Source organism: Paramormyrops kingsleyae, chromosome 22, assembly GCF_048594095.1.
Source record: "Paramormyrops kingsleyae isolate MSU_618 chromosome 22, PKINGS_0.4, whole genome shotgun sequence".
In the NCBI taxonomy this organism is placed as follows: Eukaryota; Metazoa; Chordata; class Actinopteri; order Osteoglossiformes; family Mormyridae; genus Paramormyrops; species Paramormyrops kingsleyae.
The window spans coordinates 6,923,636-7,064,589 of record NC_132818.1 but is presented as its reverse complement, the minus strand read 5'-3'; the positions used below and the strand labels follow the sequence as shown (position 1 = coordinate 7,064,589).

At 46.4% G+C, this 140,954-nt stretch overlaps 9 protein-coding genes and 1 long non-coding RNA gene across 16 annotated transcripts in view; 5 read left to right on the top strand and 5 right to left on the bottom strand.

The window, feature by feature from the left end:
• The window catches only part of LOC111843224 (serotonin N-acetyltransferase-like), a 7,568-nt gene extending 4,962 nt beyond the window's left edge, over positions 1-2,606 (bottom strand). The window contains exons 1-2 of one of the 2 annotated variants that reach the window (XM_072704741.1): positions 2,467-2,606; positions 1,414-1,598 (exon numbers count right to left, since the gene is read on the bottom strand). In XM_072704741.1, the coding sequence (XP_072560842.1) occupies positions 1,414-1,425 (12 nt within the window). In that variant the 5' untranslated portion in view covers positions 1,426-1,598; positions 2,467-2,606. The remainder of the gene's footprint in view (positions 1-1,413; positions 1,599-2,466) is intronic. The other variant, XM_023810624.2, reaches the window with a different exon arrangement.
• Positions 2,607-2,805: 199 nt separating this feature from the next.
• On the bottom strand, positions 2,806-14,979 carry LOC111843223 (fas-binding factor 1 homolog). Of its 2 annotated transcripts, XM_023810622.2 has the most exons (29): positions 12,966-14,978; positions 12,835-12,862; positions 12,719-12,760; positions 12,522-12,597; positions 12,322-12,379; positions 12,191-12,241; positions 11,811-11,967; positions 11,138-11,218; positions 10,556-10,600; positions 10,202-10,330; positions 9,972-10,104; positions 9,241-9,371; positions 8,965-9,061; positions 8,412-8,882; positions 8,175-8,243; positions 7,960-8,045; positions 6,674-6,714; positions 6,128-6,238; positions 5,729-6,036; positions 5,533-5,640; positions 5,267-5,406; positions 4,862-4,980; positions 4,625-4,747; positions 4,326-4,511; positions 4,072-4,227; positions 3,711-3,848; positions 3,508-3,604; positions 3,204-3,328; positions 2,806-2,944 (listed from the first exon to the last, which is right to left on the bottom strand). In XM_023810622.2, exons 1-29 carry the CDS (start codon positions 12,966-12,968, stop codon positions 2,858-2,860), a joined length of 3,396 nt encoding a protein of 1,131 aa, XP_023666390.2. In that variant the 5' UTR covers positions 12,969-14,978; the 3' UTR covers positions 2,806-2,857. The 2 variants fall into 2 exon arrangements, 1 of the variants encoding a protein (XP_023666390.2); XR_011984687.1 differs by lacking the exons at positions 2,806-2,944; positions 3,204-3,328 and having other exon boundaries at positions 3,711-3,838; positions 12,966-14,979.
• Positions 14,980-15,916: 937 nt separating this feature from the next.
• On the bottom strand, positions 15,917-18,649 carry LOC140581663 (uncharacterized). 2 transcript variants are annotated; one of them, XR_011984788.1, is made up of 4 exons: positions 18,491-18,649; positions 18,198-18,371; positions 17,950-18,030; positions 15,917-17,611 (listed from the first exon to the last, which is right to left on the bottom strand). It is a non-coding gene; the product is annotated as an uncharacterized lncRNA (long non-coding RNA). The 2 variants fall into 2 exon arrangements; XR_011984787.1 differs by having other exon boundaries at positions 18,198-18,615.
• A 31,230-nt stretch (positions 18,650-49,879) lies between these two features.
• Positions 49,880-54,493, bottom strand: LOC111843203 (neuronal pentraxin-1-like). The gene is made up of 5 exons (XM_023810574.2): positions 53,921-54,493; positions 53,341-53,548; positions 52,096-52,340; positions 51,457-51,636; positions 49,880-51,084 (listed from the first exon to the last, which is right to left on the bottom strand). Exons 1-5 carry the CDS (start codon positions 54,344-54,346, stop codon positions 50,863-50,865), a joined length of 1,281 nt encoding a protein of 426 aa, XP_023666342.1. The 5' UTR covers positions 54,347-54,493; the 3' UTR covers positions 49,880-50,862.
• Positions 54,494-89,562: 35,069 nt separating this feature from the next.
• On the top strand, positions 89,563-103,188 carry LOC111843202 (platelet endothelial cell adhesion molecule-like). The gene is made up of 16 exons (XM_023810573.2): positions 89,563-89,723; positions 89,809-89,838; positions 90,453-90,719; positions 92,631-92,906; positions 93,444-93,719; positions 94,899-95,192; positions 95,995-96,270; positions 97,200-97,475; positions 97,567-97,857; positions 98,414-98,689; positions 99,211-99,309; positions 99,902-99,935; positions 100,306-100,373; positions 100,480-100,614; positions 101,616-101,629; positions 101,974-103,188. The coding sequence occupies exons 1-16, from the start codon at positions 89,675-89,677 to the stop codon at positions 102,040-102,042; spliced, it is 2,730 nt and encodes a 909-aa protein (XP_023666341.2). The 5' UTR covers positions 89,563-89,674; the 3' UTR covers positions 102,043-103,188.
• Positions 103,189-111,619: 8,431 nt separating this feature from the next.
• On the top strand, positions 111,620-114,402 carry LOC111843287 (protein phosphatase 1 regulatory subunit 27-like). The gene is made up of 3 exons (XM_023810749.2): positions 111,620-112,295; positions 113,001-113,151; positions 113,260-114,402. Exons 1-3 carry the CDS (start codon positions 111,893-111,895, stop codon positions 113,378-113,380), a joined length of 675 nt encoding a protein of 224 aa, XP_023666517.2. The 5' UTR covers positions 111,620-111,892; the 3' UTR covers positions 113,381-114,402.
• Positions 114,403-114,980: 578 nt separating this feature from the next.
• Positions 114,981-118,054, top strand: LOC111843195 (mapk-regulated corepressor-interacting protein 1-like). Of its 3 annotated transcripts, XM_023810561.2 has the most exons (6): positions 115,000-115,126; positions 115,516-115,575; positions 115,842-115,916; positions 116,007-116,125; positions 116,287-116,382; positions 116,542-118,054. In XM_023810561.2, the coding sequence occupies exons 3-6, from the start codon at positions 115,909-115,911 to the stop codon at positions 116,604-116,606; spliced, it is 288 nt and encodes a 95-aa protein (XP_023666329.1). In that variant the 5' UTR covers positions 115,000-115,126; positions 115,516-115,575; positions 115,842-115,908; the 3' UTR covers positions 116,607-118,054. The 3 variants fall into 3 exon arrangements, with proteins under 3 accessions (XP_023666330.1, XP_023666328.1, XP_023666329.1); XM_023810562.2 differs by lacking the exon at positions 115,516-115,575 and having other exon boundaries at positions 114,981-115,126; positions 116,022-116,125; XM_023810560.2 differs by lacking the exon at positions 115,516-115,575 and having other exon boundaries at positions 114,981-115,126.
• A 1,555-nt stretch (positions 118,055-119,609) lies between these two features.
• On the top strand, positions 119,610-122,636 carry LOC111843192 (THO complex subunit 4-like). Its single transcript, XM_023810554.2, has 6 exons — positions 119,610-120,012; positions 121,185-121,322; positions 121,457-121,604; positions 121,728-121,794; positions 121,982-122,141; positions 122,386-122,636. The coding sequence occupies exons 1-6, from the start codon at positions 119,767-119,769 to the stop codon at positions 122,398-122,400; spliced, it is 774 nt and encodes a 257-aa protein (XP_023666322.1). The 5' UTR covers positions 119,610-119,766; the 3' UTR covers positions 122,401-122,636.
• A 682-nt stretch (positions 122,637-123,318) lies between these two features.
• On the top strand, positions 123,319-135,201 carry LOC111843194 (rho GDP-dissociation inhibitor 1-like). 2 transcript variants are annotated; one of them, XM_023810558.2, is made up of 6 exons: positions 123,319-123,468; positions 129,857-130,047; positions 130,856-130,942; positions 131,079-131,155; positions 131,451-131,514; positions 132,797-135,201. In XM_023810558.2, exons 1-6 carry the CDS (start codon positions 123,374-123,376, stop codon positions 132,994-132,996), a joined length of 714 nt encoding a protein of 237 aa, XP_023666326.1. In that variant the 5' UTR covers positions 123,319-123,373; the 3' UTR covers positions 132,997-135,201. The 2 variants fall into 2 exon arrangements, with proteins under 2 accessions (XP_023666326.1, XP_023666325.1); XM_023810557.2 differs by lacking the exon at positions 123,319-123,468 and adding an exon at positions 124,563-124,949.
• Positions 135,202-140,567: 5,366 nt separating this feature from the next.
• Positions 140,568-140,954, bottom strand: part of LOC111843214 (cytochrome P450 2K1-like) — a 6,623-nt gene continuing 6,236 nt past the window's right edge. The window contains exon 9 of the mRNA XM_072704829.1: positions 140,568-140,869. Coding sequence (XP_072560930.1) covers positions 140,682-140,869 — 188 coding nt within the window. The 3' untranslated portion in view covers positions 140,568-140,681. The remainder of the gene's footprint in view (positions 140,870-140,954) is intronic.

Here is a 140,954-nt window from a genome sequence, read left to right as displayed (position 1 = left end):
TGTTTACTCTGGTTCCCTTATTCACTCTTTATGGACAACGCGACATATTTTGATATAAATAGATAGCATGCAGATTGTTTTTTTTGCATACGGGGCATGGCTGGAATAATTGAAAACGGAGCAATTAAATGCTTAAGTAATTGTTTAGTCTTGTTCCCTTATTGACTCTCTATTGAAAACACGACATATTTTGATATAAAAAGATGGCATGCGTAAAATCAACCGGAGGGCAAATACTTTACCATGTTGTGTACTGTTCATTTTGCGGCCGAAATTAGCGCACAACTGGTCTGAACAACATCCCATAGCCGCTTCTGTGACTATTAAGTATTGAGTAACGAAAAAGAATTCTACATTTTAAGAAACATTGTGTGACATTTCGTTAGCCAATACCATTATATAATAAAGAGACCGGATTATCCATGTCACTTTCAGCTACTTCAGTTTTTTCAACCTACTTTAAACCGAAAGGCTCCTGTGCTTGGCTGAATAGTTCAGTTCTTCTTGTGCTTTGACTAGTTTGTTTCCTTGATTGAAAGACTCATCCAACAATTTCATATTAACATTAGTGACACATACATGATTCTGGGAGACTAAACAATCAATATGCAGCAAGAACTCTGTGCTTAAATGTAATCCAGGTCCTTTTGATTGAAATGCTAGTTAACAAATCTTGTGCTAGTTGGAGATGTCCTCCCTGACATGGATTATCTGGTCATCCTATTATATAACATTAACATTATAGCCTAACCAGACTAATTATGATTCTGGTCCCAACTGGATTTTGAAAGTGTCTGTCCGATTCATGCATATCCATTAAAAACAAAACGTCCAAAACAAAACGAGCATAATGACAGCATGTAGATGGCTTTTAAAATGGAAGCGATTTGAAATCGGTGATTTTAGCCAAATGTGAATTAACACCTTCGACTGTTTGTTTATTTAAATTTCCTTAGTTTCTGCAGAAAACACTTGACACGTGGAGACCTTAAACTCTTTTAGCGTGATTATTTTATATGTTTATAATAGGGTATTTAATGTCACGTCATGGGATCTCACCCAAAACTCAAAGGACTATTTTAGGGTAAATCGCGGAGAGGGCCCCTAGGGTCCGTAGCCTACTACAGTACAGAATCTTAAGAACAAAATCATCATATTAAATAGCCCTTTTTACTTAAGCGCACAGTTGGTTTTAGGATATGCTTACCTCACGTTAGATTATTGTACAGTAGCGCCGGCGGGATTTGCACGTCCCAGCATGCTGCGCGAGTAACTGTAAATTGCTCCTTGTTGTGTTATTGGTAATATTTCTATTTCCTGTTGTCGCGAGTGTGTGTCTTATGTGAACCCTGTTCGATCCTTACGTGTCATTGTGTAAATCACCCACCTTTGTGGGTCCAGGGTCTGACCTACTTGTGAATCCATGTTACGGTTGCTCCGATGGTCGTTGGGTGTCTCTGATAGTTCTGTTCATAAAGGAGTCTTGTTCCTTTCTGCCCGCAAGCCTTCAGCTCATTCACTGCCACAATGCCTCGGTCTGCCAGTATTTGAACATGTCATATATGTACGGTGCCAGGTAGACACGTGTCCTGCTGACTCTGCAATTATATAAAGTTATTGATTAACTTTGTTTTTAATGCAGAGTCGCTTCAATCAAACACAAGTGTTGGGCAATGTGCACTAGTGGCTCATGCTGTCAGTCAAATCTCTGGTTCCGGTCAGATATGGTCACATACCCCCCTTTACTCTATTACGTGTTTTTTTTTTTTGCAGCAAGCAGCGAAAATGTGTAACGGCTCCAAAATCTTTTCATGATTGCGCAGTAACAGGAGGAATCTTTACTTATTCTTAGTCGAAGGCTGTTTTTTTTCAGTGTTTCATTCTTATAATTCCACTTCATTGTTTAATGATACTTGTGAATTTCCCAGAAATAAGTACAAAGAATACACGTAGGCCTACGTGTGTTGCCGTAGGCAAATAACTACCCAGAGCCAGTTGGGTGAGACATGGATTTGCACACACTTTACTTCACTACAAATACAATCTAACTTGTATGAATGTCAGAGTCTCCCCCTGCTGGCATTACACTAATATGGCCAAATGTTACTTGAATCCATATTACATTAGTCATGCTCCGTATAACGATGTTTCAGTCAGCGTCGCACCACACATACGTCGGTGGTCCCGTAAGATTACAACGGAGCAGATAAACTCCTGTCGCCTAGTGACGTCATAACGCGTTACTGATGTGTTTTGTGGTGATGCTGGTGTAAACAAACTTACTACACAGCCAGTCCTATAAAAGTGTAGCGCATACAATTATATACAGTACATAATACTTGATGATAATAAACTGTTACTGGTTTATGTATTTACTATACAGAACATTTTATTATTAGAGCTTACTCTATCTGTTATTGTAGCCTAGGTGTACAGTAGGCTGACGACGTGTTTCTCAGAACATACCTCCATCGGGCGAGGCGTGACTATTACATCATCAGGAAGGAGGGGGCATGAATACCCCAGCCTGGGTACCCCGGCAGATTCAGGAGGCTCAGCACTGTGTACACAGTGTGATGTTGGGGGCTCCTGCTCTGGTCCATAATTCTTCAGATTGGAAGTGCCAAACAAAGAGGTGAGGGGCGCAAAGTCACACTTTCTCAGGGGGCCTAAAATTTCTAGCTGTGACCTCGGGTCACGGAGTCCCTGCACGCCACTTCAAATATTGAAAGTAAAAGAAGCATCTGTTGCAACCTAAAACTGTTTTGTTATATTGGCCTCTAAGGTGGACAAAAGACCATGTTGTGTATATAACGGGTTTATTATAGAAAACACGGTCGTACTGGTGCCCAGGCGATCAGCAGGCCGTGTGAAAGGCAGAATGATGAGGCGCTTTCTTCAGCGTCTCCAGGAAGAACTGCTCATCCAGCAGGAAGTCCCGGTCCTGTATGGATCAGGAGGGGTTCTGTCACTCTCACTCAATCTGGCCACTCGTATGAAGTCATACAGGCAGAATCTCAGAATAGCCTTGCAGTAACATATCTGGATGTAGCTGGGGGGTGGGGGGGGTTGGGGTGGGGGTGACCACAAGAGATCCAGAACAGGAAACTAACTGCTCAGGTGTCTGCTGGAGCTCAGATGTTCAAGCACGGGTGCGTGAAACACGGCCTGGCCGGGTAATAAGTGCGACGGTGAGATGGTACCTTTTCCGCCGTGTGCCTGAGGAGAGCGAGTTTCAGGTGAAGCCCAGGAGCTGCCGTCGGGGTCAGGAGGGCTGTAGACTGGGGGGGTAATGTGGAGGGAGGCAGACCCAGCGCTGGAGACACATCTAACAGGCAGAGGGTGTGTTAGCCGGGCCAGAACCACACCGCACATAACGATATATTACAGCATGAGCGTTAACACGCTGCACTGATTGGTGGAGAGTGCGTAATTTAACAGACGGGAGGTTTCACACGTAAAGTTGCCGATATGTACGAATGAGGAAGCGGCTCTGCGTGACGGTACCTGTGACGATGGGGGCGGCAGGAAGCTGGGGGCTGACGGGGAGCCCCCGCCTCACGTGCTCCACCTCCTGGCGCTGTTCTGCTATGTGCTTCCGTCCCTGCAGGGTAACAGACTCGCCTTTTATATATAATAGCTATTTTCCTGGCTACATTTTCACAAAGTCCCCACACCCATTCCCAGGTCCACCCCCCCCGGACTCTTGCCTGGTTCAGGAGTTGCTCCTGGCTACGCAGCCGCTCCACCTGGCTGCGGATGCTGCTCAGGCGGGTGTGGTGCTGCTCCTCCACCCGCCGCGCCTCCTGCACAGCTCTCTCTCCCTCCTCGTACCTGTCTGAGGCCAGCTACCACAAGGGGGCACTATTTCTTTCCAGTTCATTTCAAATTTTAGCCTGAATTAGTAAGACTGATTTGGGATTTATCAAAAGATTTACCGCATCATTGTGAATGTGTGTTGTTAAAATGTTAAGGGAGATTTGATAAATCCCTCAGTGCACGTGTCACAGCCCACATGGCTGTCAAGCAGCGTCACATGACCAGGAGATGGGGGTCGTTGCCGTGACGAACCTTGCTGAAGGCCTCCACCTCCTGAGCCCGTGTCTTGAGGTGCAGGGCGGCTGTGCTCAGCTTCTCCTTCTCCCTCTCCAGCTCCGCCCTCTCCTTGGCCGCCATCTCCTCACGAAGCCGCAACTCTCCTGCACGTAGCTTCAGGTCGGCGTGCTCCTGCGCGAGTGCGGGGGAGGGTGCGTGACTGCTGAATGAGAAACGCCACTCGCCAGAAAAGTATGGGGAAGGTGGTGCGACGCGGCTCAGCCCACTACCTGGGCCATGCTGATGATGGCGCCCTCGCGCTGGGCGTCCCTCTCCAGGGCCCGGCTGGCTTCCCGCGCCCCACGCTCCTGCTGCAGCTTCTCCTGCGCGTGCAGCTGCGCCCACTCGGCTGCCAGCCTCCGCCGCTCTTCCGAACAGCGCTGCATCACTGCCTGCTGCTCCTCTAGCAGGGTGCTCTGAAAGGATGCAGTAGGGGGCGAAGCGGTTAAGGTGCTGGATCTGCAGCAATCGGGAGCACGGTGCAATGCATGAGCCCCAGGCTCCACCCCCTTACACAAGCCCCACCCACCTTTGCTCTTTCCAGCTCCTCCCTCTCCATGGAGAGGCGCTGCATTAAGGTCCGCCTCTCCTCCTCCAGCCCCCTCTGGGCTGATTCTGCCTTGGCCTGTTCCGCCGACACCCTCCACCGCTCCTGACACAGGCACACATGGGCTTGACGTCACACATGTGCGTGACGCCGACACGGGATGACCTCAGGACCTCACAGGCGTCCCAAAGCACTGCCCCTACTTCAGTGACCTCTGACCTTTTCCAGCTGCCTCTGCTGCTCCGCTAGCTGCATGCCCATCTTGTCGATGACCTCCTTCAGCCGCGCACGTTCCTCAACCATGTGGCTCTGCTGCTGGTCCAGCCGTTCCTGCAGCACTTGCATAGGGAGCAGTGAATTCTAAGAGGCTGTGTTCAAACTGACCACCAGGTGGCATAGTGTTTAAGGGTCTGGAATTGTGACCAAAAAGTTAAATTCTGGGTCCTGAGCGTGACACATAACGGGCGTGGGGGTATCCAGTCACATGGCAGTGGACGTGTTTTTAACAGGAAGCAAGTCTGAGCAAGTATCTCGGTACTCGGTACCGGTACAAGATACTCGGTAGTAACCAGTAGAACTGAAGATGGCTTCAGGTGAAGCAGACGAGGCCGCGACCTGTCTTACCTCGGAGCTGCTGGTCCCTCTGCCGCGCGCCCTGCTCCAGGCCCTGTGCCGTGTGCTCATGCGTGCTCTCCACACGCGAGGACAGCTCACCCAGCCGCCGGGAGAACTGCTCCATCTGATCGATCACCACTGTCAGGGACCTGCAGGCGGACAGGGGGACTGCGTGTGTAGCTGAGGCATGCTCTGTGTGTCTGTGTGTGTGTGTGTCTGTGTGTGTGTGTGTGTCTGTGTGTGTGTCTGTGTGAGAAAGTGCAGGAGTGTCTGACCTGGTCTGAGATGTCGCGCTGGTCACAGCGTCGATCTCCTCCTCCTTCAGTTGCTTCAGCCTCTGCACCTGCTCCTCATGGTCCTTCTTCATCTCCAGGATGGATCTCCTAGCAGAGTGGGAAAGTCCAAGATGACACACGGAGTCCCCAGGCATGGCCATGCAGATAGCCCGCCGTCGGCGTCCCGGCTCCGTACCGCTGCAGTTCCCGGAGCCGCTCCACCTCGCGGTCGCGCTCCTGCTGGTTCTGGGCCAGCCGGCGCTGGTACTGCGCCTGCAGCTCGGCCTGCTCCCGCTCCGCCAGCCGGGTGACGCTGACCAGGCGCTCCGCCAGGCCCTCGCTCTCCTGCCGCATCCGCACCTCCCTCTCGGCCGCCGACTCCTCCAGCATCTTCACCCTGGACCTGTGAGCCGCTTCCATGAGCTCGGTGTCCTCACCGTGCCTCTGCCGCACACTCTCCAGCAGCATCTTCAGCTGGTCGCGTTCCAGCTGCAGGCTCCGCACCTGCCACCAGGGGGCACCATTCAACGACTGTGAAACGGCCGCATAGACAAACCCATGGGCAAGCCCCCATGGAAAACGCAGCATTCCTTACCTGGCCTTCTAGCTGGATCAAGTGGGTCTGCAGGGACAGCTCCCCCGCCTGCTGCTCCGTTCCCTTCCTCTGCAAGGCGCCCCCTGCCCCCTGCAGTGGGGACTGCAGCAACTATCAGAATCAGAACTCACATTACTGCCAGTATGTGTGAACATACCAGAATTGTTTGTAGTTCACTGCCAAACATGAAGTAGAGGACAAAAATTGCAAGACATTCAGGGAGACACTTCACAGGACACCAAGTACAAAAAACAATGAAAATACAAATAAGGGAATACAGGTTAACATTAGACACAGTGCAAGACGTCTTAAAAAGTCTAAGTGAAACATTAGAACTAATGCAAAAACCGTTTTATTGCAAGTTGAAAGGGTATTGCACATATTCTATAAAGGGAAAGTGTCTAAAAAGACAGAAAACTGAGAATGAAAAGTAAGATCTGACATCCAGCAGACTGCCTGGAATCTGATCAGGCAAAGCGTGAAACAGGTATGGCACCGTGACACATTGTCTGGGCAGAGGAGGACGGCCGGTTTAAGCAGGCTTACCTCAATGGGTGTACTGTTCCCCCCTATTATCTCTGGTGGCACTGGAAGATACAAAAAACTGCATTTACTATTACTATTCAACCAATGGGGTGATTGTTATCTTGTTCCATGAATGAACAATACCAGAGGTGGAAAGTTTAGGTCCAGAGAGTAGAATTCCAGACCAGCCAGCTGAATACTCTGTGACTGTGACTCTTTACACTTGATTGGTTGGTTCAGTGATGGAAAACAGGATTCCAGTTCTGTATGGGGAGTGTTCACTGCTATGACAGTGGTGGACTGTGCGGGGAGACTGGGTCCCGTATTCTTCTGGGTGAGTGAGGGTGATGCCTAGCTGGAGTCCCCGAGTCAAGCCCACTTGACCCAGAATCTAATAGGGTGAGGCTCTTTGATCTGATTGGCTCAGAGACGACCTCTTTAGGTAGAATGTCCTGCACGTGCTCTATGGGAGTCTGCACAGGGTATGGAAGCCTGTAGCGTTCACGTTCTGTGGTACTATTTGATAAAAGGGTGGCTTGGAGAAAGATTGGCACTAGCCAATTTCGTTAAGTTCACTTTAAATTCCACCCTGCTGCAAATGTATATCTCTATTTGCTGAAGTAATTGAATTCGAGGGTACATTTAGCGCAAGCAAATGACCATGAACACGGAATGGCATGATGACTGAAAAACTGCCACTGTGACAATGAGGTCTACATACCCTACACTAAAGAAATATGATGCACACTGTGCAGAAAGGCCTACACTGTAAGGTAGCTGGCTCATTAGGATGGTAATATAGATGGCAACAATTCCCAGCTACCTGTATGACTGACAGTTGGCAATGTGGACCGGTGGCTGCGTGGACCGGTGGCTGGGTGGACCGGTGGCTGGGTGGACCAGTGGCAATGTGGACCGGTGGCTGCGTGGACCGGTGGCAATGTGGATCGGTGGCAATGTGGACCAGTGGCAATGTAGCTAGGTGGCTGCGTGGACCAGAGGCAGTGTGGACCGGTGGCAGTGTGGACCAGTGGCTAGCACTGTTACATCATTTTCAAAGTTTGACTCTGAGGGTGTGGACTCAGCACATTCTCTGCATATTTGGTTTTTCTATAAAGGCCAAACCGGTTTCCAAAAACATATAATTAGGCTAATTAGCACCTGCATGCCCGTAGCGCGTGCATGTGCGTAACCCGAGAGGGGAGTGTCCCGCCCCCGCCTTGTGCGCTAGGCTGCCTGGGACAGGATCCAGACCCGTCTACCACTCTATACCAGATAAACAATCGGAAGATGGGTGGATGGTTTACCAGGTTTGGGTAGGCCCTCCTTCACCGGACTTGACTGACGAGGTGGAGTGTCTTGCGTGCTTGAGGTCTCCCACGGCAACGAGGAACTGATGGGACAACAATGAGCAATCTAGATACATTCAGTTCATTCACAAAATAAGCCTGCATTTATATTTTAGGGTTGAGAGCCATGTTGTCTGATTTACAGTAGACCTCCCCATTAACTCTCGTCTCACCTCGAATCCTTGGTAGGTACAGCGTCGTCTTCTTTCCTCCTAGGAGCTGGTGGTGACCTGGGTTTACTCCTAAAAAGGGAATTGAGATTATTAGGAATCTCTCCAACAGAAGAGGGTATCTTGTATCACGTGATCTGTAATTTACTGTGGTTTTAGCTTTTCCATTTTGTCCGAATTTTTAGGTTGGACTTTGAAAGGCAACAAATACAAAGCTTGCGTTGGCCGAGCCAAGCCTACGTGAGGAGGGAGTCCAGGTCCTCCTCATCGCCGCCACCGCGAGGATGTCGGGGCACGGCCGCCTTCACGGCTGCGAGATTCTTCTTCCGGGTCAGTGCTCCTGCCAGCCAGTCTTTCGCCTCCTCGCTAGCAGGAGCGTCTGGTAGCGGAGGCTCCCCTTCAGACGCAGGATGCTCACTCCCCTGCGAGGCTCCCGTGGCTGGTGGGGCTCCCCGGCCACCCTGCGCCTCTGGATCCTCCTCCTCTTCCTCCGGATCCTGGCTGAGGCCTAGCCAATCAGCCGCGGGGTTACTGGGGCGTGAACGAAGGGGAGGGGCCAGTTTCGGTTTCCCCTCCAGCATTTGGCTGTCGTGCTGAATCGTTGGCCTACTGGCTGCCGGCTTGCTGTGGCGCTTAGCAGAGGGAGAGCCGGCGACGGGGGACCTGGGCTTCCCCTCTGGCGACCGGCTGCCAGTCTGCTCTGCTGAAAACCTGAACACGAGGGGAGAGGCGCCTGAGAAACACTCCCTTCAGCTGCAGAGGTGAGGACCTTCCAGAGTAACGCCCGTCACACCTGACTGACTGCCTTTGTGACTGCCGGCTCTCTGGTGTGGAGACCACAGTGGGCTGGTAGGAGCCAAACGTGAAGTCACCGTCCCCGAAGGCAGAGTCTGCGGAGAGATCACACACCAAGGCATTACATCATGCAGAACCCCAACACCCCAGATGATTCAGGGCTCAACCCAGTCCTCAGGGACACACAGACAGTCCAACAAGGGCCGGCTTGGGAAACACTGACACAAGCAACCAAATAGAGCAGGATGTGAACTCCTGTAGTAAATGTTGCTACCTGTGGCAATTGCTGGCTTCTCCATATGTACTTCCTTCTTCTCGCCAGTAGGGGGGCGCTCAAGCAGGCGTGGAGATGTCCCCCGGCCCAGAATCTCATCCAGCCTGGTTGGTACCGGCTGTGGGGGCTCACTGCATGGAGGGGGGGGCAGGGATCTGCATGCATTAAACTGGCAAACCTAATGGTTAGTGGGGGGAATCCTGCTGTTATTCCCTTGAGGATGGTACTGGACATATTTCACTAAAGCACCCATCTAGGTCAATAGGTTAAATTTGTAAGTTGCTTTGAGGAAAAGCAAAGACGCAAACAAAATGTGCAGAACAGGCCCTGTAACGTACTAACTCGACAGAATGTAACAAATTCAATGGTGAAAATAATAATAATTGGATAGTGCCATATAAAACTATAATGTAGTCTATAAATGAGTAACATTTTGTTGAGTTATTACATAATGTGGTGTTATTACATAACGCCTTGTTACATGGTGTACAGCAGGTCTCTCAAACTCCAGTCCTGGGGTTTTTGGTTCACCCTCATTTAACACACCTGATTCAACCGAAGAGCTCTTTAGCTGAATCATTTGTGGTGGAACAGGGAAAGAACTAAGCTACACAGGGCTCCGACCCCCCAGGACTGGAATAAAACACATTATGTAATAACATTGCACTATGTGAAGAAAATTTGTTACATAATGGTGCATTATTACATAATGCATTGTTACAAGCCCGCACCTCAGCCTCTTGTGGGGGAGAATTCCCTCCTTCCCCTTTGGACTCTCTCCAAAGCCCAGCGCGTCCATCAGGTCATCCTCGTCCTCATCGAATGTCAGCTCGTTCTGCTTTCCGGGACCTCTGCTCCATGACGCTGCAATGGGACAAGTGGTGTTTCGGCCACCAGCTGAGTGGCGAACGACAACGGAGGTGCTCAGGAACACGGGGACCGCGGAGCCATTATCACTCACCCGTCTCTCTCGCCTTACCGACGGGGGACTCGGATACAGGCAGACCTCTCTGCTCAGGAACGGCATCGCTGACGGCCATCTTTGTTTCCTTTATATCGTCCAGGAGATCGGCCAGTGGGTCACCCGCGTCTGCAGGAAGTACACGTCCAGGCCAGATCGCAAGGGGAGGCTGCCTTACGCAGCTGTCTAAATGCAGTGTGTATCCTTACCATACCCAGAACAAAATACAACAGTCCAAAAACTATGATTTCCTTCCCCCCCAGTAATCGGACTGAAAAGCAGGATTGTAAAGGGAGAGGAGTCACATTTGAGCATCTGTTCCGCATCGTTCTACATGTAACATTCCTCAGGTACCTTTTTTGTCTGGAGATGGAACTAAAACATCCTCCTCATCTGACGCTTTGCAGAAAAATGGAATAAAAGGCCGTCGTTAATGGTGTAAGACACTGTGAAGCGTCACACTGCAGACATAACTAGACAGAGCCCAAGACCTTACGCAAGCCCAGGGTCAAGCGATGACAGCTGCCCGTTACAGACAAAAGTATCAGCAGACCAGGCCATTACACCCACAGGAACCTTTATGACGTCTCATTCTAAATCCATAGGCATCAATGTGGAGTCGTCCTTGAAAATGCCTGTGGGTTTAGAATGTGATGTCATAAAAGTACCTGTAGGTGTAATGGCCAGGTGTCCCAATGCTTTTGTCCATATAGTGTAATTAATGAGTCGATCGTATCGACCAATCGTGATCGACCACTTCACAGTATCACAGGGTTCTTCCCCCTCTCAAAATGCGACCATTGCGGAAGACAAAACCCCATGTCGGATACAGGACTGAGCCTCTGGCCAGTGACAGTGGTTTTTAATGAGCGGCGGTGGCCAAGGCGAGGCCGCGAGAGGCAGCAGAGCGGCGAGCGGCGCAGAGAGCCCTCTTACCGGTGAAGGTGAATCTCTTATAGCTGTGCGTGGCGGCAGCTGGGGCGGAGCCGGGCTTTTTGGCATCGGCGTTGGGAGAGTCTGCCAAGTACGACAGGGATAAGGGTATGGAATGGAGACACAGGAAAGGGCACCTTCAGCTCCATGGATACTTATGCAAAGGCTAATGCTCTCATGCACAGACTTTCATATGAAACGCTACAATACCGTAAAATACAGAACATCCGTCCACCCATCTTCTGTAACCGCAAGGGGTCCGGAGGCGCGAAGGCAGGGAACAACCCATCACAGGGCACACTCACACACCGGTCACTCACACACCGGTCACTCACACACTGGTCACTCACACACCGGTCACTCATCATCAGGCAATTTGGCAACTCCAATTAGCCTCAGCATGTTTTTGGACTGTGGGGGGGAAACCCGAGTACCCAGATGAATCCCCACGATGACACGGGGAGAACATGCAAACTCCACACACATGGAGCCAGGGCTAAGACTCGAACCCAGGTCCCAAAGGTGTGAGGCAACAGGGTGAACCACTGCACCTTCCGTGCCGCCCCTCATACAGAATGTAATAAATAAAAATTAAAGAATAGAGGTGCTTTTGTTCCATTTACATACATTTAGTTCAGTACCACGTAGCCACCAGCAGGGGCCCGAGATGACTAACCAATCACATGTCGCGGCTCCAGTGCTCCACCCTCCACCAAACGGGCTGGGTTTTGTTTAGTTCCTCCCGCCCCTGAAGCCTTAGCGGTAGCCAGTGGGGGAGCGGAGCTCGGCTTCTTTTTTGGCGCGAAGAGGTCGGCATCCATCTCATCCATGTCCTGCGGCAAAGTGGCAGGAATAAGCAGTCAGAAGCCAGAGGGTTTGTGTCAGTGATAGGTCATCAGTGTGCTGTTACTCCATATAAGTTCACGCGCCAAACAGCTCATTGGAGCCAGGCTATAATTAAGGAGTGCGGTGTCAGACTGATCCAGCAGGTGGCACTGTGGTTAAGAAATAATGTAACGATGTTTTTTTCTGCTGCGCATGCAAATGCCTACATACCTTAATGTTCTCCAGCAGGGCTGCTGGATCAGCCTCCGACACATCAGAAGCCTGTCAGACCATGACAGCCTAATTAGTGACAGAGAAGCACCATTTTGCTCCGTACAAAGAGAGAACAGATCTAAGCACACCTCTTCGTCGCCGACCTCCTCAGCCAGCTTACTGAAGAAGTCATCATCCAGTAATGACCTGAAGAAACAAACATTTAAAAAATTGTATTTTGTTAGTCGGTTGTAAAATGCCATTTTAATTCGGTAAAATATCTTTCGTCATATTAGTTATTTATAGGACCCCACCCAGCCCACCATCCCAACGTTTTTTTTCCTCTCACCGTTTCCCACTACGGGACGTCAGGACGCCGCTCCTTCCAGCGACACGAAACGCGGGCTGAGTCCTAATCGGCGAGTCTATTAAAAATAGAGACCGAGAAAAACTATAAAGATTACCGGGATATATCTAAGACTTAACAGTCAAACATTTAATCTGCTTATTTATATGCTTACAGGATTTAGAAGAGACAGTACATACCATGGTCCCCCAACAGATCACCCAGTACATCATCGATGGAGCCTGGATTAAGGACCATGTGTTATGTACATACTGATAATCCATAATCTATGAGGTGATTACAGCAAATCACTCACCTTTCAGTCCTTTCTTCTGTTTTAAAGTCTGCCGTTAAAAAGTACAAATGAGAAGTTAACTAAAAATTGTACAGCTACTCTATTAAATTCGTGTCTTGCACATTTCTGAGAAACAAAAACGAATCACTCACCATATAGTTAAATAACGAGGGGACAAATTTGAATCAGAGAAACTGAAGCGTCGGTCAGTCACCATGGGCAACCGGTTTATGCAAAAGACCAAAAGGGACTTCGCTTCAAGAAGTTAACGGTATATAATACACTGCCAAGTTACAAGAATGCTCTCTAAACAAAAATATCTTGACGGTTACAGTTTGTACAAATTTTCTAAGTTAAAACAAACCACTAGGACTCTCGCACCAGGAACAAGCTACACATGAACTTCCGGTTTTGGGAAAAAAACGAAAAGAATTTTGGGTACTGTAGTTCTTAAAGAAAGGCCGCTGTGGGATTTTTATTTATTACGTGTTTGTTTGTTTAAGATGTTTGTTTGATTGTCATCAAATACATATATTTATACATAAATACAAACGCTAAGTGGAGTGGAATGCTTTTATTACAAGTCACACCTAGAAATAATGGTAAACCCTGCACCCTTTTTCATTGTGATCGTCGCCAGAGGGCAGTAGCAGTTTACACATAACGATTCTCGTTAAAACACACTTGTTATATTTGACAGGAAAGTGAGCTCGCTCTCTATTTCTCACACTTTGAAATGTACTTTGCGTTCTGCAGGTTTATTTTTTCTTTCTAATAAATGCGTTTTCGATACATTTTATTATTTTTAAGATGTTTTTTTTTAATCAAAATACAGTTCTCACGGAAAGTCTTTAGACGCTATCTTATTTCAGTAAAAATATTGCAAATTTATTGTTTTTGTAATGAAATCATTCCTTTATTCTTTAGCTTACAAAAATATATTTAACATTACAAACAATCGGTAGTTTTAAGTAAACATTCATTTCAAGTAGTAATAAATTGAAGCCTAAGTTTTAGTTGTAAAACGGCAGTTTTGAGTTAAAAGGTTCATTGATAAGCAGCATCACTGGGTGCTTTATAATTAGTAACACTTTTGCAGTAGCATAAAACACCAAACATTTGTGTGTAGCCTCTCTTTGGGAGCCGAAGACTCCAAATGCAATTAATAGGAAAATAGTAAGAACAGAACTGAATGGGTCAATCAAAAAAAAAAAAAAAAGAGGAAATGTCTGTGAAGGAGATATGTGGAGATGTGTTAAACATTGCTTGTCAATGGACTTTTGTTATAGAACCAATCAATCTGCAACATTGTTCCAGTATTGTCACAAATTGTATTGTCGCTGTGTATGTATATTGTCTTTATGTCGATTTTGAAAGCAGAAGTAGACCATTCAATGGAATTGGTGGGTATCACATGGGAAAGAACAGTAATCATCCTTACAATGTGCTGTTACCTCAAAGGCGATCACTTTATATGTTATAAAGGTGTGGAAACTCGGCAATGAAACAATGATTCTGATATAATTATGCAGAACACAATGCACAGTCTCTTTTTCCTTTATGCACATTTCACCTCCTCAGGTAGATGCTTGTAGATCAGTTATTTTTGTATTTGTGAATCTTAAAATCAAATCGATTTTATATTCACACATTGCCCAAGTCAAAACTGATTTTCATTCATCTGAGCGATGCAGTTTGTTGAAAATCAAAGGGCCATTCCATGAGGCGTTCTGTGATGTTTCAGAGCTTCTTATAAAAATTTGAAATTACATTTAGTAAATTAATAATTCATATTCATACACTTGTTAAAGTGTGAAGCAAAATATGTTAATTTAAATTCTGCAGCTGCTCTGCGGTGTTAATTTATCATTTCTGTAATTTCTTTGATAATTTCTGTAATTTTTTTATAAAACTGGACAGAAGGCTCAGTAAGATAAAATCAGAATTGGATTGATATTTATATGAATTCCATGTGCTAACTTTCCCTTTGTCCGATGAACAGTATTGAAGTTATCTGTAAGGTGTGGTTCATGGTTAAATAAAGCATTACAACACCAGTCAGGGAACAGTGATGCATCATTGCGTCTCATTGGCTCCTCACTTCAGCCAATTGACATAGAGTTTCACTAGTGTGAATACTTTATTAGCCTATCACAGCGAGGGCCTCATCCCTGTTACGTCACCTGTTGGTCATGCCTCATGGTACACTCCTTCAGCAGGTGGCTGCCCGGCGATTCCGCCTCCTGGCAACGCCTGCGCTTGTGGTAATCCGCGCCCAGCGAGGCGAGAGTCCAAGACCCTGTACTTGTTCCAGACTCCTCAGGTTTCTCTTCCACAGACACTGAGGAGCTTCGACCAAGTCCAGGGACACAGACGGGCAGGGCCACACGGGGCCAGCACGCCGGATACACCTCCAAGAGATGACTCACACCAGCTGGAATGTAGAAGCTAGGGTTCAACAGGAAACTAACTGGTGACATGCTGTGCAGGCATCAGTTCTGATATGGTCTTACCTAAGCAATGTACACTGCTTATCTCCCTACTACTCATTTCATACAGTTGGGCAGTTTGCTCAAAAGCTCAAAGGGGTTTGAACCTTCATGGCTTAATTACAGCTCCCCTCTCACGTTGTGTCTCGCAATCTCGCTTCTCTGGTCACGTTCCAGATCAAACTGAAACCGCCGTGTCCTTTCCTTTAGCTGTGCCGTACCAAAGCCAAACTCATGTACAAGTAGTGGAGAGAAGAGTTACTCACCTGTGGAGCCGCGTAGAGCCCCCTCTGCCTTTTATGCTCTTGTCGTGAGAATGTGCCAGAGACTGGCAGTGACTTTAAACGGGGTACAAAGAGGAAGTAAGTGACAACTGATCCTAGGTGACTTCCTGTTCTGAGTCTGGCAAAACAATACACTTTGTCTTTATGCATGGAAAAGGAGAAGAGAGAGACACACACACACACACACTTTGGTCCCCAAGTGTGAACTATGCAACCCCCCCCCCCCCCCACACACACACACACACACACACACACACACATACACTATCAGTATAGAGAGATTTTATGGGACATGCAAGTGCTCATGAAATATATCACACTTAAAGACTGTTTAGGCTGCAATATCTTTATTTCTCCATGACGATAGAACAATCCCCTGTCGATCCTTCCCCCAAAAACATCTTTCATTGCTTTAAAGAGTGTTTTGGACACAAATGCGCACACTGGCTCAAACACAGGGCACTGCTGGGCATGTGTAACCTAGCCAGTTATGTCACATGACATATATGCCGGAACCCGAAGCGCACAGGCTGGTGGGACAGGCACCAATTAAAAAAACAGAAGAAAAAAACTTTATTGGAACAAATTCAGCATTTAGTGGTGAATTAGGCTGGGAAGTGGCAGTGTTGTTTCCCCCAGTGCTCCCAGCATCTCAGACACAGCCGCGTTCCTGGCATTTACACACATTATAGTGTTAAAAGCAATAAGCATTGAAACATTGTGCCATCATCACTGTTGCTAAAAAGACCTTGTTAATGGCCACAGGCAAATTGTGGGGAAACTATATGTATCTACATTAGATGGTATTTACTGTTCTCAGAGGGAAATATTTGAACTAAAGTTCAAACTATAAAAAAATTAGCAATGCTATAGGTAGGCTGCATTCCAGTGCAGCTGTGTGCTAGGCATATGCATTGAAGGAAGAAGCTGACTTCCGATTATGTACCACAAACAACTGCCCATTGTCTGTTTCAGTGAGAGATCACCTGTGGTTTTATTCCTCACTTGGCTGGCTTCCCCTGTTAACGTAAATAAAAACAAAACTGCAGTTTAGTTGGTTTGCCACCAGGGGGCAGTAGAAGTCGCCACTGGCAAAGTTGGAAGTACCTGGTAGCTTCCCTCAAGAGACCCGTCTAAGTAGGAAGCGGTAACTAGCCACCTAAAATTACACAAAGTGTTTAAAATATGTTGTATATATTTTAAATGACTTGCCTATAGTTTTCAGCAGGTAACTATTGAGTCAGCAATTGAATTGAGTTTATGCATGTTGACAACTAAAATCCTCCTTAAAGTGTGAATGGCAGAGCTAGTGTGACTCAGACAGTGACGGTACACTTGAGTCAAAACCATGGGCGTCGTCAGGTTCCATCACTGCAGGCTACAAATCACAAGTGTTTCAATCCCGATGTCAGTCTTCCTTAAAAGAAAAAAAAGTCGAGCCTCAGGTTAACTTGACTTAGCCCCTGATTTTTTTCCAATAGCTAGAAACATCCTTGGTCAAAACAAATGAGTCACATCCCCTTTACTCCTGTTGGCGAGTACACATCACACTTGCGGGCTGGTACTTTACTGGGCTGCATTATGCTCCGCCAATCACACACCTGTCATCTCACATCATCAGGAGGGTGACCAGCAGTCCAACCCACGGCAGCCCCGGGCCACACACAGAGCTGGAGTCGTTGGGATTGTCCTTGTGTCTGTAAACCCCCTCTGCAGATGGTTGTTTTGAGCGGACCTCCTGTCGGATGTGGACTTCTACTTGGGATGATTTTCTACCTCTGTTAGACAAAACTATGCAGCTGTAGTTGCCCGTTTTGTGAGTCTCCAAGTTGAGCGTCAGCTGCTCCTGTGGCACATATTCGCATGGACCGGAAAGACGCTGCGAGTCATTGACTTTACACAGTTCGGTGCCATTTGGATCCAGCCAGGCCCAGTACTTGATGGTAACTGACCCAGCTGAAGAGATGTTACAGTCCAAACTGCCCGGGTCAGTCACTCGTTGAGAAGTGTGCAGTTTCATTAACTCTGCAGGAGAGCAAGGGGAAAAAATTATTCATTATTTATAACGACAACAACAACAATTCTGTTTTTCATCTCTATGTTGGTACATTTGTTGCATTGAATATTTAAATTAATTTCTTATATTCGTTAACTGGTAGTTATTCAAGCTTACAGTGCCAGTACATACAGTTTCAAATTTAAGATTAAGATTTTTTCTGTTTCTACCTGTTACCAGTAAAAAAGAAAAACAAGTGGCCATGTTCATGTCTATTTCCACATGGCGTGTTTATACATATGCATGCTTTATCTGACAGAGCACCATAAGCAGCGTGTGAAAGGTGCATTCTGTGTGCACGTCTTACCCTGAGCCTCTCCGACGGAGCACAGCAGCGCGAGGCACAGCGGTGCGATCAGAGTCTTGTGCTTCCACATCGTTGCTCGATCTGCAAAGTAACGGCACACCTCTGTCACTCAAACTCTATGCTGTAAGGGCTAGCATACCTTAAACAGTAGCCTACTTTGCCCCAGCTTGCGTCCCAGTCTTTGCATTCTGTAGGAAAGCACCAGTTAACAAGCATTTCCAGGTAAGTCTTATAGGAAACCATCTTACTTCAGTCACTTGGTCTGTCTCTTCCACGGCATTAAGCGAATCGTGCAGCAATGTATCAGTTTCCACTCTAGCTGGGATACCGTCTCACAGGGCTGGTTTAAGCTCACACTCTCCGTGTTGCCCTCTGGGATAGTCCTCATCCAACAAGCTGCGACAGGCTTCACCGCCTGCCTGCTGGGATGAATCATAAACTTTTGTTGCTTTTTTCTGGACAGAATGGCTGAGAGCAAACTCACCTCAGGCTTTCACCCCTCTGACCAAGTAAACATTGATGTGAGGATCAGCTAAATTACCGGTCAGCTAATCCAGGGTGGGGCTTTGCTTCCCATTCCTGCTTCTGTGTGTCTGCGTGTGACATTTTCTTGCTGTTTTATGTGGGGTTTGTGTGGGTCCTCCAGTTTCGTCTCACAGTTCAATGACACGCGCTTAGCTGAATGGGTGTGGAGGAGTGGGAACATTGTAATGGACTGAAATCCCACCCAGGATTGAGGCCTGGCTTCTACCGACCCTAGACCCTTTTGTACTGTCTTCAATGGAGGGGGGGGTGGGGTAATAGGGGGCTTGGCAAAATTTTCTGACCCAGGGAGGGGCGGGTTCTTGGTAAACTGCATGAAATTTGCGCGCTGGGGGCAGGAATGGGTCCCTTCTGCTCCCTACAGATCCCTCCTATTGCACCCCCCTCCCCAATTCCTGCTTGGGGAATCCTAACTACAATCCCAATGGGAGGGGCATCAGTTTCAGTATGGGTCGCAGGCAGGATGGGACAGGAGCAGGTGGGAGAGGGAATCAGATTACAGTTTTTCTCAAATGCTAAAATACATTTCACAAACGTTTCCTCCATGTTCCCCAATGTCTAAACACAACACCCTTTTCTAAAGCTATATAAACACAACCACACCTTCTCACTTCAAAACTCAAACTTTCACACCAAAAGAGCAGCTCGAAGCTTTCAAAAATGTAAACACTATACACATCATTACACACTACAGCAAAACAATTGAAAACAATTGAAAAAAGTAAGAACTGAACTGGGAAAGAAAGCCTTCAGGTTTTCAGCACCTTACACATGGAACAGACTTCAAGTTGAACTCCGTCTGCACAACTTAATACCCCTGAAGGAACTTATTATTATTATTTTTTTCCCTCCTCCACCCCCCCTCTGCGGAGGACTACTTTATTTGTATTTATTTATTTTATATTTTTATTTAGTTCCTCAAAAGAAGGAGAGGGAGGGGGGGGGGAACAAAGGAGAAGAAGGGGGGAAGAGAGAGAGAGGGAGAGAGAGGAAAAGAAAAAAGAAAGAAAAAAGAAGACAAAAGAAAAAAAAACAAAAAAACAAAACAGATAATCTGCTTCCATGTCTGCTGAAAAGAGAAAGACAACATACAACATCTGTACTAATCACAACGACCATCAAACGTTAAATGTTGTTGAACAGGACACGCAACCCGCATTACAACACATGCCCAGAAGCAACAGCCGATCAAGACAGTGTGTGTCCGGGAGCAGGTGTCTGTGAGCACCTGTGTGTACACCTGTGTGTGTCAGCGCGCTGGTGTTCCTAAGGTTCCTCCATGTAACTGTCTAGTAGTGTGTGTGGGGAGCCACAGCCCCGCCCACCCAGGACATGAAGCCGACACGGAGGAGACCCGGGCCCCAGACATCCAGAGGCCCCCCAGGGCACGGGAACCCCAGGAGGACCACCGCAGGGACAATTGCAGCCCCCACCCAGAAAAGGGCCGAGGAGCGCTCCGGAGGGGGGCCATCCGGCAGCCACATCGTAGGAGCCCCAGGGGGCCGTGGCGGCGAGCATGCAGGCTCCGTCGGCGGCCGGCCACACCAGGGCAGACCGGACCCCGGGCCCAGAGGTCCAAGTGCCCCCCCACCCCCCAGCCGGGACACGACAGAGCCGGAAGGGCCAGGCCCCGACAGGCAACCGCCGAGAGTGAGTCAGCACACAGCAGAGCATCCAGCCCCGGACATCGAGAACCACCAACTCATCGGCAGCCGGGGGCCTCATCCACCAGCAGGGAGTGTGGTGGGGGGCAATAGAGCCTGAGATGTTATTTCAGGTGGAGTCTAAGACCCAACCTGACACCTGCTTATAGACAAACAGGCGCACACATACACAAGCATACGTTCCCACCCTCATGCACACATAATCAAATATTCACCCATTCGCCCAACATAAAGACACACACTCACACTCCCCATATATACTCTATGCTCCGAGATCCAGGCATCACCACCCCCAGAGGGGCAATCTGCCACCAGACCCCGGAGATGGATCCCTTTTTTCCTCTGGCATGGGGACAAGAAGACCACCCCGGACTCCACCGCAGCCGAGAAGCCCACCAACCCAGACCCCGACCGGACGGCCAGCCCCCCCCAGCCCCCGGCTCCAGATGGCAAACAGAGAACGGGGGTGTGAAAAGACCCCACGCTTCCCTCCGCCCGCTCATATGTGGTGTTGGTGCGTGTTGTTCTAAAGTGCTTTAAAACAGGGGAAGGGCATGGTGCTAACCACCCTCTGCCAATCAGCAGCTGGTGTCAGCTCGGCCCCTCCCCAGAACCCTCAATGTCTATGTGCAACTTAAAATTGAGAAGTGGGCACTGGCACCAGAGGTAAGGCTGAATGAACAGACCGCCCTCTGGACGCCATTCCGTGTGCCCACCCCCAAGGCCCTAAATGTATGTGTCATGAGAGAGTAAGTAATGAGAGTGTCTAAGTTGTGATGTGTGATTGAGACACAGGTGGTCACGGGGGGACAGAGGAGGAATACCTCCCCTGCATCCCAGCGACGCACCTGCACCTCAAAGCCCTATATGTGTGTTGGGGTGACGGAGCGGGAGGAGGGAAGCATTTAGGGATGGGGAGGAAAGGATCGGGGGGGGCAAAGTACCCCCCCTCTGGAGCCAGCTCCCCCGCTGACCCCCATAAGCACCTCCGTTCCCCGAAATCCACCCAGGCCCATCCAATCCGGGGCACAGAGCAGCGGCACCACCGGGCACCACAGAGCCCGGGGCAGCCAACCAGACCCCACCATAGAGGAAAAACTACACCCACCCCACCATTCAGTCAACTCCCAAACTACATAAGACAATAGACACCCAGGTTGGGTCCATTCTCCTACTCTATTGGATTCCCCCCCACCCCCGCAGAGAGGATACCCCTAAGGCAGGGACCACCTGCGGACAGATGGTAACAACCTCCCCGCCAGCTAAAGAGGCCCCCAGCCCCTCCGACGCGCCGAAGGCCCCCGCGCCGGGGCTGGGCCCCAGTGCACGCGCCAACCCACACCCCGGCGATACACCCACCAGGACCCAAGCCCCCTCAGCCCAGCCGGAACCCCAGCCCGGAGGCAGAGCGCCCCCAGAACCCCAAGCCCGCCCCGGACCCACCCAGGAGCAGCACGGCCGCCAGGCTGGTACCCTACGTCCGCCGGCACAGGCTACCCCAGCAGCGCTGCATGCAGCCGCCAGAAAGACGCCACCCAAGAGCCACCAAAGCCCCAACCAGGCCATGACCGCAGTCCCAGCGCCGAACCCCCCCAGAAACCCCCCCCCCCCCCCAGGGAACCCCCAGACACCCCAAGCCCATATGCCCCCCCCCCCACACCAACCACAAAAACCGAAGCGGGACAAACCTGCGACCCCCCACCGCCACTAGGTGATGGAGCTGATCAAAGGAGCCCAGAGAGATTGGTCTAATGTGGCGGCAGAAGCTGTATCAAGACTAATATGGTCCAGCAAACTCTCTCTATATTGGTTGATATTAAGGTTATTTTTACTTTTCCAGTTCATGAGGACAGTCTTCTTAGCAATGCATAAAGCGGTGAAAGCCATGTGGGTTGTGTTAATCTCGGTAGTGACACCATCTAGGTCGCCCAACAAGCAGACTGAAGGAGAGACTGGAATGGTACATTTCAGACACTTTGATAAGTCCTCACAAATCCTGCGCCAGAACATCTGAGCAGGTGGACAGAACCAAAGAGCATGGATGTAATTGTCAGGTGTATCCCCTTGACAGTGTGAGCAGTTGTTAGAAGACGTAAAACCCATCCTGAACATCCGAAGCCCTGCATAGTGCACTCTATGCAGGATTTTGTATTGTATTAATTGTAAATTGGGACTTCCCTGAAGGAATTTAAAACTCTTCTAAAGACTCTGGAGGCTAGGTTGTCTGTATGTATATGTATATTCTGTATATATATGTATAAATGTATATTCTGATTATGTTTTTGTAATATTATGTAAGACTCTGCACTAACACTGTGTTGCTGCTACCTTGGCCAGGTCTCCCTTGAAAAAGAGATCTGTGATCTCAATGGGACAAACCTGGTTAAACAAAGGTTAAATAAATAAAATAAAAAATAAAACACAATGCTCAATTTGTGAGAAGGTTCTTTGTTTCATAACTGCCAGTGCATATTTTTAGAAACTTCACAGTAACGGATCATCTCTGCAGAGGATTAGACATTTAGATTTGTGAGTTTCATATGAAGAGTATAAACCTATAAAGAGTAGGTCACAGCATGTAGTTAGAGTATGGAACAGTCTTCCTGCTAGTGTAGCAGAAGCTAAAACCCTGGGTTCCTTTAAAACAGAGCTAGATAAGATTTTAACAACTCTGAGCTATTAGTTAAGTTCTCCCCAAACAAGCTTGATGGGCCAAATGGCCTCCTCTCGTTTGTAAATTTCTTATGTTCTTATGTAGTATTGTTACGTTATACTACAGAATTGTACTATTATTATACGGGTCCGTGTCTGAAGTGAAGATTCATGAAGATTACAATAAAATTCATATCCATGTCTGAAGTTAAGATTCATCGTTGTGTAACGTGTTGTCCATCCAGCAGAAGTGGACTTGCCAGGATATATGGATGAACTAACTGTATGTTCTTCGCTTAAATGGTGTCTGGGGATCAGATACTGTCTTATTTTATTAATGAAGTGATTCAATTATTAAAACATTAACCATGTGACTTTCTAACAATATAGTAGATATGGAAATCTACATGTTTGGAGAAACTATCAATAGTTGAAATTCATGCTTGATGCTGTGTTCATAAATCATTCCTGCATGTTCCAGGGGAACTTCTTCGTGTTTTGACAGATTTATGATAAATCACATTTATGATAAATACAATTTCAAGAAAACCGGTGCAGAATTTATCGTGTGACAGTTGATTTTGTAGAGAATTCTGCATCTCCCAGTAGTAGTTAAGTTCTCCCCAAACAAGCTTGATGGGCCAAATGGGCCAAATGGCCTCCTCTCGTTTGTAAATTTCTTATGTTCTTATGTTCTTATGATGCACGACCGTGCATCCAGCTCGCCGTTCTGCCAGTGTCACCTTCCTTGTATGACCCGCTCCCTGCCTTCTGGCTGCCTGGCGATTGGAGGAAGTGTTGGCACCGGCCTGTCATCTCCCCCCTGCTCCCCGTTTGTGTTTCAGACTAAACTGTATTTGACGCTCCCTGCCGGCCCCTGGAGGATGGGCTCCCCCTTTGAGTCTGGTCCCTCCCAAGGTTTCTTCCTTCTAGGGAGTTTTTCCTTGCCACTGTCGCCTATGGCTTACTCACTGGGGGCTTTGGGTGGGGATGCTGTAAAGCGCTTTGGGACAATGTAATGTTGTGATAATGCGCTATACAAAAATAAATTTGTTGTTGTTGTTGTTGTAGTACCTAGCGGCTGTTTGTACACGTACTGGTGCTGGGCCAGTTTGGGAGAAAGTCTGTCGCAGCCCTTCACTTTGAACCCTGCGCTTTGTGTCTTTCCACCATGCCTGTGTATGATGAGATTATTCTCTCGTTTCATACAGTACAACAGTTCATAGATGACTGACTAAATTCACTAAATTCACTAAAATCTGTTACATCCAAAAAAATATATACATAAATACTTTTTGGAGATTTTACAAAGTCAACAAAGGTTTGCATGCAATTAAGTCTTGTTAGACCTAAACAGTTACTGGTCTGTCAGTGTATGTTTTACAGAGACATGTAACAAGCATATTTCACCCTGTTCTAGTCTGAGAAAGAAAAGAAGAAAGCAAGATAGAGGGATTTTTTTTGGAAAAGTTACAAAATATGTTTAAATCCTGTTCCTCTGCTGGATTTGGCAGAATACCAAGCATTCTACCTGTGACAGCAAGTCCACGGGCGGTATTCTCTGTAGAAAGACAATTTTACCACTCGCTGACTTTTATAAAAGTGTTATGAATGCCAGTGTCTAATTATGTTGGATACAAATGTGCCATTCAATTTTTTTTCCTTGTTGTTTCCATAAAAAAACGTTTTCCTTTCATCCACCCATTTACCTTCTAACGGATTGTGCAGTAGAGGATTATGGGAGTGTGGAGCTTGTCCCAGGAGCATAGGGCAGGGGGACACCCTGGATGGGATGCCAGTCCATCGCAGGCACTGAGACATACACTTACACACTGTTACTCTTGGTCTTGATTGCTTGATAACCGTTTTCTAGCTGATCAATTGTGATTTAAATCAATCATAGCCAGTAAAGTCTGGCTGGTTTCACTTTAGTCTAGGGCATGATAAAATAGATTTCCATTGTTCCCTTGCAATAAGGTTCTAGTGATTCCCTGAGGACAAAACAGACACACCCTTATTTTCAGAGGAGGGTAGTTCAGGTCCAGAAAGGAAAAGTCCAGACCATGTGTAGCCACATTTTATTTTTTATACTCAACTGGATGGTTGAAACGAAATCTTGGTCTGGATTTTTACTTTCTGGTCCTAAACTTTCCACTTCTGCTTATGTTAGAAACTGATAACTAGAAACAACTATTATTGTAAGAAGATCCTTTAAAACACTTCTGGTATTGAGAACAGAGGAGGGGGCCAGTTGAGTTTGACGTATTTTAAGTGTAAATTAAAAAGTTGCATAAAACGTCCAGATGTGCACAGAATTCCTTGGTAAACATCGAACGACTGATCCTGCTGTTACTTAATAATTGAAGAAGCCTTTGAGGAACCAAACCTAAGCCTGAGAAAATATGATTGTTTTTGTTCTGGTGCTTGACAATGGGAAATGGGAGCTGAAACGGTCCTGGCCGCTGTCCTACTGGAAAGCTGCTCGTGCTCTCTGACAGAAGTGCCCCCCCCCCCCAACATATCCTGAGAAAATTACATGACAGCTGAACTTCTCCAAACTCCCCCTCAATACAATGCTGCAGATTCTGCGTGACGGACAGTTTAAACACAGAGTCTGCTTCCGTTATATATAAACAGCACGTCGCACGTCTTATTTTACATTGTTTGTATATGACTAGAACACATTAAATATTAAACAACTCTAAATATTTAAACTACAATGACCATCAGCCCTCGTTGTTACCCCACGTCTGGTGTAAAATGTGTGCTGTCCCTTTAACGCCGTGCACCCTCGCCCTTCACAGACCATCAGAGCACCACACAAGGAAGCTGGCTTGTGGAAGATGGGACACTTAAGAGGTGCAAAGATCCGTAAACTCTGAGCTCTTGCTCATTACTGGAGAAGCCATTTTGGCCTTTTGTGTGCGTAACCTTGCTGCTTGCGGGGCAATACTATATTAAACACGAGGGAAATACATGTCTAACCCTAACATACATAAGTGGACCTGTAAGTTATTTTTTTCTGTAAAAACAAAGCTACTTATATAATCTTCACCAGCAGCAGGTGGGTCCTGGGTGCTGTTTAGCACGTGTAGAACTGGGATGCTGAAGCTGAAAAGCATGTAGGCAGTACTGGACTGTGGGACCAGTGTGCTGGTTAATGCCAGTCCAGTCCTGCTGGCCAATGCCAGTCCAGTCCTGCTGGCCAATGCCAGTCCACTTCGTGGTGAGACCTATGGTGTCTCAGGCAAGGCCCCTGCAATGGGGTGTGTGATTCTTTTTAAAGCTATTCAGCTATTATTTATTGTTTTGCTGTTTCATGGATGTGTGCTGTGCTGTAATGAAGAGTGCAGTGGATGTCAGCACCTAGCATTCTACCAAGAGAAGCACTGACCGTACACTGAGATTTGGGGATTCAAGTCCTAATCTCTCCTCTCAGAAACTCAAATATGGTCTCATGCCTCAAATCTTCGGGGGGAATGTGTTTCCTTAATCGCCCCGTCCCTCCGCTTTTCGCTACTGTTTTGATCAGAATTCTGCTTTTGGTCCTACTGTAGCCAGAAAAAGCAGATCGCATGGCATTCGGCTGGGTTTGGGCCAGTGATGCTTTTATTCACGTGTGACGTTCGTTCCGCTGTTTCTACATGTTTCTGTCGAAGGAGAGAATGAGCTCAGCCAGAAACTCGGGAAGTTCCCAAATAAGAGTATCATCTACCCATGAGCCAAAAAAGCACTCTGTACACAGTGCTGCTCTGCCACATGATGGCCCATTGACTCTACACTGGTGTGGATGGTGCTGTCAGACACACTTGCTGCATCTGAAAGGGCCACAGACTCCCACTTCCATGCCTTAATGGCTTTCAGAGACTTATGGCGCTTTTCCACAGGCATACAGGAACCGACCCGTAACCCATCCACACCGCATGTAGCACATCTGTCTTACATTAGCATGAAACACTAGCTTGTGTAAATTTGCATTACGAATCCATTCCATTCAGCTATTCTATAGTACCTTTTTTAAGTAGGAAGGTTTTAAGTTCCGAGTTTTCGGGAATGCACTAATACACCGCAATGTGCGAAAATACTAATAATTAATACCCAGAATACGTGTTTTTTTTTCTCCTTTAGATAATCATGCTTATTGATGCTGTATACTGATATCTCTATGCTTTCAACTAGTCAGATGGTGGTGATACAACCACCTCGGTTTCATCACGCTTTCAGCCGCGCTAGTAAGCAAATCCGTGTCAGCACCATTACGGCTCCGGTGCGGCTCACATACTTTGTAATGGAAAACTGCAGTTCGCGGTATGGGTCGGGTACAGCTCGGTTCCTGTTGGCATTCAATTCTGAAATACCAGTTCACTAATGTGTCTACCAGTATGTTTACAGGTGAACAGTGGATGCTTTTCCACCATACCATGCAGCTACAATATTTTTGCTATTCTCCCTTTTCCATTGACTTCTGGTCGAGTATCGGTACCAAAGGTTCCAGTAGCTAAAGTACCAAACCAGCTGGGGCACTTTAGAGTGGGACTTGCAAATGCTTTCTTTGTCAATTGGTTATGCAAATAGCCTAATAGCAAAATACAACTGCCGTCTTGACAATAGTTACGAAATCAGAAAACAGCGATAAACTAAGTAAAAAAGAGTAATAATAGGCTAATGGATGCTTGGACATATGAAAAGATCAAAGCTTTAACTGCGATTGCTCAGAAGAACAGATACAACAAAATGAATATAGCATCACAAGAAATAAAGTCTTCTGTGTAAGATGCCATGCAATTTTTGGAATTTTTTCAAATATCATGATGTGATTTTGTGGTAATAAATGCGGTGCTATTTATAAAGCAAAAAAGGAGTTCAACATAAATTTCTCTCAAACCCGTCTAGGAGTAATTTAAACAGCAAGGATGAAGATGATTATGATTGTTTCAGAGAACGCATGCAACACTCATGCAAAAGCAGCGGAGGTGAGAATAAATGAGATGCCTGGTTTGGTAAGGTGATCAGCCCCTTACAATGGACCATTGCAAACTGACTCAGATGCAACCAGTCAGCTGCCAGATCAAGCACTAGGTTAACCGTCCCACCTGACGTCAGTTGTAGGGGTTTTGATTACCTCAGAATAAAACCAGCTCTCTCCTGGAGTGCAAGGTTCTGTAAAATTAATCAACATGGGTGGGAAAGTGCTTTCGAAAGGCCTCTGGGATGAAGCTATAGTAAAGCAAAAGTTGATAGAAGGTTGCAAAAAGATTTCAAAGGCTTTAGCTATCCCTCTGAATACGGTTCAGAGCATCGTTAAGCAGTGGAAGGTGTGTGACACCGGCAACACATTGCCTAGATCTGGTCGTCTGTCCAAATTGGATGACCAAGGCCATTGATCAGAGAGGCTACCAAGAACTTTGAAGGACTTACTAGGCTTCATTGCTGGGGCTGGTCGATCTGTGCATGTGACAACAAACTCTGAAGCTTCACACAAAGCTGGCCTGGATCACCATGGAATCTGAACAAACTCAACAATTCTGCGAGGAAGAACAGGCAAACATTCCCCATCCTGTGTGTGCAAAGCTAGAAGAGACATATGCATAGGGACTGATGGCTGTAATTACAGCAAAAGGTGGCTCTACGTAGTATTAAATTGGGACATTGATGACTTTTGCAATCCTGTCATTCCGGTTTTTCAGTTTTTCATGAATTTTCTGAGCTGTTGACTTTTTCCAATAGTTTGATGTATTAAGGCAAAATTTGTAAAGGTGATGCACATATTTTTGAGAATGGGTTTAGATTTCATACTGTATGATGAATAGTATCAGAACGTTTGCACACGTTTCAGAAAGCTATAATGACTTCCTTTAGGCAATAACGTACTGCAACCATTTTTAAACTCAGTACAAAATATCTCCCCTTTTATTTTAATGTGATTAATCACTAATACCACTTTTTACACCTGTACATACTTCTGGCACTTTCATCAATTAGGTGCAGCACCTAGTGCCCGCAGTGACAGAAACCGCAGTGGAGCAGACTACCTCAAATGGCTCTTTCCTCTTGTTAGGTGTTTCTGGTTTAGGTCACGCTGTACTTTCCAGCTTGTTCCTGCATTCCGCTGATCTGCATCGCGGTTGGCCCCTTCCTTCCCAGAATGCTTTGGTTCATGTCTCTTTTTCAAAGCCCATCTCTCCCATCCCTAACAGGCCTTGTGCAGACATCAATCCTATCAGCCCACAACCGCTAAGTCACCTTCTGCCATGTCTGACAGGCTTATTAACTGCAGTCTGTTCAGTTGGTCTGTTGAGTTGGACCATTATCTCATTGTTTATTCCAATAAAATAAATTGCCAGTAGGATCGGAGACAGCAGCTCACTGAGATCAGCTGACACTCAAGCTAAAGGAAGAGAATAGTGTAAAGTCCACATGACAGACTGCTTATTGTCCTCTAGCAGAGTTTGGTTGACCCACCCCAAGAAGGTGGGGTCCATCCACCTTGACAGCACAGCTGAGCCCTGCAGGAAGTCATTCCAAATGACGTGTATAAGTGAAAATGTATGCAGGGCCGGTGTGTATGCAGGTTTTTGGGATAACCTGTAGGTCAGCTGTTCAAACCCAGGTGTGAGGACTCTTCAGCCAATCAGTTCTCTAATTAGTGACCTAATTAGGGAGTTGCAGCGAAAACCTGCATACGGATAAGATTGCCCACCCCTGGACTAGAAAATCTTCTGCAACATGCTGATGTTGCCAAATTGGCTAGTAGTAGACCCATTCATTTGTACACTTACTCTGCATGCCATATGTGGTTGATCGAAGGGGATCCTTCCGGTTTTAAGCGGGGTAATAGTGTTTATGAATGTCTGCTGATGGTCAGATATGGTAGGGTTATTGACCTGCACAGGGCATCACCATCATGAAGACAGGCTTCTCCCTGAAGATGGGATTGGCTTCCTTAGGACAAGGAGATCATTGAGTACCAAATAAAGGAGGTGGAGAGAGAGGGCATGACTCACATGTCGTGGTGGAGCCCGTCCCTGATGAGGCCAACAGAGCTCAACGCCCATCCGGTGGTACGGGATACTGGTAGCATTAGAGGCGGCTTCTGAAGCTGGCGGAGCAGCTGGGCCGAGAGCCTGGAATGTGCCACAAAGGGTGGGTCTGCGTGTAACTACATGTACATTTACCTACAAATATTTCAATCAGTGGCAGCTGGTGAAAAAAAATATTGGTGGGGTTGACGTACCAATAGATTTCCCTTCCAGTCCAGTATAAGCATTCAAATGAACAGTCAGAAAATGACAACAATTTCACAATCATTATTTAATTTCCTTAGTTGGCTGGGTGATATTTATTTCGGGCTTGTCGGGTCCCAGCTCCCTAATGTGGATTTTTTTCACCATCGTCCTTCTCGCAAAAGGGTCATTCAATAACGATCTCACCGAATTTGGTGGAAGCTGCCCCTCAACTGTCGTCGTCGCCATCATCTCTCTCTGACTGATTGACCTGAGAGCCCCAAAACCATTTAATTCGGCGATGCTGATAGGCCAAATCTTTATTATTTTTGTCTAGCAACCATACACGATTGGCTATTTCGCTGCGCTTTGATGAGCACCCATGAAGAGAAATGATTGGTGGAAATCTGTCGGTGGAAATTCACTGTTAAATGAGAGTCAGTTTGAGGAAATGTTGTTTAAATAATTCAGATTGCATGTAGGCACACCACTACATATAAATATATATACAGTATATCATAAACAGAGAGGTTGCTAGCGGAGAGGTTTGCTGAGGAGCCACAGAAGGGTGGCTGTCGGATGGGGAAGCGCGCTGTTCTGTGATGAAGGCCCACATCGTCGAGGTCGTGGAGGCCGGCTACCCTGAGACTCCGGACCAGCTGCCCATTGTATGGGCGTCCCGAGTTTTTCCCATAATCTGGACATGGGTGCGTGGAAGGATGATGGATTGATGCATGGAAAAAAGACTGATTAATTTTATCCTTCTCATGGTGCATTATTGTTATTATAATCGGCTTTTGATTGGCTGTTCCCGCAGATAAGTCCGTTTATTGATGAGAACACAGGCAGGAAGTTCCTAATTTATGCAGAAAATTACTTCAGAGAGCCAGGCGGCTTAGTGGATGATATCGACTGTGAGGGTCATGCCGGATTTCCTGGGCAGAGCCAGGAGTGGTTCGTAGGAGAAAAGCATTTCGTTATCATCAGCAGATAAAGACAACAAAATAAGCGTAGAAAATATTTTGACTTTACTATTTCTGCTTGTGATATTAGTATTTTAACAGTTTTTTTTTTCCCCCGGAATGATTTATTTGTACATTTCTTTTAATTATCTGGAGGATTCAACTGAGAGTTTATCTCACACACACTGCTAAGAAAATTACCACTGGGAATTAATGAGTTTAAAGATGTTGTTGGTCCATCTGTGCTGTGGGTCCTTGCAGTGGCAGGTTCCTGAGGATAGCCTGGTCACCAAGGGTCGGTACTGGGTGGCAGAGGAACTGGGGAACGAGGATTCCCATCTGTGGCCAAAGGCTCTCTACCAGAGTGTCAGCGACGAGCAGAGTGCCAAAGGAGTCCATCAGGAGTGCAGTGTCACCCACAATGCCTCTGTGACAGTGACTTGCCTGGCAGTGATGTAAATATGCTCAGGAGATCTGTAGTGAAGGGATTGTTTGTTAAAGTGTGACTTTGCAGGCAAGGTGGCCCCCTGTTGGTGAAAAAGTGAAAGTGCGGTTGTCAGTGAGTTGGATGGTTGTCAGAAAGGTGTTTAACATCAAAGCAGGAAGACACAAAAGCCAGTCTGTATTCAGGAGAAGCAGGTGGGTGACTCTTGGAAATTTAAATGGATCTTTCTGCATGCAGGTCGTGGTGGAAGTTTCCGATACTTCTTCTGTCATCACCTGCGACTTTGACGTCTGCAAGGGCAACGTCGTGTTCAGGATCTTCTACGCAAAGCGTGCAGTCTCAGGAAGGCTACCCCAGGGGTGCTGCTGATTGGCAGGGTCTGGCAGCCAGGGCAGGATCACATCGCAGTGGAGCCACCCCTGGTATGGTGAGAGTGTGCAGGTACGGGAGAGGGGGCAGCAGGTGGCGCACTTGAGTCATGCCACAGCCGTGAGAGGAGTCGCTACCAGAGAGAATGACATAGGGTACTGTCGAGGTGGGTGGATCCACCACTTCTGTCCGCAGGGCTCATATGTAACCAAGTGGACAGGTGTCTGCACCAGGCCTTGCGTGGAGGAGGTCTTGGTTTCCTAAAGGCAGGATTATGTACTACACCAAGTTATTGGATTCCAGTGACTTCAGGTTAGCAGTGTGGCCGTGGTTCACCCCCTATCCCCGCTGTGCCTGTTCTGAAGTGTCATTCTGACTCACTGCCAGGGGCTCGATGAGCAGCCTGGAGTACAGCCACAGTGACCAATCACGGCGTGGCTCTACGGTCTCCAAGTTATGATGTCATCTGATATCTTTGTGGAGTGTGCAGTATTGCTGGACACACACAGGCACGCAAAATGGCCGACCTTGGACTTGATCCATTTTTTCTTTGGGGTCAACTGAATACAGTACACAGAGATTCTGTTTATTTGAAATATACAGCCAATAAACATTATTGTCAGTACCTGCAGGAGTCTGCACTTGTGTGCATGCGTGTGCATGCGTGCAGGAACGTGTGCCAGGCAATGGGTGTGTGGGATCCCCCTACTGATTGGTCCTGGCATTGCTGTTGAGTTTGATTTACTGGATATTCTGGAAGTTTAAAAGGAAGCATATTTTTGTGATGGATGTGACTCAGCAGCTTCTGCTCCTTCTTGGTGGGATACCATGATGAAATGGGCCTAAGTCCATAAACTATTTTGGTATCTTACGCTTGTGTACTTTAGATATGATGACTAATCGGCCATTGGTCACTCTATCCACTAGAGGGCACTGCACTGCAAAGGTTCAGTTCTGCTAGCTGTTGCTGTATAAATTGAAAACGTGAACAAGGATGATATTTTATTTGCAGAAGTACAGACTCATAGTACGTCTCTGGTTTTTACGTAACACATCTTGCTCTCCTGTAAGACTAACACACATATATACTGGTGAGAGTGTAGTTTTTTAAATGTGTCCAAGAGTCAGATCCCAGGAAGACATTGCTGTGGATTCCCCCCCCCACTGAGGCAGGAGACCCAGAAACGATCTGCAATGTGCATCTGATCACGGCCCAGGATGCCTTGCTGTTTGGTCCTTGAGCTCCGCTGAACAGAGTGTGTTCCCCAGCACCGTGAGACACTGAGTTGTGCTTTTCATGCTCTCAGCGCCGTGGTGCACTGATGACATTTAAACTGCGGCCCTGTGACTGAATTACACGCGACTGTGCGCTGCGACTGGAGAGCCGCTGTAATTATGGGATGCCGGTGGATCTCGGTAAGGTCAAACTAGAAATTAGACTGGGCCATGCTTGCGGTTTCTCGCGGCCGATTTGCACCGAATAGTCATCGAGCAGCGGACGGTAAAAAAATGAATGAGGGATTTAAGAAGGGAGCAGAAATGCTTTCTGTCAGCCTCGGTGCTCAAGCGGGAAGGATTTTCACATCATCCCTCGGCACAGTGCGCCTTGCCGGCTTTAGGCAGCGCTGCCGCTGTTTATTAGCGAGCCGCTGACATACGAGTTCGGCTGTGTAACGGAGCCCAGGGCAACAGGGAGAGGTCTGTAAACGCGGCAGTGTGTCTCATCAGATCTCCCCAGGCTCTCCAAGACATATGGCTCACCGTTGCGTGAGGAGTGTGGCTCTCACGGCCCCTCGACATGCCGATCTGAGTCATACGTGGAGACCATGCCAGTCTCCCTCACCGTCTTCATTCTTCCCCTCTACACCTTCACCCTTCCATCTGTTTTTCCCAGACCCACTCAGAACTAGTAAACACTTTATGCAAGGATGGATTCTCTTCTAAATGCTACATTTGTTTACTTGTTAATGGTTTCTGGTACCTGCACACACTCAGCCTTGCTCACACAGTACTGCACCCGGTGCAAATTTGCTTCATCTGCCACAAGGGGGTGCTATTCCTTTGTTTTTTTGCTGTTTGTATATCACACATCAGCGGTCCTCACCCCAGCTCTATTCTCTGGTCAGCGGTGGCAGCGAGACCTGCCTCATATATCAAGTGAATCGAATACCAAGGAGGAAATTTTGCGCCCCTTATCAGCAGAAGTGAAATCTGTAGTTATATACTGTTTATTAGCACTTATGTCTTATTTGTGGCTCATTAAATCAGACGTACACACAGTACTGTCCAACTGCTATCTGTGGACATGTTGCTACACTGTTTGTATGCGTAAAATACTGCATAATGCGTTGTTATGAACTGGCTAACAATGAACCTGGCTAGAACTGGGGCCTGTTTCAGAAAGCAGGATTTCTTGTTTAGCCGGATAACTTGTTGGATTTAAGGGAGTCTGGGCTAAATGTAAGAGAACTAAGATTAAGACCATTTAAACTGGAGTACCTTAAATTTGACAAGTGATCCGGCTATTGGGTTCCTGGTGTGGCTTTCCACCTTGATGTACTGGAACGCGGTTATCTTTGGTGTGACGTCATTCCCAGCTCCGGCTTCCGACCTCCGAGGTAAATGGAACGCAGCATTATTTCCCAAAGTCCATTATGAAGTCAAATACCTTCCGGATGATGTTTGCTGGAAGTGCATCCTTGTCTGAACAACCTTTCTGAGTTTGCTATGATCCATAAAACACCAGCCTGCTGGAAGCCCCCCTCTGCCGCCCCAGTCCTCTGCTGCCACCAGGGGGTGCTGGTGTCATTCAGCTCCTGCCGCAGAACTTCAGTAAACGCTCGCTCGTTAAAAAAAAAAGAGATACTCGGGGTCCAAGAGCATTACAGTGTGGACATGGGTTAGACCAGGAGTCTCCAACTCCGGTCCTGGAGAGCTAGTCTCTAGTAGGCTTTCTGTCCTACCCGGCTTCTGGAACAGGTGTGGCTCATCAGAAGCCAGGTAGGATAGAAAGCCTGCTGGAAGGTAGCTCTCCAGGACCAGAGTTGGAGACTCCTGGGTTAGACCTACTGTGACATCCATGGCTGGCAGTTGTAGTGACTTACAGGACTTAAGCTTCCGTTGTTTTAGTCAAGCTCCTGTTCATTTCATACAACCACTTTCATGCTCCCCTTCACCATGTTATGATCCGTGGAAGTTTCTGGGTTAAGTTCTGCATAGCCCTCAACCCTAGAACACCCCGCTAACATCTTCTGGGTCCATCTGCGGTCTGTCCACATCTTGCTGTGAGGGAAGCCTTTGAGGTTGGCGTGTGTCCACAGGCCTCCTCACCTCCATCGTTGTACATCAGTGTTACGTAATCCGGTCCTTGGAGACCTGCAGTCAGTCCACGTTTTTACCAAGAGCTGGGAGGGAGCAAAAACATGGACCTTCTAGCAGGGAGCTGGGAGGGAGCAAAAACATGGACCTTCTAGCAGGGAGCTGGGAGGGAGCAAAAATGTAGACTGTCTGGCAGGGAGCTGGGAGGGAGCAAAAATGTAGACTGTCTGGCAGGGAGCTGGGAGGGAGCAAAAACATGGACCTTCTGGCAGGGAGCTGGGAGGGAGCAAAAATGTGGTGCATCTATGGGTCCCCAAGGACCAGGTTGGTAAACACTGCTCTACATTATATGTCATTGTTATGATAATAAGCCACTTTCACTGCTTAACCAGGCAGGTGCACATCAGTGTCTAGAAGATGAAGGTCTTCATCAGACTTCGGACATGCGGTGCCCCAGAACTTAAAAGCAGCTGCGAATTCAGCGTTCCTCCTTGTCACTGATGTGATACCCCTTACAAAAAAGGTGTCGATTGAGTCCCCAGCAGTGGGACTACATTGCGGGCATCTCTTCAGGTCTCTAGCTGCTGCTGTTGCCTGTCCTCCTGGGGGCTGAGGTGGCACCACCCACAAGATGTCGTCACTGGGTACCAGTATCTTCCTGGCCAAGCGAAATCAAGCATAATGCCACCAAAGACGGGGCTTAGGTGAGGGGAGGCTAATTGTGACCCACTAAGCCCATTCAGTCTCTGTCACAGCAGGGTCAAAGCCACCTGAGTGCCTAACAAGGTCCACAGTGGTCTTCAGGCTGGAGGGATGATTACGGACAGCTGTCCCTAACTGACCCGGATCTCTGCATTCACCTCCAGCCATGTGGAGGAAGGACTTGGCATCATTTACTCACCTCAGAAAGTTCTGGATCAGCTGTGTTTTGTTATCCAAAATGCTGCTGTCCCCCAGTGCTGTGCCCAGGTAGCATGGCCCTCCCAGTCACCGCATCCCCATTGCGGAATCTTCCAGATGTAACGGAAAACTTGAGATACATATAAATACACAGAGCCTGCTTTAGGGTTTGTTCAGTGTCATTAGCTGCATAACTGATGGTGTTTAATCTAATAAAACAGATTACTGCTCTGGTTAAGTAATTTAAGGCTACAGGGAACTGCAGAATAAGCAGAAATTCTGTTGGTTTCCGGACTCGTTTTCTCTCGCCAACCTAAACTGGCTCGCTAAGTCAATACGAGAATGAGGCCCCAATTCAAACTGGTTTTTGTTTGGCTCGGTGGTGACGAGTTGATCAGAGGTATGAGCATCACCATAATGGCGCAGATTTCTGCAGCCGAATGTCTTCATGGCCACTCAGAAGCTAATGAGGTGTTTCTCGCACTATAGATTTTGTTTTTTTTTGGGGGGATTTTTCCGCACCATTAGTCCGAGCAGCAGCCAGGGGTCCCGCCGGGGGTCGATTTCTGTGCATCTCTTAGGGTTTTGTGCCCTTGGAATGTCACCACGCTGAGACCCCCTGGGAAAGCGAACGCAATGAGGAACAGCCTATTAGCAGCAAGGTTCGTTTAAACAAAAAGGTTTGTTAGAGACACTAAGGGTTCCCTTCCCTCTGTGATCAACATTCGACTTTCCAAAAAAATGATCAGTAGAAAGACTTAATCCCGCATATATAATAATTCAAGCTAAAATGCTGGCGTTTTTTTCAAGACAATCAGATATAGAAGGCAGACGACGAATGATGTATGTGCCATTTAAAACGACAGCTCATTGTAGGAGCTCGTTATCACCAAGTAAGGAACCCAACGTCTGTGAATAAGCAGCCGGCTCACATGTGAACTGCGGGCAGAGCACACAGCACACGCACTGAGCCGTGCTGTCCTGCGGCGCGGCTGTGATGCCGCTGAGTAAACTGCTGACAGTAACTCCAGCATTCTCTGTTATTACTGCTACAGTGTGCAGGTGCAGAGAGAGACAGAGAGAGATGGGAAGGGGAGAAAGAGGGAGAGAGAGACAGGGAAGAAAGAGAAAGGAAGAGAGAGATGGGGAATAGGGAGAAAGGGGGACAGAGCAAGACAAGGAAGAGAGTAAGAGGGAGATAGAGAAAGAAGAGCGGTAAGGTGGGAAAAATTGAAAAAAGAGGGAGAGAGAGCGCAGAGAGTAAGAGAGGGACAGTACAAGATGGGGTGATAGTAAGCGAGGAAGAGGGATCGGGGGGGAGAGAAGGAGAGAAAGTAAGAAAGAGAGATGGTGGAAGAGTGTACGAAAGAGAGGTGGAGGAAGAATGTACAAAAGAGATAGTGGAAGAGTGTAAGAAAGAGAGATGGTGGAAGAGTGTGAGTAAGAGAGATAATGTGAGTAAGAAAGAGATGGAAACGGATAATGTTGCTGAGCCACGGGCAGCAGACCCTCCCGCTCACGGCTTCACTCGGCCGGCAGCGTGTACAAAACGGGACGACGGGAAGTGAACTGAACTGACGGTTAGCCGCTAACAAGCTAAATCAGCAGCTACGCAGCGAGGCTGACCCTGTAGCAATGTGGCTGATTAAAATGGCACGTGGAGGCCTGTTCGCACACTCAGGGCCGCCGGGAAAAGCCTTTCATGCATTTTTAAGCCATTTGCTGGCCGGGTTATTGCAAGGTCAGCATTAACACATGAGGTCCGTTTCGGACACGTGAGCGTGCCGTCCTGCTGTTCTTTATTCAGCGAGAATCGACTCGCCCCCAAAATTAAAATTAAATAGTTGACCGGTGGGATCATGAAAGATGGATTATCACTGTCGGCGGGGAGACTGGGTTGTGTATTTTTTTATGGAGGGAGACATGGGATGTTTCTGGGCTATGCCAAGCGAGGCTAGCTGGTGACAGGTATCGGAAAGACAGCACCTCCCACGGGGTGCTCATTACCGCGCTGAGGAGTTCGCACGTCACTCTGCCAGACAGACCCTTCCTGACAGCAGCCCCACGTTTGGAGGTGGTCTTCATCAAGCTTTCGGAGAGGCTATGCGCTAGTTAGCAGTAGCTTGAAAAATATTCCATTTCTTAATGTCAGTGCAAGCCGTGTCGTTGTTTTTTTAATAGTATATTAATGATTCGGCAGCTACTTTTCTCTACAGCAAGTTACATAAGATGAAGCTATTCTCCCCTATTGCATTAATTTTTGCCGTATGGATGCTGCCGCTATCTGTAGCTATGCAGGGGAAACGGCCACTTGGAGTCACAAATGAAGTGTTAGTCGATGGGCAACTGAGTCGTTCATTTATAAGGCAGTGCTCTTTTTAAAAATGTAACCTTCATTTTACCGACTTTAAAGCAGTTTATTATTTAAAATGATACCCTGGCAAGTGCTACGGCACCACAGCGGTAAAACATTGCTTGACGCTCCATGTTTAGGCATCTGATCGAAGCTTGCTGACGTGTAGGCCGGTCGTCACTGACGGGGCAGGGGGGCCTGCTGAATCGTGAATAAATCCATTTTTGGGGGGGGGGGTTGAGGACCGGTGTTGAGGGAGGTGGCTTCACATGAACAGGAACATGATGCCATTTGTTATATGTGAATGGCTGCCAAGTTCTTTATTTCCCGTATCTGTCATGTGTGGCGGTGGGGAGGGGAGGCGCCCCACTGATATGGATGTGATTCATCGGGTGTGAGCTGAGGAGCCAATCAGGGGGGCTTGTACGTCACACTGACGAATCTGGTCCAGGCTAAGGAGCCAATCAGGGGGCAGCTATATCACACTGGTGAATCCGAGATCACGCACGTAGACGTTGGACAGGGTGGAGACCCACCCTCATATCTGGCAAGGTTGGGACGTAGGCATTATCCAGATAGTTGAATGTTAATCCTGAAAAACCCCTGAATTGTAACACATTTCCTACACTTACTTTAATCATCATATGGACACGCAATGATTCTTGCACCGTTATTTTAAGTTGGATGTTCGATAGAACACAACCTGTCGCAAGGTGAACAGTAGCGGAACAAGCAGAAAGACTAAACCGTGTCACTCCACACGTATGTGCAGGAGCTAAGGCATGTATAACGTTTTTTTTAATAGTGTTATATCCTCCTGAGATCCCACCCATTCATTTATCTCCATTATAGTGGACATTTTGTTTTTGCATCTGTCTTTTCACTGATGTAAGGAAACGTATTTATTCCTGTTGTGCACTAAAGAGGACATGCTGTGAAATTCAAAATAAAAACTAATTTGAAAAAATCTAAATTGTAAGATGTCTTATTTCCTCCAAAGACAAATGGCCTAAAATTGAAGGACACTTTTTTCCTTGGGTCTCAGGAGGTTATGATAATTATTAATTATTATGATTTTTTAAAATTCTGATATTTTAGAATTGTGCCGTTCACTCTTCTCACAAACACACAGAAACTCTCACAAATTGAAGAAGCCTCTAAGCCTATAAAGGTGACACACTTCCTGACTCACATCCACACACCAACCTCAGTCCATCAGCCTCCACATTTGCATAAACACACATCTGCGTGTGCGTGTGCACTGAGCTTTCATATGAGGCTTGATCTTGAAGTCCGCTCTCTAATAAGGATGGGTCGTGCCTTGGTGCCGCAGCTCCGTGTTCCTTGTGCGCTCCGATGTCCTGGAAACTAATAAAAACTTTACAGCCAGCTAACTCTGTGTCCCCCCCCCCCAACAACCCAATACCCTCCCTCCAACTTAACACTATATGGTATTAGGCCGCAGTCTCCCTGACATCTTGAATAAAGATCTCAGCCAAAATGGGCTCTCTGAGATTGGATTGTCCCCGAAAGCCAAGCGCTGTCCTCGCCTTTGCCCCCTCCTAATTCAATAATGGATCATTTCCACACAGGACAATTTACATGAAGCAGAAGTTTTAATAATCATGTAAGTCTGGGTCTATTTGTAAATATAATTGCCCCTTACTCCCCCAATAAGTGTGAACCCCGCAGGCTTCCAAAATGACCTCCCCCAGTCATGATAAATAACCAGCTTTTGCTGCTCTTCTCCATGGTCGCCACCCACACAGGCAGCCGCTGTTCCATTTCCTGACCTTTGACCTCTGCATCTGCCATGATGGCGACGGAGCCCGTGAAGCTTATTTGGACACATGGAACAGTAACAGACAGCTGGGTGATGGATTGCCACGGCAATGCAGCGTCCTAAAAAAAACACAGCGTGCACATACTGGCACGGGCTTATTGAAAATGTACAGGTACTCCCTTCCTGACAGGGATCTGGGTGCTGACATGTATGCAGAGCCTACGATTATCTCATTCCCCCAGTGACATTAGATTTACCTGTCAGCTGAACACATTTAAAAGGAAGGTTCTCTCTGTGAAAGCAGAGTTTTGGTGCAAATGTGGAAGTATTAACAGCGAGTTCCTGCTGGGCTGGATTAATCTCTGTTGTTTCAAAACAGTGAAGGTTTTCTTCAGTTTTCGTAGCCCAGGACGCTAGACAGCAACAGCCAAGAGCTTATATTCAAATACACGGAGCTCTGAGAGAGCAAAGGCTTGTGGGAAATGCCCACTAGCTGGGATCAGTCAGCCTGTATGCCGACTCCAGGAAAAGCACGTCAGCAACACGAAAATCCACCCCAGTCTTGCCATTTTGATTTTTAATGGGGGGGTCTGCCGGTGGGTCCCTGGGGGGCGACGTGTGCCGGTTCCAGGCTTTTGCACGTCCCACTTCTGTGATCACATGCAAGCCGGCAGAATCTCGTTAAGAAACAATGACAAATATTTTTTTTCTAGTGTGGGTGTGATGCGATTAATTTTAACGTGTTGGTGAGGAGTGTACCGGCAGTGACAGCGCTGGGTCACAGGGTGTGCGTGCGAGGGGCACGAGGGCCACAATGTAACCATGGCAGCCAATTATTTTTAAGGGTCAGGGCCAGAGCAGGGCCCAGTGGGATGACCCAGGCGGGGGCCTGGCTTTCCCGACGGCTGGATTGGCTCATCCCAAGAGTAAGCAAATACCAACCAATCACAGACTTCTATTTTGATTATTGTAAGTCGGAAGGAAGTGAGTCCGTTTTTTAAAACTCCTATGCTAAAGGAGTATAGGAGCTGATCACGGCTGAGGCTATGAAGCATGGCACAGGAAGTGCACTAGGAAGAGGGGGAGGGAGGAGGCCATTTTCTGCTGGTGAGCACCATGAAAATAGATATAGGCAGCTGGAGGGTAATGTTTCGGAAACTGGGCTCATTATTTCCTAGTCCTACAGGGTCCCCGCGATGTTTATTAGACTACAGCAGCTGATAAATAGATGTAATAAATATCTGTTTTTTGAATAATTATTCATACTAATGGCACTGCAATACACAGAACACACATTTAATATAAATGCACGGTGGGGGTGCGCGGTTACACATGTTTTAAAGCCTCTTCACCAGCATTTCCCTCTTCCTCGGGCAAAAATGTGTTTTCCAGGAAGTCGTCATGGAAACAGATGTTTGCCTAATAGGTAAGCTGCATCAGGAAGGGAAAACATAAAAAATGAATAACATGAGTTGGTCCCATAGAGAACTGGGCCGTCGTTACTGCCAACCCCCAGGCTCACAGAACCACTGTGCCTGCCCTGGACCCCAGATATGGCTCTCTCCTAGAGTCCAGTCCTGAATCCGAGTCTCTCCTAGAGTCCGGTCCTGAATCTGAGTCTCTCCTAGAGTCCGGTCCTGAATCCGAGTCTCTCTTAGAATCCGGTCCTGAATCTGAGTCTCTCCTAGAGTCCGGTCCTGAATCCGAGTCTCTCCTAGAATCCGGTCCTGAATCTGACTCTCTCCTAGAGTCCGGTCCTGAATCAGAGTCTCTCCTAGAGTCCGGTCCTGAATCTGACTCTCTCCTAGAGTCCGGTCCTGAATCTGAGTCTATCCAAGAGTCCGGTCCTGAATCTGACTCTCTCCTAGAGTCCGGTCCTGAATCCGAGTCTCTCCTAGAGTCCGGTCCTGAATCCGAGTCTCTCCTAGAATCCGGTCCTGAATCTGAGTCTTTCCTAGAGTCCGGTCCTGAATCTGAGTCACTTCTAGAGTCCGGTCCTGAATCTGAGTCTCTCCTAGAGCCCGGTCTTGAATCCGAGTCCCTCCTAGAGTCCGGTCCTGATTCTCTTCACTCAAATAGCCTACAGCATTAACTGTGCAAATCCGTGCATCTTCTATATGCGTAATGCTGGGCTAAAAGTCTGTTTGGAAAAATAAATCAATATATCCCAAGACACTGCTGAGCCCTCAGACTATTTCTGCCTTGAAGGCTATGTGAACTGTGACCTTGTGACCCCTGGCTGGGCCATGTGACTTTCTTCAGCTTCTAAGTCTGTCCTTGGGGGGGGGTCGGGGGTGGTGGTGGGGGTTGGTGGCAGGAACGGGGGCACGTAACAAGGCTCACGCCCGTTGTCCGACAGGTCTGGCAGCTCAGCTTGCGAGCTATGTTCTGGGTTGTTTGTTTATTTTTAAATGCCTGTAGCTGTCTGTTGTATTACCTGTAACTGAATAATTAGCTTGGCTCCTGCAGTCTGGAGCAAAGGGCTCCCTCACCCTGCTACTGCCAGGCTGTCTGCCCCCCCCCCACCCCCACAATACCCCCTCCCCCACCCCCACAATACCCCCTCCCCCATGGGAAAGGCTAAAGGACGACACAAAGCAGTGCACACTGACAAGACAGCTGCACCCCAGGAGTGTAAGGAGGGCGGTAGAGAGCCGCCTGTCAGCACCAGAACCAGCAACCCGCCGGGTTGGCTCGAGAGTCTGGGTCAGGTGGCTCCACCTGGGGACAGCTGACCTACATTTGCACTGCATGTGTGTGCGTGTGTGTGTTCCTGTACGCGCCTGTGTGTATGTATGAGCGTGCGTGTATCCGTGTTAGTGCGTGTTCTCTTTGCCCATACATCATAAGACGACAGCCGGCTAACATCACCCTCACTGTAACAGGGCTGATGAGTGACCCTGCCGGGATGGTGTAGAGTGGCTTACAGAGACACTGAGGTCAGCTATTCAAACCTCAGTAGCCAAGGCAACACTTACATTCGTCTGGGAAATGCTTTTATCTAAATGACATTTTTTTTTGAGAAAGCAGGGCCAGCTGGTCCCTGGAGTAACTGGAGTTCAGGGCCTCGCTCAGGGACTCCATGGTGACATCACTCTGCAGACCACGGGATGTGAACCAACAACCTTCCGATCACTGGCACAGCATCCTAACCCAATGAGGTATGCACTTCCCATATCCCGAAACATTCCTTCATAAACTGCAGCACACAAACATACATGTGTGGGTCATTGCGTGAATGTGTATGTTTGGATGTCTGAGGTTGGACTTCTAACTCTCGAGGTGAGCAATGAATTCTTTTAAACAAACTGGATCGTTCTGTAATCCATACTCATCATCATCATCCTCTGTACGGTAAGTGTTCACTTTCTGAAACTCCCTTAGCCCCCCCCACGGCACCTCACAGAGCTGGGAGTAGCGCTGTATAATCACTCTATCCCTCATATTTTGTCTCGCCCAGACTCTCTCTCTCTCCTGCCTTCCAGTCAAACAATTTCTTAATTAGAAATTATCGTTTTATTTCTCCCACTCAAGCTTTGTAATTTGTGCTTTGTATGTAAATGGCCTTTCTCACCCCTATGACTGCCTGGGGGCATCTGCCAAATTAGTAAAGTTAATTCACAAGGATATAGATTAAATTAATCTGATTTTTTTTTGTTTGTTTAACGATCTGGCTGCCAGCTCGTACCATACAGCTGCTGGCACCCTTCGATGTAAAATTCAGCCGCATGCATCGATCGCAAGATTATCTTGCCTGGTCATGCTACTGCGCAGCCTCTCTGCGCTCGGCTGTCTTTGTCGGGCCGTAGTCCTTCTCGTCCATTTCCGGCCGAGTGATGAGTAGGTAAGTGTGCTCCACGCACGAGCCGGCTTGTGTGGGGGACAGTGTTGATAATGTGGCTAATTTTCTGCTGATGGAAACCCTGTTAGATAACATGCGCTGAGGGATTCACACTCAAGCTACCATCTGAGTCACCGCCCCAGGCGTATCTTTCACCCACCCCCCCCCGTCGCGAAGAGGAGGCCACCCTCTCTCGACTCTGATTCACCTGGTAGGAAGCTTTGAAAGCGAGTCGTGGGGAGATAGGGCTTGAAGTTGCTGGTTGCAGAAGAGATGGGGTGGGGGGGGGGGATTGGGGGTCCTAAGTGACCTCACTATGAAATATTATGGATTTTAAAGGAACTGGATAAAAAAAAATATGCGAGAGAGATCTAAAATTCTGCTCTGCTGCACCTTCCATTTCTGTCCAGCTGTGTGATTGATGCAAGGCGGCGTCCTGAACCAATAGAGCCCAAGGGTCACAAGTGCAGTCTGCAGTCTATACGTTACCTGCGGGGAGCATTTAACAAACTAAAACTATGTGCACGGGGATAGAGAATCCCCTGAGGAATGCCCCCCAGTGCCGTCGTGTTTCGGTCAACTGGCTGTAAAAAAAGGCATGACTGCAATAAGTGAGACTGCAGCCGGGAAGTGTTGCATAAAATTGTAGAGTTCAGGCAGGCAGTAGCGCAGCTGTCTCTTACATAACCAGAGGGAAGCCATTAGGGTAAAAGCTGGAGTCAGCATCAGGGTTACAAGTAAGATTAGGGTTAGGGTTAGGGTTAGGATTAGGGTTACAGGTAAAATCAGGGCACCCTCCCATTTTCTACATCCTTTCTCCATCAGTTTCTATATCTACCCTTGACATCCTTTTATCTGTTGGTATCTACCCTGCACTAAATATCCTACCACCTCAGCAACCCCGGCCCCCTCTAATCCATGCATGTGTATCATTCGTTCATCCGTTTTTCAATATGAAAGCAAAACATAAAAAACGGAAAACCACTCGTACTTTCAGTTTTTGTTTCCAAAACCAAAACGACAAAATGGATAACGGCTCGTTTTCCGATTTCCCATTTTGTGCTCAAATCAAAAATGGAACAAACGGATAACGAGCGCTCATGTCCGATTTCTTTTTTTTCATTTGATACAAACGCTGTGACCCGGGAATGATTGTACTGTACTGAAAACTGGCAAACTTGCAAAAAAAGGTCGCATTTAATCAAAATGGAGATTTTTGTGTTGTTCCTTCCTTTTGTCATATTTATTAGCTTATGCTTTCGATCTATAAATAATTGATCACTTTTGATCTAAGCGAAGTCATCTTCTTCTATATCCTATGAGGTTTTCTGACAAGTTACATTAGAATTAGTTCATTCTCTGCCCTATTGGGTGTGAGATCTTTCGGCTCAAAGCCTTATGTTTTCAAATTTCAACATTAACAGACACTATATTTCATGCTAATGGTTTAATGAAATCTTAATTTTGTTCTTTTGAGTGTTGTTTACTTGCGTACCCTTGCAACCCGACTGCCTATGATATTGATAAGTTTATATCAGGGATCATACAGCTGTGTAGCACTCTGGAGTCCTTGGTGTAGATTGTATTTAATTTCATAAAAGTTTGAGGTTGAAGCAGAAGCCTGATTATATTAAACTTATAGACACTTTACTGCCTTTAGTGTCTCATTATACCATATTATTAGTCGGGTTGCAAGGGTACGCAAGTAAACTACACTCAAAAGAACAAAATTAAGATTTCATTAAACCATTAGCATGAAAAATAGTGTCTGTTAATGTTGAAATGTGAAAATATACCTTATGTATTGATGATACAATTGCTGTTTCCAAGTCTGTGTCAGATACGTGGCTTTTTCTCTGTAGTTGGTGCTGAATACAGAACCGTCGAACTGACATTTCTGAGTATGTTTGAACACCTAAGTGCTGCAGCGCGATGGAAATCTCACCATGCGTTTTCCGATTATCAAAAAGTTCTTTCCCTACATCTGCACAATCCTCCAATCCGGCCATGATGGTAAAACTAGCTACAGTAATTTTATTTCTTGCAGCTGTATTGTTCGCGCTTGTTTTACTATCAGTACAGACATCATTTCCGGGTCACGGCGTTTGTATCAAATGAAAAAAAAACAAAATCGGATATGAGCGCTCGTTATCCGTTTTTTCCATTTTTGATTTGAGCGCAAAATCGGAAATCGGAAAACGAGCCGTTATCCGTTTTGTCGTTTTGGTTTTGGAAACAAAAACTGAAAATACGAGTGGTTTTCTGTTTTTTTTGTTTTGGTTTCATATTGAAAAACGGATAACGAAGCGCTCGTTATCCGTTTTTTCCATTTTTGATTTGAGAGCAAAATCGGAAATCGGAAAACGAGCCGTTATCCGTTTTGTCGTTTTGGTTTTGGAAACAAAAACTGAAAATACAAGTGGTTTTCTGTTTTTTTTGTTTTGGTTTCATATTGAAAAACGGATAACGAAGCGCTCGTTATCCGTTTTTTCCATTTTTGATTTGAGCACAAAATGGGAAATCGGAAAACGAGCCATTATCCGTTTGTCGTTTTGGAAATGTAAAGGGTTAAGGCTGATAACAGAAAAATAATTTCTTAAAATAGCAAAAATAAATAAATATAGAAGCTTGTAGAATTGGTAAAAGATTTAATTGTTCAAAAAGTTGCTATTAAAATTAAAAGGAAGACCACGTAAATAAGTTTTCTTTTAAAAAAAGGGAACCCACAAGTTTTGTTTCAATACGTTTAATTAATCACTAATGATATTGGAGGCAGTTTGCTCCCTTCCATTAGGGGACGCCAGACTATGGAGAAACGTATGTGCAGAGGCAGAAACCACAGATTAAAACTGTGGTCAACCTGAACGCAATAGCCACTTCTCTGTCTGCTCATTTTCTCCAAATAGAGGTGACGTCAGCCGGGGAGGGGCTACAGAAACAAAAACTGAAAATACGAGTGGTTTTCCGTTTTTTTTTTTGTTTTGGTTTCATATTGAAAAACGGATGAACGAATGATACACGTATTCCCTCTGCCCCCACTCCTCCATCCTTTTGTCCCCCCACCCGGTGCCTCTAACCACGCAGGAGGAAACTGACTTGAGGAGCTGCGGTCAGACATGTGGCCTCCCTCTGCTCCTGACCCCCTTTGACTTCCCTGTTGCTCTCTTGTGAATCCTGTGTTGCTGGAGGAGCAGCTCTGACCATCGGCTGTTAACGAACCCGGCTCGTCAGGACGCAGCGGCCCGGCCACGGCCTCCGCCCCCCCGGCTGCCCGCCAGCGCTCGCAGGTGTGCCTCCTGACAGGTTCACTAAGGCCGTTTACTCCACCGCCCGGAGCAGATCTCCTCAATTCCTGCTGACTTGTCATCCTCAATTACTCCAGCCACAACTACCCACGACTGTGTGCATTCCTTGTCATGCACAATTCCTACAGCAGTACTGCTCTTTCCCCCAGGCACCCAGCCTCGTTATTCTCCCCCCTCCCTTGTTAGATACTTGGAGGCCCATTCCTGGTCTGATCGGTGTAGTCGCACTGCTAGGTTTTGATAAAGAGCTCCGCCTCAGAGTCTTAAAAAAAGACAGTGGAGCCCGCCTCCCTCTTTTCCCATGAATCCTGAGCAGCGTCCTAGAGGGTCCCTCAGACTCAGAGGGGGCTGCCAATTAAAGAGACTATGCCATCAAAGGAGGCAGCGTGGGGGTCGAGGTACAAGCGTGGTGGACTCGACCCCACCCCTGGAAACCCTTATCAGCCCAAGCCAGGTCCGGCCCTCTCTGAAGTATATGCTGATATCTCTGTCGCCGTGGCATAAAGGATATTCATATTTGTCTTCCCCATTCCATGCTGTATGTGTCAATCATTCTGAAGGGTCTGTCAGTTTTGCCATGGATTTAAGTGTCACCCAGTAAAAAAATAAAGTAAAAACCTGTGCAGCTATCTCGACCTGTATTTTTACCACATCGAAATTCTCCTGGGCGCCTGTGACAGTGTTTGTGTTCATTACTGGGGGGTAATTGCAGGTCCTGCTTGACTGAATATTTGTCACATAATTGCACCTAAGTGTATGATTGGTGTTGCAGACAGTTTAAAAGTGTTGTCTTGTAATTACAGTATTTATACAGCTGGGGATTAACGGGATCAGTTCTGAAGTAGCTCCCTGTCCAGCTGTTAGAAGTTTCATTCTGGCAATTTTAGTCAGCAGCCTGATCCAGTAAAATCTGGTGTCTGAACCAATTTCGCCATGTGCTGCCAGCTACGGTGCATATCTTCGGCTTGTTAGAGTGAGGCTTCTGTTGCTCATGTATGCTACACAATGTACCATGTGCCCTATGGCTGAAATCCTGGGTTAGCTAAACACGCTAGGTTGCCATAAGGACCAACAGATGCCACTTTACTAAGTAAACCCGCATCTCCCTCTAAGCGATGCATGTTCGGTATTTTAACCAGGGCAGCTCCCCAGTTTATCCTAATACCCAGGGTGGGTATTTCTCTGCAACGCCGGGCACCTCCAGCACTGGGATGGTGGCTGGTCCCTGCCCGTTGACTTTTGTGTCACATGTTCTGCAAGCCTTCTGCTCGGATGTGTTCAACCTACCGAGGTGAACCTCTGAAATCAACTGTGCAGGGGACGGTTTGAATGTGCATTAAGTCATGGGGCATTTCAGAGGCAATAGAGGCTGTAGTCAAGCACAACACTTCTAACAGACCGTGTGATAACATTTATATCTGCCAATTGCACACGTACACTGGGATGCTTGTTTTCATGCATCCCATCTTGCTCTCCTTCGAGGCATTTATACACGGTTAGGGATGAAGTTTGGGATCCGAAGTAGAGGCTCAGTTGTTTCTCCGGCACCCCCTGAGGCTCTCGCTGAGGCTCATTCTCCAAGGCCTGACAGACACGTGACTTTTCTGCTGGGGACGGGATTCAAACCGACGACCTTCCATTCCCAATGATAGAGGTCAAACCAAACACCACCCCCCATAACTTAGGAACAAGAAACTGGACACCCGGCTGCCCCTCCCCCCGTTTTATCTGCTGCAAGCACGTCCCTGAGGAATGGGCCGCCTACTCCATGCATTCCTGAAGTACAGTCATTCTTTTTGGGCCCTGAAAGTAACCAGCACTCCAGCACTGCGCTGGGAGTTTATTGGGTAATTGCCTGTGTGTGGACACTCCATTACAGGCCTGCGGAAAGGCCGCTTTAAAGCTGCCAACAGCTGGGCTTTATGGATCATCATCCTGGCAGCCAAGGAAGGTACAAGGGGTATGGGATTCAGGGAGGGGGACAGTGGGAAGCGGTTTTCGGTTTTACATGTAGAAGAGGCCGCCCAACACCGCTCACTCTACAGAGTCCTAGCTGGTATTTAGGACTTGGTTAACCTGACTCTGAAAGTTTCTGTGACTGTGATTTTTCCTGTGATGCCTGACCTTGTCTTGACTGTACTCCTTTTTTAACTCGCTCATCTGCTAGCTCAGTACTTTCATATGAAGAAATCGTTTTTCTGAAAGGGTCACATTGAGCACACAGACACACACACAGAGGTGTGTGATTATATCTTTGTGGGGACTCTCCATTCATTTGTATTGGGAAAACTCTAATCCCAACATGACGACCTTAACCGCCACCCAGCCCTAACCTTAACCATAAGTAACCAAACAAAATATGAGACTTAGCATTTTTAGTTTTTTGATTGCATTCTGCAAATGTCCCTACACCTGAAAAATGGCCCCCACAATGTCAAAATACCAGGTTTTTATCACATTGTGGGGAACATTTGGTCCCCACAATGTAATATAAACATAATCCACTCACACACACACAGACACACACAAACATGCAGCAGCACCCAGAAGCCCATGAATCAACTCGTGGAAGTAAGTATCACAATTTTATTACAAAAATTATATTTTCATCTTTCGGTGCCGCCATGCTTAGAGCGTATAACAATACAGTAAAAAACGTCAACCTAAAAAGAGTATTGTAAAAGCAAGCTTTTGTAGATGCTGTTGAAGCATTTACCATCCATGCTGTTACTTGACCGAAAGACTTAGCAAATACAGATTACAAACACCTGCCTAAACACACAAATGGTAATAAATTAATTAAAAATAAATGCATAATTATTTTACACTAAACGTATTCCATTTTGAAATTAGATTTATATTAAATTAAATGTGCTGAATTATTATTTTTTTTATCCAACTCAAGGCACCCAGGATTGTAATATGTTGGCAACTAAGCCCTCAGATAACAGAACTAGCAGAGTTAAATTACCACTGGGAGTGTTAAAATAACACTGGCAGTGTAAAATTAACACTGGCAGTTTGCCTGTTTATTCTTCACCAGGTTAAACTGATACTCAAAATAAGTACGAAAAGCCATTGTTGCGGTTAAATTATGTCGAATTGTTTCTTGTTTATGCCCTGCTCACAGTGACGTTTCAGGGAGGCTCGAACAAAACAACAAAACGGAAAGATTTAAATAATTCATGTGACTAGCAAGTAAACAATCACTTCTCGCTGAGAGAAAGCTCACCCTGTACTCCTGGCACTCTGATGCCTTTCCAAGGTGAGTTCCCAAACACCTTCCAGGGTAACAGAGAAACATCCGGAAGAAAACGAAATCTCTCAAACACGCTGCTTTTAAAACACTAAACAAATCCCAATTGTAAAATATCAATATTCTTAGTCAAACGAAAACATAGTTTTTATTTTTTTTTTCCACCTAAGATATTAAACGCCTACATACAATGGAGATATGTTACTTCTTGAGATGCTTCTTCATTAAAATGCTAAAATGATGATGAGTGATAGAGAGTCTTAGATGGCGTGGTTTTGCCCCCTCCCCAGCTGTGCGGCTCAGTTGATCTGACGGCAGGGTTCGAAGGTCCATTTGGATACTCCACCGTAGATGTCAAGGTTGGCCTCTGACCACGAGAAGACGTTTCCCACCTGTGCTTTGCTGCTGCATGTGGCCAGGTTGTATATTTCGGCTGAGGAGAGCTTCCTGTCCCAAAGATTGAGGTTGGCCATAGTGCCTACGAACGCCTGGGTTGCGTCAAACCCGCCCCCAAGAGTGTCCTGTAAAAGCGCACAGAGACAGAAATTTAGGCAGACATATTTGTTTAAGAAATCACTGAAGGAATAATTCATGTGTGCAAGAACCTCATGCCTCACAATCGACATACCGCCTTCCAATTTAAAATTCATAAACACAAATTCACCTTCTAGTTTTCTGAGCGATTGCGGAAATGTGCTTCAGTGTGGCTTCCCGTACACTGAGCTCCTAAAAGCATCGGCAAATAAATCTACAGACGTTTACGTCCCTTTGAAATACTGCTTAAGCTTGACTAAGCGCAGATCCCAAATAACAGGACCAGCCCAGAATTTACCGGCCAGAACATAGTGGCCTGGCCTGTCAGCGGGAGGGCGAGCGGAGCGTGGCGGCCTTACCTGTTCCTGACCCAGCACCAGCACTCCATGGGCTTTGATGGGATGGTACGGAGCCAGGTTCTCCCCGCTACCGCGCATGGCTCCGTCTTGGAAGGCCTCCCACACTCCATCACGAGTGGTCCACGTGACACAGATGTGATGCCATTTTCCGTCGTTTATAATAAAAGGCAGCTTCGCCATCTGTCACCGGGAAAAGGGCCGCAAGCTCGTCACTGAAACCGGAGGTACGCCATATTTGCGGGCGACTAACGGCGTCTTACAGTTTTCTGACTGACTTAAGTTTACAATTAACGTACCATTTTGAGTAATTATGCCCATTTTAATCTCAGTTATTTAATCTCAGTGGTGACCTTCAATGCATGATTGATAGAATTTATTTCATATTATAAATGTAATATATTTCAACTGACACTTCTGTTTGGAAGCAGGATTTTTTCCCCCTAATCATTCATTATAAACTAATGCTAAATAATTTAGGTTGTCTGCATTGTAAATAACCTGGCAAACCATCCTCAGATGTTCTGCCCTGTGACCTCTACCTACTGGGTTAGGCTATGTGGCTAAGCGTGATCTGGGAAACTGTTTATGGCTCAGATACCCTGACGTAGCATGTGTGCTAGCAGGCCGGGGTGAGTTTACCTTGTCATTGATGAGTATCTCCATGGGGTTATTGCCCCAGCCGATAAGAACGAGCTCGTTGGCCTGGCCTGGGACGGCGTAGGAGAAAGGCGTGCCCACGCTGGGCGAGGCGTTCGACCGCAGCCACATGCAGATGGTGAAGGCGTACATCTCAGGCAAGCTCTTCTTCACTTTGGCGTACATGTAGTTCGTCCTTAGGGGAAAGGTCAGCTGGAATTTATCCAGGGGCCGGTTTTCTTTCTGACCTGAGTTGTAGAGCAAAGAAGCACATATAGTACAGAGTGATGAACTTATCCATGTCAAAATGTTGTGCCTACATGTGTGATTCAGTATAGTTCCTTCTGTTTGAAATTACGTTTTCATTTTTGCAGACAGAAGCTGTTTTGTCATTACCTCAGAGCACTGAGACAATTTAAGTTTTTCACATTCCAGATTGTTGTGGTCCAGATGGTCTTATTCATCTTTTATTTGTTTGGCAAAGGCTTCTCTCCAGAGCAAATTAAGGATCAGTGTATTACAGTATGAAAGCGTATGATTTATTTCTCTTCAGAAATGTCCCACCCTGCCTAGTAGGAAAGGCACGGAAAAACATTGCTTCATCTGAGTCGGGTTTATTTTTTTGTAACATTAAATGGAAAAAAAAGAAATGTTATTTTTCTCGCTTGGTAACAAGTCTTCACATCACGTTTTGATTTATCTGAAAATATGCGAGAACCTCGAACTCGTAATCAAGATTTTATACGGCTGTAACGAATAGGTCCGGCTCAGCGACAGTCAATACGGCTCCAGGTAAAGTTTGTGACAGACGCTGACACTCAGGAAAACTTCCCTAGGATGGGCATCATCGGATCCCATTACCGTTCGCCCGAGCCACACAGCTCACGCGTCGTACGGGTTTATGTAAGAAACAAACAGGGAAGCTGCTGAAACGTCTGCGTCGCCATTATTTAAAATGAAAAAAACAAACAAAAAAACACTGCATTGTCAACGACGGCGTGTTAAGCGGGATATGCAATGCAGCGCTGCTTTCAAGCCGCACAGCGTGTGTCCGCTGCGACACTGACGGTGCGCGCGAGCCCGTGTTTTTCATGTTTATAATTACGTCATATTATCTATTAATAAAATACTGCATTCGGCTAGTATATTTATTAATGCACAAAATGCAGCACGGCGCTATCTTGGCAGAAAAGAGTTGGCCCTCCGTCAAATGGGTGTGTGCGCTTCGACTCTTTGCCCCCCAGTTACCTTTCTCCAGTTCTGTTATTCTCTGGTGCAGTGATGTAAGGGTCGATTCCACTTTGCCGCGCTGCTCCGTCTCGTTACGGAGGCTGCCCTTGCCCTCCTCCAAGCTGTTCACCCGGGACAGAACCTGTCTCTCCAGGTCGTCGATTTTGTTCTGAAGAAGCTGCTTCAGAGTGTTCGCCTGAGTGGAATTGTTGGATCTACTATATTGCTGGAGGGAAATAAGCACAGTGTAAGGATTCACAAATGTTGACACTTCTTTGGATTGCATGTGTCACAATTAAAGTCTCATTAATCCGATTGGCTTGTAGTGTCAAGAGTTGCATTAAGTAACTAAATTAGACTTAGAAAAGCTGTTATCCTCGAATGACTGGATGATTAATTAATACTATGAATAGTACGGGCAAACTTTTCATAAGCACTAACGTATTTAAGAAAAACATGAAAATACTAATAAAGGCAAATTACAGAATGAATAATTCCCATTGTTTAATACGGTACATTTAATGCGAAATTTCAAAATGATTTTCGAATTATCATGACAAATTAAATGTGATCAGTTATTTTAACACTATATATATACCTCGAGGTTTTCTAGTCTCTGTTTCAGGGACTGTAATGTCCGTCCCATTTGCGTGAGTGTGTCCGTTGGACCTTTCGATACATCTCCCATGGTGTTTTTAGATCCCGGTTCTTTTTTCCTTCCGCCGTCTCTAGCGCTCCCAGCTTCGGGCATACTCTGACTCTCGCAGCGGTTTAATTTCGACGTCAGCTCCGTAATGGTCTCCTTGTGGTTCATGATCGTCTCCTTTTGCTGCAGCACGGTCTCCCTTAGCTGCATAACTGTGCTCTTCAGGTCCTCCGCCGAGACGGTGTTTGGCAGGTTGGCTGCGCATAAGTCCACATCCTTGGGCACAGACGTGCAAATGAATTGGGTCTGTCCGAAGTCCTGGGACAGTCCCTCCATAAAAAAGAACTGGAGTATTAAAAGTTTCAGTGCGATGCTCATGACAGCGATTTCCCCTTTGTGCTGCAGTAAGAAACGCGTGGTGAGCTCTGCGATGTTTCAGAACCACAGCGCTGTCCCCGATGTGAGCGATTCGCAGAGCGCACTTGCTTTATATGAAGCGAAGCAGCGTATAGACCGTGTCCGCCGCATCCCTGTGGGGAGGAATCCCAGTTTGCGGTCCTATTGGCGCGTTTCCTGGTCTTAAGGTAGAAGGAATATGCGCATTTGAACACAGCCGTGTTCCTACCGTCTTATATATCTATATAATTTATTGCGTCGCTGCGGTGCCGTATCGATTCCTAATAAATGTTCGTTATCTCTTTTCCTTTCTTACAAAACGGTTTGAGAGAATAGCGGGATGTTTTTTCTTTATCAAGAAAACTGTTTTTTCTTAAATAATAATGATATTCGGCGTTTCTGTTTGCTACTGTTTGTTCAGTCTATTTTATACGTGTATTCGATAACATTGCGTTAGAAACTGTTTTTTGTGTTATATGGAGGACTATTATGAATTACATCGAAACATTCATCCTTAAATGTCCAGCCTTTAGTTAATACACTATTAATAGCATAAAAGTACGCATATAATATATTACTTTTCTGTGGTAATATTTTGAGCAGGTCCACCTTTACACACGCTCCTCCCCTTTGATATTGCTGGGATCTCTTTAAGTAAGCTGTGCTCCACGCGGTTAGGCCCGTGTCTGTGTCTGTCAGTCAGACATGTGAAGTTATCATACATCTATTTCCCACAATCACGAATCTGATGCAAGATTGCAGCAAGTCTGAAAGACTGTGGCATGAAGCACACAGGGCTGGGGGCAAGGTGCCTGAGATCATCACATATCACACACACATACACACACACACACACAAACACATGTTGGTGTATCTAAATGGGGTCCTTCTATTCATTTCTATGGGAAAAACTATATTTTTTTTAAGGTGAGTGGTACAGGGGGTAAGAGGTGCCATCTGTATCACTGGCGAGTGAATTGTTGAGTGACAGGGGCCAATCAGCTTTCAGCTAGGGCCAGTGGCCCATCCCCTTTTACACATTCATCCAGCAGTTGGGTTGCTCTGGTTAATGGCCTTGCAGTGAAGCCAGTCTGTCAACCCTGGGATTTGAACCAACAACCGTCCAATCCGAGGCACAGCACCCTGACCCACTGAGCCTAACCCCACCTCAAGTTTTGCCCTCATATGTCACTTTGTCTGCTTGGGAGCCATTGTGCTCTTTGTTGCATACAGTTTAAAAAAAAAGAAATACTCTGTTTTATTGTGAAATCACAAACACTTTCCCAAATGGCTTATTCTTATGTACTGTACAGAATATTGAAAATTTTACAAAAGGGTTAAACCAGAATTACAGAACAGGGGGAGTTTGGTGGGGCCGGGGATGGGGGGTGGGATTCTGAATAAGCCACTTTCAGTTTATTACTTATCTTACATAAGGAGGCGGAGCTGAACTCCGGCAAGGTGCGATTTGGACATAAGGAGGCGGAGCTGAACTCCGGCAAGGTGCGATTTGGACATAAGGACACGGAGCTGAACTCCGGCAAGGTGCAATATGGACATAAGTAGGCGGAGCTGAACTCCGGCAAGGTGTGATTTGGACATAAGGACACGGAGCTGAACTCCGGCAAGGTGCAATATGGACATAAGTAGGCGGAGCTGAACTCCGGCAAGGTGCAATATGGACATAAGTAGGCGGAGCTGAACTCCGGCAAGGTGTGAATTGGACAAAAGGAGGTGGAACTGGGCTGTTTATAGCTTGAACAACAATGATATTATACAGCAATCTGGGTCTAATGGTACTTGCAGCAATTACAGGACTTTTGGAAAAGTAAACATATTTAAAATACACAATTACTGTTTCAAGATCTTGAATTTAAACTTTTTAACTGCTTGTTTAGTAGAAGAGATATTTTTATAATCTATTTAAATGGCTAAATTGGACTGTGTATATAATGATAGTCAGCTACTGGGATATCAGTGTGGACTACTGAAACCCAGATTTAATATGTTTTTAATATATATATATTTTCAAATAATTCTCCTATGAAATCTGCACTGCTCATAACTAAGGGAGTCTTTAGAGTCAGCACCATTTTATAAACATTTATATGATTTTGCTGTGTGTAAGTGCCACAACAGCATTCAGCACATTGATTTATGTCTTAATAAATAATCCCTCACTAGACAGCTGGACATAGTTTGTAATGGTATAGATCAGTAATTATCCCCACCCATGTTTCTGTGATAACGTTCACCATTAAGTGGCAAAAAAGAGGAACATTAGATTAAACCCTAAATCCATAGAATTTCAATGATTTGTTTGCCTGTTCAGGCAATTATGATACTTTTGCACAGTATGTAGCTTGATTTATTCAGCTAAAAATGGTCTTAAAGGTGGCCTGTACTGGAAACTCACAGCCCCCTGAACAAGGCAGTCTGTACTGGGAGCTCACAGCCCCCTGAACAAGGCAGTCTGTACTGGGAGCTCACAGTGCTGAGACCGAGGAAGGGTGATGTGGGATGAGATGCTTGACGGTGAGATACCGCACTGCCGTTTCCACGACCGAAGTTCTCGTACAGCGCACGGCAGTCGTTAAACAGGAGTGTATGTATGTACATAGCATCACCGCAGCTGCATTCATGCTGTTCTGTGTAAGGTGGGGTCACATTAAAATAGCAGCCTGTGAATGTGAGCGCTCACACGGTCCTCCGGGAAGGATGCTTACTCACCACCCTGTCATTCAGGCAGTGAGACCTCGCTGCCAGGAGAAGACCGGCAGGCGCATGTGGAGCTCCATGAAGGGAGACCCCCCCCACCCACTCACATCCCATCCTCTCACATCCCATCCTCTCACATCCCATCCTGCATCTTTGGAAACCATTCAGCCCACTGCCAGGCTGCTGCTTCCCCCACCAGCACGACCTCACACCGCAACATAAATAATACAACTGAAGCTTCCCTCCTCTAAAAATAGATATTTTTTCTCTTTTTTTGTTGTTGAATATTTCATCCACCCATCAGTCTTCTGCTCTTCTCGGATGGCTTGACGATACGGAGGAGAGACCCCTGCCCCAATTATATATGCCCCCCCACCCTTGCCCAACCTCTAACAAACCCTTTACACTGACATCAGAATATGCGCTTTACATCTCAGACTGATATACTAAGTTTTTATTCTATTATACAGGATCCTGCTTAAACTGCATACACAGATTATATATTTCATGCATACTTCCCGTGTTTGATTCACGGTGGCACTATTCTTGAATTTAAACAACAGTGACAGATGTTATTGCCTGGCTACATCTGATTGGCTGGTTCTTTCCCAGCATAATCCCCTGATTACATTCATTTATATTTCCCAAATCGTTTAGCCATCAAGCTTCTATTCTTTTCTTCAGGTTGCTAAAAATTGCCTTTATTCCGAGAGTCTATTTGGAAGCACATAGGTCCTTAGTGCCTTTCTTTAAAAAAGGTCATATATTGTGTGGATGCTCGCTGTTGTGCGTTCTGCATTAAATGTGGGGTAACGATTACCGCGGGTCTGTTTATATCTGCATGCTGTCTCCTGGCGCCAGTGAAATGTTTATCTCATAAGGAGCACGGCGCCGAGGCTAAGCGAGGAAAGCTGAAATGGATCAGAATACAGTTTGTTGTTGCTTTTTCTTTTTGGTAGGAAGTGCAATTTAATTATGATTTTTTTCCCTGGGAAAGAAGTTTCTGTCTTGATGTCTAGATCTTTGAATGTAATAAACATTGAACAATCCTCACTCCCCAAGGAGGGAGGAATTTTATTCCAAAAACATTTAGTTACACAGTCGGTTTAAAAGCACTCTTAATTCTTAAATAAAGTGAGATGAAGGATACGGACTGGGCTCTACAGTCTTTACAGAAAAACATATGTTTTGAAATCACCATTTTCAGCATTAAGAGATATATCTGAGCACACAGCTCTCATTTCCCGTTACAGTTGCATAAATGAGCAACTTTGTTAAAACATAAATTGAGGTAATGAAAGAATCGTCTTATGCAGTCCAGCATCTCACCTCTAGGGGGTCTTCTGGCCTCGGGGGGCTGTAATAACGGGCAGAATTTGATCCTTATTACATTTTTTTTTGGTGGATGGGCGCAGACTGTTATGTAACGTGATGGGGAGGGGGCTGGGGGAGGAGAGTGGTGGTTTGTCGCTGAATTGTGGGGGGGGGGGGGGGATCGCAGAGATACGGCAACACCTCCACACATTTATGCAGCTCTGCGATTGTGGTGGTGCAGGACCAAGGAGAACATGAAGAGTGTGACAGGGATGGAGATGTTCTTTGAGCTGCTTCTCTCTCCCCCGCCTCCCAAACAGAGGAGGGGGTGTCGGCTTTGAGCAGGAACAGGATGCTCTGCGGCTGAGTCACATGATGTGGTGCAAGGCAGCTCTGTCCAAATCGAACTGGTTTATTGCCATAAACTGCTACCCGCTTATAGCGCTGAATTTTCGGGTAAAGTACTAACCAACATTCGCAATACATCAGTAAACTGAAATATTTTCAGCTCAGATAAAGGTAATAGATAAGGCATTAAAAGTGTCACAGAAGGAGGAATATGAGCAGATCTTATAATGGAGAGAGCATGTATAAATGCCCCATCATCCCGTTATGGGTTACTCTCTGCCTCTCCTTCACCAAAGCAACCGGAGGTGACTCAGGTATTTCTTTGCCCTCAGCCAATCAGGTGAGTCTGCTTGGAAGATCTGTGCTGCATCGCTGTGTCCATTGGCTCATCCTACCACAGTGCTCAGCTGTGCTACAGCAATACTTGTCATGTTGAACAAATGTGCTCATAGTGCAATTTCTGTGTGTGTCCGTTAATTGCCCGTTGCATATTTTAGTGGTCAGCCTTTCCTCAGGGTGTGATGGTGCCCATTTCAGTGATCAGACTTTCCTCAGGATATGATGATGCCCATTTCAGAGATCAGCCTTTCCTCAGGATATGATGGTGCCTATTATAGTGATCAGCCTTTCCTCAGGATATGTTGGTGCCCATTTCAGTGATCAGCCTTTAATTAGGTTGTGACGGTGTCCATTTTAGTGATCAGCCTTTCCTCAGGTCGTGGTGGTGTCCATTTCAGTGACCAGACTTTCCCCAGGGCATGATGGTGCCCATTTCAGTGATGAACCTTTCCTCAGGATATGATGATGCCCATTTCAGTGATCAGCCTTTCCTCAGGATATGATGATGCCCATTTCAGTGATTAGCGTTTTCTCAGGATGTGTTGGTGCCCATTTCAGTGATCAGCATTTCCTCAGGATATGATGGTGCCCATTTCAGTAATCAGCCTTTCCTCAGAATGTGATGATGCTCATTTCAGTGATCAGCTTCTCCTCAGGATGTGATGATATCCATTTCAGTGATCAGCCATTTGTCATTTGGGAATGTGAGCTGTAATCTGAGGACAATTGCCTTGTTCAATGTTATTGGCTGTGTGTAATCCTTAAAGGCCAGAGTGTGAGTCTCTAAAAAAACACACACAAGACCCTGAAACAGAATGGTTTTTCATTTTTGTCTAGACAGAATAGCGCCCCCTTTTGGTACAGTAACTTCACCGGTGTCTCAGGTGTTCCATCTCATTACAGTAGGAACTCAGCTGAGCCCAGTTTAGCATTATCCTCTTGGCAAGAGGAAGCTGGAGAGCCATATAGCTGCAAGCTGAATAGAGCAATTTATTCAAATATTTGCATAAATTTGCATGAGGCTCCAGGCTTCAGGAAATCTGCCTAAAATGCAGTTTACGGGACCTCTTCGGGGAGGGTGTTGAAATTTGCATCTTAACAAGATTTGTTTTTTATTGAAATACGCGTATCCAGATTGCTATTTGTTTTTGTTTTTTTTTTCCAGCTGGTAGTTGTAGTCGTGCCAAAATCCGGTTACTTAATCATGTTGCGGTTTATCACGATTGGTGAGGTGTTGTTGCATAAGCAATTTATGAACAAGAGAAAATACTAGAAAACAAGAAAATGACACGAAGGCCCTAGGAGACAGGGGGCATTTTAGCCGCTACGATTTTATGATTAACGAATAGTAAATGACTAAATTTGACCTTGAATGCTAATAGGAATGCTAAAATCAGAATAGCAGAGTTCTGCCTGGTATTTTCACAGATATCTGCATTGCACGTGTGAATGCATATTACCCTCCTCATTTAACTCCCCAGAATAGCTCACCTGGACACCCGTATTACAAAACGAATTTTGTGGGAAGACTTTTGCAGCCTTCAGTCTGTAAATACCCACAAGGTCTGTTGGGGAATAAACTGACATTCTGAGCTTGAATAGTCTGTAAGGCTGCTGCATTTCACCCAAACCAACAGTTATGTAAGTAGGTTAATGTGTAAACTGATAATGCAGCAGTAATAGGAGCTAAATGGGTGTTTGTTCATTATTGTTGAATAACGGGAGCTGACTCTTTTCTGACATGATTGTAACAGGACATCCTGGATAATGGCAAAGACATAGAGATACTTGGCCTAATTACCGTGTTATATGTATAATTAAGCCTCATCTTTCCCCAAGGGGGGCCTGTTTATGAAAGACGGCTGTGGTAGTCGTGGAGATTGCGAGGGGAAGCGATCCCGATGGCGAGCAGCTGCTCAGCCCTCGCATCTCCTGCATACTTACAGGTGGTGTGGTGGCACTGCATCGCACTGGCCGGCCTGCAGACGCTCGCTGTCTGGTCATGGCGGCACCAGGACCTGAAGTCCAGATGGTCTGATGAAAGCATTTCTGTTCCAAGGAAAGACATCAGAAACAGGGACTCTCTACACATTCTCAGCTAATGCTGGCACATTAGGGAGATCCGGCTGTGGTGGTTTTTCGGTTGGGGGCTTAAGACCACACTGTCATGGAATTTCATGACGATGTTCTCGCATGTTCAACCGCAACAGCCCAGCGTAGGCAGCACATGAAACCTAAGGGGTTTGCCTTTTGATTTGTTGTGTGGTAATGCCACGTCCATAAGAATCTATGAACACATTCATAAGACATTATAATGCATTCATAAGGCATTATAAACATGCCTATATTTATAAAAAGAGCATAACACATTATATCCATGTTTTTATGCATTATGAATGCTTTATGAAACTCTCATCTATAATGCATTATAGATACATTTATAAAACGTCCTTAATTCTTATACCGACCATTATAATGCATTATGAAGGTATCTATAGTGCATTATAGATGAAAGCTTCATTGGAGCTTAGGAATGATTATAATCAACACTAGAATGTCTTACCATTCTAAGTAAAAGATGCTGCAGTGCTTTATTAATTCTTATGCTGACCATTATAATGCATTATGAAGGTATCCATAGTGCATTATAGATGACCGCTTTAAGTAAAGTGTTATCATTTTCTTTTCTACAGTCTGTGTTTTACTTGTGTATTCAGCTGGCAGTTCTTTAACAATGCTTCTGAGGTACTGAACTGTTCTTGGGGCTACAGGAGCCCCAGGACCTTGGCCTTTCTCAAGCTGGGCCTTTGGCTACCTGGATGAAACACAGCAGACCCTAGAATCCGGGTTTGAGCTGAATGCCCAGCGCTGGTCTTATTGCCAGAGGAGGACAACTTCAGCAAAGTCTGATAGAGCGAGAGGAGTTCTGTGGGCGACCTGTATCTGACTTCTGTGGTAGTTCTTCTGAATGCCTGATTCCCCCTGGATTCTTCCCACAGTCCAATATGGTATCGACCGATCAAACTGCAAACGGCAGAATGTTTCCAAGCTGCTCACGTGGCCGGCGCATGTGATTCGGAACGTGTTTTCATTACCGTGTGGTGAGCAAGAGCGGCCGGTGCTGTGTTGGGGAGATGATTAGCAGCGTTGGCATGTGTGTCCAGCCCTGTCTGATCTGTCTCTGAGGAGACCTTGATCCTGGCACGAGTGTAAAGACAGATCACTTTTATCCTGACAGTGGTGCGAATCACTGCTGTACTACTTGCTTAATAGTCAATAAGAGGCATGAATTCTACATGATCTCTTAGGCACAATCTCCCGCCTTCTCTCCTCCCTTCATTTCTGTGTTTCTCTCTCTTTCTTTCCCGCTTCTTTGCTGAAAACAAATCAGAATAAAAAAACCTTGTTTTTCTGTCTTTGCCTCAAAAAAAAAAAACCCCTGGGCTTGGAACAGATCTGACCACTGTGACTGCAGACAAAATAAAAACTGAAATCATATGGATGAAAGTTCATGGGGCGGGGGGGGGGGCGGGAATGAGGAGTGTGGTTCTGATCTAGATGTTGCCCTGGACAGACTCTCGTTAGGAATATCCTTGTCTCCTGTCCATCATCCCCATTCCTGAGCTTAAAAGTGTGAGTAAAGGGGAAGCGTGTTAACCCCTTATTTGCTGTGGCACCTGTATCTCCGCAGGTGCAGACAGCGTATAACCCACAGCGCAGGGGGACGTTCGGCCCGTCTCAGGGAGGTCGGGCAGCGCCGCATTGATGTACCCGGTAGCTGTAAGACATTGCAATTTCTCCCTAAGATGCTGTCATCTCCCTGTGGGCATGAGCGGGGCCTGAATGTGTGAAATGTCAGCGTGGGACGTGCGCGAATGTGCCGATGTCTAAGCTGTAATGGGGGCGCTGAGTGCGTGTATGTTCAGATCAGTGTGGGAATTCCTCATCCCAACATAACTGTGAAATAGATGCATTTGCTGTTGTTTCTCGGCACTGGGAGACCTCCCAGTGAGGGCTTTATTTCTGCTGATCTCATCCCCTCACTTTCTCATACCCTCTATATATTGGCTAAATCTTGTTCTCTCTTTACCAGCTGAAAAGCTGCTACCGTCTGTTGCTTCCAGGCCTGACATGTAACCTATTTGAAGTCACCTCTCGCCACGGCCCATGCAGGTGACCGGCCTCCCCATGTGATGGGTAATTGTCCAGCAAACCATCAATTTGCGTTCAATTAGTGTCTGCTTTTCTGATGCGCTGGAAGTTACGTCTCTGAAAGATTGCAACCTGTGCTGAGCAGTTCTTAAATTAAGGCTGTCATTTGTTTGTGGAAAACAGTTTTTTTTTAAATTATATTTACGTGGCTGGTTTGGAGTAGAGCTATAAGCTCCAGGGCTATGGGCGTCGCCGAGGAAAAGGGAAAGACACAAATAGCATTTAATGACAGCAGTGTGGGATAACTTACACATGAAATAAGACAAATGACAGACAGGCCTTTGAGTTGAAGGTGACTGAGCGGATTTCTTTTGTCCCTGAAAACCTAAAAAACTCAGATTCTACCGGGTGAAGGAGGAATGGATGTGTGCATGACTTCTCCAACTTGACAACTTTCTCCGCATGAAAATTTCAGGCATTTTCTGCCAAGTAATAGAACCTGTCGTGAATATAATAGAATAAGCAGGCCTTTCTAGGCAGGCCTTCCTAAGCAGGTGCACGTCGAGGGCGTAACTCCTAAGGAATTTCTTAAGATGCCACGTCTAACATTGCAAGTTATGCTAATGGAACCTGATGTATATTAGTAACAGTAAAGCTAAGGTTCCGTAGCTGGAACAGTCCTGATGAAAAATGTGCATTGATGTATGGGGATTTTATTGCTGGCTCTGTTTCAGTAATGGCTCAACAGCGGTACGCCTTACGCTTAATAACAGGGCATTCATATGCATACATTTAAATATGTGATAACAAAAAATATTCCAGTCACCAGTCCACTGTCATTAAGTAATAACATGACAAGCAAGCAAAAGGAGGAGCAGAACAGAATCCTGTAGCAGAGGCAGTCTGCAGATTTATACTTTAATTCATACAACAAAAATTAGCGATTTTGATGAAATTCTGTCTCCTTTGATTTAATAACTTTGTTCTCCTTCAAAACAAATTCTCATGTAAAATTGACAAATAATATATACTTACATGGGCGGCCAATAAAATCACAAGATGACTGTAAGCTATGTAAGTACAGACTATACCAGGACAAATAGTATTCATTTTTCACAGTTACCACTGACCATTTGCTTGCTTAAAAACAAAGAGAATGAATCACTTTGGGTTAAAAGACAAGATTTCAGTAAACTGGCATTCCAGAGAAGTAAATGAGCCTGAACCACACTCAAAATTTAACACCACAAATGGTTTGATCACTGGATCAGACTTGATTGTTTGACAACGCAGGATTTTCTCTAAAGCATCTCGGCAGGCTTTGAAAGCTTAGGCTGATTTGTTTTGTACAGCCCGATATTTCTGGGGTGATTTCTTAGCACGCAGTAGACATGCTGCACTGTATTTCCCACTGTCCAGAAAGCTTGAAAGAAATGCCTGCTTTCATAAGGGGGGCTGTGACTGTCAACAGTTTTTGCCCAGCATCCCAAACTGACCCCCTTCCCCATGTCCGGTCCTCGTGCCCAGTCCCCGTGCCCCTTCCTCGTGCCCCTTCCCTGTGCCTGGTCCCCGTGCCCCTTCCTTGTGCCTGGTCCCCGTGCCCCTTCCTCGTGCCCCTTCCCCGTGCCCAGTCCCCGTACCCCTTCCTCGTGCCCCTTCCCCGTGCCCCTTCCCTGTGCCTGGTCCCCGTGTCCGGTCCTCATGCCCCACAGCCCCGTTTGCCGCGTTTTTTTCCCCCTCGAAGTAGCTCCCTCCCCGAAATGTAACCTCATGTCTTCCCCCCACAGAAACGTCAGCCGAAGCCAAATTTCCATAGAGGAGGGGGGTTTCGGCGAGCAGCATGCTTTGGCAGGTCTGTGACCATACTGCCGTCTCTAGGACTAAATCCTCGCCGACTTGTACAGAAGCCCAGCTCTGCGCTGTTTAATTGAAAGGCTTTGTCATCTGCCACGCCTGCCAATCATGTTCAGTGCTGGAGGGGCCGCAGCTGGGAGGCTTTCTGCTCCAGCTGCCATGTTTGATCCCATCTCAGCCTCCCCGTTTAGCGGGAGCCGCCGAGTTCTCTCTAATGCCGACGCCTGGTGGATTTGATTATATTCTGCTAGCACTGTATTAATGTGCATCTCCCTATACTGGGGGCTACTACATGGAGTAGTAAATATATAAATAAAGTCTAAATAAATCACCCCGTGGCTGATTTTGCTGACCGAGTTGGAGGGGGTGCTTGATAATTTTTCACCGACCAGGGTGTTCCCCATCAGTACATTCGCTGACTGGGGGTGGTTTGTGGAGTGGGTGGGGGCGATCACACATATATGTGGCAAAATAAGTTACGAAATGGCATCCTACTTAATCACTTGCTTTGTGTGGGACCATCCCAGATTGCTGTCGAATGCTGAAAGTGAGACAGCGTGGAGATCGTGTCCACGTCGAGTTGGGGCCTGGCCGCTCTCCAGCCTGGCTGACTCACCAGCCCTGTGGGCCCGGCTCGGAACCAGCCACCGCCTGGCCCACCGTCGGCCCACACGTCCGTGCGACACATTGACAGGAAGTCGACGGCTTGCGTGCCGATTGCCTACGCAGTGATTACGTACGTGGCCTGCTTCGCCTGCGTAGTGCCCCTCCCGTCACGCGGAGAGTGATACTCACGCCATCACCGCATCAGTCCTTTGGTCTGGCTCCTTATGGCAGTAGCCATTGCTGACTGAGACTGTGCAGGCTTGGATCTCAGGGCAGCTTCTACTGTTATTTTTCTGAAAACGTGCTATATTACAAGAAATTAGGCAACCAAAATGGCGCACAGCGCAAGTGTTTCTGGTAAGTGTTTAATCTGCAAATAAATAACGTAGCTTGGATCTCCGTTAGTAAATTGAAGAAATGTATTGGGGACCAATGGCGCTGGCAAGAACTCAAGGGATCCACACGCTGCCAAATTTAGCCCATCTCTTGCAGCTTCTTTGACGTTTAGAAAACAAATCCCAAATCTCACAAGCTGTCAAAATGCAGAAAAGCTGGATTGCCTGTTCGGTGTCCAGCACACTGCTTTACAAATCCACAACCAGCCGCTACATAACTGTTTTCCTCCCTGCTAATACGCGCCCTCTGAGCCATGCTGAGAGTCAGCGTGTGCTGATTGGCTGTGCGGTTTGTGTTCACCGTGAGAAAGTGAGTAACCGGCTCTCTGAGCACTATGGCTCCCCACGCGTCCATTCAGCCCCCTGTCACAGCGTTTGAAGGGTGAGAACTGTGCTGCAGGCTGTAATTTAACCTGCTATACACAAACATGTTCATTTCACTGTATCTCAAGCAGTAAGAAATGAACAAAAATTAACTGCATTTCTGAGTTGTGTGGACGGGCATCTGGGATAAAGGTTCCCTAAAACAGGTGTGTTTAAAGCAGGAGTGGCACAGTGGCGTATCTCACGTCTGAGGCCTGAGTTCGAGTCTCTGGTTCTACAGGATTTTGCCTACCCTTCCTGTGTCACTGCGAGGTGCCCTCTGTGTTCTCTGGTAACCCCCCCCCCCCCCCCATCGACAGTCCATAAACAAGCTTACCTGGAGTTATCAAATTGCCTGTGTGAGTCACTGGTGTGTAAGTGTGCCCTGTGATGGGTTGGTGCCCCATCCTGGGTTGTTCTTTGCCTTGCGCCAGGGACCCCTGTGGACCGGCATAGGACAAGTGGGTAAAGATGGTGTCTTTAAAGGTTGCTCTGTGTTGAAGATATAACCACAAAATAAACATCGAAGCCCTCTGAGGTATAGTGAGGATTTTTATCAATGAAAATGTGGAGAATCTGTCCATATCAGGCAGGGATGTGGCCACTTCGACTGGCATATCCGTGCCGTGCTGTCCCACTGTCAACTTACTGGAAGTCTCGTATGAAAGTGTAAAGTCAGATTAAGGCCCAGGATTAGACAGCTGTGGTATATCGGAGCGTGAGAGGCATTGCATAACACACACAAGGGGCTCTTAAGATCACGGCGTGGGGAGGAGTTGCTTGATTTTTCCTTTGGCTGCTCCATTTTGGCTATATTTTTTTCCCCAGCCACATTCCCATTCCTTCCTGCGTGTCTTTGCACCTTTGTGGTGTGAAATGATTCATTTAATTGGGTCACTTTAAAGATGGAGGGACTTGACGGACCCCGGGCACCGCTGCAGAGAATGCCCGGTTTCTCCACGTGTCTCTGATGTTCCTAAGAAGCCACCCGGGCTCGTTAGCAGAGACGGGGTTTCCTTAGCGGTAGTGCAGGGGCCTGGTCTTATTAGCGGCACACAGAAGCACACTGAGCGGAGCCTATTGGTCGACGGTGTCAAGAAGGTGACAGGCTTCCTTTTTGGGACAGGGCTCCATCATATACACTCACCTAAAGGATTATTAGGAACACCTGTTCAATTTCTCATTAATACAATTATCTAATCAACCAATCACATGGCAGTTGCTTCAATGCATTTAGGGGTGTGGTCCTGGTCAAGACAATCTCCTGAACTCCAAACTGAATGTCAGAATGGGAAAGAAAGGTGATTTAAGCAATTTTGAGCGTGGCATGGTTGTTGGTGCCAGATGGGCCGGTCTGAGTATTTCACAATCTGCTCAGTTACTGGGATTTTCACACACAACCATTTCTAGGGTTTACAAAGAATGGTGTGCAAAGGGAAAAACATCCAGTATGCGGCAGTCCTGCGGGCGAAAATGCCTTGTTGATGCTAGAGGTCAGAGGAGAATGGGCCGACTGATTCAAGCTGATAGAAGAGCAACTTAACCACTCGTTACAACCGAGGTATGCAGCAAAGCATTTGTGAAGCCACAACACGCACAACCTTGAGGCGGATGGGCTACAACAGCAGAAGACCACACTGGGTACCACTCATCTCCACTACAAATAGGAAAAAGAGGCTACAATTTGCACGAGCTCACCAAAATTGGACAGTTGAAGACTGGAAAAATGTTGCCTGGTCTGATGAGTCTCGATTTCTGTTGAGACATTCAAATGGTAGAGTCAGAATTTGGCGTAAACAGAATGAGAACATGGATCCATCATGCCTTGTTACCACTGTGCAGGCTGGTGGTGGTGGTGTAATGGTGTGGGGGATGTTTTCTTGGCACACTTTAGGCCCCTTAGTGCCAATTGGGCATCGTTTAAATGCCACGGCCTACCTGAGCATTGTTTCTGACCATGTCCATGCCTTTATGACCACCATGTACCCATCCTCTGATGGCTACTTCCAGCAGGATAATGCACCATGTCACAAAGCTCGAATCATTTCAAATTGGTTTCTTGAACATGACAATGAGTTCACTGTACTAAAATGGCCCCCACAGTCACCAGATCTCAACCGAATAGAGCATCTTTGGGATGTGGTGGAACGGGAGCTTCGTGCCCTGGATGTGCATCCCACAAATCTCCATCAACTGCAAGATGCTATCCTATCAATATGGGCCAACATTTCTAAAGAATGCTTTCAGCATCTTGTTGAATCAATGCGACGTAGAATTAAGGCAGTTCTGAAGACAAAAGGGGGTCAAACACCGTATTAGTATGGTGTTCCTAATAATCCTTTAAGTGAGTGTATAGGCAGGCCTTAAACCTTGTGACTGGGAGCAATAGTCCATCTCTAAAGGGTTTTAGTTATAAAAATAGTTCATTTTGAATGTTTGTTCAGTTTGTCAGCCATTAAGTCCCAAGGTTGCCAGTAAAATATTCCTGTTCCATCCCCTACAAACCAGTGCCCAAGAATCTGGAGGAGATTTTTACGGTGTGACTGGTGCTATGTGATTATATTGTGGCCTAATGCGACATTACATGTATCTCGGTCACTGGCCCCTCCCTCATCTTCCATCTCACAATGGGGATTGGACTGGGGCACCTGCCTTAGCTGAAAGCTGATTGGGTCCCAGAGTGCCCCCTCTCCTGTCACTCACCTACTTGGAACCTTATCATTGGCTAATGATAAGATTGTCCCCTCTTATGCTGCCCAAATTTTTTAAAATCAGGAATCACCCCTGGGATTAGGGCAGGAAGTTTTTAAAAAAAAAAATCCTGCACCAATCACTCATAAATAAGGGATTCACTTCACTCAGCCAAAATCTCCTCTGTTGACCTTTTCATCCCATACTGGGCAGGGTGGGGGGGGGGGCACAGTTTAATCCGGGATAACTGGCACAATCCCTGCAGGGAACTCAAGCCAAAGATTGTATCTTAGTGGTGAGATACTCTCTGTCGCATTACAGGGCTGTAGGGGGTGGGGAGGTGTGTTTTGGGCACAGGTGACAGGAGGCTGAGACGTTGGGTTAGTCTTGGTAACAGGCATGCCGGGAGGGGTGAAGTGGCCCCAGCAGCTCAGCCGAAAATAGGAGCCCAGCCTGATGGATTTACATACCAAGTCCGAGGGGACAGTCCAGGGCATGTGGGGGGCATCTGCGAGTGCCCCCAGCCCTACAGCTCCCTGTGCATCAATTCGGTTCCTGACAAAGCATCTCCAATTTGTTGTCCAGCAGAAAGTTATGCTTCGTTCCACAATTTAACACACTAACGCGGCTGCCCGAGATTAAAAAAAAAAAAGTATTTAATAAGATCTGTGTTGAAAATATAACAAAAGACAAAACCATCAAAGTTAAAATACCACAGAGGCATTCTTATCGATATTGTTGAATAACTAAACTGCTTTTTCTTAAAGGTTTAGTGCCATTTTTCCTTTCAGCGCTGAAAGAAGAGGCCTCACGATTTCATTATATCACAGATGCCGTAAGAATTGCTGGGGAATGTTTATGGAGATCTATATGAATCGGATCTAGCGGTAGCAGATTTTGTTTTCTGTTTTGTTTCCAGTTCATGTTTATTTACTGGATGCATTTCACAGAATGCGCTGAACGACGACAGCGCGAATTGTAAGGCTGCCAACGAGAAGCCAGTCGTCCACATCGGCGGACATGCTGCTTACAGTGGAGGCCCGATTTGTAGTTTTAATTGGCGCCCATTGCGCTAGGGATCCGGTCTTTGAGTTGTCAGGGCCGCTGTCTGCCTGTGACCCACAACTCAATCAATCTGGGCCTCAGCCTGTTATGTCGATCCAGTCCACAGCCTGTTTTGTCAATCCAGTCCACAACCTGTTATGTCAATCTGGTCGGTGGCTCATTATGTCAATTCAGACCTCATTATGTTGAACAAGTCCTCGACCCGTTATGTATTGATTCAGACCTCAATCCATTATGTCGATCCAGTCTTTAGCCTGTTATGTTGATCCAGACCTCTGTTCGTTAAATCGATTCAGACCTCATAATGTCAATCTCATCCCCAGCCCGTTATGTCAATCTAGTCCTCAGGCCCATGGCCCGTTACGCCCGTCCGGCCCTCGGCCGATTACGTCCATCTGGTCCTCGCCCCGTACCGTCCATCCAGTCCTCGGCCTGTTACCTAGTGTCCCTAAAGTCCTCCTCCTTTCTCCCCACAGCTCTATGCAAGCCTCTATACGCCTGAAGACATAAACCTGAGCCAGCAGCAGAATATCTGTATTCCAGAAGCTCGACGAGCCGGTCCGTCTGATAAGTTGCCTGCTGGGTGCAGACACTTTGAGAAGGTGGCCGTGTGCTTTTCATCAGCAAGCTGAACAGGTGCTGGTGAGAGAGTGTTTACGCGCCTCGTTTTAATGCAGGTTCTTCCCCAGGACAGTCTCTCCTTCCACTTTGAAACTGGCTCCTTCCCATTGGCAGGAGTACCCCCCCTCCCCCATCACCCATGCTAGGTGGTTTCCCTTTAAAAAATCTCTTTCAAGTTTCTTTAGAAAAAACCGCTTGATCACTATAGATCCACTGTGTTATGGGCTCTTTTAACTAAACTTCTCCCAGATGTGTGGCCTTCCTTCAGTTTCCTTTCCTACAGACTCTGCCAGAGATGAGAAGCTTCGCCAACATGCCATGTGCTACCGGCAGTGATATATCCTTGGTCCCCGCTGTGAAGATCTGATTCGCATTTTCTTTTCTCTTTACCGTCCATTTGGTGTTACCTTCCGTGTGACACGTGGCTCGTTGTTCACAGGGGTGGCGCCGCACGAAGGAAGGCAGGGGGGCACTAATCCGATTCACGTCATCCTAGGTGAGCTAGCTGCAGGGCGGCTGTAAGCTACATGTTATTCGAGGATATTTAACCCCCCCTGTATCACGTGTGCAGCCCTCCCATTGGCCGTGGTTCAGTGGTCCTCAGAAGTGCTTTCACACTGACAAAAATCCTAAAAAAGCAGGGTCATCTTTCGGACAAAACCACTACATCAAGTGTTGTGAAAGTAAAATGCTATACAGCGATTGCTGAGACGATTAAAGAGGGAACGATACCGAAATGGTATGAATATCATTTTAATCGTGCTCTATTAGTTAATTAATGTGTAAACACCAATGAAATGGCCAGAAAAGGTAGGGGAGGGGGTACATTACATTGGAGGGATCAAATGTCCCTGTTATTTTGTCATTGGGGAGACCATTTCTTCAGCCCCCACAAGGGGAAACTCAATTTAATAAAGATCTGTGACTGCGATCCAAAAACGCTGAAAAAGCTGAAGACTTTTGTTTGGTTACTTATGGCTCAGGTTAGGGCTGGGTAGAGGGGTTATGGTTGTCATACTTATTCCCCATTACCATAGAAATGAATGGACGGTCCCCACAAAGATGTGTGTACGTGGATACATGTTTATTAAAGAACACAGAATCAAACTAACAAAAAACCAAAAAAGACTGAGACCAGGCAAAGGGGACAGCGCCAACTCACAGTATCATAGCACATAGAACTGAGCAGGGGCAGTCACTTAAATGGGAAGCCAACTGGGCTAATGAGGGGCAAGGTGTGGAACATCATACAGTCAACCAATAGCAACAGCGCAGGGAGAACAGGCAACAGGCGCAGTAACTTATACCAATAAAGACGAGACTAGGGTGTGTCCTGCGATGGACCGGAATCCCGTCCAGGGTGTGCCGGCGCCTTGCACCCTGCGCTGCCACCCCCCAGAACCCTGTACTGGATTAGCAATTGGAAGTCGAATGTCTAATTAATGCAGTAGACTGCTAACCAAAGGCTTCCTGTTACAGCAGTAATTTTGCAGTGTTGCCCATTTATACAGGAAGCCATTTCTATAGGAGCAGTCCAGTGCTTTGTGGAACAGAGCCCCCCCCCCCCCCCCCCCCGGGGGATATGAACCAGTAACCACAAATTCAGCTCATTAATTTATGCACAACAGAGTTTTGTTAACTAATGTCTGCTAAAGACTTCAGTCTAATCCCTCTCCCCAGGGCACTCGGGGGCCCAGGTGGTGCCCCCACCCCCCCCACCAGATGTGCCTAGCAGCTGACATTCTCTGATGAAGTGGTAAGTATTCTCTCTGCCGGTGGTGGGGCTCATCTCTCCCTCCATCCTCACTGCTCACTGGCGTTTTGTTCCCTCTGTTTGTTTGTCCCCTTCCGCTGGCTCTGGGTGATGGCATCGGCCATGACAGTCTGCCTGCGGGGGCCGTTTCCCAGTTTGGCGGGGGGGGTGAGCCCACGACCCGGGCCAGAGGCCCGACAGAACCACAAAATGGGTTCATATGGTTGGGCATGGGGCTGGTTCATTGTGTGATTATTATGGGCTGGGGATTTTTTTCTTTGCCTGCTGCCTTATCCCACTGTAAGTAAAAAAAGGCCGCTGGTATTTACAGATATTTTCCTTTCAGCTGAGCGTGTGCATCGTCTAGCATCTGCTGTGGTTGTTCGCACCTCGCCGCTGGTGTTAATGAGATGTTTGTGTTAACGAGGCCCAGCTGAACGATATCACTGTGGTGGGGGGGGGGGGTGGGGGTTGCTCTTCCCCGGCTGTGTCTTCCCCCCTCCTGCTTGTAATACTGTTCTGCTGTTTGTCAATCCCAACACAGCGTTGCCCCCCCCCCCCCGATCCCCGGTCTCTTTCTCCCATAATCTCTGTCGTGTGTATGTGCGATACAAGTGAGTGAACAATCCAGGACCCGTCGTGTCCCGTCCCTCCCCACCCCTGCGGACCCCGGGTTCCACCTCGGCTCACCGCCAGAAGCCGGGTGAAAGAGTTCCACGCCGTCGGAGAAAATCCCCTCGCTGGGGCCTGCTGTGGTCAGTAGAACCAACCTTCCGGACTGTTTATAGAACTCAAGATGCTCACCGTTCACGCCCACGCAGAACTCACTCGGTGGTGTGGGCTAGCTTTACAAGCTACCCCCCTCAATAATCTGCTTTTGGTTCGTCCAGGTTTTATATAAAAAACAGGCAACAGTTAAGGAATTATGTGTCTAACAGCAGTCACTGTGTCCCCAGGTTACGAGCGAGATCCACTCCCTATATCTGCCTTTAAGTCGAATTTGTAGCTAAGTCGGAAAAATAATGACACTAATACTAATAATTGTACAGTGATAATAAATGTGATGACAACAGTACTCTGCTGCACCTCGAGCTGGCGAACTGCTGAAGCTGTGCAGTGTTTTCACGAGCATCACAAAGTAGTGCCTGCTGGTACGAGCCATTGTGATTGGCCTGAATTTTTAATATAATTCGCTTTATGGCAGACAAGTTGTTCTTAACCTGGGGATTGACTGCATTCAGTAATACTTTACATTAACTGCATCTTCATAATGCTGTGTAGGGTGTAAGACCCTTAAGCCCCAATTGCTCCAGGGACAGGCTGCCCCTACTGTCTCCTCTACAGCAGTTTCATGAGGTGGCCTCCTGGGATGCTTTTCCATTGGTCCTGAAGGAGGGCTCCCATATATGCTGAGCACCCATTGGCCGCTTTTCCTTCACTTTCTGGTCAAACTCCTCCAGAACCATTTCTAACGTGTTTAGGTCTGTTGGCCAGGTCATGTGACACGGCACCCTATCACTCTCCTTTGGAAGCAGCTTGGCATGTCCAGGCTTTTCCTGGTCCAGAAAATTAAAGCTATTATGTTTCGTTCATTGATAATGATATGAATGCGATGCTTTAAGACACGCTAAGGTACATTGACATACTGCTTAATAATGTGCTATGAGTGTATTATGGATCTGCTCTTAATGTAATTCATCACCCTCTAAGGCGTCATTCAGCAATCGACAGCAGAGTGACATGTTATTTGCCGTAGTAGAAAGGGGGGAGGGGCCTGGAGCTGTGTTATATCACAGGAGCAGGTGAAGCCAGAGAAACTTGGGGGGCTGGACGTGGCCGGCCTGAGCCCGTCTCAGCTCCAGCAAAGCAGCTACATAATAATAGTAAGGCAGGCGGGGGGGGGCCTGCAGCCGCATGCTGGGTGCAGGAGAGCAGCCCGGCCGCCCTTCTGCCAAGCTGATGATGTCATGTGCCCGGGACAGGCTCCAGGTCCGAGGGGACGGCCGGGGGCTCGGCGAGGAAGGGGGCGGCTCGCCAGTGCTGGAGGGCTCGCACAGCCAAATCCGCGATGCACCTGAATATATTTGCATCGCATTTCTTGCAGCGGATGCTGCTGTGGGCCATAGAGGGAATAGTGAGGTTACTATGGAAATGAGCCACGCAAGTGGCCCGGCCCATGCTCAGGCCAATGCTCCAATTCCCAGGAAATGTTTACATTTGTAGTGAATCTACATTACAGCTAATTAATGTTTTATACTACAGTTATGGGTTCAACTGTATGTTTCTGTGTGACATTTCTGTGTGATGTAAACTTTTTACTTTAGGGCCTTGCTCAAGGGCCCAGTGGTGAAATTATTCTGCTGGCCCTGGGATTTAAACCAGCAACCTTCTGCTCGCAGCCACAGACCCCTCCCCCCAATTAAGGTAAGAAAAGGTAAGAAATTTGTTGATGTCTAACTGGAAGGTTTTTGTTTTCCAGCAGTATTACTGAGATCTCAAAATGACTCTCCAGAATGAAGATATGTATGTAATAGTGAGACTGTAAAACTACCACACCAGTCACCAGTGTGATCGGAGCCTTGACTCTACGATTAATATTCATTAGCGTGTCTGGTTGTTGATTATCTTAGTCTTGGTTCCTTATATATGTAATGGTTTACTGGGTGACTGTGATTGGGCTCTGTAATTAATATTTATCAGCCTCCGTTTCAATTGGTGACTCGGCTATGTCATGAATATGCAATAATGTACTTGGTGATTGGTGATCTTAATGTTATCTCATTAATATTAATCAGTTTACTTTGTGATTGGTGATTTAGCTGAACTTGCATGAGAATATTCATGAGCGTGTCTCATGGTTGGTGACTGTGGCTGACACTCTTGAATCTTATTTCAGATGCCTTGGAATTCAGGGCCTCCCTGTCAGCATCCGTTTGAAGCTGTTGAGCACATCACTGAGCGTGACGGGAAAAAGGCCAGCTATTTATTGTTAAGGAATATCTATAAAGCAGCAGGTTCACACATTATCATTTTATGATTAGCTTGTCTCCTTGCCACTCAGCCTTTCCTGAGAACACTGGGCCGAGAAGATTAATTCACAATCACGCTCTCCAAAACAAGCCCACTCTCCAAAACAATCACACTCTCAAAGCCAGCACACTCTCCAAAACAATCACACTCTCAAAGCCAGCCCACTCTCCAAAACAATCACACTCTCAAAGCCAGCCCACTCTCCAAAACAATCACACTCTAAAAGCCAGCCCACTCTCCAAAACAATCACACTCTCAAAGCCAGCACACTCTCCAAAACAATCACACTCTCCAAAACAATCACACTCTCCAAAACAAGCCCATTCTCCAAAACAATCACACTCTCAAAGCCAGCCCACTCTCCAAAACAATCACACTCTCAAAGCCAACACACTCTCCAAAACAATCACACTCTCAAAGCCAGCACACTCTCCAAAACAATCACACTCTCAAAGCCAGCCCACTCTCCAAAACAATCACACTCTCAATGCCAGCACACTCTCCAAAACAATCACACTCTCAAAGCCAGCCCACTCTCCAAAACAATCACACTCTCAAAGCCAGCACACTCTCCAAAACAATCACACTCTCAAAGCTAGCCCACTCTCCAAAACAATCACACTCTCAAAGCCAGCACACTCTCCAAAACAATCACACTCTCAAAGCCAGCCCACTCTCCAAAACAATCACACTCTCAAAGCTAGCCCACTCTCCAAAACAATCACACTCTCAAAGCCAGCCCACTCCCAACTCCCTGCTCCTTGGACGCACTGATCAATCCAGCAAATGATTGATAGTACTGTAACATTAACATCATAATTACCTTTGAATTTTTCATACTTCCTGAAATTCATATAATTAACCTTTTCGGGGAGACTGAATATACAGATCTTTACAGCTGTTTATTGTGGATGATCAATGGAGTTAAAGATATTAATTTACAAGCCTCAATTTTAATTATTCTCATTTAGCATAAAAAATGTATAATCATTAAAGCTGTAATTCTGCATTCAGTGACAGATGCTGTCTCTGCAGATGTAAAACACAGTGGGTCAGACTGTAAATAATTTGCTATTCTGGTGGTTAGGATTAGCTAAAATAACCAGTAAAATCCTGCAGGGCTGGTTTTATAGATGCATATTTATAGAGCCGTGAACCTTCAGGGTCATGGAGAAACCTGCTCTCAGTCCCCTGCCTCCCCACCCACACCCCCCGCTTCCAGTGTATCGCCGCTTATTTTATGCTTTGGCTAAGGGGAGACGTGCTTGCGGCCCACCCTTCTCTTCTGGGCCTGAAGGATTTACAGACCTTCGTTCATTTTGGGACTGTCAGGGGGTGTGATATGTAGAGCTGCGGTTGACTTGGCTGAGAGACTGGGAGTTCACACCTGAAGGGGGGGCTTTAGGACACATTATTTGGGTGCTGGGAAAACAATAACAGGCAATTTTGGACTGAGTTATGGACTAAAAATTCTGTCGCCATGCCAACCGGCAAGACCATCCTGGTGTGTGGTCCTGTGCGCCTCTGTGCCCTGAAACCGCAGCTGCCCCGTGACCCCAGATGCGGCCGTGGAGAGTCATCGCCGGGGCCGCTGGCGCCGGTTCTGGTGCTGCTCTGCCTTCCATTTCCCCGCGGCGCTTGCCGCAGGGTCACATGCGCGCCAGGGGTCACGTTTCTCAGCTCCTGCTTATATCCCAGCCTCTCTTAATCCGCCCGGGACGGAACATTTAGTAACGGGTCAGACGTGAAAAGCGAGACTCGCCAGCTGCCTTTAGCTGCTCACGCAGATTAGCCTGCATTAGAGCTTCGGCCGCCAGTCTGCGGCACACACAGCATGTCAGCATGTGTCCCAGTTTCTCGCCCACATCTCTGGCTTTAGTGCGGCATGATGTGTGTATCCCATAAGTCACTGCAGAGCGAATTATGAGGCTTTTTTCAAGTGCACTTGCTTCGACTTCATTCCCCAGACAGGTGAGAGTTGCAATAATAAAGATATCACATGTACAGTAAAATCCCACTGGGAGGAATTACTGTCTTAGGATTCCTTGAGATATTTGTGGGTTTTCTGGAGTGTTTAGAGTTGAAGGAAGGCGCTGAAGCTGCAAAGCATCAAGTCTAAAGCTGGCTGCCATGGATCTGTTTGATGTCTGTCTGTCAGCAGGTCTGAGATCAGGTCTTGCGGTCTGGCCCTCAGTTCCTGGGTGCTGGACTCCAGTATTCAGTATTCGGTCCATAGTTCCTGCATCCTGGTTCTTGGTCCCAGGTCCCCGGATGTACATGACAGAAGGTGCCCATTTCGTGCGCCAGCAGTTTTATCATTTTACTTATTTTGCAGACAGTGTTATCCAAAGAGACATACATGTTTTTGCGGTAGCAGGACTGGTGAACCCTTAGAGCAGTTAGGGGCTAATGGCCTGGGTGCGACTCCGGGAGCTAGTGGTGACATCACTCTGCCAGCTTTGGGATTTGAACCAGCAACCTTCCTATCACAGGCGCAGAATCCTAAATGTGTTACATTTGTCATAGTTGGGATTAGGGGTTTTCCCATAGAAATTAAAGGAAGTCCCTTTCAAGAATATGAATATATGAACTGTCTGTCTGTGTCTGTGTGTGTGTAATGGTATTGGTTCGTATCCTGACATGTCTCTGCTCAATATCCCCCCCCCCCCCACTTGTGACTAGCTCCTCCTGCCTCCCTATTTTGCCCCACAAAGAGCCTCGGCTGAGAGATGTGGATCAGAGCCCTAACTTCCCCGTTAAGTGTCACCCTAAGACACACGTGAAAATACCTGCATAATTAATTTGAAATATAAAATGCTGATGTTCTGTCTGTACCGAGGCAGCAAAGTACCACCAGTGACAAGCTTTTAAAGGTCAGAACTGACAAGATAGTAGTTTGGTTACCAGAGAAATGTACAGCTGTGGGCACAGACGTTTACACCCACAATTGGGCAGAGAACGATTAACTGGGCAAAAAAGGTTTGGGCTTCTGGGGAATTTGGGGTTTATGGACATTCACCTTTACAAAGGGAATGTAACATGACTCTCACTCACGCACGTAAAATACAGAAACAAATAAATACATAAAATAAACGCATGAAATACAAATACCCACAACCTTGACCAGGGGATGGATGGAATATACAACTACAGTATCATTTATAGGAATATATTTTTACAGATCCAAGCTATATGTGTATTTTAAATACACAAGTATATTCAAATAGGTTTGAAAGGCAACATACTTACAAATATATTACATTATGGTGTAGAGTATATTATAATATACAATATATTACCAGCACAGTATATTGACTGAAAAATAATTACAATATACACATGGGATGTGTACACACTCACAGGTTTGTAATTATATATTTGTGGGGACTATCCATTGATTTCAATGGTGCCTATAATGTAATATAAACCTGATCCCAACCTCACCCCTCCCCCCTCACCGACACACACACGCACACACACACACACACACACACACACAATAATAAATGGGACTGCCCATTCCTTTCTATGGGAAAAGCCCTAATCTCAGTCACGACACCCTGAACCTCTACCCATCCCTAACCTTAACCATAAGCAACCAACCCAAATACAAGACTTTTGGCATTTTTACTTTTTTGATTGCATTCACAGATTCTTATAAAAACTGAGGTTATCCAAATGGGGACCTCAAAAGATGTCCCCAAAAGTAGGAAAATTTCAGGTTTTACTACACTTTGGGGACAATCTGGTCCTCAAATGTGATCTATGCAATACCCCCCCTCCCCACACACACACACACACACCTCTAGGACTCTGGAAGCACTGGAAGTCAGTTTTAGAATAATAGAGTTACACGGAAAGCTAAGTAACACGGGAAGGTGATTCAGCTTGAGTCTGAGGTAAGAGGACACTGGGGGGTATAAAGTAATCCTTGAAGATAGAGCAGAAGTTTCTGTTCCAGCTAAAACAGGCAATATCACATCTGGGGGTTACTGAGGACACCCCCGCCCCCCCATCAGTAAACAAGATAATTCTCTGTTATTCTTGCTTCTCATGAAACCACTTGGCTTTTGTCCATTTTTGTTCACAGATGTCTCAAAAGTTGTTTTTTTTCCTGCTCTTTCTAACTCTTCGTATTCTTGCATGTTGTCCTTTAATAGCAGAAGCATTTTCTATGGCCCTTTTTTGCAGTGACACAGGACTAATCATTGCATTGCATGATGAATTTGTGTTCCTTGTGGTGTATTGGAAGGAACTGGGCAATTTTTCACGAGTTATTAAAGGACTTCATAGATGGAAACCTGAGTATTCTGTGCTGAAATGATTTTTCACAAACATGCCAGACGTGGGTGTAAGTGTCAGAAACCAGAAGGGCAGGAAGACCATTTCGGGAGGGGGGGGGGGTCCACTTGAGCGATGTGAGAGCCAAAGGCTAGCAAGAGGAATTGAACTTGTGGCGGTTATTGATCCCGGCATCTGCAATCAGGTCTCCCTCATGCCGTTCACACTCCAAACGATGAGATTTTCCGTGATGTTAGGCTCCCAAAACGCCAGGATTCAAGTGTGCAGATTTTGAAAGCTTGGATGTGGGAGGACTCCCCCTGAACAGCAAAGGCGTGCTGGGGAACCCAGCCAGGAGACCCAGCCGGATGGCTTCCCCAGCAGCATGGGGAATAATCGCAGGCACACTTCCCTGTTTGTTGAAGTGTTGTGTTTTGCAGGTTAGTTTTTTCTTTCCTGCCTGTTTCTCTTTTCTAGTGTTTCTGATGATACTTCACTGAGATTACCTGTCCCCTTCCTTCCTAGCTGTGGCCAAAAAAGCCCCTGTTAGGAACTGCGGTACCTTAGGGCGATTACAGCTGCCCCCAGGTGATTGGCGTCCTTGGTGTGTGAATGTGGCACTGTCAAAAAGCGTGCTTATTTCAGAACCATCAGGACATCTGTGAAGGAAATCATCTGGTCCAGAAGGAGCCGAAGTTCTCCAGTGGAGCTCTCCTGTGTGAGGTAGCGGAGACGAGGCTGGAGGCAGGCGGGACTCGGCTGCCGTTTGGGGATGTGGGTCCCTCTGCTGCCCCTCTCAGCAGTTTGGGCTTCCTGTCCAGCACAGGTAGCCACCCAGGTCTTCACTGGGCCCTATGATTAGACCGCTTGTTTTTTCTCCATCACGCCTGTCATCTGTAGGATTGGAGCCGCTTCCTGTAGGTGTTATGTTCACATCTTAGGGCTGAAAGCCGGGGGCTGGACAGGGATCTGTTCTCCCTCTCGGCCACAGGATTCGCGCCCAGACTCTGACCCCCAAATTCCCCTTCATGGCCTAACAACCATTTTGCGTTTTTTTTGTTTTGTTTTGTTTTGCTGATGCCAATATGGTGCATTTTAAAATCTCCACTCTCATGCCCAGATACAGTGTTACTGGGGCTTATTCCGGCAGGGTTTTGTATCCCGAGAAGAAAGAGGCAGTTTTATTATAGCACACTTCCGTCTCGCTGAAACGCCGCGGTCGGCCACTGCTTTCCCACGGGGCGGGGGCACATCGCCGCCATCGCCGCCGCCCCCAAGAGATGCTTTTATCGGTCTCACAGCAACGCAGCTGTCAGCGGTTTGAGTGTCTTTATGACTCTGTTTATTTGATATCAGTGGTTATTCTCACACACACACACACACACACACACACACACACGCACACACAAACAGGCATGGAGTTACAGACCTGCTAGTCTCCCACCTACATTCTTTCCTTTCATTATCTGTTTCTTTAAACCCTTCTCGCTGTTCTGGACATTTTACCTTCAGTGCCCAGTGTGGCCAGATTACTCTGACAGTGGAGATGGTGAGCTAATCCCCTTTCCCCCCCCAAAACCAAAACGTGTATGATAATATTTTATTTGCTATTTGTATAAGTAAGAGGGGCTATACAGCACCCTCAGATAATGTGCACTGTCACTGTGTGTGTGGGGGGGGCTTTAGTGTCCCCTCACTAATTTCAGATGCACCGTTAGTGATTTTGTTATGGACCTTGCACTGGCAAAAGTACAACTATGTGGGAGTCCTTTATTTTTACCAAGGGGTGAATTTGGGGTCAGTTGTTGTTCCAGCAGCCCTAGAGTAATTTTCAGGATAAAGGGCCTTGGGATTTGAACTGGCAACCTTCTGGGCCAAATTATCTAGGTCCCCCACGATCATATCCCAAACAGGAGAATGAGCATGTGCTGACCCCAGTAGCTGTTAAAGCCAGGAATCATTCCCCAGGCCTGATTTACGGACGGATTAATGGTGGCGGTGAGCAGAAACAGGGAAGGCCTGCTGCGGGATGTGGCAAATGGGGAAGGCCTGCTGCGGGATGTGGCATCCAGTCTGACCGCGGAGCTGCAGATAACGAGGCGGTATTAATAAGTCTAGCGGGGTGGCAGGGGTGCATCGGGAACGCTCGGGGCGGTGTGATTTGCGGACGGAAAGACATGCAGAGAAGGCGCAGTAGCTGCAGAGGGAGGCTGGGAGTCTGGAAGGACTGACACGTGACTGCCTGCGAATGCTGAGGTGAAGCGCTCTGCTAAAGAAGATTAAGCTCTCTTCGGCGGGATCGCTACCGTAATTTGAGCTAGAATTAAAGGCAGTGTGTCTGGCGCTGTGCGAGTGTGTCGCCTTTCCCCGGCTGTGTGTGTGACTGCAGCACAGACAGCACTGACGCCACTGGAGATTTGTGGTGCATCTGTCTATGTCTGGTACACAGGTAGCCTGTGACTGACCCATGCCAAGCCTACATCTGGCACACAGGTAGCCTGTGACTGACCCATGCCAAGCCTACATCTGGCACACAGGTAGCCTGTGACTGACCCATGCCAAGCCTATGTCTGGCACACAGGTAGCCTGTGACTGACCCATGCCAAGCCTACATCTGGCACACAGGTAGCCTGTGACTGACCCATGCCAAGCCTACATCTGGCACACAGGTAGCCTGTGACTGACCCATGCCAAGCCTATGTCTGGCACACAGGTAGCCTGTGACTGACCCATGCCAAGCCTATGTCTGGCACACAGGTAGCCTGTGACTGACCCATGCCAAGCCTACGTCTGGCACATAAATAACCCGCGTATGCTGGATGATGAGCCAGTGGTGTGGCACCATTCCTCTCAGAATTGGATCAGGCCTCCATATTTGTATTTAAAACTGATGAGCGAAGAGATCACAAGAGATCACTATCTTCTGAGACTTAATGTGAAGTGTGCTTTGCAGAAGGATGGTGGCTGGAGTCACTCATGGGAGAAAGAGGAAAAAAAACAACCTAGATTATGTAAAAAAAACACCTAAGAGTGATTATGTTTGACTGAAGTCTTTGATTGGCGTTTAGTCAAAGATTAGAACTAATTAGTGCAATATATGTCATTAAAGCTTTTTTTTCTGGATAATCACACGGAAAAAAGGCATCACAGCCATAATTATTATGTAATATAAGAAAATATGGTGTCTCAGGTTTTGTAATGGGTAAAGAGACGTCGGTGACTGCCTTCATTTTTCTTTTACTATCCCCCTCCCCCACGATGCCTCTCCTATATTTGGTACATGTCTGCTCTGTGTCGCGCGTGCAGAAGGACAGGGGCGTGGCCGACACAGGGATCAGCCGAATGGTCCATTTCTCATATTACTATATTTATGCGTTTTGGCAGACTGGGAAGAAGTCTCATTTTCATATGACCCCACAGCGAGTGGCTTCTGAGTTTGTAGAGAAGAGATTAACCCGCCCACCAACATCGGAGCCGCACACACAGGACTCAGCTCCCGCTCCCCTCCCTGACATTCTTTCTAAATGAAACTGTATTTCCCGGTAGATTGAAATGCTTCTTCTCTTTTGACGCAAGGTTGCACACAGGGTCAGGCCACTTATCTGGAGGTCCGGGACCACTTCAGGCAGTTACAGGCTCTGCGTAAGGGTCCCTCAGAGATGGGATTCAAACCAGCAACCTTCCGATCACAGACACAGAGGCTTAACGCACACTCTGGATAAGTACAACTGTACCCCCCTTTTACTCCTTTCCACGACCTTCCCAGTGTTGTTTTAGAACATGCTGGAAGGACGCCAGAGGCCAGGCAGACAAATACCCTCCATGAAACAGTCCTTCAAAAGAAAAGAAAGCAAATTAAGAACTAGGGTGAACGACAATGCCATGCTTAAATCCCGACTGCTCATAATTCGCGCACAGAGTAGGCCGGCACATTCTGATAAAATGTTTTTATTAATAATATATCCACCGTAACACCTCACACACTCTCCGTCTCCTCAGAATCCAGGCTGCCGCGACGTGATTGGCCAGCCGTTTCCTCTATTTATTAATCTCTCCGAGGTGCGATAAGGGCACATGCAGGAAACCTTCGCTGCCAAGGTCCTGGTGAGCCTGGGTGGAGTTTAGCCCGTGCCACACGCGCGCACAGCACGGCTCTGACGCAAACCCTCTGACACCGTGCTGACGGAACCGGCGTGGCGTGCGGGCGGAGGAGCACGCTCCGCTCCAAACGGGCTGTGTGCACTGGCTGCTCTGGAGAGAGTGCGGAAACAAGCGGTTAGGGACAAGCGTGACAAGGCAGCCACCTCACTTCTGTTATATAGACTGAGACATGAACGAATCACTCATTTTTATTAAAATAATGTTCTCAGGTCACAGCAGTGCTGTAACTGTATATTTGACAGAAAAAAAATTAATTGACCGCTATGGCGAGGGCTGAAAATGATTCCCCCACCGTTTCGAAGGCGGCACTTAAATAATACTCCAGGAAAATGGTGCCTTTAAGGGTACAAATGCTTGCAGGATTAACTTGTTTTCCACACAGCAGTGCCCCACCTCGGCCAGCGGGCCTGTTTCTGCTCCCTCCGATTCTGCCATCTGTCCAGTAATCCCCTCCGCCCCGCACATCCTCCGTGCCCCCTCTCTGCCAGCCCCTCCCACGTGACTCTGGCCCAATCAGGGTCTGCGGGAACCGGAGTCGGCTAACGGGGCTGGCCTCGTGCTTCTCTCCCGGGCTGGATGAAACCCCCCCCCCCCCCCCCAGTACGCCACGCCTCGTCCGGCCGTGTGCGTTTGTAACCGGTTAGCACCCAGCACTGCCAAGCCCCCCCCTACACACAGAAAAGCTTGTTTTAATTTAGCTTTAATTCCTTTTCTAAATTTTATTTTTTAATGTCATTTAATGACCATTTCGTTGAATCTTCTCTCAGAATACTGAGTATTCTGTTTTTCTTTACGTTTCACTTAAGTGTTATGCGTATAAATCTGTTACCCTCCTGAGTGATAACGTCCTCCCAGGCAATAAGGGCACATGCAGGAAACCTTCAATGCCAAGCTCCTGGTGAGCCTGGGTGAAGCATGGATGGAGTTTGGGTGGAGTATGGGTGGAGTATAGGTGGAGTATGGGTGGAGTATGGATGGAGGGTTTCTCAGCCCCTGCTTCACGGTAGCACTCCTGGTCACCAAGGCTCTGAATTGGGAAACCTGAAGCTCATCGAGGCCAATATGTGGTGATCGCTGTCACGGGGCTGAATGGTCACCGCAGTGCAGGGAGTCTATGGCGACGGGCTCTTCCAGGCCACAAGCAAGAGTCGAACCCACTATCCGCCATTAGACGCTCAACGTGGCATTTCCAATGCTGGTCATTACCCAGCATCTGGTATATAAATGCATCCCCACAATGGAATGCTACTCGGGGGGGGGGGCATTCTCTCCTCTTTGTTTTACAGCCACCAACGGCTGCTTTTTATTTACATGCATGCAGTCTGTGATCCGTCTTGGGACGTGTTCAGCTATCTGTCACAAACACAGTGACCTCAGGGGCAACAACAGGAGCAGCAGGTTAGGAATCGCATTCACATCGCCCATCGCAAATCGGGACACTACAGTTGTATCCATGGCTACTTTTTTAAAGTGATTAATTGTCATTGTTGACACACCACAGCGCGCAGTGCACAATAATGAAATGCGTCCCCTGCATTTCACCCATGTGTGATACTGTGACATTGCTGGTCGGGGATTCAAACCAGCAACCTTTCAATTGCAAGTGTCCCCAACCGACCAGGTTGTTGGCATCACATCTGTTTTAAAAGGCATCTGGGTAATAGAATCACCTGTTAGATTTGCCGATGATATGATATGATGGTGTTAGCTAAGAATGAGGCCATCTGGGCTGGTCTGTGCTCCGCCCCCCAGAATTCCCCCTACTACCCCTCATCTGTAATTCCTGAGTAGATTCCCTCTTCCTATGTTAAGCCTTATTATGCTCTATCTGCTGTTGTTGTTTTATTTCTCTCTTTTGATTTGTGTGCTGAATTACACAAGAGCAGGAGCACTGTGGGATGGCTTATTTAGCCACCAGTGCCCCAGATTGCTAATGAGCTGCTTCGCTAACCTCTGCGTCCGCCTTCCGTAGCCAGAGGTCCTGCACTCAGAAAACGCTGATGGACTTTTCACACCGTCTGCCGCGTTGACGAGCCTCGTCAAATGAACCGAGTCATTTACATGCGGAGCGATGCAACGTCACAGGGTAGTTGTGCTCTGGACCGGCCGTCGGGCATTAACACACATCGCGGAGTGTCAGCTTGTTGCCGCGGACGACTGCAGTGTCACTGACACTTTACTTTCACTTTAAGAGAGGCATTCGTCAAAGCTCTGCTTCCGAGTGTGCGCGGGGTAATTGGCAGGAATGTGTGACGGGGAGGCTGGCAGGACGGGAACCAGCGACCGGGTCAGCGCAGCGTGAGGTGTGACCGGCCTTGGCCGAGTCCAGCACGGACTCATTTACAGAGACAACCCAAAATTAAACATGGAAATTTGTCTCTTTGTGTTTATAGCGTTTTATTTCACGCTATTGCAGATCCCGTTTGCCCTGACTGGCTTAAGCAGTGCTTACAGTATCTGTTCTATTCGCCTTTTCCCATGTTGTCGGACAAGCAAGTGACACATGTCATGTCCCTGAGGATATTTTTGCCGGTTTGAGAAGCTGTACAGTCCCAATAAAGGTGTCAGATGGTGCTGTAACCACCGAGACCGCCGCTGCACACAGGGACCTCGTCCACATCGCCGCCTTTGCCAGCCAGTAACAGGTGGACAGAAATCGCTGATTCTGCCGGCAGCAATGTGCCTGTTTTTTTAGGCACCAAAAGCTCCACTTCTTCCATTCATTGGTTATAATCACAGCCCCAGTGATAAGGCTATTAGAAGGGAGGGGGTAGCCTCACGCCTCCAGGGATGTGGGTTCGAATCCCGCCCTCATCCTGAGTGTGTGTAGAGCTCATATTTTCTCTCCTTGTTTCCACTGGTTTTCTGGTGAATTTGTACCACAGACTCCTTGGGTTGTGCTCCGGGCCTTTCCATGATCCTGGCCTGGATAAGGAGTTAGCAAGTGAATGAATGGCTGGGCATAGAAGGCAAAGAGAGTACCTTCATTGTCACGAATGTACATCGCTATCGGGGATGTGCCATTCCTGTGACAATGTAGAAGAAAAATATGGAGTATATACTAAAATAGATGATATACATTTACATGTGTTGAGAAGTTTACAAAGATAAAAGAAACATTAATACCAGTACTTTACACACAGGTGGGATTTGCACCCAAGCTGTACCGGAAACACAAGGTGACATTGTTGGCATTATCTTGCTGTAGCGTTTTCTTAGCTGCTTGATTAGACTAAAAACTTGTGTCTTTACAGTCCAGGTGTGAGTCACTTGGCTGCATGCAATTCACTGGTCACGATGACCGTGTTTGTAAGCGAAAGAATTGAAGACAACTCAGGAATTATACCAGGCTAGCTTTATCTTCCTCCAATCAGAGCACATATTACAGGTACTTTCCTCCAATCAGAATGCAGAACACTGAGCTAGATCACCTGTAAGTCATACTAATATATACATTAGCTTAGAGGTGTATATTAAATACGTATCTGATGTTTCTTGTTAAAGCAGACCGATTAAGGGTCAATCAGACTTGCTATGCTGGTTCAGGCTGGTTTTCGCGTAGCAGTCTAAGTCCATGTACTGCTGAAGTACATGCTAAGGATACAGTGACTCTTCTGCCTCTCTGACTGTCTTTCAGGTTAAGGATTCAGTCTTTGTATGTGTGGGGATCCACAAGCATACAGTCACTGAATGTCGGGTCAAGGGGTTGCAATCCCATGATGAACATGTGATTGTCGGGACATGTCTGCTCTGAGCCCATGTGACTGATCAAAGTGCCCATTAAAACAGAGGTTCACAGCCTTCTGAGGAAATACAGACACGATGGAAGCCACCAGGACCTTCTCAGTGTCCAGGGATGGTTCCGCTGCTGCTGATGTACAATTCACACCATTGAATTATGCTGTTGTACATAAAACACCAAACATTAGTGTTTCCATCAGACATGTACAGTATACATATACAAGAGGTCTGCATACTCTGCTTTTCTCGCTTTGGCTTCCTGCCTCACTGCAGCTCTCGTCACGGCTCCTCCGTGCGTGTGCCGTCAGCGCCACCCAGTGCCGAAATCGGTGTACTGACTCATAAAAGAAGCTTATCTGGTAAATCAGTTCAATCATACAGATCCTGGATTTGTTTACAAAACCTGCATTATTATGGGAAACCCGGAAAACGGATGTTATGTCTGATGATTTCCCGTGGGAATTACTGAGACTCTGGGAGAAATTCCAGTACACACACAATAATAATTATACCACATAAACATAATTTCGTCACAAACATAATACTTAGACATGACCATTTAAAAAATAACTGCAAACCAGGAAGATATTTGGCAAACCAACTGAAAACAAAGAAAAATGATCTATTTAAAATATAGACAGAAAGTCTATACTATAACACTCTTAAGTCAATGGTGAACAGTCCCACCATAATTCCTACAAATCACACGGCTGAAACTAAGCAAATGAACTCCAGCCTTCATTCGGTGTTACATTAAACCCAGTAAAGACCCAACTCTACCTCCCAGTTACTGACCATTACCACTTACAGCTCGCTCACCAGCAGTCACGGTCCCTGCTGATGGGATAATGCAGTGCAGAGGTAACCAGGCAGGAACGTCCTCTGCCACCTCTGTCTGCTGTTTTCATGGAGCCACTGGCGATTAGCCATGACCAGAACATGACAGGCATTACAACCTCAGTACAATAGACTAGATCGGTGTTTATGAAGATGATGCCCTGAAATACTTATAGGAATCTTCAAAATCATCCCAGGCACTATGTATTCTATACTATTACAATGAGTCTGTTAATTAGTCAAAACCAACAATCCTGCCACATGATGAAGGCCAGGGGCCATCAGCCATCAGCCACTCCAGTAAAGAATCAGCCCCCATATTCATTCTTCTCTAACTACTCCCTTGATGAAGACTAGTAGAAACTCTAAATTCAATGATCATTTTTTGTTTAACTGTTACGTTAAACTAATATGTGTAACTTTTATGTTGACCGGTATATTTGATTGCTATTTTAAATGACTGGATACAGAAAATTGACGGGTGACTGGATGTTCAACTGTAGCGTTTAAGTGTAAGAAGTTGACATACACCTTGTATACGTACAGTACTGTGCAAAATGTTTAAAGCTATTTATCTAAGTGGTAAGTGTGTATTTTCTCAGACCAAATGAAAACATTAAACATTATGACATATGCAAATTAAGAACAGTGCCATAAAAATTTATAGTAATTTCTTCTGTTCTCCAAAAAGTTACTGCTATCTTGTTGGACAGCTGGATGAAGACCTCAGCCATTCCATGTATTTGTTGCATTTGATTAACCCAGTTTGGCACAGAATATGAAGCCATTTGATTAGCCAGTGTGCAGCTACCCAAACACCTTTAAACAGTGCAGTGGGATTTAATTACACTTCCTGGGCTGGGAATTTGAATCCTGGCCGCACTCCGTCTTTGCACGTTCTCCTCATGCCATGGAGGAAACGCAAATGTTCCCTGAGGAAACCGCGGCGGCTTCCGGCCCGTGAGAAAGGGAAGCCCGGCTCGTGGGCTGCTCTGACACTCCCTGGGTTTGCTCGCGTGAACAGAGGACCCTCAGCTGCCGATGGACACCCTGCCTCACCGCCTGCTCCTCCTGGCCCTTGTGTCTGCCTGTGAGGGACTCCGTCCGCCGCTCTGCCCTTCCAGATCAGACACGTGTGGCCGTTCCTCCCTAACTTGATCTTTTTCTGTTGCCAGGTGCAGGGCAAGAAGACCCGTTGGGCACAGGTGAGTTTGTGGGCCGGTGTCTTGCTTTGCCTGGGGGGCAGTAGACAGTACAAAATTAATTCTCAGTGGGTCATCCGCACACACTCGATCGTTTCTCCCCCATAAATGCAGTGCGTATAGATGCCCTGCAGTTTGCCTTCTAGTCGCTGTATTGCTGGATCCTATGAGGCACTCATTCCCATGACGTAGTCAGAATTTCTTGAGCTGAATGGCACTGTATGTATAGACAAAGGCAGCTCTCTGGAGACAGACGAGCACTGGCACCTCAGCTCTCTGAAGGTATCTGTTGTCAGAGGTAGATAATCCGATCCAAAGAGTAAAAATCCAAATCAAGATTTTGTTTCAGCCAGCCAGTTGAGTCACTGTGACTCTTTATGTGGTTCAAAGAAAAACTTGCCAACACCCCCCCCCTCAGGGGCACCCCAGCTGGTCATTCTTTGCATGTGTTAAATTCTGCCACCAGTTTACTTCATTTATTTACTTAATTAGTTAAAATAACTTAATGGGGTATTGATTAGCCAAACACGGTATGCTAATGGTGAACCCATGTTGATACGTTTCACTGCCCCTTTCCTACGCTGACTCTGATTCATACCTTGACCCCTCATTGTTAGAACTCGCCGTTACGCCTGAGATTAACTTTCTGCCGTCGGATAAAATTGTGGAGGGGGACAGCCTGGAGGTCCGCTGCAGGGTCCGCCAGCCCCAACCACCTCGCCTCAAAGTCTTCGTGATGAAGGGTTCCACTGTCCTGAAAAGCAGATCAAAAAAAGCTTTCTGGAACACAAGCCTGGCACAAGCAGCAGATGGCGGAAATTATACGTGCAAAGCAGAGGCTAATGGCAGACAGAAGAGCGTCAAACGAGCCGTGCATGTGGCAGGTGAGGTTGCCGTTTGATTCCGCTCAGCCTAGTTGACTGACCTGCAGGTACATAAAGGAGATTCGTCAGTCTGATGTAATATATGGTAACACTTTACTTGAAGCAGTCTACATAAGGGTGACATGTAACCGTCATAAAAATGACATGACACATGTCATGCACATTAATAACACATTATTGATGTTTATGACTGTTGTCATAAACATCGCTGTTGTCATAATGTGTCATTAGGTTTTTGGAACAAGAGTAGCCACACTTCCTGGGACAGACAGTTACGGAGGGTAGATGTGCTCTTTTAGTTATATATGTAGATAATTAAATTGTCCGTTATACTTAGTCAGTTATACTTTTCAATGCTCAACGAAATTAATATCTGATGAAGATTGATTCGTATAAGATGATCATTACAAGAGAGACAGAAAAATTTACTTTTGTCAATCAAGCACACTGCAACAGTGGTAATTGGTGCTGGGCAATTGGGTTCATATTGCCAAATTCCCAGTACAAATGTCAAATATCTGAGGGATAGCCAACATGGATTTAGGAGAGGTAGGTCCAGTTTAACTAATCTACTTGAGTTCTTTGAGGAAGCTACAAGGGAAATTGATCACAAAAAGGCCTACGGTGTGATCTACTTAGATTTCCAGAAGGCCTTTGATGTCGTCCCCCACAAACAGCTCTTGCTTAAGCTCAAAGCTGCAGGGATTTTAGGAACTGTGGCAGCTTGGATCAGGAACTGGTTAACAGACAGGAAGCAGCGAGTAGTTATTAGAGGTACAATGTCACAGTGGGCCTGCGTTCATAGTGGGGTACCGCAGGGTTCAATTTTAGGACGACTATTGTTCCTAATTTACATTAATGATATTGACACCAATATATACAGTAAACTGGTTAAATTTGCAGACGACACCAAGGTGGGTGGTATAGCAGATACTAAATTAGCAGCACAGAGGCTACAACGGGATCTTGATTTAATTAGCGACTGGGCTGATACCTGGCAGATGAAATTTAACGTAGATAAATGTAAGGTAATATAAAATATAGAGTACAGATATTTTATGGGTTCCACTGAAATAAAGGTAGCTGATTATGAGAAAGATCTCAGTGTGTATGTTGATACTTCCATGTCCCACTCTCGCCAGTGTGGGGAAGCAATAAAAAAGGCCAATAGAATGTTGGATTACATCTCTAGGTGTGTGGAGTTTAAATCAAAGGAGGTGATGCTATGATTATATAATTCCTTGGTAAGACCCCACCTAGAATATTGTGTGCAGGTTTGGTCACCATACCTTAACAAGGACATTGCTGCCTTGGAAAAGGTTCAACGTAGGGCTACAAGAATGATTCCTGGTCTTAGAGGAATGTCTTATGAGGAGAGGTTAGCTGAGCTGAATCTGTTCAGCCTCGCGCAAAGGAGATTAAGGGGGGACATGATCCAGGTATATAAGATTCTAACAGGTCTCAATTAGTTTAAATACTAGAACTCGTGGCCATAGGTGGAAATTAGCAGGAGAACATTTTAAACTGAATTTGAGAAAACGCTTCTTTACACAGTGTGTAGTTAGAGTATGGAATAGTCTTCCTGCTAGTGTAGTGCAAGCTGAAACCCTGTGTTCCTTTAAATCAGAGCTAGATACGATTTTAACAACTCTGAGCTATTAGTTAAGTTCTCCCCAGAGGAGCTTGATGAGCCGAATGGCCTCCTCTCGTTTGTTATGTTCTTAGAAGAGAATGATTGGTAGCAAATGTTTAAGAACTGCCTTGAACCTGAAGACCACGAGTGTAATTCCTGTTAAACCATTAATTCTACATTGGAAGTTTTCTTTGAAACTTTGAATCTGTATGTACAGGCCTGTACGGTACATAAGAGTTTGACATAACAGACGACCACTGGATGTTTGTCGCCCACAGAGTTGTTCTCGACGCCAGTGTTGACCGTGCAACCGATAGATGTCTTTGAAGGAGAGATGCTGACATTTTCCTGCAAGTCTGCCCACATGGACTCACAAAGAATCAATGCCACTGATGTGAAATATCACCTCTATAAGGAAAACATCAAAGTGGTAGATCTTCCATCTGGAGAGTACAGAATGACTGCAGACGTGCAACACGATGGGAATTACTCCTGTCAGGCCGAGGCCAAATCCATCCAAAAACAGAGCTTAGTGTTTGTCCTGAAAACAAAAGGTGATTTCATTCATTTTCACAAACGCTTTTCACATTTCATTATTGTAACACCACTGCTCATAGTGCTCATAGTCTTGAGCTCGTTGTTTGCAGTCCAGATGCACCCTGTGTGGTGGCTGCTGTTCATCCTAGAATCGTGACCTTTAATGATGCTGCTCAGTGGTTCATATTTGATGATGATGATCTGTATAAGATGATCCTTACAAGAGAAACAAAGTTAAACTTTTATGAAACAAGTTGCTAATGCACACTAAAACAGTGGTAATTGGTGTTTGGCGGTTGTGTTCATTCTTTTAAATCATATTGCCAAATTCCCAGTACTCATGCCACAGAAGAGAACGATTGGAAGCAAATGGTTAAGAACTTTTTCCTGCTTTAGACCTGAAGACCATGAATTTTTCCTGTTAAACCATTAACCCCGCAAAACTGGAAGTTTTCTTTTAGTTGAACGACTTCTTTTGAAGCAATATGTACAGGCCTGTATGGTACGTAAAAGTTTGACGTAACAAACGACCACTGGATGTTTGTCGCCCACAGAGTTGTTCTCGACGCCAGTGTTGACCGTGCAACCAAAAGATGTCTTTGAAGAAGAGTTGCTGACATTTTCCTGCAAATCTGCCCACATGGATTCACAAAGAATCAATGCCACTGATGTGAAATATCACCTCTACAAGGATAACGTCAAAGTTGTACATCTTCCATCTGGAGAGTACAGAATGTATGCAGACTTGCGTTTCAATGGGAATTACTCCTGCCAGGCCAAGGCTAAATCCATCCAAAAACGGAGCTTAGTGTTTGTCCTGAAAATTAAAGGTAATTTCACTCATTTTCACACTCTTTTCACTTTTCCCGAATATAACAGCAGTGCTCATTGTGCTCGTAGTCTTAGTCTGGACTTTTACTTTCTGGAGCTGAACTACCCAGCTCTGTCCTTTGTTTAGTAAGAATGTCTGGTGACAGTCTGAGAAAACGTAGCTTGTGGTGACCCACATGGCCGATGAGGGGGCAGGCGGCTGGCGGCTTCCAGGAGTGTGTAGGTGCTGGCTGGAGAGATCCAGTCAGTCCCTATCTGATGGGAGGCCTTCCTGCGTGGGCAGGAGGATGGCCCCCATTCACCAGTCACCCCCTCTGCCCCTTTGCCTTGTAGAAATGAAGGAGCTGATCAGTCTGTATATCTATGTCCTTGGAGGTGAACACACAGCTGTTTTGGACATTTATGCATTTTGCAAAACAGGTTGCGGCATTTGTTAACATGTTGCCGCACTTTTTGACCGTGGTTAGGCAACTGACCACAAGAACATAGCTACAGATACTAGGGGTGGGCGATATAGCCTCAAGTTCATATTACGATATTTCAAGGAAATTTGTGATGATGATATTTATGTTGATATAAGAAAAAAAATACTGGAAAAATGTTTTATCAGTGATTGCAGGTTGCAGGCAGCAGTATTTATTACACCAAACAAAATGAGCCACTCACATTAATGATAAATATAAACAAATAGGAACAATGCAAACAAAGCCTTGTGCCCTGCGATGGGTTGGCGCTCCATCCTGGGTTGTTCCCTGCCTTGTGCCAATAGGTTCTGAACCACCGTGACCCTGAATAGGACAAGCAGGTACAGAAGATGGATGGGTTAGATAACTTAATGGGATATAGATGAGCCAAGCATACTATGCTAATGTTGGAGTCAACAAACTGACTGGTTTATTAGATGGTTACTGGTAATACTGGGGTAACTTGCTTTTGAAATGGCTAATCGATTTACATAAAACCATAGCTTTACATTAGCATAAAGATAGTTGTAACATAATTTTCTTTGCAGCCTAAAATTTGCACAGTATTGTATATGAAATCAGCAAACCTCTTTTTATTACTTATTGTTGACATGATGCAACGAGACAGAATGTATCCTTAACTCCATGAAAGTGCCACATTTGGGATTGGCGACCAACTGAACTTCTCTCTTTGGTCTCATTGTCACTCTGCAGTCTTCACCATAAACAAAGTGACGTTGATGATTTTACCAGCCACTGAGGTACAGAGAGACACTGACGTCGAGCTCAAATGCGACTGCGATGCCAACGCATCAGAGACGGCCACCCTAACCTACCAGTATAGCTTCTATAAATACCAGCAGCTGATACACACAGAAAACCACAGCTTCAGCCACCTGAGCCACCACCTGCACGCGGTCAGGGTCCCCACCTCTGGATTGTACTCCTGTGAGGTCAAAATCCTGAACGCAACCGTGAGGAGCGAGGCAGAGTTTCTCAGAGTCACAGGTACGCTGCCCTGCATGGAAGTGTGAAAGGAACGTATAGGAACAGAATCTGCAGGAACAGCAATAGCTCTTGATGTTTTAATGTCCCGTCTTATTAGGGGTAATCATTAAAAGTGTCAAACCTTAGTACTATATATGTTAAGATGGTAAGTAATGTATTATGTGACTCTTATGTATGTCGCCTCTCTAAATACAGTAAAGCCAAGGTTATGCTCCCCTCTGTTCAGCAATGTTAAAGCTAGCAGGTGAATCAGAGTAATTCACAGCTTGGGTGAAGCTGTGAATATTGTCTCCATGAGAAAGGCAGCCGATTGGCTTATAGGTTCAGCCGAGGTTCATCACCCCAAGGCTCATTTACGGCCTATAGAGCTTTGTCCGAGGTAGACATGTGGCTCTTTGAGGATTTTGAGGTGAAGACCTCCCTCATAATGTGACACATCATTTTATATACATTTGCTATACTTTATGTGAAATGCATCAAGAAATGGCATTGGGTTGACCATGATAGGACTCGCAAGTGATGTAAATCTGTGTTGTGGGGATGGCATATTTTTGGAGCTACATGATGATCAGTCAGTGTTAAACTTCATTCTCCATGATTTTACCACTGATGGCTTTTCATCCCCTGACACTTTTAATGATGAGAAAATGATCATGAAATAATGTTCAGAATAAAAACAATGGATATTATGAGCCTGCAGCCTGTGGTTTTGCTGAGCAGTGCCCTGACAGAAAGAGCTGCCAACAGCTCAGCCCTCTTTGCTTATGTGTATGTGCGTACCTTCCTGTGTGGGTTCGGCCAGGTGTGGAGACTCCCTCTCTGAAAGTGTCCAGGGGTGAAATCTCTGAGGGGGAGGAACTAAGCGTCGAGTGCACGGCCCCCAAGGAGGAGGGTCCCTTCACCTTCAATTTGTACCACAACTCGACCCTCTTCAACACGAACTCCAGCAAGGAAAACTCGCTGTCGACCAAGCTGAAGTTTGAGCAGTCGGGAGTGTATGAAGTGCACTGTAGCTACGAACTACTGCTATTCCAGGCAACATCGGAGAAGAGCAACAGGGAGGTGGTGGCTGTGCGAGGTGAGTGGAAGCATGTGCCCACGTTGCCTCGAATTGACTACCTCTTTCCTACGCTAACTCTGATTCATCTATTGTTAAAACTCACCATTATGCTTGAGATTAGCTTTCTGCCATTGGGTAAAATCATCACGGGGAACTGCCTGGAGGTCCACTGCAGTGTGTGCGGGATCCTACCACCCAACCTCAAAATCCTCATAATGAAGGGCTACACCGTCCTGAACAGCAGATCTGGAACATGAGCCTGGCAAAGCAGCAGATGCTGAGACTTATAGATGCAAAGTAGCTGCTGATGTCATACAGAACAGTGTCTCATGCTCCATTCATATGGCAGATGAGGCTGCTGGTTCATGCCGGGTTGGCCTGGTTGACTGACCTGCAGGTCCATAAAGGAGATTCGTTGACCTGTTGAAATATATATGAGAAGTGTATGAGAAGTGTCTTCCTCAGTGAGTGATGCTTACGGGATATTTTTTGCCTTAGCAAATGTTAGCTTAGCCAGGTCTTCCTTGAGTCCCAGTGATGTTTCATCCCAACAAGAGTAGCCACACTTCCTGGGACAGACAGTTGATGACGATGATTCATATAAGATGATTATTACAAGAGAAACATAAACTAACTTTTGTCAATCAAGTGGCTAATGCACAATGAAACCTCAATAATTGGTGCTGGGCGATTGTGTTCATTCCATTAAATAATATTGGCAAATTCCCAGTACAAATGCCACAGAACAGAACGATTGGTACCAAATGGTTAAGAACTTTTTTGTGGTTTAGACCTGAAGACCATGAGTGTAATTCCTGTTAACCATTAATCCCGCACTGGAAGTTTTCATTTAGTTGAACAACTGGTTTTGAAGCAATATGTACAGGCCTGTATGGTACGTAAAAGTTTGACATAACGGACGACCACTGGATGTTTGTCGCCCACAGAGTTGTTCTCGAAGCCAGTGTTGACCGTGCAACCAAGAAATGTCTTTGAAGGAGAGATGCTGACATTTTCCTGCAAGTCTGCCCACATTGACTACCAAAGAATCAATGCCACTGATGTGAAATATCACCTGTATAAGGAAAACATCAAAGTGGTAGATCTTCCGTCTGGAGAGTACAGAATGACTGCAGACGTGCAACACGATGGGAATTACTCCTGTCAGGTTGAGGCTAAATCCATACAGAAACGGAGTTTAGCATTTGCTCTGAAAACAAAAGGTAATTTTACCAGTTTTCACAAACTCTTTTCATGTTCCCCTTAGTTCTTGTTTTTTGATGATCACTCATTGTGTCTGTTCACACCCTCCAGTCCTGGTGTCCAAGCCGCTGATCGAGGCCTGGGGGAATGTGGTCCTAGGGAGGCCCTTTTCTATTGTATGTCGGAGTGTCAGAGGCAGCCTGCCCATCACCTACACTTTGCTGTTTAAGGGGGAAACGGTCAGTAGCTTCATTGTGCACTCGCCTCAGGACCGAGCCGTCTTCAACGTTACCAGCATTACCGTCAATTCAAGAGAAGAGATCCGCGATTTCAAATGCCTCGCCCAGAACCTCGGGGACAAGTCAAAGAGGCCCAGCCTTGCACTCAACACCACAGTCATAGGTAAACTGACATGCCTGTGCAGATGTTGAGGGTTTAAGGGGTTAGCATGTGATGAGTTGAGCGCTAGCCTAGGCTGCTAAGTAACAGTCTAATGTAACAGCAGTGCTCATAGCGCAGAGTGGAGAGCTAACCTAGATTAGCACAGTCTGCTAAGTAACAGTCTAATGTAACAGCAGTGCTCATAGCGCAGAGTGGAGAGCTAACCTAGATTAGCACAGTCTGCTAAGTAACAGTGTAATGTAACAACAGTGTTCATAGCGCAGAGTGGAGAGCTAACCTAGATTAGCACAGTCTGCTAAGTAACAGTCTAATGTAACAGCAGTGCTCATAGCGCAGAGTGGAGAGCTAACCTAGATTAGCACAGTCTGCTAAGTAACAGTCTAATGTAACAACAGTGTTCATAGCGCAGAGTGGAGAGCTAACCTAGATTAGCACAGTCTGCTAAGTAACAGTCTAATGTAACAGCAGTGCTCATAGCCCAGAGTGGAGAGCTAACCTAGATAAGCACAGACTGTTTAACTTCAGCGTAAGTTAAAATGCCCCACCCTCCCCACAGAGCCAGTGTCGGATCCACAGCTTACGGCCTTACCCAGCACCGGAAACGTGGTTGAAGGAAAAGAGCTAATCCTCTTCTGCCCTGTCAAAGACGGCTCCCCTCCCATCACCTTTAAATGGTACCATAACGGGAAGATCATCAATAGCAGCACCACGGAAGAGAGGAAGCACAGCTACACTTTGAGCAAAATAGAGCACAAGCAGGGGGGGAGGTATTACTGCCAGGTTCAGAATACTGACATGGAGAGCCGGCGGAGCGGGGAAATCACAGTAACAGGTAAGATACATGGCCAGTCATACACAGACACACACATGATGCTAAAAGTTCATCCAACTGCACAGATGCAGACTCACGCAAACGTATGAAATATGCTCACGAAATTTGCAGTGCATGTTTCAGCAGGTCCAGAATTTTCCATATGCTTCACCCGACCTAAATGATCAATGTCCGATAGATGATCAGAGACCATACAGATCCTGCATCGGCTGTATGTGACCTGGCTTCCTACTGCTTCTCCATTTTCCGTGTCTCTTTGGGTTTGCTGTCTGCTGGATGGCACAATTCCACCTGCACTCCAAGCCAGGGAGATGCACCAAGCGTTCATGCACACGCAGCAGATATGTTCCAGATTTTAAGATTGCTAGCTACCAAATTGTTTTTAGTAACGTTTAGCACTGAAGGCTTGACAACAGAATAGTACAACTTCATGTATGTATCAGACCATTTCCTCAGGCTGTATTCTTGCTCTTGCTGTTTGTTAATCAGTTTTGACTGAAATGAATGACTTTGCATTACAGTGAAAGATGCCCCGTGGAAGATTGCCATGACTGCCTTCATCATAGTTCTACTGCTCAGCATCGTCACGGTTTCCTTGATCCACTACATACATAAAAAAGGTAGAGAAGCATGTGATCCCTTCATACCAATAGGAAATGTATGAGACGGGTCCCACTGTTCTAGGATGATGATTTGAAGAGAGACACTTTTAATAGGCTTTATGGGAGACATGAGAGTCAAACCTCAGACACCAGGATACTGAGCAGGAAGCCACGGAGGCAGCTTGTGCATGAAGGACTGCTCACTGGTGGATTTTTTAAAGGTGGGGGGGCTCAAGGGGGGGGGGCATAATTCATGCAGAGGGACTAACCTTATCATTAGCCAATGATACAATTTGAATTGGCAGATGACCCCTCGCACTCAGGGAGCCAATCAGCTTTCAGCTGGGCCTACTGCCCCTGTGGCCCCACCCCTCTATACACCCCTGCTTGCCTGAAATCATGTTTACAGAGTTGGGATGTTTTGGTGAGAGATTTTCAGGACACAAAGGGAGTTAAAAGCCAGCATTTGCTGTGGGTCAGTAGCCATTGTACATTTACATTGTTACACTGCATAATAAATTATTGTTTTGTTGGAGATTCCACATCTCCACCTGAAGTTCCACATCTCCACCTGACTCCATACCTTTCTCTCTTCCCATCTCCACTGCAGGCAAGAGAAAGGAGAAAGAAACCGAGCTCTATCTGTAAGCTGAACATCGATTTGTTTTTAATTTGTAGCAAAAAATACCATCCAATTGCACTATTTAGGGCTGCCAGCTCTCCCGCATCTGGTGTCCATGCAGCATCCATTCAAACCAATAAGACATAATAATTCTTGCTTTGCTGGGTTGTGTAGCTCCTGCCCCTATATAACTTATACCTGGATATTCACTGGAAGCTCAGCCTAGCTGCACTTATGCCTGATTGACTCCTTGACAGCATGTGGTATTTGCCTCACTTGAACGTCGCTTTGGACAGAAAAGTATCCGATAAACACAAAGAAATGTAAAAAGGTAATAATGAAATTGTGGCATTGTAGCAAGCATGAAAATGATGTCACTTCCTGTTTCACAGCAAGGCAACAAAGTTCAAATCAGACGCCTCTGTAGCTGTAACTCCTGCCTGCACAGGATATATCAAAGGTAACCCTTGGCTCTTTTTCATTATGGTCGTTTGTTGCCAAAGAAACCCAGCCATGTATATAAAACGGAACGTCCCTCATTCCTGCATGACCTTCCCCTCTGTTAGCTTCCCATACAGTCCTGAGTGACCATGTGGAACCACCCGCCTGCCAGTCGTCCAGCTCCACTGTCTTTTACGCTCCTCGGGGAACAGAGAGCTCAGACGACGTCTTGCTTAAGGACCAGAAATCACCACGAGAAGGTTGTTTGTTCAGTTTCTGTATTCACTTAATTCACACCTGAACTAAAAAAACACAAGGAACGGGATGACCAGCACCGCCTGCTGGCCAAACGGGGAAGGGACACAGAGTGGAATAGGAGCTGGTTGCTGCGGGAAAGTTCTGTACTGAATAGCAGTGTGACCATCCCAGCCTCACACGTATCTCCCAGTCTCACACATACAGTATCTCCCAGTCTCATTCTCACACCGGTTTCCTGGTCGCCATATGGGAAAACTCTATTTTATAAAAATCGGTGACTGCTATGAAAAAACTAAAAATGCAAAAACTCTTGTATTTTGTTTGGTTACTTATGCTTATGGTTAGGGCAGGGTAGGGGTTACGGTTGTCATAGTTAGCGTTAGCATTTTTCCCATTGAAATGAATGAGTGGTCCCCATAAAGATATGTTTACCCTACATGTGCAAGCGGGTGTGTGTGTGTGTGTGTGTGTGTGTGACAAGTTAGCCCATTTCCCCCCAGTTGAGCTGGTTATCCCCTTGGCATTTCCACCTTGCCTGAGTGCTGTGCGTGAGGATGGTCTGTGTGATGAAGTCACAGCCCATACAGGGTGTCCCCTGCCTTATGCAAGGTGCATTCTGGGATTGGGTCCAGGCTCATCGGCACCTGTTTACACTGTGGCTGAAATAAAGAATAGATTAAGTTTTCCATCAGGATCAATAAAAGTTCTGTCTCTCTGTCTGACTCCATCCATCCATCCATCCATCCATCAGAGTTACACCCTTTTGCAGTCTTACTGTTCTGCTATATGCATGTTTTTTTTTGTTTTTTTTTGAGAAATGCTCTTATAGTCGTGAGAATGTTAAGCATGTTTCATGAAATGTGTCGAAGCAATCGAGAAACACTGTTACGCGGGCCTGTTTGGTCCCCTCCTGGAGTGAATCTTTCGTGTTCACCACAGAGGTCATGGTAATGAACAGCAGGTAACGTTCTCTTCCTGAACTTGACTTTTTTTGTTTTTACAGGTGCTGTTGACACTGTAAGTGAAGGGAATGGCTGACTTCCTTATTGTAGGAAATCTTACATGATGAAGGTCCCCCTTGGTGACTGTGTCCTCTACTAGAAACGTCTACAACATGCAAAGAAACTTTATTACAGCTGTAGCCAGTTTGTTAGATTTTGTGGATATTGTTCAATCTAGTGTTTAAAGGCCGTAAAAGGAAGGGTGGTGGTTGTCCCAGAGGTCTGTACTGGTTTTGTTACTCATTTCCTAATCACGCTGATTAGCCATAACATTTTGTGATTGTGCTTCCGCAGATGGGAAACCCTTCGCTGGGGAGGGTGTGGTCTGAATTACAGGATCTGTTTGTGTTTCTCTTACAGGGCTCTGTTCTGTATGCCCAGCTAAACCATGACAGAGGGAACCCAAAGCAGATACCTTCTCCACCATAAGAGTCAGGAAGCTGTTTGCTATCTGCTCATCTGTGATGTCTTGGCACGTGTGAGAAATGTGTCAGTATCTCTCCAGACAACTTCTGTTTATTTCTGCAATAGGCTGGAACCTCAGCTCTTCTCAGATGCTTTGGCGCATCCTCAACATTCACAAAGCAGTATCTGCATTTCTTCAAGTACTGCATACAAACATCACCACACAATGGATGAAAAGCCATGCAAAAACCAGGGACCGGTTGCGCAAAACACCTCGACTTAAGATTTCCCTTAAAGTCCAAAATAATATTTTGCACAGAACACCCTTAAGTCTTTATGGTTTCCTTAAAATGTTCACTTACATATTTAAGCTTTTGTCCATTTCTTGGTCTTATACTTCCCTTAAAGTTGCACAAAAGACCTTAACAACTAAAGTAAGGAAAATAACTTTAGGTACCCCTTACTGTGTCTTAACCTCAACATGGCTGAGTTTATGGCGAGAAATGAAGAAAATGAAGACATCCAGAGAAGAGTGTCCCGTGACTGGAAGTGTCCCATGAATACGATTAATGGTGATCAATTGATTTTACCTGACCGACAGTCAGTTTATGATTTTCATGAATATTTTATTTACATGTTTAAAAGTCATTTTTAAATCTGGCTAGCACATCGATCTTTCGATTGCACAGAATAAATAACAATGTAACATTATCTCACTGATAAGTTCTGTCAAGTTTCACCCTGGGCACCGGCAATATTAGACAGAAGTACATTGGTTATGCAACAAGTTTTCTGATTCAGAAACATGCAAAAATGCATTTTATGTAACAGAGATACAACAATAATTCTATCTGCTCCACTACTTCCCTTTTCCCAATACCTCCACGGATCTCCCAAGTTAGCGTTGGTGTATGTCGTTAGCCATTCAGCAAAGTTTACCGCTATATGCTCCCCTGAGCGAAAAAGTACCTACTGTACTCACAGTGAACACAATACAGTAAGGAGCACAGTGGATGTGGAAACGCCAGTAACTGTTAGTTCCGCTTTGCGCTTTACGCTTTGCATTAGATCATCAAATAGAGCCGATTGTCTATAGATGATTACGTCACATGAATGTAGAGTGCTGACTTTTCATTGGTTTGTAAAAGGCAAATAAACATAATTTATGCATTTCAGGAGTATTTATTTGTGAAATCTCTTTTCTACATGTCATTAATTATGGATAAAAGGTGTTACTAATCTATATAAACAGGTAAATATTGAGGTGAGCCTAGGAGACTGCAAATAAGGTTGGAGACAAATAGCCCCTTTGTCGAGGGAACAAGAGGACAGAACACAAAAAAGGGATTCATCCTGCAGTATTCTCACCTACAGGTAGGGGGCAGCAGTCCATTCAGGCTGGTCCATGGTTACCAGCAGCCATAATTTCCATATACATATAGTTTATTTTGCCCTGTGATGGACTGGGAGGTACCCCAGCCCTGTGGCCTCTGTTGCTCTTGGACCGTCTGGTATTACAGACCATTATGTAGATCAGTGTTTCCCAATCCAGTCCACAGGGACCCACAGCAGTCTACGTTTTTGCTGAATGTGTCTGGCAGAAGCCGGGAGGGAGGGGACTGACTGCAGGTCCCTTAGGACTGGATTGGGAAACACTGCTGTCGATGTTAAGCAACTGTAGATCCCACGGTATAAGAATGTGCTTCCTTTGTCCAGCCTTCTAAAGGACACTGTAGGATCCCTATAATGCAGCCGCTGTAGACTTTTTATTTCTTGCTGCTCAATTTCGGAAAGTGCCGTTCCTGTCAGGACGGATACTGGTTTAGTGTCATTCGCTACCCATTCGCTTCCTCACTTCATTTCCTAATCTGATCTGACCCTGAGACTCCAGCTGCACCAGTAGCCGGGCTACTAAAATTGGCATTCTGAGCTGCGTGCAATGCATTCTGGGAACGTCCTGTAACTGCCTGTTCCAACATGTAGCTGTCAATTAATCATTACACGAGACGTTAAAATCATGAGATTTTCTCGTCCTCAATTAAGAAGACACACGGCTTTGCTTCAGACAAATTAGGCTTCAAATAAAATAGACTGCATTTAAAGAGTAATAAAAATAGTAGGATTGCCAGTAATCACAGGTCGAAAAAATAAACTTTTTTCGAAGTATCTCATAGGGTCATTTATCCCTCAATATGGCTGGGTGATAATATGTGAATGTGTGCCCTGCGATGGGTTGGCCCCCCATCCTGGGTTGTTCCCTGCCTTGCGCTCATAGCTTCCGGGATAGGCTCTGCACCCCCGCAAACCTGAATAGGATAAGCAGGTACAGAAAATGGATGGATGGATTCTTTTTTCCACAGTTGAAGCCATGACCTTGTCAGTATTTACCTTTGGTGTGACAGCAGTGATTGTCTGTAGCATTTGGTATGTTTTGTAACACTGGTCACTGTAGTGATTTGTCGCCATAATATCATATTAACCCTGTATCGGTTGTTTGTTTAGGAGTCAGCTAAGAAGAAGCAGGGCAGATTCCTTCTCTGAACAAGATCCTTGTGAAATTGGGCTCAAATTGGTTGATTTGGAAATACTGAGAACAGGTGAGAGTCAATCTGGAGCCCAAGGGCGTCGATTTGGGTATAGATGGCTGGGACATGTCCCCCCCCAATACTGTGGGGGTAAAAAATGGCTTTACCAGAAGAAAATGAAAGCTTTGGAATGGCCCACCCAGAGCCCAGTCCTAAATCCGACTGAAAATCTGTGGGGTGACCTGAAGAGGGCAGTGCACAGGAGACGCCTTGCAATCTGACAGATCTGGAGCGCTTTTGCCAGGAAGAGCGGGCAAATATTGCCAAGTGAAGATGTGGCGTGCTGATAGATTCCTACCCAGAAAGACTGAATGCTGTAATTAAATTAAAAGGTGCTTCGACAAAGTATTGGTTTGAGGGTGTGCGCACCAGCTTACTGTGTATTTTTTAATTTTTTGTATTTTTCCCCCTAACAGATTAGTTTGTTTTTCAATTGAATTGCACCAGTTATTGGTCACATTAAAGGTGGGAAAAGTGAAATGATTTTCCTGGTCTTGTTTTTTTTTTTTTTTACATCACAAGAACCCGGCATTTTAACAGAGGTGTGGACGCTTTTTATATCCACTGTAAGCAAACCACAGACATTCATCATCCTTCACTGTCTCGGTCTAATTGCAGGGGCGCCACTAGAGACTTTGGGCCCCATGAAAGCATCAGGCCCCCAACCCTGACCGACCCAATGATGTTTCAAACCCCCCCCCCCCCCTCGCCTCCATTACAGCGCCCCAGTACAGATATCCAAGAAAGAAGAGACAGTCTGATGTGGCATATAGCTCATGTATTTATGTTTTGTGAATCTATAGATTTGATGTCTATACAGTAATGAAGCAATCTGTGGAAATGTAGGAAAAATGCCAATGAATTCACAAAATATTTTTTGTTCTTATTCAAAAAATTACAAGGTAAACTGGTACACAAGAGAAGAGTGAGTCTGATTATTGTTTTGTAACAGGGATCGAGGTTCTTACAAATGAAAGCTGATCACAAGCTCAGATGCACATTTAGTCGACTCACTGGCTGGGTGGCGACTGTCGGGTGAAGACTGGCCGTCTTCAGCTGGCTGTGGCTGGTACCACAGGACTTCCTGCCTTTACCATCATAAACCAGCGTGGTCGCCCTTTTCTGGCTGACATGCAGACCCACAAGACGCCAGGGCTCACCCCCCCCCCCCCCCGTCCTGATTCACTATTCAGACGTTCTTCTCCGAAAGCTGGACAGCATGCGGTCCGTACGCGCTGTTCCCGCCGAGGCTGAGAATGCGAAGCGCCTGATGTCACCTCAGGATGTTATGACATAACCTTACTGTCATTGCAGTGACTGGGGCCAAAGCCAAAGCTGATCACTTTCATGACCTGGAGTCTAATTCCAAATCCAAAGGTTACCAGTGGTTAATGCCTTGGGTTTTCATTTGTGTAGATTCATGTGCAGCGGTCAATATATATATATATTTAACAGATGACTTGTGAATTTTGTGTAATGATGTGAAATTGCATAAAAAATTTCATTAACATTTAATGTGTGCCACGCCCACCTCATTACCTCGTGTTCATCCCTGATTGTTCTCACCTGTTGCCTGTTCCGTTTGCCTAGTCTTGTGCATTTAGTCCGTGTCTCAGTGAGTGTACGCCAGATTTGTCATTGACGTTCGTCTGTGTGCTTCCCCCGGTCCTGTTTCCCTGATTAAAACCCCGTTAATTTAACTTCCTGGCTCCTTTTCCCTGTTTCCCTGCTCGCCTCCTTACCGTGACGTGACATAATGTAGTTGAATTACGTATTGCTAAATGTAAAGCACAGATATTACAAAATGTGAAAAACAAAATATATACAAAATTAAATATATTATAGTGAAAAAATGAAGATCTATGTCTGTCTCATTTGTGTCAGCATCCTCTGCAGTTTAAGAGCAAAACGTGTGGTGGATCATCAAGGCCAATGGGAACGAACCCCCCCCCCCACAGACCCCTACAAGGGTCCCTGAAATACAGCCAGTACCAGCAGGGAACCTTGAATATGTCATCCATCCATTCGTCTGTCCATCCATCCATCCATCCCTTCATCCATCCGTCCATGCACGCGTCCATGCATGCGTCCATCCATCCATCCATCCCCCATCTGCTAACCGCTGACCCTGGTCAGGGTCATGGGGCCCCAGAGCGTATCCTGTAACCCTATCCCAGCTTACACAGACGTACACATAAACAGCTTGAGCACAGAGGCTTTTCCTGCCACACAGCTGCTACTCTGGGCTGCTCCGTCGCCCCCGGTAACATTGCCCTGACCCTTGTGGGCGGAGTGTATAGCTAAAGTCAGGGCTGCATTCTCAAGCCTAGCATAGAAACAGCAGGGAGCAGCCAGCTAAAGGTAAAAGCCCAGAATATGCCCTGGATAATCCTGTCTGTGATCCTGCTGGGACCATAGGAAGGAATGGGATTCTTACAGGGGATCTGCTCCATGGCTTCTGCATTTTCAGAACTGAATCGCAGAACCCTTTAATAGAACCCTTTGGGTTCTCAAAAACACATACGGGTATTAGACTTCCTGAGGGAACTACCCTGCAGTTTTAGCTTATATAACACAGAGGTTAGATCTGTAAAAAGGTCTTTCAGAGATTCACTAAGGCTGGCCACCTACAGAATCGTTGTTCACAGGCCTCATTGCCTCAATCAACAGATTTCTGGAGGTCAGGATACTGGTAGGGCAGGGATAATTACCTTCCAGGTCAACAGAAATGTGTGTTATTACTACTTTGATCTGATACCTAAACCAATCTTATACAAATTGCCCTGCAACTTCCTTTTTTTCACCAGTAAATATGCAATACTCAGTCATAAGGTGAAAGCGTATTTATACGGCTTAATGTGGTTCACAGGCAATGTTTTTCCATCTATCTATCCATCAGCCATCTTGTCCAGAGAGGTTGGATCCTCTCCCTGGAAGCCCAGTCCACATTGTACACAGGGACGGATTACGGACCGGGCCAGCGGGGCCGCTGCCCAGGGGCCCTTGGGGTGCAGGGGGCCCGTGGGGCCCCTAGCCCAAAACAATTTGCAACACTTATCAACAATGTATTTTCGTTTGTCTATTTTAGAGGGCCTACATTCTTTGATCCTCTGCCTACAAGGGCCCCTGACCCTACAGGGCCTCTGATGGAAACATGGAGGGAGGGCGTTTGGCTGCCAAGGGCCCTTGAATTGTGGTGGTTGTGGTGGTGGTGGTGCTGGTGGTGCTGGTGGTGGTGGTGCTGGTGGTGGTGGTGGTGGTGGGGGGGGGGGCTCGCGAACGTTTTGCACAGGGGCCCACACAACCCATAATCCGTCCCTGATTGTACAGTGATTATATAAGCAGCAAACATAACTAACCCCTCACCTTCCATTACAGATGATTATACCCTCATTCATTACAATGTGCTGGACCAGCATGCTTTGCAGGATGTTCCCTAACTTGGGGCGCATCCTCCAAGCTCCTTGTGTCCCCGTACTGCAGTGTTTCCCAACCCATTCCCATAGGGAGCAAAAATGTGGACTGTTTGATAGGGAGCTGGGAGGGAGCGAAAACGTGGACTGTCTGTGGGTCCCTGGGCACTGGGTTGAGAAACACCGCTGTACTGGGTAATAGGCTGTGGAAGACAGGTGGGTAGATGCTGTAATGCCCATGTAATGGAAACATCTAACTAAATACAAGTGAGAGTGCAGAGGACTCAATTCTTAAGTCAATCAAGTCTCTGTCATCCCTTGACGCCTGAAATTTTTTCATTGCTCTATCATTGCTTGAGAATTAAGCTAAAACATCAGAATCCCTCTCATTCTACATAGCACAGTATTGTACAGTGCTGTGTAATAATGTACAATGTACTTCATTATTACTGAATTTAACGTTGGTAATATGTTACCGCACATAATTAATCAGTTACCATATGTAAGTACATGAAAGTCACGCTATATATGGGGTCTGTTGGTGATTCGCTGTTATCCGCGGTTTCAGGAATCGGCGGTAGGTCTTGGAACGTATCACCCGCAGATATGGGGGGGCTAATGTACAAGTATACAGTGGCACAAAATAATGTTCCCCCAGGACCACGGTGTGACACACAAAGAGCAGGTGACAAGGGAAAATGTGCAAAAACACAGGAGCACCCGTTTCCCTGGACTGCAGATGAAAACCGCTTTGCGCTCTTTTGTGAGCCACGCTAATGAGCCAATGAACTGATGAACCTCCATGCAGCAAAGGCAGGGGAACAGGGGAGGGACTGAGGAGATGCCCTGGGTCAGGGGTGGGTAATTCAGGTCCAGAGAGTGGTTGAAACAAAATTTTGGTCTGGACTTTTATTCTCTGGACTGGAATTTCCCACCCAGGATCAGGAGTGCCAGTTTTCATGTTGGCCTCCTTAGGTAAGAAAGCTACACATTGAGCATTTTAGGCCAATCAGCTCTGGTGCAGAAGGTCACCCCCTCAAGCTGCACTTCTACTAAGGAGATACCTGTGTGAGCTCAGAGTTATCAAACTAGCCCCCTCCCCCCCCCCCATTGAACTTTGACCATGGTATTTTTGTATTTTTGCAGCCAGGAGTCCAGCCACATGACTATTTAGCCACCAGCTACCCCCCATCAAACGCCGTGATCCTGGGGAGGCTTCCAAGCCCTCGTCCACGAGCCTACAAAAACACATCAACAAGACTGGTGTTTCCCTCAGAGTTAGGGGTTTCTCAGTGCTTGGGAGCCTAACAGCCCCGAAATCATGCAGGCTATGCCGTGCACGCTGGGTCAGATGGCCGGCAGTCTCATTTTGCAGGCTGGGTTACCCAATTTAGTTTGAGACGGCCGCACGTGATTCCGTCGGGACTGGAGAGGCAGGCCCTGTTCCGGCAGAGGGCTATTCTAGGACTGCCTTGATTCCTACGTGGAAATGGACGGTGTTTCATTGGAGAGACTGTAAATTCCCACAGTGACCAGGAGCAGAGTGTCGACTAATAGGCCAGAGCATTTAGACAGCAAAGCTGCTTCGTATATTGTCTTTTTATAAATATAGTATTCTGGGAAACACTTTACATTAACTGAACCCTCATAATGCATTCATTATGCAGTCATAGACCATTTAGTGCACCTTCATGATGCATTCATAATGTATTCATAGACCTTTCAGTGCACCTTCATAATACATTCATAATGCATTCATAGACCATTCAGTGCACCTTCATAATGCATTCATAATGTATCATAGACCTTTCAGTGCACCTTCATGATGCATTCATAATGTATTCATAGACCATTCAGTGCACTGTCATAATGCATTTATAGAACATTCATAAGCAGCATGTAACATCCTAACATATCTAAACAGCTTTAATAACAAACATTAAATGATAACAACAAATATTATAATCATAAAATCATATAATGTTTATTTATGTTTAAGCAGTTAGGGTATGTTACTGAATATTGTATATTATTAGCACTTTTTGCAATTACTGTAAATGTAGCAGCTGGGTGCCAAATTGCGCTGTGAACTGATCCTCTGTGTAGGTTGATGGTCTGTTTTCTGTGACACAACATGTACACTGTTGTCGCCAATGGGAAGAACATCCACCAAATATGGAACAGTGAGGGAACCGTGTCATTTCCAGTAAAGAGGGTACAGGCGATAAACTGTGGCCTGTCCAAGTCTGCGTTTGGGACCCTCATGAGAGACACCCTGCTTCCTGCCTGCAGGTTACCCTTCCAGATAATGCAGCTCTTAGCTGGACGCCTATTCCTAAGCAAACCTATTCAGTTTTAGTACCACGGCATAATAAACAAACCGACTAAAGTTCCTTAGCACAAATAAGAAGACATCAAAAACGTGACATTTGATTCATTGTGGGCCGTCCCTCGGTGTTCAGACCCTTCCGGAACATGCTGGCCCTTGGTGTGTGCATGATTACATGTGTATCTATGTATAGAGTCTCGAATGAGGCCTCCGTGTGTGCGTGCATGTGTGTGCGTGCACGTGTGTGCGTGCTGTGCTGTAGAATCTCCAAGACGGTGACCTCGTCTCTGTGGCTTGTATCCAAGGGTGACGACTATGGCAGCAATCGGACACGTCTCACGGGTCTCTACGCCTTGGACACTGCCTTATAAGAACCTATGGGAGCGGCATATCCCTTTAAGACATTCACTGGGATCAGCTCGCTACCGGGGCAGGAGTAGGGCTAAGCTTGTTGATCCTGAAGTACTGCTAAGTTTGCTGTTCCAGCTGAGCGCTTATTCTGTAGCTCCTGAAGGGAGACAGGCCTTCAGCTAACAATACAAGTGCTATTATGATTACTGAACCCAGGCTTGTGATTCGCCAGCCTGGATGCAAATGTGATGCTTGGTTCAAATCCACCTCCACATACAGACCTACAAGAAGCAAATTTCCTGAACCAGGGGTGGCCAATCTTACCCGCAAAGGGCCGGTGTGTATGCAGGTTAAAACATAATAATGTATTTCTCTTCATCATTATAGATAGTTAATCTATAATGGAATAGATTCCATTATAGGGATGGGATAGTTAATTCTAGAATGGACATATAATTGCACATAAAAAAAAAACCTTGGGCGAATGCGTGAGCCAATCCTGCCACGTTCTCACTACCAGACCTTCAGTGTGCCCTATGACATCACTCAATCAGCTCTCCTACCCCCACATGTGATCATCATCATAACCCAAACACGACAGGATCCCTCCACCATGCACAAATGTTGCAATACCAGAACAGCGTACCTGACATTCACACGGATCGATTTTGTTTACAGGGAGGCCATACCAGCACTGTTATGGACTGTGCTTAAATGTGGGGCATCAAAAATGGAAACAGGAGAACGACCAGTAAGGCCTCACTATGCCATATTGAACTCAGAGGACAGGACTATGGCGGTCACTAGCTATTATGGGCTTGCAGCTGGATGGGAGGGGCTTTATGCTGTAAGGAGGGGCATTTCAACAGCCACTCGTTTTGCCACCAAAGGCATCCAGTGATGGCACCCAGAATAGCCCATGGGTGTGTATATAGCGAGGCATCATGCCCCAGGGCACCAGAAAGCGGATCTCACTGCCAGCAGAGGCTTAGATGCACCACTGAAGCGGGCGATCGGCGTCTCACAGAGATCTCTGTCTGCTTTTGACCTGCACAGAAGGCAACGTATAAAATCAAGAAAAATCCGGAACTGGCAAAGACAAAAGACCTTTGGGATTCTACAAACAGTCTGGATTTTTGTTTCCTGTTCCTGTTCCTCATTCTGAACTAAACACAGAGGAAACGTCACCGTGGAACATGAAGGACATTCTCCAGTACCCCACATCCCAGTTGCCACGCTACAGCCACTACTCGCCCGTGCAGTACAGGAAGAGTAGCTACACAGCTACGCTGTACACCCCCACACACTACACCCCAACAGCACATTATACCCCCAAGCAGAACACATCTACGCGCTACACTGCTTCGAACTACACTCCTTCACATTACACTCCTTCGCATTACACCCCTTCGCATTACACCCCTTCGAAATGCGGCCGCACGCAGTGCAGGTCCTCCCCTGTGGCACTCAAGCCGGCTCGCAGTGTCCGCTTCCCCAATGACATCGTCTTCCAGGATCACATCCGGCAGGGCGACCTGGAGCAGATCGGGCGGTTCCTCAGGGCTAAAAAGGTGCGACTAGACACCATCTACCTGTCGGGTGAGTGCTACCTGGCCCTCGAGAGTTGCATTTTTTGACCCTTTTCAGACCAAAAGGAATCAGTGTATCCTTTGAGAGGGTCTAATATGCAGGGGCAGACTTGTCATAAGGGAAGTGTAGGCATCACATAAAACCCAGTAAAACCAGGGTCTCCATGACAACAGAATTTGTCAGAATTGCATAATATGATCATTTACCTTAACCCAACATGTCAGGTATTGGGATTTTTAATCAGTGTAGACAAATTTGTCCCCCACCCAGGCTTAGAGCCCCCAAAGCCTTAAGTCCACCCCCTGCTACTTTGGCAACACGTCTAAGCTTCCTGATGCTTGATTGGCTGATAAAAACTGGTAACAAATATGTAGTTGAGTCTGAAGTGTGATTTTGTCGGCAGGTAAATTGTTATGGGACTGGCCCACCTGATTTTCTGCCGGCCGCTATCTCACACTATGATTTCTGGCTCTGTTATTGGTGGAAACACGGGGATTTGTGTGAACTGAGATCCGACACAATACCTTGTGCTTCCAGTCAATTCCCTTGAGCGTTTCCCAGTTCAATCACATTTAAAGCAGGGATTTGTTTCTCCCACCAAACACTGCTACAAAAATGGCAGCAGATAATGCATAAAGCGAGGAAGTAGTTAGCATGTGTCTGACCCACCACCCCCCCCCCCCCCGGGCTGAGAGTGCTGTGTGCTCCCCCCAGGCATGGCGGCGCTCCATGAGGCCGTGCTGACAGGGAACCTGGAGTGCGTGAAGTTGCTGGTGAAGTACGGGGCTGACGTGCACCAGCGGGATGAAGACGGCTGGACACCGCTGCACATGGCGTGCAGCGACGGCTACCCAGACATTGCCCGGTGAGTGGCTGTGCGGTGTCCCGCGACGTCAGCATCAAGGCCGGCACATGTCCGCACGTAGACCACGACTGTGACACATGCTGAACTGTGCGACCCCACCATTTCCAGGTACCTGCTCTCCCTGGGGGCCAGTGTGGAGGCAAAAAACGAAAGCGGGGAGAAGCCGGGCGACCTCATCGACGCTGACTGCAAGGAGCTGGTTCAGCTGTTTGCGGTGGGCTGTGCCTGAAGCCAGACTGGGCATGGCCAACTCAGATGGGGCGTGGCCTACTCAGACTGGGCGTGGCCTACTCATGGGGCATGGGCTTACCTGGGCTGCAGCCCAGAGGCCTCTACAAAACCACCACCCCCTTGTCAACAGCCTTTACCATCACCAGCCCCCAACACCCCCTTCCCTGTTGAGGACTGCACCATCAAAGTCAATAGCAGGGGGGTCTCTGAGAACTAAAATAGCCAAGGGGCCTTCAACCAAGTTAATCTCCGGCTCCAAACGTGCACCCTAACACCACCTAAGGGACAGTAGTGACTGGACTGTGGCAGTGATGTAAACCCAGCTTCCTCTTTGAGATGTTAATCCACTTAGTCGACTGGGAAGGTCGCCACTATTTGGATGCCTCGTAATACAGACCCCTTGATCCTGTCAACCTTGTTAACCCTCCATGTATGTCTTAACTTCTGATGATCTCTTACGTAACCAATCCAGTTTGTTCCAGCCACCTTGCCGGCTACTTGAATGTAGTAGCTTGTGAGGGCTTGATGCATTTGGACAAAATGTCACATTGTATAACGTGACCAGTGTATAATGAAAGCGTAGAAAGTGTGATCTCATAGGTGTGCATGCTTTAGGAGAGAATATAGTGTGTTTTCTGTTCTGCTGTGCAGACTGCTGGACACTTTAATACTTGTATGAACAGTTCACTATAAATAGTGAATGAATAACTGAGAGGACAGTTAAAAACAGTAACAATAAATCAGTGATATTGTAAATCATGACAGGAGTGCAGTTCTGACCTGCTAACAATGTATGTTATGTGATGAACTTGCAAAGTCTCCTTAAAGTCTTACGGTTTTTTTTTAAGTGCAATTTTTCATATATAAAGTTTCTTTTTATGATAGTTTTATAAACATGTTTTGTATTTGTGTGATATTTTATGCAGGTTATCAAATTTCACTACCTGGGCATTATACTGTTACTCAACACAGTCATTAGTAGATTATAAATAATAGGCATTAAATATTATTTGAATAATATTTTCTTCCATTCTATGGCTATATCCTGGGGAGGGTGACAGGGATTTGCATGAAATTTAAAAATACAACAATAATGGCTATAACAATAAAACATTAATAGTTCATTCCTACACTACCACAAAGACAAATCAAGTATTCCACCACATTTACCCACGTTATAATTTTAATGTTATAATGTTGACTGATTTAGAATATAGGTAGTTATATATTAAAGATATATTTCTATCATAAAGCCAATATAAGCACTTGGACCACAAATCAAAAACTCAAAAAAAAAATCAAAACAGATTTCATCACCTGCCATTTGTCTAAATTGGAAATAGATAGACAGATATATAGATAGATAGATAGATAGATAGATAGATAGATAGATAGATAGTCTGCTTTTATGATGTGTGAGTGCCTTTGTTTTGTTTTCTTCTGTCTATTCCTGTTATGATATGTTACAAGAATAAGAATCCCTATGTACTGACGTAATGTTAAATCTTGAATGAATGACCGGCCGAACGGACAGACGGGTGACATAAACGCGCACGGTTAATTGACACTATGACCACTTCCGGAACACAGCGCGAGGCGGTCCTCGCGCAGATAAGCCGCGCGCTCTCTGCCCCGGAAGCTCTCGGTTGGTATTAGCAACGCTACGGCCGGTGAAGGCCTGCGCCAAAAGGGAGCCAAGAAAAATAACGATAACAAAGAAAATTAATCGAGTCGTCTAGAGAGTGTAAGTTAAAGTATCTGCGACTCATAAGGGTCCGTGATTCTGATTGTTTTTTAGAGAAAAAAAGACACTCTAATGTGTCTGTTTATTATAAAGCCTTAGTCTGTGTTGTTATTCTTTGGCTAATCGGCTAACCAGTGTCTCAGTCTGACACAATATGCGTGCTTATAAAGATGACATCGCTGTGTCTGGCGTAAAAATACCTGTATAATAAAAATGGTGTTGAGTTGGAAGGTAACGTTAGCCGAGAAATGTAAAAAGGCATCTGCATTCCGCACTCTGGTACGTGTAACTGCTGTGCGATATGGTTTAGACTTTAGAAAACGGATTCGAAAATCATTGCATCTTGTTTTCCTGTCTCTGCTGACCCCGATGGGTGTTTTTCCCTTTAGTTAACTACCTAGTGGGATTTTTGCCGACCAAAAAGCGGGTACACTGGCTTTCACTCAAAGGTACCGTTGAAGATTGCAGATTAGCTTGCAAGCTTTATTTTTCATTATCCGCTACGGGCCAGTCTGAGCATTTTTATAATCCCAATTTTTTAAAAAACGTTTAATCTTACACATCTAGTTTGAATGAAATATCTTTCGACACACATACCGGTGCGCCTGTTTAGTAGTTATAACAACTGCATAAATTATGCTTGTTTTAGAGGCGATTTAATAGATTTCATCCGGCAGAAAACCTAGTTGCATCTGTGCTGTCTTTCCTCTATCAGAGGGGCTGCGGGGTCTCTCATCAGCATCAGAGCAGAGAGGGTGTGAATCAGCTGAAGGGGGTTAGAGATGAACAGGTGAGCCCATGTACAGGTATGCTTAATATCTGATTAATGACAAGGAAGGGCCTGCATGAAGTGCTGAGTGATGGTCCATGTTGGTTTTAGCTCTTCCTCCCCTAGAATGGTCCTGAGCTACAAGCGGACCTCCAGCCCTCGATCTCCACCTACCTCGGGAGAGCTTTACACGCCGGCTCATGAGGAGAATGTGCGCTTCATACATGACAGTGAGTCGCAGCACGTCGCTGACTGAGTCTGTACTGGATTGGCTGTCGCCCAGCTGGAGTTGGTTACACTATGGTGTGGTGGATAAGGACTGGGAGGGGTAGGCCGGGACGATCTTGGGCTCACAGGCTCCATGCGGGGTATCTCTGTCTCATTCTTGCAGCATGGCAGTGTGTGCTGAAGGATATTAAGTCTCCACAGAGCAGTGACCGAGGACCTCAGGAGTACGTGGAGAAGAATCCAAACCCCTCCCTGCTCTGTGAGTACCGTGCGTTTCATATTTCAGCGACATCGACACAAAAAAACACTCGCGAAGCAAAGACGACCTGCTTCTATTTGTTCTGACATGTCAGTTGTTGGAAAACGAGCTTTATTTTTCTGTCCGTGTGAAGCGTTAATTCATTTCCTTGCCCTGCAGCTTTCACGCCAGTTGACTTGAGTGACATCAAGAAACGGAACACACTGGACTCCAAGAAGTCTTAGTCTTCCATCAAATTGTTTTAGTCCAACTGGTTTTTATACCCAATCTTCCATTGGAACTTCCACTGGTTTCCTCTGTCAGGCAGCCAGTTCACCCTGACAGTTGTTGCCAAGTAAGCCTCAGCCTCCCCAGACCTCCAGACTGGCAGTTTGCGTTCCTTCATCCCTCAGGGTGGCTTGAATCCTGTCACTTGGAGGCGTCTTATCACCCTCTTTCTGCATCAACCAGTTTTGCTTACACTCCATAATATATCCTCTGCACTGGAGGATGGGGAGAGAAATATGGCTGGAATACCGTGTTCAGGGATTTTCTCTTTTCCCCACATCATTTTTTATATTATGATGTAAATGAATATAAATTTCTTGGGAAAAAATATATATATAAATGGGACCAACGCTGTGAGTAAGCATTGATTGGCTGAAGAACGATCTCTCCTGCATGATGCCCAAAGGACTCTCAAAAAAACTGGTTGGTTTCCCACCACAGTCTGTATTGTACAGAAGCACAAATGCTGACCTGACCTTTCATTTTGCCACGTACTTGAGGGTTGGGTGTCCTAAATGTCAGTGTTTTGGACATTGAACAGGAACAATGGCTTTTTATTTTAAACTTAAGTCTGCTTCATATCACTTTAGGTCCTGATCAAATATTGGAAACGAGCACTGCTTTTTTTATCCAGGAAACCCTACCTATGTACCGAGAACCTATTACTATGTGTTGGTCCAAATATCGGATTGTGATGCATGGTAACACTCAAATGGCTAAACCATGGCATTTTCTGCAAAAGAGGTTCGGCTGTTTTATTCCTGAAAAAATACTCCGATTGGCCCTTGTATTGGCAGTCATTAATTTTTAACTGCACTTGGATGTTTTAAATAAATAATTTTGTTTGCATGGGATGTACTTATCCTGGGAGTATAACCTGTAAACCTTGCATCTGTTCTAAATTACAATAGTAGCCTGTCCCTGCTCTTTCTAGACTGGTCTCTGACCTGAGGGAAATGAAAAATAATGAAGGAGGATTGAGACTATTGGGATGGTGAATGACACCATGGAGGTGACCCCAGTAATGATTTTAGTACTGAATTATTCCTTGGGGAATCGAAGAAGCAGCTAAGAAGCTATGCAGTCTTGGGTTTACTTGCTGTGGAGTTTTGTCCCCTCTGTGACCAAGGAGGGGGAGAATGAATACAGGTTTCTCAGTGTATAAAACAAAAGCTAAAGATTTTGTTATTGGGTTAGAAGATGATTTGTTCTGTTACAAAGACATAGGGGAAGAATAAGGAAGCACCATTTACTGTCCTCTGATGTTCAAAGGTGGGAATTTCCACGTCAAACTTAGCACTGTTCGTTATTCTCTAAACAGAAAAGGCAGAAAGTTATGCAAAATTAAATACATAATTGTGTTGTAACTGGGAATGTGCTGCATAAATAAAGCTTTCTTAAGTCATGTTTTGATATATATGTCCAATATAAATTCCATTAGAAACAATATGCTTAGAGAATTTTTTTGAATGTTTACAGCATACGAGCACAGTTAATGGAGAAGAAAAGTCACCACCTGCTTTACAGCATTAAACGTTTTTAAGGTCCCGTAAAGAATAAGGGTTAAGGGTCAAAAACACAGTTACACTATTAATCCACCATGCATGGGCATTCTGTCATCCCCTGGCCAATTTATTAGCGATACAGCTTAACTATGTGTCGTGGTGGGAAGAATCCTGTGTGAACAGAGGGAGAACATGAAATTTCAGAACTGGGGTAGGAATCAACCTTTGGAGGTATGAGGTTATACCACTGGCCACCATTTAGTACTTCGGTACTTTGGGGTGAGACTTCAAACGCTTTCTTTGTCGATTGGCTATGCAAATAGCCTGCCTATGAAACCCAGTACAGCTGCCGTCTTGAAAAAGTTCTGAATTTTGAAATTAACGATAATGTAAAAAAATAAAAGTAATAGTAATGGATGCGTGGAAAAAAGAAGATACTACGAGATCAGGATGGCATGAAAAGAAATAAAGTATTTTGTAAAATATACTAGGAATGCACAGTATGTTGGGATATTTATAAAGCAAAAAAAGGACTTCAAATTTCTCACAAACCAATCTAGGAGTGATTTAAACTGCAAGGATGAAAATGATTACAATTGTCTTGGAGAACGCATGCAGCACTCATGCAAAAGTAAACTTTAAACTGCTTTTTAAACATATACTAGATAATCTTGAAAAGAAATAATTACTATTGCAAAACTTACGTTTTTTTTTCCTATGACAGATTGAAAAATGGTTTAGCGAAACTTGACTTGAATTTAAAGTAAGAAAAAGCCTGATTTAGTATTAATATCGTGCATTGTCCAGCCTTATAATAAAGGTGCATCTCAAAAAATTAGAATATCATGAAAAAGTGCAATATATTCCATCAGTCATTTATGAAAGTGAAAATGTAATATAGTTGTCCAAAAGACGATCATCAACACCCTCCACAAGGAGGGTAAGCCACAGAAGGTCATTGTTGAAAAGGTTGGCTGTTTGCTGAGTGCTGTATCAAAGCATATTAATGGAGAGTTGACTGGAAAGGAATGGTGTTTGGGAAAACGGACACAAGCAACAAGGATGACCGCAGCCTTGAAAGGATTGTCAAGAAAAGTCAATTAAAAAAATTGGGAGAGCTTCGCAAGGACTGGACTGAGACTACTGTCAGTGCAAAAGGAGCCACCATGCATAAACGTCTTCATGAAAGGGGCTACAACTGTTACATTCCTAATATCAAGCCACTCCTGAACCAGAGACAACATCAGAAGTGTCTTACCCAGGCTAAGGAGAAAAGGAACTGAACTGTTGCTCAGAAGTATGGTACCTGGTGTTGTACTTTTGTACTTTGATTACTTCAGTGTGGTGTATATTATGTTGGAAACCAACTTAAACATTTTACATTACATTCCCTTTCAGCAGAAAAACAAACGCTCTATTTCTTTTATAGTTTGGGCGTAAAAAACGGAAGTCGTCGTTCGTGGTGTGACGTCACGTCCTCCACAGCAATATAACAGCCTTCGCCATTATCCGTTTTTGTATTCCTAGTATCGCGCGTTTGGAGGCCATTTCTTTGTAGACGGCTATTAGATTAGTGTGATTTGTATCTAGTTTTAGTTTAAGTAGCATCGCCATGGCTGATAAGATGGATATGTCCTTAGATGATATTATCAAGCAGAACAAGCAGCTGCGAGGCGCTGGCGGGCGCGGCGGGAGAGGGGGTCGCGGCAGGGGAGGTGCGAGCGGGGGGCGAGGCGGCGGCGTCGGCCGGTTCGGAAGCAGCGGCGGAGGCTTTGGAGGCCGTGGAGGAGCATCAGGCCCTATGCGGAGCCGACAGAACCTGACCCGGGGCAGAGGCAGACCCACGCCGTACAGCAGGGTAGGGGAAAGCGAGGAAATGGGCAGAAAAGGAGAAATCGTGGCGCCTCAATGCCTGAGTCTTCGGTCCCATTTTTTTTCTTCATTTCTAGCTAGCTGAAGCAATGTAGCTAGCTAATTTCACTGGAGTTTCTCTGGAGTCGTAATGAAAGAAAGTTGCTGTATTTGATGTCCTTATTTGTTGCCTAGACGAGGAGAATGTCATGTTTGTGCCTCCCTTTGTAACGTTAGCCAGCCTAACGCAGTAGAAGCGTTACGGTGGATAAGAGCGCCTGCAGCGCCATTTTGAATCACCCGTTCAAAACAAATACATCTGTGCTGCAGTGTTTTTTATCTTTATTTTTTACTTTAATATTTTGTTTGCGGCGAAACATTTTCGTGAAGAGTATTTCGGCTGCTCTCGAAGATGAGGATGGACGGCGTGCCGCTCCGTTGAATGAATTGCTCTTTTGTGCCGGCGTCCCATTGCATTACGGCTCGGAAACCGGCGCAGTCTGTGGGCAACTGGAGGATATGGCCAAGACATCAAGCATTCTCCTGGTCGAGGAAACATGCGAAACTCCGTGTGCTTTTGCCGATTCGGGAGCAAAATGGCGTTACTACAAAATGGACGCTCACACAACTGGGCTGCCATTGCTTCAGACGAATCCCCCGAGCCAAGTGCAGCCGGTTTGGGCAAGACGACATATGAAGGAACCAGATCGTCTGTGACTGAGCTGAGGCGCCGACGAAGAGGGGATCTGGAGGCGACGCGTTGTGGGCAGCGGGTTCAATGAAGTGATTGGAATCGTTCAGCCGTTTAACTATGTGGCTGATGTGGTGGCGAGCGATTCGGCGACAAAATGGTACTAAAAGGGTTGAATTGGCACATGCAGGATAAAGGGACTGGCACAATAACGAGGGCTGACTGCGCCATTGATCTATTACCGGCGCATTTTGTTTTTAAGATGTCGAAGTCAGGGCTCCTAGAATTCAAAAAGTAGTTATTTTATTCAAATCCATTACTCAGAAGTTGAGGGAAGGCTTGTTTGAATACTTGAGGTGTATGACTGTAGAGGGTGTGGGTGCAGTTACTTTTAAATGGTGTTTGTGGCCCAGGTGTATTATTCGGTGGTTTTGTAGCTGGGCTGGATGAACCAGTAGTGAGCGTGTGACTCTTGTGATCCTCCACAGCCCAAGCAACTCCCAGACAAATGGCAACACGACCTGTTTGATGGGAGTTTCAGTGCCAGTGCTGGGGGTGGTGTGGAGACCGGGGGAAAGCTGCTGGTGTCCAACCTCGATTTTGGAGTGTCTGATGCAGACATCCAGGTAATGGCCTTTTTCAGTGGCGTCTGGTTCTGTGGAGGATCATGCAGCGATCCTCCATGATCTCTTATACAGTCTTAGCTGATTGGGTAGCCATCTGCGGCCTTTGCCAACTTGCTGCATAAATGCGGTTGCAGGAGCTGTTTGCAGAGTTCGGTACATTGAAGAAGGCGGCGGTGCACTACGATCGGTCCGGCCGCAGCCTGGGCACAGCAGACGTCCACTTCGAGAGGAGAGCTGATGCACTGAAGGCCATGAAGCAGTACAATGGCGTCCCACTGGATGGTGGGTAGATCACGTTGAACTCTGCTTTGTGTGTTTGCATAGTGGTGAAAGTGATCATTTGTCAACAGTTATGTGAGTGGCTAGTTCTGCAATAAGTGTCTGAAGTCGATTTATCTCTAACAGGTCGCCCAATGAACATCCAGCTTGTTACATCACAGATCGACACGCAAAGGCGTGCGCCAATGCAAGGGTAAGGCTCCCTGTATGCTGGGGTATGTTCTTGACACGAGTCAAATTCACTATTAGTAGTAGTAGTTTGGAAGGGGTGACACGATCGCTCCCAGTAATGCATTCCTGTCGATCTGGAAAATTGTATATTTGGGTACGTTTGGTTTGTCGCGTGGGGGAATTCTGAAGATGTGCTTATCCGTTTTCAGGCTGAACCGGAGTAGAGTGGGCGGCGGCTTTGGAGCACAGAGACGTGGCATCCGTGGTGGTACCAGGGGCCGAGGCCGGGGCCGAGGAGGAAGGCCTGACCCTAAGCAGCAGCTGTCAGCCGAGGAACTGGACGCCCAGCTAGACGCCTACAACGCCAGGGTGCGTTAGAGCTGGGGAGTGTGTCTGTACATTACCTGAGGGGGGTGGGTATGTGGTGTATGTTGTGGACTCGGGTGTTTCCCCAACCCAGCCCTTGGGGACCTTCAGACGGTCCTCATTGTTGCTCCCTTGCTGTAGTTCTGTAGATCTCTGAACCCTGATTAACCTTTCAACAGCCCTTTAAGACTGACTGTGGTTTGCATTCCAGGTGTGTTGTGTAATTATTTCCATTTTTTTTTTGCAGATGGATACAAGCTAGGCAGCTGCTCCTCCCCCCTCCTTCAGACTGGCTGGGATTGGGTGACTTTGGCATGGGATGTTTTACAATTGGTTGTTTCTGGAGTTTTAAATTCATGTATCAATCTAATTTTATTTCCTTTTACATGCAAGTTTTTGTACCTTTTTGAAATACTGGTTGTCCGGCTGTAGAGTTTAGGGGGTGGGGCCTGTGCCCCCCCCCTCTCATTCATGTAATAAACCTGCAGTGAACATTAACTGGTTTGACTGATCATTTGAGTGGTTATGATTCAGAATTTCATTGCTTGACAATGGTCTTTTTGTCCGATTTGAGTCAAATGTATCTATGAATTTACATGAAGCCTATCATTTTTATTCCAGACCAAATACTGTCCCATGTATTTGAATGTGACGCTAAGCCTGAATTCTGGATGTGTGCCGGTTTAAATGTTAGTGCTGTTCAAAGCTGCATCCTGATTTGATGAAAGCTACACTGCTGTGATTCCGATGGTGTTAACTAGTACGTGTGATGCACCACTTTACACGTACTGCGTTTTATGAGAATTTTGGGGATAGCGCTAACAGCTCAGAATTGGAAGGGTTCCTGGAGCTGTCTACCTTTTCCAAAGTTGTTTTACTTATATTCTCATATTTCAATCCGAATCTAGGTATTATATGCCGACGGATTGGATGTAGCCTAGGTTCTAACCACTAGATGTCGCCCTCCTTTGGCTGATTCTTTTTGTGTACTATTGGAGTGTGCTTCCTATGAAACCGCTGGATGGATATAGGAGTCCTACTTGGCGAGGCTGGTGATGTTTTCAGCATTCTTTATGCGCTGTCGTTATAAGCCGGCTGAAGTGTCCCGAAGTCCTACATAGCCGTATCAAAGTAAACGTGCCCTCCGTGCGCGTTCATGTGCACTCCGCGCGGCCGCGAGCCTGTCTCCCAGGACCCCAGCCCGTGCCGTGCGCGCCGCCGGCTCCGGAAGCTGGATGCGCGGGCGGCTCTGCTTCCTCATCGCCATTCTCACCCAGGCTCTGTCGCGGCGGAGCGCGCACATTCACGCCGAAGGAAAGCCACTTGCACGGTAGGATCTGACGCCGTCCGCTGTCCTTAGTTTCTTGTGCGTTTATGACGGCTTGGTGCGGTATCCTCTGCTGGGGCTCCGGTACTGACATTACGTGTTGGATGTCGGGCTTTTCTCACTATTGTATTAATGGTTAGTACAGTGTCACCTAGGAGCGTTTCATTGTCAGTGCTTTGGGCGGGTGGCTAATTTATGCAGATCAGTGAATGCTCGTTTCATGCATTGTTTTAGACAATACACAGTGCGCGTTTAAGTTCATGACTTCATAGGGTGGATGTCTGTATTAGTTCTCGTTAAAATAACCAGGGATGGAAATTCCCAATTCCAAATAAGCTTTTGCAATCCGTGATGTGCTGTATGGAAAATAAATCTATTTAGGCATCCTAAGTTTCAATTTCACGTCGCAGACGTGATGCTCGCAGATAATGTCGCAGAGTGTATAAGAAAAGTTATTTTGTTGCTGTATTATTGGTGCATCTTGGAAGTAAAGAACAAAGAAGTTTTGTGCAGCGACAGCTAGTGCTGCTGTTCCAACGTGACTACTGGACGAATATTGACCGATGTATATTGTGTGACTCTATACAAACTTAAGAGAACCCCTCCATTCTTGTATCGGTTTGCGGGGTTGGGCTCCGGCTTCTTTCAAAGGGGGCCGCTTGTCACCGGCGTGCCCGTGAATTCATCGGATGCCGGTTCGGACGATGCGTCTCCGTAATTCAACCGGAGGAGAAAATGCCCTCCGGTTCCTTTTTGTGCCTGGTGTGGTTTTTCGAGTGGAAAAACTGCTTGCAGATGGAGGATGTGACCGGTTATGTCACCTGCGAGAAGGCGCATGTCTTCTATTAAAATGAAGACTTTAAAGGCTGTTTAAAGAAAAAATAACATATTGCGTGGCCCGTTTAGCAGCCAGATCGCAGGGATGAGCAGCAGCTGATGATGCGTGATCTGATGCGCCGGCCGGTATGCCGAAGCTCCTGGATTCTTCGGCATCCTGATCCTAATAAACCATAAGCGTAATTAATGGCCGGCCAGTTTCTTGACCGAAAATTGCTACCTAACCCCCCGCTTTCACTTTGCCATTTTGCATCGGCATCCGTGTAGTACTTCATGGCACCGGCCCTTGGCTCGGGTACCGGGCGGTGTCTGCATCTCCACGGTGGACGTTCTAGGTCTTTCTGCGGGAGACGAGGGCGGTGTCTGCAGCCGGGCCGCCCCGCCGTGCAGCTGCGCACCGCATCAATGGTCCGTTCGCCAAACTTCACATGACCGCGCGCTCGTGTTTCGTCCACGGTCTTATTCTTGCCTTGTTTTAGATGTGCAATAAAAACCTTCTACGGATGATTTCTATGACGTGCCCGTTTAATGCTTGGTGATAATGCTGTGTCAGTTAACAAAAAGCACGCCGTAGTTTATTTTGAAAAATATCTGCACCGCTTATCAAAGACGAGCCACACGCTGAACAAAGAGGGCAAACTCCCCAGGTAAGGTCCTTATATGGCTCCCTATGGGGCAGTCTGACCTTTTAATAAGTCTACAGAGGATGGGGGAAGGGGGTAGCTGAAGTCTGGATGTGTTGCTGTGTCATAGATGTATGGGCCAGTTTTCGACCATATTTGCACCCAACTCGGTTCTTAATTTATTGGCAGGATGTTGTACAGTTTCCAATGTTTACTGGCATCAGAAAATGTTATCGTATATTATTACTCTGACGTCGATAAGCAGTCAGTAGATAGATGTATAATGATATTAATAACAATGGTGATGGGTCTCTGTAGTTCTTAACTACTGCACCCTCTAGTGGCCAGTATAAGTGCTGCATTCCCAGAATCCTGTACATGTCAGTGAGTACCTTAGGCTGATGATAACCTCAGCTCACTCCTGCTTTACTGCCATCTGCCGTAGCCTCGTAGGGGCCTGTATTGATCCAGCAGCTTAATGCTCTGTGGCAGCCCAACGGAGTTGGTGGGGAGGACCAGGCGGGGTCCCTGTGTTCTCCTACATCTGGAAGTAAGGGTAGGGTCACGCGGACGTAGGCGGAGAGCCATAGCATGTCTAGCATTGCCGTCACCCTCTGTTTTTTTGGGGGGGGGGGGGGGGAATGTAACCAATTAGTAAGCCTTCAAGAATCTTCTCTCCTTTGTCGTAGTTTTTCTGAGGTCTCGTGGTTTTTTGCCATAAAAATAATGATAATAGAATGTGTAAAATGTTGGAATGAGCTTTCCCTGTGCGCAGATGGCCACTAATCTGGAAGTGATACATTACTTGTCTCTAGGTCCAGGTGTCTCCTCTCTTTTCAAGTTGCTCTTATTTATCCAGAAGGATGTTTTAAGGGGCCCATTTTGCTAGATCTTTAACCGCGGTGGAGATGCCCTGCATGGCGTCGGGGTTTCTGTCCCACCACGTGCAGCTTTGTGGTGTCCAGGGTTGAGACTCTGCTCTGTTTAGCGCCCGGGCACGTTTGCAAGGCATGATGGGAGGCGTGGGAGTCCAAGCTTTCCTACCACGACGGCACTCTGCTGGTCCTCGAACTCCACCTGGATCGCAGCCAGCAGCACAGGACCCGTTCAGTAGGGTGTCCTTTTAGCAGATGTAGACAGTACCCAAACTAAAGCCCATTCGGACGCCCTCCTGCTTGCGTTGTCTGGGACAGGGCCATATGTTTCGGATTAATCAGAAGGGGGCCCCTTCAGATGTGGGCGTTACTGTTGCTTATAAGGGGGTGTGGAGCCTGGGACCAGCGTCTTTCTCTCAGAAATGCGCCGGTTGTATTTGTGGTTTGGGTATCCCTCTGTTTAATGTCAGCACTGCAGTGTTGCGCTGCTCTGACGTAGCACGGGACAGGAAGATGACCAGCGGTTTCCAGGAAACACAGTGGTTCTTGATATGGGCCACAGGGCCCTTTGAAGTCGGCCTGGCGGCGTGACCTTTTAACAGACACCTCCCCCCCCGTACCTGCTCGTTTTACACCCCCCTGTGAGCTGGCTGTTTGTCACCGCCTCTGTCCTCTGCCTCTGGCTCCTAGCCGGCCACTTTTCGAGGCGCGATCCCAACGCGCGGTGATCGGATGGCCGCTGGATTCGATCATCGTGTCGATGAGACAGGAGGGTCTTTGTAACACATCTGACTCACTTCAAGATGTCCTTACTCCCCTCCCCCCAGCGACGTTAAGACCAGTGGATCTGTCTGGAGGAGATTTTAATGTCATGGAAGGTGAAAGGCAGCCCCACACCACACTCTGCTCCTGCTCCTGGTCCTGCTCCTGGTCTCGGAACAGTGGTGAGCCGGTGTGGTAATTAAGCTGATCGGTGGGGGAGCTGAGCACCGCTGCAGGGCCAGTTTCGTAACTGCGCCTCCCCCTCATCTCACCCTTCCCTGAAGCCCCTGTGATTTCACCGTTAAATAAAGGCTGCAGGGAACACGGCGGCTCTGTGTGCAGACGGTACGGAACGCGTCAGACACAGTACTGGGTCGAGGTGGGAGTTCCTGATGTTTTCCAACAGAATAGGGTGTTTGGCGGGGGGTTGGGGGGGGACAGAGTCGTTAATCTGAAGCTGAGGCCCAGGGTATATGATATGAATGGGGTGTTGTCCCAGAATTCTGTGACGCTGCCAGCAGGACTTTGTGCCTGTGAAGTGTCATTTGGACCAATGACTCAAGCACGGTGTCAGTCATGAATGGCGTAATCGCAGCCTGACGCGCACCGGATCACCGGTACCAAACGCCTTGAAGGAATGTCTGGCGGACGTTTAGCGGTGCCGTTCCGGACAGTCGGCCCTGTTTCCGCCGATTGTTTATTCCTGTGACACCCAGAGGCTCGTCGGCCGGATTTCTATGGAGGCATCGGTGTCGGACTGTAGAGAGCGTGCTACTAAGCGACTGACTAATTACCGTTCTGTGATACTCTGCAGGGAAGGTACCTAATCTAAATACCTCACAGAGCGCCTAACTAGTGGCCATATTGCCCTAGTGTATGGACTAAGGGGTTAAATAATCCAAGGTAAATACTGGACTTTGTTGAGCCTGATTTCAATGCCCGGACACACACACCCCTTAGAGAGGAACCCAGCACTTAAAATTCCACAGTAGTGGAATGTAGTGTCCCTTATAAAAATCACTCACACACAGGGTATGAGCTGTAGAAACCGGTCCCCCCCCCTCCCCGGCCATGGCTTAACGGGAACATGTGGGGTCCCCTGTGGAAAATCTGCGCTAAGTGTTTGCAGTTCTCTGCTGGCCCAGGGCCTGGGGCCGGGGTAAACAACGTGATCTTTTTAAAGGCAGCGTTCCAGTTCACAGCTGTTCATGCAGTCAACCTGTGAAATACATCCAAGCGAAGACGCGTGGTTATGGTCAAGGTCGGCGCTCTGCTGACCGCTGCTCGATATCGCGTTATTCCCTGTCGCCACTTCCCCTGCATTTAGGTGGGTGTCCTGTGGTTCAGGTCTGCATGTGATCTCGGCATAATTAGGTTGTAAATAGGTATTTGCATAAATACATGAAAATGAATGATGTCTGTTTTTGGATTTAGGGTTCAGATTGTGAAGATCTATCCAGACTTAGCCAAAGGGACCTAAACGTAGAAATGCAAACATTACAGACCTTCATATTTGCGTAATTAAAAGTGGGTGGGCATAATAAAAGAAACAGATCTGCTAAGGAATATTGTCACTGTTCGCCTTCAGAAAAGTTTCAGTCCGTCTCGGATCGCTGCCATTGCAGTCCTTAGTGTGTGGCGGGATTTTGTGCCGACTTCATACTGTGCGGCAGAACTTCCTATACAGTTTCAGAGACGTTTAAATCTTGGAGAGGTATTTGGCGCTGGACTTTAGCCAGATGTTCAGAAAAGTACTCCGGAATTTGCTTAGCAGCGTGTCCAGGGACATTATCCCGGAATACAGGGACGGCGCTTGCATCCCAGGGTCCACATGGTCCTGTAAAATGGACTCGTATTCCTCTGCTGTTATATGACCCTGTAGAGCTGTTATCAGACCAAATGACTTCCACAAGATGGCTGCCCACACTGCTGCCGATCCCCCACATTGTGAGCTGAAAATATCCTGTGGCTTTTTCCAAACCTAAACCCACCCGGGTGCAGGAAAAACAGTGAAAGGTGACTCATCAGTTGATGTTTTTTTCTGTTGCTTAGGGGTCCAGGTTTTCTGCTCCTGTTACCAGATTAGTGCGCCGGCTCTGGATACTGGCTGTCTCTGAACGGCGGTCTTGCTGTTAATTCCAGTTTTTTGCAGGCTGCCTTCTTGTGGCGTTTAGCAGCCATCCCAGAAAAAGCAGCTGTTCCTTCTCCTGGGCAACGTCTGTGACTCTTGTTCCCCTTGACACAAATAATTGTGCAGTTCTGGTGACTGATACACCTGCAGTCCCGTCACCAAATCCTTGGCCTCTTTAGCCTCTGTTGGCCGCCTCGTGTCTCTTTGAAAACTCGCATATCAAAGTGCCCCGTATTAGGTCTCTTCTAGCTGACACACACCATTAATTGTCATTCAGCCTCAAATCGCTCAACTTCAAGCTGCGTCTGCAATTGCGATTGCTTCACTTGCAAAATCAGACATTCTCTCATGCGTCGTTTGTTATTTTGTGAGCATACTTATCTGTAATTGTGTGCATGTGTTGCAAATGTCTGATTACAGTGTCCTGGGAGATCTTAACACACAAAGGAGTCCCTTTCCTGAAAGGATTTGGCGGCATCTCGCCCCCTTCCATGTTGGAACGTTACCCATTGCCATTGTCGCTCTGCGGTGCTGGGGCGGGACACTGTTGTTCTCTAAGCCCCGCCCCCTGGCTTTTGTAAAGAAGGCCCGCCCTAAGTCCTCTTTGTCTCATGAATGGTCCCTATTGGAACCTTCACTCCCCCCTACCTTGGCCCATAAGACTTCCCAGGCCTCCTGAATGGATTTGGGGCCCGATCGGACCTGCTAGGCCCAGGTCCAAGGGACTGTAGGAGACAGGGGAGACTTTCAAACAGCAGAACCAGGACTGACAGGCTCCTCCAGGTCTCCGGCCTGGAATCTGTTTAAGAGCTACAGTCATATTCTCGATAACCGGGCCCAGTCTCTGAAGCCCCCCTGACAGGCTGTCTGCTGTTTAACACCAGCTGAGGTCATGACCATGTTGTTTAGACCACTCTGACAACAGGAGAATGGGCATTACCCCATTTCTCCTGGCAGTGGTCCTGGGAAGCAGAGATGGGACACCCTCCGACTTACTGTAAACTTGACCAGGGTGAGGCATAAACCGCGGGATACGAATCATGTGCGCGACTGTGGACAAGCTTTGCCAACGAGTCACTGAAATTGTAATCAGTGGCCAGTAGGGGGCGCCGTAGACTGAGACTCTGGGGGAAATTGATGCTCGTATTTCCATGCCCTCACAGGATCATGGCGGAGCACGACCCCACCCCCGAGCAGCTGGCCGCCATCGCCGCCGAGAACGAGAGCGCGGAGATGGTTAACTACCGTGCGCCGGCCCAGAAGTCCCTGCAGGAGATCCACGAGCTGGACAGAAATGACGAGAGCCTGAGGAAATACAAGGAGGCCCTGCTGGGCTCGGAGTCCGTCCCAGAAGGTAGGATCGTCGCGTGTGTGTGCACGTGTACATGTGTGTTGGTGGTACCCCGTGCTTCCGTCTCCCTGTCCTGCTGCTCACTGCTGACACTGATCCCAGGTCAGATCTTTGTACTGCCCCATCCTCATCCAGTTAGATGCCAACTAGTACTCTTCTGCTCATTTAGCGTATCTGACTGTCTGACTCTCCCTGCCTGGCCTGACTGTCCCCACCTGGTCTGACTCTCCCCCGCTGGCCTGACTCTCCCCGGCTGGTCTAACTCTGCCCGGCTTGGTCTGACTCTCCCCACCTGGCCTGACTCTCCCCGCCTGGTCTGACTCTCCCCACCTGGCCTGACTCTCCCCACCTGGCCTGACTCTCCACGCCTGGTCTGACTCTCCCCACCTGGCCTGACTCTCCCCACCTGGCCTGACTCTCCACGCCTGGTCTGACTCTCCCCGCCTGGCCTGACTCTCCCCACCTGGTCTGACTCTCCCTGGCTAGCCTGACTCTCCCCGCCTGGTCTGACTCTCCCTGGCTAGCCTGACTCTCCCCGCCTGGCCTGACTCTCCCCACCTGGTCTGACTCTCCCCACCTGGTCTGACTCTCCCCACCTGGTCTGACTCTCCCCGCCTGGTCTGACTCTCCCTGGCCAGTCTGACTCTTCGACCACCTCACATGCACCCATGTCCATATCACTGAAGGTCCATTTACATTTCATTACCCTGCACAGAGCGTTCGGGCTTCTGTCTGTGATGCTCTGCTGCCTCGTGGACCGAGGCCGAGGCATTCACAGAGGCTCTCACCCCCTGTTTTTTTGCATCTACAGCCGACCCCGACGTCCCAAACGTCCAGGTGACCCAGCTGACTCTGGTGTGCGAGGCAGCTCCCGATGCCCTGACTATCGACTTGCAGGGTGAGTGGGAGAACCGTTCCTTGGTTTGTCTCCGGCCTGTTCTGATCAGAACTTTTATTGGCGGGGGGTCGGGGCTTTTGGATGTTTTCCTTCAGTATGAATGTCAGCCCCTGCTCTGTCCCTGCTCTTTGTCTAGAGGACCTGGAGCCTTTGAAGAAGCAGTTCTTTGTGCTGAAGGAGGGCGTGGAGTATCGGATAAAAATCAACTTTAAAGTAATTTTCACTTCATCATAAACTATTATTATTTTTTATTTTAATAGTTGTAGGGTCAGTTCAAACATGTGCGATGGTACTATATGCACAGTTTGAGGAGGTCTCTTCATATCTTCTGTAGTCCCTTTGATTGGATGATTTTTTTCTGTCATAATTGAATATTTGCACAATAAAAACTACATGAACTTTAATGGGAAGAGTCTTTTCCCAAGCAAGCTTGCAATTAAGAATGGTTTATTTTAAAAATAAAAAAGTTGTTCTTGCAAATGGTGGTTATGCATGGGTGTCTCTGCAGGTGAACAGAGAGATTGTTTCGGGCCTGAAGTACATACAAGAGACATTCAGGAAAGGAGTTAAAAGTAAGTTTCTGCATTTTGTTTGAAATATCATTCTCATTAATTGTCCTGGCCCTGCTCTCTCAGTTACACATCGCTTTGAATAAAAGTATCAGCTGAATAAATGTAACGTTGTTTGGTTCAAGTAGAGGTACTGGCTGGTGCAGATCACTTGCTAGATAATGAGCAGCCCAGTGGTTAGTTTAAAACTAGTGATGTCAAACGATTAAAATTTGTAATCAGATTAATCACAGGGTTGTTGTGGATTAATTTTGATTAATCTCAATTAAATATCATTCATTTTTAATCTATATTAATAACATTTAATTTTGCATGAGCAAACAGACTCAAGAAAAAAGGGAATATATATGCACTTAACATGTTTATTGAACATCTTGAACATGAGTCGGATGCATTCCATCTGCCACAGAAGTGCAATACCATGGACTCATATCAAAAAGCAAGATTTTTTTGCTTAGCCGGACAACTTGTCGGATTTAAGGTACCTCAGTTTAAATGGTCTTTATCTTCGTTCACTTACAATTAATCAGAACTACCGTAAATCCGACAAATAATCCGACTAATCATGAAATCCAATTCTAGCCCGATTAATTGTCATTGTTAGCAATATCAGTTGATAACACATTACGTGCGGTGCTTTACATATAAAACTCCGTAGCAACATGTCCACAGAAGTTGGACGGTATAGTGTGTGTGACCGATTTAATGAGCCACAAATGAGAGGTAGTGCTTAAACAGTATAAAACTACAACTTTCCCTTCTGTTGATAAAAGGTGCAGCCATCTTGGATTCTGAACTCGGGATGCTCTGTGCTGCTCCGAGATATTTCTCGGATCTCTGAGAAACGGGAGCGCGCATGTTATCACTTCCGGTTTCAAAACTCCGGAATCCGACTCGGAATACGAGTTCCGAGGGCAAATGGAATGCACCAAAACTGCCTGAAATGGGTTGAGAGACATTTCAGGGATTTTGAGTCATTCTGCGCTGCAAATGGGTTAATTGCGTAAAAAATTTGAATCAGATTAATCATGATGATGGATTAATCCGCGTTAACCCGTTAATTTTGACAGCCCTATTTAAAACCTAAAAATTCAGACCGTACATGGGACACAACAAACAGTAGCTTTAATCAGAGGGACCCTCACTAGATCACATGATCACAGCATGACCACCCACCGTTAGCCATCATTAAATGGGCTCTTTGTTGAACCCGGAGTGTCATTAGGTTACCTCGTTCACCGCAGCCGCTGCTTCTCTGTACCTTTGTCCCCTCCCGCCCACACAGTCGACAAGTCGGCCTACATGGTGGGCAGCTACGGGCCGCGGCCAGCTGAGTATGAGTTCCTGACCCCCCTTGAGGAGGCACCCAAGGGCATGCTGGCTCGGGGCACGTACAACATCAGGTCCCACTTCAGCGACGACGACAAGCACGATCACCTCTCCTGGCAGTGGACCCTCGACATCAAGAAGGACTGGACGGACTAAGGCCCGCTCCGCTCCGCTCCTCTCCGCTCCGCCTCTGTCTCCCCCAGCTCCATCCACTTCCCCTCTTCATTCCTCCGTTGTAATTTCGGCTGTAACGGCTGCAAAGAAAGGTCCCCCTGCTCTCCCCGACACTCCCTTTGCGGTCGCTCTCTTTCTTCTATGCTTGTCGTGGAACATCGTCAGCTCCCATGTTCTAAGAAATGAAATAAATCTGGAATAAGTCTTGATCCGGGCCACGGCGATGGGGGGTAGGTAGGTCAGGCATAGAGTAGCATGTCTGTATATAAATCACACAATACTCCTGTTGTGGTTCTGACAAGCCCACAGCGTGGCCTATATATAAAGAGAGTACTGGTGCCACTTGGGGTCAAAGGTCCCCCCCCCCCCCACACTCCACTGTCAGAGCCCTTACATCTCTCTTACACGTGTGTCTTAGGGTTTTTAATTGCAATTTTAACGATGAAATGTCATAAGATGTTTTTTTGTGTGTGTTCCTCAGTTTGTCAAACTTCCGATAGCTTCCTGTCCTCAGGGGCCCAAATTGGGGGGGGGTCTGTCCAGGCTTATTCCTCAGGAGGTGAACACTGTGCATTCGGGCAGATCTCAGTTCTGGGACATTTCGTCTACGATAATGTTGACGGGTGTCCGATGGTGTGAATTCTGAAGGTGATGGTTTGTGGCGGGGGGGGCGGGGGGGGAGGGCCGGGCAGGGCCTTATAGACACATCTTTCCCTGAGTTGTGGGCGTCACCCCGAGCAGACAAACGTGGACCATTAGTGACCAGCTGACTCACTAACGCTCTCATTAGTCTGCAGTGAATTTTTCGCTGTCGGCGAATTCGGCGTCATTCTGGCCCAGAGTCGCCACAGGAAGTGGCCCCGGGAATGAGACCGGAAATGGCAGTGAGGGCTTTGCACAGAAGCGGGTAACGTATGGCTGGCAGACCCTGATCGCGAGGATGCTCTAATCCCGTCGAGCCCCCAGCTGTCTTTAAGCTGCCCCACTTTCTTCCATACAATCGTTCTGTTCCGGCTCTGGACAGTCTGATCAAATTAACTGACTCATTTCCATGGTTACCCAGGCTAGATCTGACCTGTGACACCTAGAGAAATGGCCGGGGGGGGGGAGGGGGGCTTCCAGGGGCTAGAAGACCTCAGTCCTCTTCAAAGATGCTGTGCAGGGTAGAAAAAACACTAAAGTGTTTCCATAGAGATGCTTTTTGACCCCGTTTAGCAGGTTGTTGATTTCTGATTCGTGCAGACCGAGCATCAGGGCAGGTTGTTGGTTTCTGATTCGTGCAGACCGAGCATCAGGGCAGGTTGCTGGTTTCTGATTCGTGCAGACCGAGCATCAGGGCAGGTTGCTGGTTTCTGATTCGTGCAGACCGAGCATCAGGGCAGGTTGCTGGTTTCTGATTCGTGCAGACCGAGCATCAGGGCAGGTTGCTGGTTTCTGATTCGTGCAGACCGAGCATCAGGGCAGGTTGCTGGTTTCTGATTCGTGCAGACCGAGCATCAGGACAGTATCATCTGGGCCTCAAGTGGTCGGCTTTAAGCTGTTTATCTTCTTTTTTCTTCTTTCAGTATTTTGTATGTTTAATGTTTTTCTATTATTGTTATCATTTTAAACCTTTTATTTATTGTTTCTGATACCTTGAGATCACACTAAATTGGTCATCAGACCAACTTGTCCTATTACTAACCCCCCTCCCACGTCCGTCCTTATCTGGGGTGGGGGTTCAAACTGGATCAGAATGTCAGCATTAAATTTTCCGCGTTTACCTATAGTGCAACACTAAGTGTGACCCGTCTTACTGTGGAACAATCTAATTTCTACGAATTGCCTTATTTGACTGTAATTTCCTTCCTCTCTGTAATTATCCGTCTCCTGTTTCATCTTTGTTCTCCTTTGCTGTTATTTGAACATGGCCATCGTCCATGTTTTTTGCAGTCATCACAGCATGTTGTTGTGAAATTTTCACAAAGAGAATAAGTATGTTTCATCAGGGCCCAGTTGGATTAAAATATGAAATTGAATATTCAGTGTATAATTTCATTCCCATAGCTTAACTAATGCAACGATTATTTGTAAAATATCACAGGCCTTAGTTACTCATGTAAGCTCTTATCCCAAAAACCAAGAACCTTTCATTGATTAAAGATAATTTATGCCTTGGAAAATTAAAATGTTACCATTTTAAATGGCTTGGGTGTGCAATCCCTGTTTTCATTTTATTTAAGCTTTTAATGAGCTGTGTGGTCCCTGGTCCCTACTGGGACTTGTTGCAGGTATTTAAATTTCAGCACACTAAAAGAAGAAACATTTTCCCATTCATAATTATCTAATACCAGCATTTTCCCAGGGAGTGATTAATTGGATAAAAGGTAACAATGTAAACACAGTTTAGTCTAAACCTTTAAATCATTAAATACTCTCTCAACCTATTTTAGCTGATCATGTGATCTTGGAGGGGGAATCGTGTTTAAGTGAGCAACGGTTCGTGGGTATTTGCATACCAGCATGCATTGCAACTGCTAGCATATAATGGCAATAATGGGTCAATCGTGCAGATTTACAAGCACGTAAGTTTAAATATCCATCCATCTTCCAGTGACGTATGCTGATCGTGGTCACTGGGGGCCTGGAGCCTAACTCAGGTCGCACCTTGGACAGGTGACCATTGCGGGGCACATAGAACAGCATGAATACAAACATCTGGAAATTTAGGGGCAACAATTAGCCGAAATGCATGTCACTGGACTGTGGGAGGACACACAGCAGACACAGGGAGAACATACACACTGCGCACTCGCATGGCAGAGGTGGGATCTGTACTGACAGCACTGCGTTAAATTTAATAACAACAGATTTTGCAGTGTGATATCATGCATTGTGGCAGGAGTGACTGTACCTGTAACACACAATACATCTACAGCACTAATAACACCTACACATTCAGAAAACAAATGGGAGACTGATGCACATTCAATGACCAACAGAGGATCAAGGCAAGAGCAAATGTATAAATACATGGGTAAAGAAGTCAAGACAAGTGTGGGCCATATAGATTAACCAAACACTAGCACACAGGTGAGGGTCATTAACAATCACAAAGCGCTAAGGGTTCAAACACTAGGGGATACTGGGAGCAATGGATAAAGAAGACTTAACTACCAAGCTACATATGAGCAGGGATAACCAAGAACAAAGGCACTAACGTAAGAACCAGTACAGGAACACAAATGCAAAATAATTACGGAGCCTCTCTCATGACATACTGATAAAAAATATATATCATGGGAACGATTTCATAAAACATAGCCACGATTTAACTAAAATGAGGGAATGGATTGATAAAATATTTACTCATAATTTAATACACTGTGGGAACGAACGAGTAAAATGTGGGCACAAGTTATATCATGTCCGTTATGTCAGCAGTAGGGCTCCGTATGTATCTATAAGTAGCTATAATGCATTAAGCTAAGAGTTTCCAGTTAAGTGCTACCAACTTTTTAATCTTTACTATATTTTTAGTAATGACTAATATATGATCTGCTCTGAAATTATATGGGTGGGGTCTGGTCGGTTTAGAGCAGGGGTGGGCAATCTTATCCAGAAAGGGCTGGTGGGTATGCAGGTTTTGGGGATAACCCAGGTGTGAGGACCTTATTAGGATCTAATCAGGGAGCTGCAGTGAAAACCCAGACACACAGCGGCCCTTTGATTGTCCAGCCCTAGTCTAGAGTTTGTTTCACTAAAAAATTTTAGTCAGCAGTCGGCACTCATGCGCACCAGTGCAGGTGCTGCCAAACTTGAAGATGGACCTCAACTGCTTGAACTTCTCTGTTTTGATTTTTGGACAACAGAGGTCACAAATACCAAGTGTATTGATTAAGATTAAGATTAAGATTAAGATTAAGTTAGGCTTTATTTATCCCAGGGGGAAATTCTGGCAAGCAAGTCACAAACCACTCCATACCAGTCTATGGGGAATGACAGTGTGGAAAGGTTTAATAGAACTCTTGGAAACATGACCCATGCTTGGTCTCCAGAGGTGAAGTGCAATTGGCCTTGACATTTGCAGACCTTGACATTTTTTTGCTCGGTGCTGTATGACACAGTTGTGCTCAGCTGTGATAAGTATGTTGCTGCTCTCACCGAAGACCTGTAGGAGGCGCTGGCAGCAGCACAAGAACACGCCTCAAGGGAATAGACTAAACGCAAAAGTTAAGGGGCTCAACAACAACGTTGGTGATCGTTTGTTCTTGACAAACAGTGCAGAATAGGGAAAATTTGCTAACAGATGGGAATAAACGGTGTTCAAGGGACTGTCACCTATAAGAGTAACCCAGTGGAATTTACTGATGTTGGAAAATTTAATTCACCAACTGGTAGTAATGTTCCATCAGTGCTGTCACTGGAAGAGAACAAAGGGCCTATGTCAAAGATCTGATTCTGGGGGAGGTGTGGATGACAATTAAGCGAGGGACACCAGTGCCATTGTCCCCTCAGTCCCATCAGCAAAATTTCTATATATTTATTTTGCAGCATATTTATTTTGCTATTTTGGACTTCCTCTGCTGGCTCCAGGAGGTTGGGCTCCTCCCAAGGTTTCTTCCTTTCTTCTTTTCTTCCTTTCTTCCTTTCTTTTTCCTTGCCACTGTCACCTCTGGCTTGCTCTCTGGGGGCTTTGGGCAGTGACCATGTAAAGTGCCTTGAGACAATGTAGTATTATAAAAATGCGCTATAAAAAATTTAATTCAATTCAATTCCATTCAATTCCATTCCATTCGTGTCCAACTGCTCCTGCAAGACAATTGGTCCCTTACCTGTCCTAGATGAGGATGCTGGACGTTGTATCCAGGATTGGGTCTCACCTGTTACTTTGACTCAGTCTGATCTAGCCTTGAGTCAGGTTTCAGCAGTTCTACACCCAAGTTACTACACCCTTGCACTGATGTATAGTAAATTACGATGATTCAGGTCTAAAATTCCTGCAGTCAATGTGATGTCAGCAAAACAGCAGGCTGATGGCAGATGTACGTCTGCAGTCCTGCCTCACGCTGATGAGTACCAGAGTCCATACACAACCCAGCATGCCTACAGAGGTCAGATCTCGCTCTGGTCGCATTAGCAGACTGACAAATGGATTACCCTGCACTGTTTTTGATCTGAATATTTTCCAAGGTACGGCACATAATGTTCAGGCTGCCTGTTCAGTAGTGTTTCAGGCTTTCAGAGGTCATAGGGCTGTGGCCCAGAATAAAGACGCATGATTTAAAATGACACAGCGATAGACCATTTGGGGTCAATATTTTCAGTTCTGCAGGTTATATTACCTGGAGGTTATTCTCATTTTCCTTGTCCCACTCTTCGGAACAGGGGGTCTCCTTGCTCTGTGGGGGAGATATTTCTTGATTGTCTGGGTACATAAGTCATTTATGTGCATGGCTCTTGTGGGATGTATGTAGGCATCCAGCTACAATGGTTGGCGTGACGATTTAGCAGCCATCACTCACTAAGGGGGATATGTCTGGGTTAGCTGTGCTGCGGAAGGAGGTCCGTGTTGCCATTTTGAGTGTATCTGTGTCACACCGATGACGCTTATGTTCGATTACATTACTGGGCAAAAACATTGCATGACGTTAAGCTTTTGAAGGCCTCAGCAGCAAATAGTCAGGACATTAGCCAGAATTAAGCAAATAGATAAAGTGACCTAGCTTTTCTTTTGATTTCCTTAAATGTATAAGTCTTGTGGCCAAACTTGCAGACAGCTTCATAGAGGAAAAAAACAGTCGGTGTTGTTCCACTCAATGTTAATGGCTTCAAACAATTGGGGAGGAGTTGAAAAACTATACCTAGTTAGTTTATGTTTAATGTGACACTAAATATTCTCCATAGGAATCAAATTTGGACTCTGACCAGGGCAATTTCGGATTTGGCTCATTTTTTTTGCCCAGGGATGCTTACTGTATGTACACGTACATTTACAGTCGCTGTCTGATTTGTAGTTACATGAATTTCCTGGAATTAAGCAATATAAAGGTGCCATGCTGCCCTCTAGTGGTGTGTAGTGCGCTGCATATTGCACTATTTGTGTTTCTTTGTATAGCCGCATGCTACGCATAGGCACGTGTTCGCCCACAATATTCATGAAGTTTTAAAGTATATTTTCACATACATTGCACTTTAACATGCACACTGTCATAAATTCCAATCCGAATAGAGTGTAGAATTATAAATCTGCATGTGCTCCTTATCGAATCTCGAGTACACGACTGCTGTAGTTTTTGCAGAACGCTAGGTGTCACTGTTTAAAAACAAACAACGACATTTTAAACTCAAGTCTGAACCTCACAGGTAGCCAGTGAAGCGAGGCCAATAATGGAGATATATGGTCGCGTTTTATGCTTACCAATGAGGAGGGGGGGCGAGCTGCTGCGTTTTATACTAACTGCAGATAATGAATTTAAGAGTGATCAGTTTCAAAGTATAAGCAATTCTATACATCATATCTCTAGTTGTATGAACATTCTTATACTACAAAGAGGGGGGCTCTTTCCGAAGGATCCTATTTTAAAAATTGTTGCACTGTGCCGAATAAACCACCACTTCTAAGAACTTCACTGGATTTATGAGTAAACAAGCTGTTACCATGGAAACACAATCATTCTGGAGCTGGGTGATTGCAGAACATTTTATTTTTTATAATTTTATATAAAAAAAAAAAAGATCAGTCAATATAGATAATTATCATGATATTATGTTCTTATTTTAAGGCTCAATTTTTGCTTGAAATTCCCTTTAATGTAGACGGCGCATAGCAGATGATAGTCCAAATAAAGAACGAAAGCATCATTTGCATGCAAGCGAGTGAGTGGCTGAGGGCTAAGTCTCTGAGCCTGTGATTGGAAGGCTGCTGGTTCGAGCCCAGGCTGGGGTTGCCACACATTAGCTGCTCTTGCACTGTGACTCCCCCCTGTCCTCTTCTGTGTGTTAAATGTGCGGACTGACTGCTGACGAGTTCTGCCCCAGGATCCTCCCTTAGCCTATGTGGCTGGTGATTGGCTCAGATGGTTAAGTCTCTGTGCTCGTGAGCTAAAGGCCCCCGGTTTGAGCCCCTGCCCCAGTGAAATGATTGTGTGTGTGTGTGCATCCTTGACCAGGGTCTTTAACTGTGCTGTATGGTCTAGTTGTGCAATTAAAAGCTTAATCCTTCTCCAGGACCCTAACTAAGGGTCCTGTTATACACTCAAATACACATCATACCTCTTTACTTACCCCAACTTGTGCTCCGTAGCTTTGAGATTAGAGTATAGGAAGCACCCCTGGAGCTGGGGGTTAAAGGCCTTACTTAAGGGCCCACAGACATGCAATCATTCCACTGGGGTGGGGGCTCAAACCAGGGACCTTCAGCTCACAAGTACAGAGACTTAACCATCTGAGTCACCTTTTGATTCTGGCACAGATGTTTCTGTAAATATATTTAATATATTTTATTACATTCTGTATATTTTAGATTGTAATTTCTCAAATGTTATGTGTCGGTGAACCTGGCAGAATAAGCATTTCACTTTGTTGTACAAGTACGACTGCATGTGACAGATGAAAATTTAGACTTTGCCCGTTACAACTGCAGCACTTCAACATCTCTGCATCTGAACCAGCAGAGTTCAGGAGCTTCAGGCCCGATTTACAGCACAGAGTTTATGGGGGGAGGGGTTAAGTATTAAGCCTACAACTGGAGCGAGGTCCAGATCAGATTCAGTCACCCCAGGAGGTGGAGTGAAACGGAACTTCTGCAGGAGTGAGGTGAAGAAGAGGAAGAGCTCCATCCTGGCCATACTCTCTCCAGGACACGCCCGACGCCCTGGAGAAAAGACAGATGGGGAGATTCTCTCTGCTTATTAAGGGGAATAACGGACAACGATATTCAGACAGTTAGCCAGAGGAAA

Excerpts from the sequence above, each read along its gene's own strand:
- LOC111843223 (XM_023810622.2), bottom strand. Across the intron at positions 8,046-8,174 it reads GTACCTACCAAGGATTCGAG|TTCCTCGTTGCCGTGGGAGA; the intron begins GTGAGACGAGAG and ends TTGTCCCATCAG. Across the intron at positions 3,329-3,507 it reads TGCCGCCCCCATCGTCACAG|ATGTGTCTCCAGCGCTGGGT; the intron begins GTACCGTCACGC and ends TCTGCCTGTTAG.
- LOC111843202 (XM_023810573.2), top strand. The coding sequence starts at position 89,675 with ATGGACACCCTGCCTCACCGCCTGCTCCTCCTGGCCCTTGTGTCTGCC. Across the intron at positions 96,271-97,199 it reads GGAGGTGGTGGCTGTGCGAG|AGTTGTTCTCGAAGCCAGTG; the intron begins GTGAGTGGAAGC and ends TGTCGCCCACAG. Across the intron at positions 97,476-97,566 it reads ATTTGCTCTGAAAACAAAAG|TCCTGGTGTCCAAGCCGCTG; the intron begins GTAATTTTACCA and ends CACACCCTCCAG.
- LOC111843287 (XM_023810749.2), top strand. The coding sequence starts at position 111,893 with ATGAAGGACATTCTCCAGTACCCCACATCCCAGTTGCCACGCTACAGC. Across the intron at positions 112,296-113,000 it reads AGACACCATCTACCTGTCGG|GCATGGCGGCGCTCCATGAG; the intron begins GTGAGTGCTACC and ends TGCTCCCCCCAG. Across the intron at positions 113,152-113,259 it reads GGCTACCCAGACATTGCCCG|GTACCTGCTCTCCCTGGGGG; the intron begins GTGAGTGGCTGT and ends CACCATTTCCAG.
- LOC111843194 (XM_023810557.2), top strand. The coding sequence starts at position 124,831 with ATGCTTGGTGATAATGCTGTGTCAGTTAACAAAAAGCACGCCGTAGTT. Across the intron at positions 130,048-130,855 it reads CTCGGAGTCCGTCCCAGAAG|CCGACCCCGACGTCCCAAAC; the intron begins GTAGGATCGTCG and ends TTGCATCTACAG. Across the intron at positions 131,515-132,796 it reads ATTCAGGAAAGGAGTTAAAA|TCGACAAGTCGGCCTACATG; the intron begins GTAAGTTTCTGC and ends CCGCCCACACAG.
- LOC111843203 (XM_023810574.2), bottom strand. The coding sequence starts at position 54,346 with ATGAGCATCGCACTGAAACTTTTAATACTCCAGTTCTTTTTTATGGAG. Across the intron at positions 53,549-53,920 it reads AGAGACTAGAAAACCTCGAG|CAATATAGTAGATCCAACAA; the intron begins GTATATATATAG and ends ATTTCCCTCCAG. Across the intron at positions 52,341-53,340 it reads AATAACAGAACTGGAGAAAG|GTCAGAAAGAAAACCGGCCC; the intron begins GTAACTGGGGGG and ends TCTACAACTCAG.
- LOC111843192 (XM_023810554.2), top strand. The coding sequence starts at position 119,767 with ATGGCTGATAAGATGGATATGTCCTTAGATGATATTATCAAGCAGAAC. Across the intron at positions 120,013-121,184 it reads GACCCACGCCGTACAGCAGG|CCCAAGCAACTCCCAGACAA; the intron begins GTAGGGGAAAGC and ends GATCCTCCACAG. Across the intron at positions 121,323-121,456 it reads TGTCTGATGCAGACATCCAG|GAGCTGTTTGCAGAGTTCGG; the intron begins GTAATGGCCTTT and ends ATGCGGTTGCAG.
- LOC111843195 (XM_023810560.2), top strand. Across the intron at positions 116,126-116,286 it reads TGTGCGCTTCATACATGACA|CATGGCAGTGTGTGCTGAAG; the intron begins GTGAGTCGCAGC and ends TCATTCTTGCAG. Across the intron at positions 116,383-116,541 it reads TCCAAACCCCTCCCTGCTCT|CTTTCACGCCAGTTGACTTG; the intron begins GTGAGTACCGTG and ends CTTGCCCTGCAG.